This window comes from Antechinus flavipes, chromosome 2 (assembly GCF_016432865.1).
Source record: "Antechinus flavipes isolate AdamAnt ecotype Samford, QLD, Australia chromosome 2, AdamAnt_v2, whole genome shotgun sequence".
In the NCBI taxonomy this organism is placed as follows: domain Eukaryota; kingdom Metazoa; phylum Chordata; class Mammalia; order Dasyuromorphia; family Dasyuridae; genus Antechinus; species Antechinus flavipes.
Genome location: NC_067399.1, coordinates 93,340,974 through 93,462,869, shown reverse-complemented (window position 1 = coordinate 93,462,869; position 121,896 = coordinate 93,340,974). Strand labels below are relative to the sequence as shown.

General features: G+C 34.1%; 2 protein-coding genes across 2 annotated transcripts; both read right to left on the bottom strand.

Annotated features, from left to right (window-relative positions):
• Positions 1–417: 417 nt before the first annotated feature.
• MSH2 (mutS homolog 2) lies at positions 418–61,398 on the bottom strand. The gene is given in 17 exon segments (XM_051975224.1): positions 418–2,953; positions 5,459–5,634; positions 8,398–8,645; positions 9,573–9,777; positions 10,996–11,241; positions 14,142–14,239; positions 16,523–16,673; positions 19,628–19,751; positions 28,063–28,172; positions 36,338–36,537; positions 47,043–47,176; positions 47,911–48,060; positions 52,121–52,267; positions 53,011–53,289; positions 56,544–56,698; positions 61,174–61,344; positions 61,347–61,398. Coding segments are annotated over 17 exon segments (2,802 nt in total). The 5' UTR covers positions 61,384–61,398; the 3' UTR covers positions 418–2,782.
• A 13,220-nt stretch (positions 61,399–74,618) lies between these two features.
• On the bottom strand, positions 74,619–89,441 carry EPCAM (epithelial cell adhesion molecule). Its single transcript, XM_051975229.1, has 9 exons — positions 89,083–89,441; positions 86,928–87,032; positions 85,989–86,229; positions 85,661–85,726; positions 85,222–85,285; positions 82,707–82,808; positions 81,829–82,029; positions 80,701–80,745; positions 74,619–76,691 (listed from the first exon to the last, which is right to left on the bottom strand). The coding sequence occupies exons 1-9, from the start codon at positions 89,156–89,158 to the stop codon at positions 76,650–76,652; spliced, it is 942 nt and encodes a 313-aa protein (XP_051831189.1). The 5' UTR covers positions 89,159–89,441; the 3' UTR covers positions 74,619–76,649.
• Between the last annotated feature and the right edge of the window lie 32,455 nt (positions 89,442–121,896).

The window sequence follows — 121,896 nt, the reverse complement described above, 5'->3', positions numbered from 1 at the left end:
CCCCTAATTAGCTTACCAGAATATAAGAGGTTTGGGATTTTCATTCCCCTTGTGAATAAATCCTAAAACGTGATCTTATGTGGAAACAAAGGACAAAGAGGAAAAGGAAAGTGGGTGCTGAAAAGGCACTAACAAACTGGAGCATCTGCCAAAATAAGGGAGAATTGGCAAGTAGGGTTTAAGTAAAGGCAAATTTTGGGCCCAAGGTATGCAGAAGCCTTGAAGGGAGAAAAGAGAAGGAAGCTCTCCAGAAAGCAGCACCCCCCCGCAGTTTATCCAAGGACCCAAGGGCAGAAGGTCCCTCACACTTAACACACCATGTCACCCAAAGAATACAACTAACAAGTAACAATATCAAGAAATTCCCGTAGTAGCAGAGAAACACAATTTATAGACAAAAGCCATTTCACAAAAAGATTAAATACAGAAAGATCAAGATGCTTTTAATACTCAAGAAGCCTCACAAGGTGCCTTTAATATACATGGAACTCTGAGATAAACAAAAAAAAATTGTGCCCCCAAATAAGTATACAGTGCCTCAAAACACATTGTGCTTTGTAACAAAGGTCTCTTTTACCCAAAAGACATTTTCTCTCTAAATAGCATCTTTAAGGAGAGAAAGGGAGAAAAGAGCAGAGAACACCATTTACAAAAAGATATTGCATCTCTAATGGAATCTCAGAGCCAAGTTTCTGAAAACACGTAGTGTGAATGAGGAAAAAGTCTTTTCACAAAGATTCTGGTAAATGGTCCCCAGCTTTCTTGGTAATAACAGCACAGTTTAGTCCTGAATTTTGAATAACATCTGTATTTTGGGTACCATTCTGTTGTTGTTGCAGATGGTGATAGGGGGAGCTTGAAGTACATTACAATTAAAATAAAACACAAGCTGTCCATGACAAGGTCACAAATTGGTAAATCTTCTGTTTTACACATGTGATTCCAATATAAAGTACCCATTATAATTGAAGGTCTCAGTTAACTCATTAGCATATTCACAAAATAAATAAAGCTTGGGTCTCTGAAAGGTTTTAAGCAGGTCTATTATGTGCCTTTTCGTTTTCAAAGTGTCTCAAAACTAGACAGTAAATCTTCTTTATAGAACTGAAAGCAGGTTGATTTACCAGAGCTTACTGCCTTGCAAATTTTGTCCTTGGAATCAAAGCACCACAATTTTTTTGAGCACCAGCAATTAAAGCTACAAGATGATTTTAATTTTAACCATGTTTTCACTCACAGAGAGCTAAACAAGACTCCTTTTGTCAGTACCAAAAGACAGACTATTTAAATAGAATTTTAAGCTCAAAATTCTCATCGCTTTTTAAATGTATACTGATAGTCAACTCTGCCTTTCAGAAGTACAATTTTTCAAAAACATTTTTTAAAAAATACATTATTTACAAGTCTGCTCTATTCCCCAGTTACATAGCTTGTACTATCCAGATAGTAAAATCAGTGTTAGCATCATCCATAGTTAATAATGGGAAAGGACAACATGGAAAATTAAATCCATAGAAAATCTATCAAACAATTAACAAGTTCTATTATGGCCATAAATTTCAGTCTAACTAAATAGTCAGTTAATATTGCTCATAAGTAGCAAAATACACTCTCAAAGAAGTCAAACAAGAATGGCAAAAGGCAGATATGTATATGTCTACTTGCCAACTTCATTGAAGTTTGTAAAGCCTGGAAAATTGACAGTGGAACTAGAAGCACTGGGTTATTTGTTACCTTTGCCTAACTGACATGATTAGTCAACATTTAGATCTGAGCAGAAAACAAGTCACTTCAAGAAGTAATGGATAATAAATAGGAAGAACACTGGAATGATCGCTGGAAGACCTGGTTCTAAGTGCTGCTTCTGCCACAGATTCAGGGTATGACATTAGGCATGTCTCACACCTCTCTGGGTTTTATCACCTTATATGTAAAATGGAGGAGTTATAAATGTATCTCTAGATATCATGTTTAGCTTACTATACTCTAAGTTGATAAAGGACTTGTTTTTATAAGTTTCTTCAATTCTGAGGAACTGCCATCTGTGCCAGGGGCTTGTTAAATATTTACCACCTGGTGTGTATTGAAGGGATCAACTAGTTTTCATCTCTTTGCATAACTGCAAGTTCATAGTCTGTGCTTCTGTGATTATTATGCATAATGTGTTTTTTTAGAAAAGCTTATACTATACTAAAGTATACAAAACTTCACATGATCTTCCCAGGACCACATGTCCTGTACTTTACTGCCCAAACAAAAAGAATTTCAAAAAGTCTTTAATACCATTATAATTGAACTCAACAGTCAAATCATTTTTTTGATTGTCTGAAAGGCATTTAGGATGTTTTATGTTGAGGGCTAACTATCCCACTCTGGCTCAGCGCAACGGTGCTTGGCGCTGTGTATCTTGTTCACACTGCAGCAGGGGTAGTGCTTGCTGTTTTTGGATAATTCAACATCTTGGGCTCTCTCTAACTCTTCGTCTTCATCATCTTCTTCTTCTTCTTTGTAATGCAGAGGTTGGACTATGAATCCCCTTCCAATTCTATATCAATTCCTCTATATAAAACTTTCATTTTTCAAAATAGGTGTCTACACAAATGATTTAAAGAAACATAATACTAAAGTTTTATTCAGTAATCTGTGAATCCATTTCTAAAACACCAAGGGAAAAATATAAAACCTTACAAAAGCATTAATATAATCAGTGGGGACTTTCTACAATTAAAAAAAAAAAATCTACAAAACTTGTTCATTCCACTATGAAAAACTATGAAGTTTTTCATGGAGTAACTTTTAACCGTGAAATTATTTCATTCACAAAACTGTTATTTTGTGCTATCACTTCAGCCTTCAGTCGTTTCAGTTTGGTTCTGATACCTTCCTCTGACATTTCTGCAAAGGGCAATTCCTTTACCTTGTTCAGAAATGCCTGAATTATTTTTTCACCTTGCTGGAAAAAAAAAAAGGAACACACAATTAGATCTTAAAATATCTTCTCCAAATCTACGAATTATGTTTCATTAACATGTAATACTAAACGCTGAACTCATTTCTTAGAAAGAACGCATGTTGCTGACTAGTACAGTTATCAACAAAGTCCAGGGCCTCTCAACAAGCTCAGTATCTTCAGGTTAAAAGCACCTTTCAAAAGCACTCAACCCAAGTTGTGGTCCAAAGATTGTATTTATTTTTTTAAGCAGTTTCCAAGCAAAGAAGCATAGTGACAGGAGAACTGGGTTTTTTTTTTGGGGGGGGGGAAGAGTTTGTCAGAGAACCCAGGAATTCCAAAATTCTTATTTGCTATTTATGTGATTTATAAATCACTTCACCTTCTGTTCTAATAGGAATAAGGTAGGTAAGATCCCTTTGACTGTTAGATATATGTTTACTAATGCAAACAGAAGGAGACTATTTCAATTTTTTCATCCATAGGAAGTATAGAATCCTAGCAATTACTGAAGAAAATGAAAAATATCTTCCTTCACAAAGGAACAAAATATCACTGAATTTAAGGAGCAAGGTACCAGGTGAGAAAGAAGAAACATCAATTATATCTATTTTTCTACACCATTCCTAGCATTTTGAAAAGCATTTCAATTAACCAGAACATCCAGATTTAGCTATCTAACATCATGGCAGTGCAAATAACATCCAATGCCTTTGTGGCTCTTAAATATCTTATTCTAATATGAAGGAATTCTGATATCTATTATGTTCCTACTTAGAAAAATATTATCATAAGTCTGAATACAATAGCTGAAATTATGATTCCATAATAATACTCTAACATCACCTATCAAAAATAATAACATCTGAACATAAAAGAATAAAATTTAGGAGGCAAAAACTAAAATCTTCCCATTTGTTTTCATTATTTAGTTTATTGCTAAAAAACTATATAGTAGTTCTGAAAGTATAATCTGGAGACACTAAGAATCCCCAAGAATCTTCCAGGGGATCTAGTAGATAAAAAATATTTTCATAATATCAAGACATTTTAATTTCTAATATAGTAAATATCAATAGATAACGGCCCACAAAAACAGAAAGATCTTTGAGATTTTTGGACAATTTTTAATAGTGGAAAGGACATTTGAGAAACACTATATGACTCCACTATAATGTTTTTGAAGGATGGATTGTGTTTTTTTGTTTTGTTTTGTTTTGTGTGTGTGTGTGAGAGAGAAAGAGAGAGAGAGAGAGAGAGAGAGAGAGAGAGAGAGAGAGAGAGAGAGAAGATTTTTTTGATTCATGCAGCCTGGAATATTATCATGTCCTCCTTTTTTGTCTTTCCAAATTCTTTCTATCTTTTAAAGATCTCCTCTCCAGGAAAACAATGCTGTCACCACTATCTTTTCTAAGTTACTATCTGTACTCAATTAATATATCTGTTGGATCCTCCACTGAAGACATATTAAACAGTCTCAGCTAACCTCTGGATTTTCCAAGGTCATATTAATAAGGTACAGTTGGGCAAGCTCCATCACAACGGTTCAGTTTCAAGTACTGGCTTGGTAAAAGATCATATGCCAAATGATCACTGTACCTCAGTGCAAAAAGGCTTCACCAAAGACGGGAGAATAGCTTGTCAGCCCCTCTACTAAAGACATCCTATGTTGGTAAAGGAGGTAAACCCCTGGATAAAACCACAATGTTTACAGTTCTGCCTATTCCTTAGGGCAATTTTGTTCCCTCACAGAAAGATGGTTGGCGCCTTGCAGTGCCATCAGTGTCCTGGGCAGCATCTGCACAGCTAACATGGGTGGTCCAATCTGCTTCCTACATCACCTCCCCATGACCTCATATCCATTTTGTAACTATTTCACAGCAACTTTTCTATGTATGTGATGATTCCCTCAATGGGATGTTTCTTTCTTACCACAGAAGGTACTTAATATTGCTTAACTGTTTTGTATTATTCTTTTCATAATGTTTATCTAACTCATACTTAGATTGATATAAAGATGGACCATGTTTCTCCATTTTTGAAGTTTTTCTCTTCATTTTCTCTTCTGAATATATATAGATATATCAGAACCAGAAAGTTAGTACTGCTCTTTCCTGAGAGACTCCAGTCCTATTCACTTTACTCTCTGGACTTGAACACTTTCTCATGAGCAGTGCTGCCCAACAGTATACACTCTCCTCTCCTTGGGCTACTTTTCCATCTCCCCCAGTAGCACGTGAGTTTCTTGAAAGTAGAGACTGTCTTTTATGCCTGTTTTTGTGTCCTCAATTCTTAGCACACGGCTAGCTCATAGTTATATGCTTCATAAATACTTCATCTGTTGTTATATATTAGCAGATTCTATAGATGCCAATTATCAACAGTCAGATAACTCATGATGGAAATAGTCATGCTTTCTAGGGTGGCAATATGGTGGCTGTGTTAAATTTCATTATGTTGTTAGTCTTGTCAGTCAGCTTAAATAGCTATATTTACAAAGTGACAAACCTCTTTTTCTTGATAGCATCTCTTGGCTGCTGGTTCTGTGTCATCAGATTCTTGAGGTTTTCCAAAATGCTGGAATTCTTCTAGTTCAAGGGCCTTTTGTTTGGCATTCTCTATTACATGTTTAGGAAAATTAGCAAGCTCTGCAACATGAATCCCAAAACTCTGATCACAGACACCTGCAAAAAATCAAAGAGATAGAATAGCAGCTTACAGAATTGAAATTAATCCTCTTTCATGTATCATTAGAAAATCTAACTATACATTAAAAAAAAAATGCTTGGCAAATGATTCTGACCAAAGTAAAAATGAGCTTTTAATTAAACCTCCACTACAAGGCACAGGTGATTATGACTTGGCATTCAGATCACTCTCGAAAACTATTAATTAGAGGATAAGAAACAACACCAAAACACCAAATCTTTTCATACTGAGCTAAATAATTTACTGGTCCATGAGAAAGCAAGCACAGCAGGGTGGGGAAGGCACTGGACTTCAGTTGGGAAGACCTGAGTTAAAGTTCAACCAAATAAAATCATCATGTCTATGAGCAAATTGCCCATGCATGTATCTTGTAAATAAAAAGCTATACAAAAAAAAAAAGAAAGAAAGAAAGAAAGAAAAAAGAATTATCATTTTCAATGGAAAGGTATAGATAATATAAGATCCATGCTTGCTTTCTGAAAATACAAAAAGTTTTTGAATCAACAGAGGAAAAAAGCCTTAAAAAGTTCTGTTCTAACAAGGAATTTAATATCTAGACTAAGACATTTTAATAAATGTAAAGACACTGATAACTTTTTTCAATGACCTTTTAAATATAGTTACAAGGTATAAAATAGAGACAGCTCGCCAAAAGTTCTGCACTGTCATAGAGACTGACTTGAATAAGGATAAAATGGGAAGGATTCTTTATTGATGATGGTGGTCTCTAGATGCTCGTATTTATGGATGACACTGTGCAGATAGCAACATGATGCTCCAGGCAGAACATTATAGGGTTTTCTTAATAAGATCCCATGATTAATCAAAAGAAATAGGTTCAACAAACTATAAAGGAAAAACCAAATGGAGGAAAAATGCCTGTGACATAATATTTGGGCAAAGACAGAGACACATACACATAAAACCACTTTTGAGCATCACTGCTCTCTCTGAGTAATGCTGCATAGCTGAGAATCATGAAACATCCCAATCTCCAAGTAATCCAAAAGTAGTGAATGATCCAAACAGCAATGGAGATATGCATAGTGGATGGAAGTAAGCTACAATATATTTTAAGTATAACTTATGCACAAGGATAATATAAAAGATATCATCCAAAAAATACAGGATTACAAAAGCAGATGGGAGCCATATAGTGAAGAGGGATATCAATGAGATGAGCCTAGAGGAAAGCTTCCAGAACTGCACAGATCCTCTTTGGATGACTTATGGGGAGAATGGTGACAAAGATCATATAGCATTACAAGGCATGAATGGGTTTTAATCTGGAATGACGGAAGAAATACTTGCATCAATGAAATCTCTGCTTCTCCAAGGTACCACAGAATAACAGTAACAAGGAAAATCATAAATTGCTATTTTCACCAAGTCTTCTTTTGGAAAAGCTGCTTTTTAGTATCTGCAACTTATATTTTTGCACTGCTCAAAAACAATGTAATTGGATTTAAATTCCTAATAGACCATACTAATAATTCCAATTAAAAATACATGTAATTATGTCAACAATATCAATTCAAACACAGTCATTCAGAAGGATCACCTTTGAACCACGAGTCACAACAATAATGGGAAAATGGTGATGATCTGTCTCTCTTATTGGTTTGTAAATGACCAATAAAGAAATACAAACATGGCTACCTGATGGAACATCTTGCAAAAGTAGTTACTCTGGGGGAAGTGAGGTGGCACAGTGAATAGAGCACCAGCCCTGAAGTCAGGAGGATCTGAGTTCAAATCTGATCTCAGACACTTAACACTTCATACTTCTTAGCTGTGTGATCCTAGGCAAATCACTTAACCCTAAATGCCTCAGCAAAAAAAAAAAAAAAAAAAAAAAAAAAGTAGTTACTCTGAAGACTGGTGAAAATGTAAACTATAAGGTTTTAAAGTATATCCTAGCAATTAACTTCATTGATGATTTTGGAGATCTTATTAGGTAACAATGACAACTTTTACTGAAGGAATAACATAAAAAGGGTAAGTTATTCACTAAAAGATAGGTGCAAAATAATTTCAGATACTTCTTTGCCTCTCTGCAGTTTTAAGTGATCAAAAAATTCATGGGAAAAAAATCATGGATAAGTTTAAATTTAATTTCACTGCAGAAGAGGAATGTCCAAACTGTAAATTTGATGGAATAATACTGTGGTTATTCAATAGGTAATTCAAATGGAAACTTAAAATTCACTTAAATTCAATAAACAACTAAGTGCTAACTATATACCAACATTAGCTGGTGATACAGTAAGTACTAGTAAAACTAAGCCAAAAACAAAATAGTCTGTCTTCAAGGATCTTTATAGTCTACTAACACTGATAAGGGAAGTTGTGGATTCTCTGATGGCTAAAAAGTGGCCTTATCTGATTTATATTTGGGGAGTACTCTTCTTGCCTGGATATAAAGGCAGATAGATGAACCAGAGTTCTGCTAGGTCCTCTTTCCATTATTTCCCATTAATCTTGAAAACACTTTGACTGTATATGTTTGCTTACTGTTTGTCTTCCCCAGTAGAATGTTAACTCCTGAGTGTAGAGATTGCCATTTGCTCTTTTTTATTTATTTATTTATTTTTGAGGGGGAGAGGGGAAGGAGAAGAAGAGATACTCAGTGCTTAGCACAATGTCTAGTGTATTGATGATAAGCTCCTGAGCAGTCTTTTTCCCTAGGTCACACAGGACATACAACAGCTTTGCCATTAATATTAGCACAATCTTACCTTTCTTTACTTGATATAACATAGTTAATGTCTCATCAGTAGTTAATGCTGAAACATGTAGATTATTCACTGTTGGCAATTGGTCAGCCAACGCTGTCAGTTCATGAAAATGAGTAGCAAACATACAGAAGGCACCTATCTTAGTGGCAATATACTCCGAAATAGCCCATGCTAATCCAAATCCATCATAGGTAGAAGTCCCTCTTCCTAACTCATCGATGATTATCAGGGAGTCTTTGGTTGCAGATCTAAGAAATAAAATCACATTAAGTTTTTCCCTAACATAGTTTTGAGCAAAGCCAATACTATTAAGTGAAAGACAAAGAAGCATTACAGTTTCTCCCCACGAAAAACTTACCATCTAGTTGGGGAGATAAGATACACACATAAAAAGTAAAATTTAAGACAACAGAAGTGTCAAGACAGCATGTAGGTCAATGCCAAATGAAAGGCACAGAAAATAACCGTGAATGCAGCTAAGAGAAAATAGATGCAACTTTACATTAGGATTATTATAAACAAAAACAAAAACCCCAAAATAAGTTATTTTTGGGTCTTAAGAAACAGGTGAATTTGAACAGCTAGGGAGAATAGAGAAAGGCATTTCAGGTAGCCAAAACATCGAGATTAAAACACAATAGTGAGAAAAAGCAGAATGCAACAATAACTGGCATGTCACTAAGAATCAATACAAGAAAGTCTGAAATTCACCACAAGCCACTAAATGCATTTTCATAACCATAATACTTTCACATAGATGCATGTGAGAATATTTAAGAGGAAATAACCTTTTATTCTTAATTGGGAGAGGAGCCAGGGCAGGCAATAGGACAAAGAAGTGTCTCAGGGTCTGCCATATATGTAAAGTCAGGGATTGAACATTAATCCATTTCAAGCTGTGTTTGTTTTACTTTTCCATGAGTCATTAACTAATAGCAATCTAATAATTCAGTTTCCTTTAGAAAACCCTCAAAATCCTCTGAGCTGAATGAAGGGCCAAGAGATCTGTGTAGAGTTCTGGGCCAGGAGAATAGGGACCAAATGTAATATTTGAGGTGAAAGCTCAGGAGAGGAGATCTTGGGAGAGAGCTAAACTTTGTTTCCTTTATACTTATGACACTCACAATATTTCCATTTCAAAAAGGATTTAAAAATCAGAATTAGGACCTCTTTACCTGAGAATAGAAGCTGTCTCTAGCATTTCTGCCATGAACGTAGATACACCTTTCAGCTGACAATCACCTGCTCCAACTCGGGCTAAGATACAATCCACAATGGACATTTCTGCTGACTCACATGGCACAAAACAGCCAATCTGAGCCATCAGAACTATTACTCCAGTTTGGCGAATGTATGTTGATTTACCTCCCATATTTGGGCCTGAAAACAAACAAACAAAAAAGACAATTAAAATTTGTGAAGTGGGTAGATAAAACACAGAAGTTAGCTGACTAGGAATTCTAGCCATGCAACTAAAAACTAACTAATTCCAAGTTCTCTACTATTAGGGCAATATTGTACAATGTGCAGGTAGTATCATCTGAAAGAAGTAAAATGTCTGACTTAAAGAATGGTGTCCCAGAGTAGTAGTGTATAGAGCACAGGTCCTGGAATCAGGAGGACCAGCCTCAAATACTTAATACTTCCTAACTATGTGATCCTGGGCAAGTCTCTTAACTCCAATTGCTTCATCCCCCCCAAAAAAGGGGGGGGAGGGGATTCTCATTAGAAAGTGTGCTCCCTAATTTAGCAAGACTAGAAAGTCATGCAAAATTCATCTAACATTTTACAAATTTAAAGGCTGAAAAAGGAAGCATGGCAGATATCAATGATTACCAACCAAGGTAATTAAAGAATGTTCCTTATGTAAATGGATACATAAAGCTCTACTACTTCAAAATATAAAGGAAAAATATAGACTGAATATAACAGAGATTGAGTCCAAAACCAGTTGTTGAAAACCATGCATTTTTCTTTGAAAAATAATAAAGGAGAAAAAAAATAAAATATTAAAGAACAAGAGAAATGTCCTAAGATTGGTGGTGAAGAAACAGCATCTCAATTTCTGATGAGATTGCCTCTATAAACCAAAATCATTAAGAGGCCTGCTTGTTGTATTTCTTAATTAAAACAACAGAGCTGAATTGCAATACTTTTTTTATTTTACATTTTATTAAGACTCTCCCATTCATGTTATGGAGAGATATGGTCTGTATGGATAGGGTACTGTTTAATGACTGAAATCACAAAGACAGTGTGAATGCCCTAAAACTTATGTCCTAGATTTTGCTCAATCCTTTACTCAGTTATTTGACAGCATGTCCCTATAATAAAAAGTTCAAATAGAAAGCTAACATCTTGGGTAATCAAAGTACTAGATCATAAAAATGTTTTGAGGTCAAAGGCATGGAATTTTTAAATGCTTGAACAAGAATTTTACATGAATTCCCTTACAAACTACTTTAAAACAGTATCTCAAAACAACAACGAACAATATGCTTTTGTTTAAATATCAAGAGCTATAATTTTTTAAAAATAATTTCCAAAGAAATTAAATTTAATATATTTTTTTTAACTGAAAAGCAATGAAATTTTTACCTGTAATAATGTGGAACATCTGCTTATTTTTCTCAAAGTATATGTCATTGGGAATAAATGCAACTTCATCCTGAACTTCAACACAGGCATGTCTGGAACCCTTCAAAATGATTTTCCCTTGTCCCTTTTCCAAAATGACTGGACGTACATATGGAACAGGTGCGCCATTTGATACATGAGCAAAACTAACAATTGCATCTAGTTGAGCTAATACATCATTCAATGTCTGCATTGGTTCTACATAGCCTGTAAAATAAAAAAACAATTCCCCCCCCCCAAAAAAATGTTTAATCATAAATATAAAACATGACAGCAAAGCAAAACAAACAAAAAAAAAAACATAATTGTCCCAATCTGAGTTCAATTTGCACTTCTAAATTTATATACATTATCTAAATAAAGTAATCAACCCCCCTATTTACTATAACAACTTTATTTTCTTAAAAAAGACTAAAAATCAATTTGAAATAGAAAAATTAATCTCTCTCTCTCACACACACACAGTAATGTACAAATTTCAAAATATTAAAAAATTTTCAGTAATTACTGTTAAATGCCTGAGTTCAGTATCTTCTCAATTTGAGTACTTCCACTGATTCAATCCACAAACATTTATTATAATAAATATGTTGAAGATAAAAAAATAAAAAATAAAGTCATCACCTTCAAAGGGGGATTATCTATTATTGGTGTCAGATACATGCATAAAGATGAGTATAACAATATAAGGTAAAGTGTATAGGGTCTAAGAGTCCAATCTCTCTAGGAAAATTTGAAAAGAGAAAAATTACTTTGAAGTAGATGAATAATAAGGGAAGATTTCATAAATGTCATGACTCCCAAGCTCTGTCTGGAAGGAAGAGAAATGGAAATAAAAAGAGTGTTTTCTAAACACTAGGGAGTAGGAGGAAAGAAGGGAGAGGGAAAGAAAAAAGAAAGGGAGAAAGAAAGAGAGAAAAGGAAGAAAGAGAGAAGGAGAGACATCAAAGTTCAGGCCCTTCAGTTCTCTTCATTTTACAAATGAAAAAACTGAAGTTTGAGGAAATAAGAGGGTACATGACTTGTTCCAAGACAGCTAACCAGAAGCCGAGTCTTTCTGACACCAAGCCTTGCTTCCTCTAACTAGGAGGGTATTGAACCCATTATCACAAAGGGGTTTACATATATTTTAATGCTTTAAAAATGAGTAAACAAACCTTGATTGAATAACAGCTACTAAACTATACTAAATTTAGTAGAATATTATTATACCATAAAATAAAATATAAAGAATTCTGAGTTCAGGAAAACAACACACAATGACTATAGCAATATACAAAGAATAAAAAAAGATAGAAATTCAATATTACATAAGTATAAGTAACAAGCCTGACCTCAAAAAAGAGATGAGAAAAGATGTACTTCCCTCTTTTTTGCAGAGGTGCAAAATGCTGCATAAACAAACAGACTTGGTTGCTATATTGATGAGTTTTACTGAACTGCTTTTTCTAATCTTTGTTAAAAAGGATAACATTCCACATAGGGATGGGAGAGGGAGATGTTTCAAAGTAAAGATGTAAAAACCATACACGTCAATTAAAAACTGAAGAAAAAAGAAATTATATCCATTTAGACCACGAATACACTTTCTTAAACATAATAAAACTACAAAAAAACCAAGAGTACTCAAAGCCCACACTCACAGAAATCTGTTAATTTAAGTTCTCTAAAAAGACCATGATAGGGGTAACCAGATAACACAAAGGATAGAACAATGGTCTTGGAGTCAGAAGGACCTGAATTCAAACCTGATCTTAGACACTTAACACTTCATACCTGTGTGTTTCTGGGTAAGTCCCCAATTGCCTCACCAAAAATTTAAAAATAAAAATAATCCTGCTAGAAACTTATGTAATAAATGTCTATTTAATAATACATAAAATATGATTGATTTGAAAAAAAAAAGTCATTCATAAATAAAGCATTTTAAATGGAATAATAATTAGTATGTTGTCCCTTTTCCTTTCTTTCATAACTGATTTATTGAAAAAAGTCCCTATTTACCTTTTTAGAATATTCAATAAAAAGTTAAATGGGATAGGCACAGTGTATATAATTCTCCTAGTTAGGACAATATTCAAATATTAATGACAGATCCCAGTTGATGCCACTTTCCTTAATTACAAAGTAACCATAATGTGGAATTTAATCTTCAGTGAATTTTCAAATTTTCAGCTCAAAAGCCCTATAGAATAGTATATATGGCTGCAAATAAAATTTTCCCTTTATGTAAATGACACATAAATTTCAATTTTGCATTTCCTTCATAATCAAAAAGGATTGGAGTCATATATATTAAAGGTATACACTCTCTGCTACAGAGTTGCTTTCAAAACCTTTCATGCCTATAGAGCTTTCTAAATACCTTCTTCCTAACAAAAACCTCTTGAGGCAGACTGTGCAAGTGCTGCTGGAACCAAGTCCAAGAATTACAATTTTAAAGGGTCCCCAGAATTTGTCTGTGATGCGGTGTGGTTTCAAGATTCCTATTCCACTAAAGATATATCATCAATGTGGACAATCATCCAATATGCAGATCACCAATCTATCCATGTGATTCACTATGTGGGACATTTATCCAAGTCCTTTCTTATACTGAAAAAGGGATTTAACCCAAGGTGCTGAAGAATGGTCTTGTTTTTCTCCTAATTTCTAGAAGGCAGCATGTGAACACAGATTTTCTACTAAATATGCTTTGCCCTCATAACAGTTCTTGATATATGTACACATTATCATTGAAAAGTTTTTTGTATAGATTATAATGCAAACAGCTAAAATTCTCTGTGTCATCTTTTCCCCACCTGTTTCACAAAAGCTTGCAATCTTTCTATATATCTTCAAGTTTTCTCCTACAAATAGCCTCACTTTCAACTACATAATCTACTGAAAAGGAAGCTGCCTAAAAGTCATTTTATTTGAAATTTCTCTCCAATCGAATTTTATATTTTTCTAAAAATTTTGTTTTCCTCTTATTAATACATAACACAAACTAGTCACTGTGTAATTCAGTTATAAAAACTACTTTTTGTGCACTAAACAGAAATTTCTCTTGCTAAAGAAAGTTGTTGTATTCAAACAATTACTGGTATTGTTTTGGTTATATTTACCAGAAGAGATGTTGACAATTTCTTTAACAATGGCATCCTGGGCTTCCTCATATTCTTCTCTAATTTTGAGGTACTCATCGTTGAAGGCAGCCAATTTGCTGGAAATAAAAATCAGAGAAATGTGACAAATCTTAAATTATTTTTGAATAACTGTCATTATTCATTTTGCTATAATATCAACAAAAAGATTTTTTGCCCTCTGGGTCAACAAATGAACATTAGGATATAAATTCAGAGAACAAAAAGAGCTGCTCATAAGGAAAATGCTAGGTCGGCCATAGTTTATTAATCAGCACAGTGCCTAACCAATATATTAAGTATTTAGTAAATGTGTACTGAATTTAATTCTGGCTTACATTATGTTTCACCAGACCCAATTTTTGTTTCTATACTATAATTCTCCAATGAAAAATGTTGGTTTGTGAATTTTTTTTTTTGCTTGAAGTCAGAAAAACAAGCCCCCTTACAGACTAAAAACAAATAAATAAAGAGATAGAGCATCTGTCCTGTGCAAGAAAGAGCAAGGAAACCAGTCATTGGATTGCTTTGTACTAGGAAAGTTGGAAGGGACCAGGGCATAAAGAACTTTAAAAGCAAGAGAAGATTTTATATTTGATTCTGGAGGCAAAGAGAGAATACTGTAGTGCCATCATATTTTTAATGAATATAAATGGGAAAGAATATAAAACAGAAACAGATGGAATAAAGTTTAGGGAGAAGCAGATTTGGAAAGAATTCTAAAATGTTTATACAAGTAATAATAGTGTGCTTTTTGTCATTTTTGAATGAACATTAAAAGATAAAAGGCTTTCTACCCGATCATGAAGTTAAAAGGGAGCCAGCAAAATTAACTGAGTAAGAAGGTCAGACCTTGACTTTAGAAATATCACCTTATAATTTCAATACATTTGTGATAGAAATAGCCATCCTTACGCAGAGAGACAACTATGGAGACTAAATGTAGATCAAAGCATAGTATTTTCATCTTTGTTGTTATTTGTTTGCTTGGGGTTGGGGTTTTTCTTTTTCTTTTTCTTTTCTTTCTTTTTTTTTTTTTTTTTTTTTTTTTGGTCTTTTGGTCTGATTTTTTTAATGCAGAATGATGACTGTAGAATTATGTTCAGAAGAACTACATGTTTAACCTATACTGGTTTGCTTGCTGTCTATGGAAGGAAGGAAGAAAAATATGAAACACAAGGTTTTGCAAAGGTGAATGCTGAAAACTATCTTTGCATGTATTTGGAAAAACAAAGAGCTATTATTTAAAAAAAAAAAAAGAAACATTGTGATATTTGGAAAACTAGAGCACAGAGAAACTTTAGATAGGGAGAACAAACAGAAATCATTTCATGAGACAAAAATAAATATTAAAATAAAGTCAAAAAACTGAAAACAGAAGAAAATATACATCACAGAAAAAATTGACCAGCAAAATAGCTCAAGAAGAGATCATTTAAAATCAATGGATAAGGTGAAAGATCATAACCAAAAGACCTTATATATAATATTTCAAGAAAAAAAAAATCACCCAAACAGCAAATTATAGACACAGTTAATAATTTCACTCAAGATAATGACAACGAGACAGCATACCAAAATTTGTGGGATGCAGCTAAAGCGGTAATAATGGGAAATTTTATATCCTTAGAAGCTTACTTGAATAAAATAGAGGAAGAGAAAATCAATGAAATGGGCTTGCAATTTAAAAAGCTAGAAAAAGACCAAATTAAAAACCCCCAATCAATTACTAAACTTGAAATTCTAAAATTAAAAGAAGAAATTAATAATATTGAAAGAAAAAAAAACTATTGAACTAATAAAGAAAATCACCCAGACCTCAAAGTAGAAATACGAAAAAAAAAAAAAAAAAATCATTGGTCATCTTCTGAAAGCAACCCCGAAATGAAAATTCCCAGCAACATTACAGCCAAACAAAAAAAGGGATAGAGAGTGGCTAACACCTGAGCCTCCCTCTCAGTCTGAACAAGTCAAAAGAGGGAAATCAAAACACACACACACACACACACACACACACACACACAATATATATATTTCATTAAACAGGAACAAAGGAGAGAAAGAAGAGGTAAGAATAAGATGGAGGACTGATTCAAGAAGAGACAAGGGGACTGTAAGAAAAAAAATTATTACTGTGTCTCCTCTTAGAATTATTTACATTCCTAAAGAATAGTTAGTTACTTTAAGGTACACTGACAAAGGAAATACTCATGTCTATTGAACTTTACAAAGTTCATAATAAAGAAATTCTTTTAAAAAAATCAATGTACACCAACTTCTAGCACTATAAAATGAGGAAACAAATCGGTTACTTAATCTTGAAACCTTGACAATCAGCAATTTAAACATACATATTTACATACCTGTTGGTAAACTTGACACCATTCTTCTGGACATCTAATGTGTTAAAGTTTTTATTGTTACGAAGGACTTTCTCTTCCTTGCAGGTTACTCGGAAGTAATATCCTAGTTGTGCATTGGAGTCCAGTTTAATGTGTTTACCAGGTTCTAAGCCTTAGGATTAAGTGAGAAAAAGAAAGTAGACTTGAAATATGCTCTTTGAAAAGTGGTTTTTTAAAAAATGTAAATGTGTCAAATAAATGAAAGTGAACCAAAACAAACACAAGACAAATCACTTAATTGTAAAATTACCCAAATTCTTCTTCCCTTCTAGAACATCTTTTACTCAATTCAAAGAGCTAAAAAACACAATTTGGAGTCTGATATATAGATCACTTCCAATCAATAAGTTCTCATGGGAATAATCTACAGTAGTGACAATTTCTATAATTGGATGAGTCAACTGGTTGTTCAAGCTATACTTACAACTGTGATTTAAGGAACCTTTAGAAATTTAAATTATAAGAAAGTATCACATGTCATAGTGAAGGGATTAGGTGTTTTTTTTTTTTCCATCGATCATTCATGAATACATGTTGTCAAATATTCAAACCCTTTTATTTTAAAGATAAGGAAACAAACATCTAGAGGGCTTAATGATTTGGCCAAATTAGAGAATGTCAATAAAGTTTACTGCTCAAATATTCTAAGTCTTAGCCCTAAGTCTTTTACTCTAAACTGAAATCTTCTCCAAAGCAGGACCTATTGGGGTTTATAGGTTAAATTTTGTCTCAACACACATAAAGAGTTCTATACCTAGCTGGCACTCAGTTAACCTGATCTTATTCTCTTGTAGCATTGAATTATCATGTCTAGATACCATTGGTACTTCCTCAATGTCTGTTTGCTGAAGACTTGAAATGGGAAGTAAAGTATATAACATAAATGAACACATTAAAAGCAACTAAACTCAAATTTATCACAATAATCAGTCTTCGTTCCAGAAAACAGAACATGACACATTTCCCTTTGGTAGATAGATACTACATTTGAATCACAAGTATAGAACAAAGTAAACTCTGTCAAATATGGTCACTTCATCAGTTTGGTTTTGCTTAACTATTTTTATATTATAAGAAGTTTCTGTACATTTCTTTCCCCTCTTGGCATTTCTCTTGGATATTCTCTACACATTTTACTTAGGATTGTAGTATCAACTATTATCTGGCCTTGGAAAAGAGTTTTGGAATTAAAACTATACAAAATAAGGTTTCCTTATTAATATCACTGGTGATAATAATGATATTTAGTATTTATATAGCACTTTAAGGTTTATAAAGTGCTATACAGGTCATCTATAATTAAATGGAATAGTAGAAAGGAACAGGGAGAGAGGGCTGAGAAGCAGGCAGAATTCTTCCATTCCTAAATAATTGAACATCTCCGCTTCTTGCCTATATACAAGAAAATAAATCAAGTTTTGGTTCAACATATCCCTAAAGTTTGGGTTTAATTTCAAACCTATTTGGGACAGGTCATTCTACCCTAGGCTTTTCTATAAACCTTACATTTAAAGATTCAACTTCAAATGAAAAGAAGGATCATTTGAAATATTTGGAATATAAATGAAAATTCTATTTCACCTACATTAGATTATAAGTTCCCTCCTATGTTGTATACTATAGATTATTATTTATTAGAGGTAAATCATGATAGTTATGCACTGAAAGGTTAAAGTCAAACCCACAGTGCTAACACTTGGGCTTTTTAAAACTTAATTTTATTAATATAAAAATCTCTTATTTAGATTTTAACAGAACATATAATCTTTATTGGTAATTATTCAGTATGAGGAACTACTAATAACTATGGATGGCTACATTATTCTGAACACTATGAAATGTAGCTCATCATCAATGATTTATGAATGTTGGAAGAGGGAAAATAGATAGTGGATGGAATGGGAAACTGTCTAGTCAAAAACTAAAGTTTTACTGAAAACTCTCCAAGTAGAATAAAGATATGTATATGTGGAGGCAAAAAACTGAACTGTAGTGGTATATCTTTCTTATTATTTGTATCTTTCTTTATCTATCCTATCTCTCTTACTATTTCTTAAACAACTTTGAGTTGTTTCATTATAACACTGTGGAAATAGCCATGAAATTAATATATCTGTTTTCTATGAGTTATCTTAACAGGTAGGTGCAGTGGACACAGAGTAAGTCTGTTTGCTAAAAAGAAGCCTTCATTGAGTCAAAGTCTTGCTCACTCCCAGACATCTTTGCTAGTGTTTGCTAGCTGACTTTGGTGAGCTGCGCACCCCTTACCCTCCACCACCTCAACTAGCTTTGTGATCAACTGTTCCTGCAAAATATCCTGCTTCTATGTCCACTTGTTCCTTGGAAAGACTGTCCATTCTTTTCCCCAACTCCTTCCTGAACCTTCCCTTTGTGGTTTACAAGCATAAATTTCTTCCACTTTTCTGAGCTGTGGGTTCTTTTGTACTTTGTGCTAAGGGCTTCCATATTGGTGTTCAACTTTCCTCCCAATAAAATTTCCCTGCTTTCAATCTAGCTTGGATTTCTCTGCATTTTAAGGGATAGATTTTACCCAGTTGACAATGCATACAAATTTTTACATACTGTCAAAAAGTCTACAGAGAGCTCCCAAAAAACCTAACACTTTCCTTTTCAATCAGGCTTTTAGGAGTTGTTAAACTAATACAATAATAAAAAAAGAAAATAAATGGAAAAATAAAACTTGGGTTTGATAATGACCAAGAGTAAAATTAAAATTAAATTTAGGAAGCTTTATATCCTTTAAAAAATTTTAAGCTTTCTCTTCTAGAAGTACACTCTTCTCAAATAATGATAACTACTATAAGTTATAAAATCTATGTCCCCTAAGTCGTGATCATCACATGATTATTAAATTTCAGTGGAAATCATTAACTTAGATGACTACTCCAGCTAGATTAAGAAAGGACAGATGAGATGATGTATGGGTTTCAATAATTCTATAAAATCATGCAAATGAGTGCTAGCAAACAAGATGAAAGAGTCACAGATTCACTCTCTTTCCCAATTTTTTAAAATGTTATCAGTGAGCTCATCTCCCTTTATTACCTAGCTCTCTTGCTGCATTTGTTAAAGATGCCTGCATCTTCTTTTCTAGATTAGTAATTGACTCTCTTAACTCTGTCAGGTGAGGATCAAAGGATGCCTTCACAAGAAATTCATGGTTTTCCACCTGTGAAAACAAAAGAATGATGAAAACTGTAGCTAAAGGAAGGAAGTTATTAAGAATAAAATATTTTCTCATTACTACTTGGAAAGGCAATTCTGAAGCCATCCAGCCCAATCTGCATCAGAGTAAGAATCCTACCACACCAACAAAATGTCTAACCAGCAATTGCTTTAAGATCTTCAGTAAGGAGGGCAGCTAGATGGTACAATGGATAGAGCACCAGCCCTAGAATCAAGAGGGCCTGAGTTCAAATCTAACTTGAGACACTTAACACGTTCTGGCTGCGTGACCTTGAGCAAGTCAGTTAACCCCAATTGCCTCACTAAAACAAACCCCCAACAAAAGATCACCAGGAAAGGGGCACCTCTTGAAGTAACACATTCTATTTTTCAGGTAAGTTTATTACCTCTGTATTTGCTACCAATTGTTCCTAAGTCTGCCCTCTGGGCTCAAGTAGAAAAACTCTAACTCCCCTTCCACAAGTATCTCAAGAGTTGCCTTTTTCAGCCTAAATGTTAGCAGTTCCCCAGTCAATCCTTTCAGGGAATATTCTTGAAGATGCTCATCATCCTGCCCACCCTTCTCTGGGTTCACTGGTCTCAATATAATTCCTAAGCCCAGAAGTGAACACAAAACTCTAGAATTGGTTTGATAGGTATAGCAAGAAAACCACCTTCTTATTCCAGAAAATGGTGCTAAAGGAGCCAGTCACATTAGTTTTCCTGGCTGCGATGACTTTGACCTACATCTGAGCACACAGTGCAGTCTATAAAAATCCTCAGATCTCTTTTAGATAAACCATATTTCTGCCCAACTTGCAGTTATAAAATTTGATCCTTTTCTGTTAAAAATCCAAGTATAAGGTTTTCCATTTCTCATGATTAAATTTTATCTTACTAGATTTATCCCAACATTCTAGCTTACTGAGAACTTTTTAAACCCCCAACTTTGCCCTCTATTCTATGGAATATCAATGCCAAAAGGGTACCACATCTATTCTCATGGCTCTAACACCAATGGATTACTATGATGTTGTATGATGATGCACTTATTCCCATTTCGAAGCCCCCCTAAACTTTTGTGATTACTTGCTCAGGCCAACCTACTTCTGCCTATTCTGCTTTTCCTCAGAAATCTGAATGAAGCTTAGATTAGGAATTACATGACCAATGCTCCAATTAGCATCTATTTGAAAATTTCTAAACGTGGTGTAAGGAGATATTTAACACCCTGTTTACTTAAAACAGAGAAGAAAGCAGCCATTTTTCTTTAAAAAAAAAAAAAGAAAAGAAAAGAAAAGAAAGAAAGAAAGAAAGAAAGCAGATTATATGTGATCCAGTCCAGGACTGTCCTTTCTCTGGTGTTTTATACTCAGCTAAAAACTCTCCTTCTATCCCAAAGTCCCCATTAATACATACCAAACAAGTCTCTCACACACAAATTTATCACACCATCAATGTCACTTTACATATTACTAAGAAGACACCTTTAAATTCATCTCCAGTACACAGGACCCAGATTCAGGAACATCTAAGTTCAAATCCAGTTTTGGATATGTAGTAGTTGTTGTTTCCCTGGGGAACTCAGTGAACCTGCCTGCTCAGTTTTTTCTTCTGTAAAATGGGGATCATAACTGCACCTACTTCATAAAGTTATGAGAATCAAATGAAATAACTGGAAAGCACTTAGCATAGTATCTAAAACAATAAGTGCTATAGAAATATATAGGAAAAATAGATGTGCATTATATAACATTTTTATATATTAATTACTTTATTTTTACATAAAAATTGCTACTGGAAAATCTCAAAGATTCAAGGTAAGGAGTTGATAATTAACACACAATCCTAGCTGAAACATTCTTGTGTAAAACACAAATTTTAATACTGATGAAAACACTGGTTAGTTACTGTGACTATTAATCAATCAATAAGCATTTATTAAGCTCTAACTATGTGCCAGGTGTAATGCTAAGTAACAGGTATACAAAGAAAGGCAGAAATAGTCCTTATATTCAAGAGGGCTCAATTTTAACAGGGGAAAATACATAAATAAGTACAAAATATATACAAAACAGATGGAAGATAATCTCAGAGGGATAGCACTAGTATCTTGAAGACCTGGAAAAGTCCTCCTACATTAAGTGTCATTTGAATGGAATCCAGAAGGAAATCCAGGATTTAAGATGTGAAAGTAAGGTGGAAGAACATTCTAAACATAGAAAAAAGTCAGCATAAAGGCATGGAAATGGAAGATGAAATGCTCTTTCAGAAGAATCCAAGTAGACCAGTACAGTTGACAAAAAATATATGGCGTGGACAGAGATATATAAAGAAGACTGGCAATATAGGAAGGGACCAGATTGTAAACTTTTTTTTAAATGAAAAAAAAAAGTGAAACAGTCAATTAAAAACAACTCAAAAGGGATAGGGAATCCAACTCTTACCACTGGTGGGTATATACATGCTTGTCTAAAGAAAAATGGCTTTCTTCAGGACAATCATGGGATCTAAATGACCAGGAAAAGGTACTGTTGTTTAAAGGAAAGATGTAAATGAATGTTAAATAAAAATTATACTGAAGTATTCTAGCAGGCACAAATTATAGATTCTTTCAAAGATATGCTGAATTATATATAACAACATTTAATGGAGGCAATGATAACCAATCAATGATGAGAGCAATTCCTGATTTAAAAAATGGGGGTGAGAAGATATATGTCAATAAAAAATACCATCTTACAACATGCTGAGAGTTGGAAAATCTGGACTCAACATCTGTCTCCACACAACTTACAATTTCTCTAAAGCTCTTTAATGTAAATAACATGACTTATAAGAATGTGATATTGGGTCTTACTTGTGAAAAAAGGAAGTAAGCTGCTCATATTATGAAGCACTGTTACCTACAGCTCTTCATGAAACTATGGACAAAGCCAAAATAATAGCAAAAAGTCACCCTTTCCCCCAAATGCCTCCAGAGATCTTCAAACAATGCCCTAAAATAAATTTGGAGTGGCAAAGCCACAAAAATCCCCAGGTGAAACAATCTTCCATCCAAGACAATTGAAAAGTTAGGCAGGAAAGGTTTGTCGTACTAGGGTGACAGTGGACTGCAGTCTAATGAAGACCACACTTGTGAAGACCAGATTCCAGCAAATCAGGAACAGGCCATGAAAAGCAGCTACAGCTGCAGCTTCCAGAGTTCTCATCTCACAAACAACAAGAGGGAGTCTAACAACTAGCTAGAAGAAGATTACAAGGACCTCTTTGCTGGCAGTGGGGTCAGGGCAGGATGCTCAGATCCCAGTTGCAATTCTGGGTGGCAGTCCCAAAGAAAGGAGGAACATTAATATATCAGATCTTGTGGCCACAGTGGAGCAGGGACTTTCTTATCAGTTCCAGGGATAGAAAAGAGTTTTTTTGGTTTCTCACAGACCAGAGCAGAAGCCAGGAGAGTAGTCAACACATCTCTCCTTAGATCATACCACTTTGAAAGAACTGAAAACTTATAGGTCTCTAGAAATTTCTCTGAAAACAGCTGTACAAAACCCCTGAAGTTTGGGACAGTGTGTCCTCCACCCTGGAATCAGAGCCCCACTTTAACAAAGAGTTAAACGTCAAGAAAAATAAGAAAATAACAGAAAAAAATTCTGAACATAGAAAGTTACTACTATGGTGACAAGAAAGATCAAAACATATATCAGATGATTTAAAAACGTCAAAATTTCTGCATCCAAAGACTCAAAGAAAAATATGAATTGGTATCAGATTATGGGAGAGGGAAGAGCTCAAAAGTGATTATAAAAATCAAATAAGAGAGAAAAAAAATGGCAAGAGAAAGGAGAGTGATGGAAAAAAAAGCATGAAAAACAAGTCAAAAACTTAGTAAAGAAGGTACAAAAAAATACTGAAGAAAGTAATAAAACAGACTTGATCAAATGGCAAAAGAGATACAAAAATCCAAAGAGAAGAATTCTTTGAAAAATAGAGTTGGCCAAATGGAAATATATAAAAATTCAACAAAGAGAAAAAAACCCTCAAAAAGCAGAATTGGTCAAATGGAAAAAGAGGGACAAAAATCTGCTTAAGAAAAGAACTCATTAAAAAAATATAATTGGCCAAACTGAAAAAAAGGTACAAAAAAATTAATTCTTTAAATATTAGAATTAATCAAGTGGAATCTAATGATATTTGTGAAACATCAAGAAACAACAAAACCAAAAGAACAAAAAAAAAAAGACCATATGAAATATTTCATTAGAAAAACAACTGACCTACAAAATAGGTCCAGGAGACATAATGTAAAAATTATTGGACTACATGAAAGGCATGATTTAAAAAAAATTTAGACATCATCTTTTGAGAACTAGAATTGAAAAAAATCTACCAATAACCTCTTAAAAGCAATCTCAAAATGAAAATTCCCCAGAAATATTATAGCAAAATTCCAGAGTTCCCAGGTTGAGAAGAAAATGTTGCAGAAAGAAACAATTCAAGTATCATGGAGTCACAGTCAGGATAACACAAGATTTAATAGCTTCTACCTCATAGGGGAGGAGAGATTGAAACATGATATTCTAGACAGAAGGCAAAGGAACCAAGATTACAACCAAGAATCATTTACTCAGCAAAACCTGAATTTAATCAAAAGGAAAAAAAATGGATATTCAATGAAATAGAGGACTTTCAAACATTCCAAATGAAAAGACTAGAGCTGAATTGAAAATCTGATTTCCAAATACAAGACTCAAGAAAAACATAAAAAAACAAATGGGAAAGGAAACTCATAAGAGACATAAGATTAAATTATTCACATTTCTATGTATGAAGATGATATTTGTAGACAGGAGTACATACAGACAAAGGGCACAGGGTGAGTTGAATAGATAAATTAATAACAAATAAAATTAAGGGGTGAGAAAGGAACATGTACTGGGAGAAAGGAAGAGGTAAAATGGGATAAATTATCTCACATAAATGAGGCAAGAAAAAGCTATTACAGTAGAAAGAAAAATGGGGGAGATGATAGGAAACATTTGAATCTTACTCTTATAAGAACTGGCTCAAAGAGGGAATAACACACACACTCAATTAGGCATAAAAATCTAGCTTAACCTACTGGAAAGTAAAAGAGAAAGAGTACTGGGGGTTTGGAATAGAAGGGGTTCCTCAAAGAAGAGAGGGTAAAAGAAGACAATAATGAGAAGCAAAACACTTTTTTTTATTTTTAAAGAAGTGACAGGGTAAAAGGAGAGAACAGAATAAACTGAAGGGAAACAGTAATCCTAACTGAAAACATTTTTGAAGCAAATTTCTGATAAAGACCTCATCTCCCAAATAGAGGAATGAGTCAAATTTATGAAAATAGAAACTATTTCCCATCTGACAAATGATAAAAACAAAACAAACAAACAAACAAAAAAAAAACCCACAACACATGAATAATCAGTTTTTGGGTGATGTGATCACAACTATAGATAGCCATGTAGGGAAAAATGTTTTAATTCACTATTGATTGGAGACATGCACATTAAAAAGTAGTTGTGATACTACCTCACAACTATTAGAATGGCTAATAGGACAGAAAGGGGGAATGATAAAAGTTGGAAGGGATATGGGAAAATTGAGACATTAATGCACGATTGGTGGAGTTATAAACTGATTCAACCATTATATAGAATAACTTGGAATTATACCCAAATATTTATAGCAGTTCTTTTCTGGTGGCAAAGAAGTAGAAATTGAAGGGATGCCCATCAATTGAGGAATGGCTGAACAATATGTGATATATAATTGTGATGCAATATTATTGAGTCAAATTCTCTCAGAAATTCCTGGACTTATATAAACTAATGCAATATGAAATAAATAGAACCAGAAAAACATTGTATACAGTAACAGGAATACTGTAAGATGATTAACTGTGAATGACTTAGTTATTCTAAGTAATACAATGATCCAAGACAACTCTGCAAATCTGAAGGGCTTATTTTGAAAAATGCTATCTATCCCCAGAGAAAGAACTGATGAAATCTGAATACAGATCAAAGGTTTTTGTTTTTGTTTAATTTCATTTTTCTTGGGTTTTTATTTTGGACTATGTTTTCCTTTTATGACATAACTAATATGGAAATGTTTTACATGATTACACTTGTATAACCTATGTCAAATTGCTTACTTTCCCAATGATGGGCAGAGAGGGAGGGAAAAAATATGGAACTCAATTTTTAAAATGAATGTTGAAGATTGTTTTTTACAAGTAACTGGAGGAAAATAAAGTATTAATTTTTTTTAAAAAAGACAAACTATGAACTTAAGAAATTTTGTTAAACTACATCAGAAAAAGAGAAATTAATTTACTTTGGCATTTAACTAACTATTCAACTTCAGGAAAGCTGAGAAAAAAACAAATCCATATATTAATTAGAAACCTCAGAGAAAACAGATAAAAATTTAATACTATGAGAAGAGCAACATCTTTTAGGTACTTCAGACTATATTGAAAAATTCTGCTTAAAAAAAAAAAATCTTAAAAATATCTTTACAGAAAAAATCCCCAATTAATTCAATTCCTCCTATTTAATTAAAAAAACTGGAATGGATACATCAAGTAGCAGATCAAAATGTTGTCATATCTAAAAACAAGAACATGAATGTCCCACAGGCTCATTTCAAAGAAATAATTATATAAAATCACAGTTTTTTAAAATGTCAAATGCCATAGTAATTTTAACATTTTATATTTAACTTCCTTTAAATATATCCTGAAGTATTACAGATGAATATAATTTAAAAGCTATAGAACAAAATTAATTAATATTCAATAAAATCTGCTTGTATTTTAAGGTAATACATATGGAGAATATATATAACTTAGAGGAATATTCTTTTAAAATATTAAGTATTTTTAACGACTCCATTTTAAATAAAAATTGCTGCTAGGAGTGTTTCTACTGAGCTTATATCCCAAAGAGATCTTAAAGGAGGGAAAGGGATCCACGTGTAAAAATGTTTATGGCAGCCCTTTCTGTAGTGGCAACAAACTGGAAACTGAATGGATGCCCATCAATTAGAGAATGACTGAATAAATTATGGTATATGGATGTTATGAAATATTATTGTTCTGTAAGAAACAACCAGCATGAAGATTTCAGAGAAGCCTGGAGAGACTTACGTGAACTGATGGCTAAGTGAAATGAGTAGAACCTGGAGATCATTATACACGGCAACAATATTATACAATGACCAATTCTGATGGATATGGCTCTCTTCAACAATGAGATGATTCAAACCAGTTCCAATTGTTCAGTAATGAAGAGAACCATCTAACCCAGAGAGAGGACTGTGGGAACTGAATGTGGCTTACAACATACAGCATTTTCACTCTTTTTGTTGTTGCTTGCTTGCATTTTATTTTGCTGCTGCAGCTGCTTCTTTTTTTTATTGGTTTAATTTGATTTTTCTTGTATAGCACAATAACTGTATAAATATGTATGCATAATTAGATTTAATATGTACTTATTAGATGTATATATATTATATTTAACATGCATTGGACTATTTGCCATTTAAAGGAGGGCATGGGGGAAGTAAGGAAAAATTTGAACACAAGTTTTGCAAGGGCTAATATTGAATGAATGTAATGAATGTAATTGTCCATGCATATGTTTTGAAAAATAAAAAGCTTTAATAAAAAAAAGAAAAAGAAAAGAAAAAAAGAACTGCTGTTGGAAAATCTCATAGATTCAGGTTAAGAAGATATGACTAAAATGGAATCCTAGTTGAAACATTCTTGTAATGCAATGCAAATTTTAATACTGGCTGAAACATTTACAAAAATCAGTTTGATTTTCCCACTTCTGTTTTCAACAATTATGCTCACAACTACCTAATGATCAGTATTCCACTGAAAAGAAATAAATGATTTCATACTTTCTCAAGTATTCTTTCTGGTTTATCTCCACCATTCCTTTGTTTTCAATTTTTTTATACACCAGCTTTCTAATATTATTTTTTTTTTCTGTATCTATATATTTTTTCTAATTAGGAAAAAAAAATCCTCTCTCACATTCTGAGATTTCTACACATCTGTGATACCTAACTCCAATTTACTTTTCTGGCTTCTGTATAGGTGATATCTAGTAAAACTACTTTGTCATTAAAGGTGACTTTTCCTAACTTGTTTAATCATCTTAAATGCTCTGGTTGACAACAGTCCTACAACTAATATTCAGAAATGACAAAATTAGCTAATGGAAAAATATAAGTATTCAAAATATTCTGGTTTTAATTTGCAAAACTATAATGCATACCTGGTTCATATCTAAGGTTGTTTCTATCATTTCCTGAAACTTGGAGAAATCAGAATGAAGATCAGTCAAAGGTGTTACGAAGATTGCCAACAACAATGAATGGTGTTTTCCTGCAAATGAGAAAGGAAAAATTGTTTCTTTAAGAGGAAAAAAACACCACCACATAAATAACAGTACAGACCATAAAAAAAGTTAATAAGAATCACATGGTAATGGCACATCTATGTAGTTTTTGATAATTTGCCAAACAATTCTTTAAATATTACTATGGAGATTGCTTTCTTATTTTGGAGATATTTGAATATAGGGAACTGAGGCTCCAAATTGAGACTCAAAGAGGCTAATGGTCTTAGGACTATTAAGATCTGCCTCATTCATATGGTATTCAAGTCTATTGTGAATATTGCCATATTCAGATTTCAGTTAAGTTATAACAATAATCTCACAGATATTTAACAAGAAAAACAACTTTGGAATGATGGTGAAAATGTCAATTTTCATTTCTCTTCTAATATATTCTATGACTCTCGCCTTTCCTTTACTTTCTATATTCATCAGTTATTAAATCCTATTAATTCAATCTCAATAGCATCTCATACATCTAGCTCTTTTCTCTCGATCTTCACTGTTATATATCTTAGTATAGGTTCTTATAAACTCTTATAATAGCTTCCTACATACTTTTCCTAGTCACTTTAATTCTCAAAAATCTCACATAAATGGTTCCCACTCATCGTATAAACAAAAGTTAAATTCCTAATCATGGCATCAAATGCCCTCCACAATCTAAAACCACACTACCTCACAATGATTATCATATAGTAAATACTTAAAATTGCTTATAACTTCATCTCTTTCCATTTCTCTTCATATAGTTTTCTCAGTTAAAATGAACTAGTGTATACCTTATTTCCTTGTTTAAATATTTGAAGAATACAAGTTCTTACTTTCATTGTGTGGAGATGAGATGAGGTTAGATAGGGTGAGGGGAATCACCTTATAAAAAGAATTTAAAGAAATAGCAAATCCCCATTACACATTCACAATTATTTTGCTTGCATAGTAAACACTGTATATATGTTAGGCATCAACTAACATTAGCTAATTAGGAAAGGACAGAAAAAATTACAAGCCAGACATCAAATTTGCTAAGGAAACATAAACTCCCTGAGCTCAAATCTATCCTCAGACATTCACTAGCCTTATGTCACCCTAAACGAGCAAACAACCAATTGCTTCAGTTCTCTCATCAGTAAAATGGGGATGATAATAGCATCTACTTCCCAGGGTTATTGTGAGGCTAAAATGAGATAACTGTAAAGCACAAGGCCTGCCATATAGTAAGCACTATATACAACTGTTAATAAACTAGCTAGCTTGGAGACGCTTAAGAGATTTTAGATGCAAAGATTTCCCCCTCTCCCAATTAACAATTCCCCTTTTTATTCTAGCTTCATTGATTTTATTCACATGAAACCTTTTCAATATCATGTTGTCAATATTATCTATTCTAACACTTCTGATCTCTAATCTTTTTTTAGATTAAAAAAGTTTTCTGTTAGTGAATCTGATTCACTGATAGTTATTTCTGTGAGTGTGTGTGTCTGTGTGTGAATGAGAAAGAAAGGGGGAAGGGGAGCGAAGAAAGGGAGGAGATAAGGGGAAAATAGGGAATGACATATTTAAATTGAGCTTATGGTGTTAGATAGTTTAAGATTGTGGCTTCTTTATTATTTCTTATATTCTTATAATATAAGAACTTTCTTTCTTTCTACTTTCTATGTTTCCCATAAATTCGTGTGGAATATATATGTCTTCCACAAGACTTTCTTCTCTGCTTTACATGCAACTTTTTAGAAACAAAAATATTCCATAAAGCCTCCTCTATCTTGAATGCCCCAAATAATGGCTTAAGCTCAAATAGACAATTGCAATGTTGACTGAAAAAAATCAAGTTTTTTTTGGCTAATATAACTAGCTAATAAATGGCCTTAACTAAAGATATGGGTTTCAGATGAACTTATGTAGAATACAGATTTCTGTTATAGTCATTCAGTCACGTCTTATATTTTTCATATAACCCCATTTGGTTTTTTGGGGGTTTTTTTGGCAAAGACAATGGAATAGTTTGCCAATTACTTATCTGGCTCATTCTGTCAGATGAGAAACTGGGGTAAACAGTTAAGTGACTTACCCAAGATCATACAACTACTAAGTGTCTAAAGCCAAATCTGAATTCAGGAAGATAAGTCTTCCTGATTTCAGGCTCCATAGCACTCTATTCACTATGCCACCTACGTACCCATAAATAGAGACTAGTGTATCTCATAACATGCTTATCTGTAAATTGCCAGACATGTTACTATACAAATAGCTAAGTAAGGCAGGCATACATCAGCCTGTAGAATTTAAAACATTTCATTTGATAAGATCATATAAAATAAGGCAAGAAGCTGCACTTAAACTAATCATCAAGTTACAACTAGATGTCAATGTAGGAAAAAAAAGTCTACTAATTTGCTAATTATTAATAAAAAATAATAAAAAATTGTACAAGTACCCTTGTCATACACAGAATACCAACCCTCCATGCTGTGACCAAAATAATTATTATATCCAATTTTCTGATAATAAGCCTCACTTATTTATTTCCACTTAGCCATTATAAAATGATACAGAACCTCTGGATCCTATTTTAAGTCTGGCAGACACACTGGAAGATCTTGCATTTCAAGAGTATTATCTTCAAAACCCAGTCATTTCTACAATATGATAAAGCATAAGAAGGGAAGATCAAACATTTAGGGTTAGAAGTGCTTTAGAAATCCTTTATCCACTCCTTCCTATTAATAATTGTCATGAGCTGCCAAGAACAAAGTGAACAATTCCCAAACTCACAAAATTACTGCAATCAACAGCTTATAAATTGACACAGTACAAAAATGTTGAGTTCCCTTTATGCTCAGGGGAAAGGCATGAATTATGGTAGTAAAACAAAGCCAACAGTTTCCCCCAAAAGACCAAGATGACAAAAATTGTATTGTGTCTTGAATGGGTTGAATACAACTGCAGATCTAAGATAATGCTGGTCAATAAGTAATAATCAAAGGCTTGTGGCCACGTAATCCAATTTTTAGTTTTATCCTTTTTGTTTGTATAACAAAAAAGGCAGCTAGCTAGGTGGCCCAGATGTGGTAGACAGGATATCTGAGTTCAAATATAGTCTCAGACACTTAATGAGTATGTGATTCTGGGCAAGACACTTCACTTATCTACTTCAGTTTCTTCATCTGTAAAATGGGATAATACCACCTACCTCCCAGGTTGTTGTGAAGAGAAAATGAGATATTTCTAAAATGACTTTGCAAATGATAAAATATTATATAAATGCTGGCTACTGTTACTGTCATAATAAAAATCACTTAAATCATATAATAAATAGGAATCATGTTTCTTATTCTAGGAGGGAAAAGGCTTGAATAAACTCTGTGAATCGTTTCTCATGAAAAACTAACTCACACTTGAAAACACAGCAGAGTATATAACCTTGATCAGACAATGAATTATTTTTAAATGTGATTCATTCACACAGATGTGTGTTAATGAATCTAAGCTCAAAATTTTATCATTCATTAAGCCCAAAAAGGGGCGTAGCTGCTAGTACTATTGTTAAAATAAATTATTAACTGCCTATATGTTCAGGCGAATTGGGAGGGAATAAAAGGGATGCAGAATATACAAAGTAATTTCTGCATAGAAATACATACAAGGTATAAGGATGGCCTTTTAACACTGTGTTAATTATATTGTAAAGGGTAGAAAGGAATTAATACAAATATATTTTACAGAGTAGTTATTTTTGCTTTCCTACTCACACTAGGCTGTAAGCTCCATGAGAGAAGGATGTCTGCTTTAAATTTTGAATATAACTTTTCTCAGCACCTACAACAATGTTTTTCATGCAAACCTTAATATTAATTAATGTTAATGGAAAAAAGGCATTTGATCTGCTACTTTTTAAAGATAATTAAAATCTGGAGAGGTTAATTAAATTAAATTGTAAGAGTTAAATCAGAGAGAGAAATCTAGCATGTGCACAAACATAAACCTGCAAATTTAAAGGTAACAAACATCATGTAACAAAAAAGTTAAAAGATATTTTCTTCAATAACACTGTCTAGAAAAATCAATTAAGTAAAGAACCTCAAAAAGAAACTCCCAATTTATTGTCAGTAGCTGAGGCCTCCTTTATAGCTCCTCAAGGCTTCATCCTAAAGACTGCAGCTGTGAGCCTAAACAAAACAGCTGTAAACATTTTACGTCAATAAATACAAGTATTACTGGGCTTATACCCCAAAGAGATACTAAAGAAGGGAAAGGGACCTGTATGTGCCAAAATGTTTGTGGCAGCCCTGTTTGTAGTGGCTAGAAACTGGAAATTGAATGGATGCCTATCAATTGGAGAATGGCTGGGTAAATTGTGGTAGATGAATGTTATGGAATATTACTGTTCTGTAAGAAATGACCATCAGGATGAATACAGAGAGGCTTGGAGAGACTTACATGAACTGATGCTAAGTGAAATGAGCAAAACCAGGCGATCATTATATACTTCGACAACAATATTGTATGAGGATGTATTCTGATGGAAGTGGATTTCTTTGACAAAGAGACCTAACTCAGTTTCAATTGATCAATGATGGACAGAAGCAGCTACACCCAAAGAAAGAACACTGGGAAATGAATGTGAACTATTTGCATTTTTGTTTTTCTTCCCGGGTTATTTTTACCTTCTGAATCCAATTCTCCCTGTGCAACAAGAGAACTGTTCGGTTCTGTAAACATATATTGTATCTAGGATATACTGCAACATATCTAACACATATAGGACTGCTTGCCATCTAGGGGAGGGGGTGGAAGGAGGGAGGGAAAAAATTGGAAAAGAAGCGAGTGCAAGGGATAATGTTGTAAAAAAAAATTACAATGAACAATTACTGTTATTTAAATGCCAAAAACCTTCTCTCTCCAAAAAGAATTCCAATATTCTATATTTTAAAAGATTAGTGAACTCTTTGTTTCAAAATTATAAAGAATAAGCAAGTGATTCTATGGGTTTCAGGTTTCTTGAATGTTTGAGGAATAATGATTGGCCATGGTTAATATAGCCTAAGCCCCTGAAACTCATAGATAGTCTTTTTGAAATCATGATTGGGCTGCCCTGTCTTTCAATTCAATGTTCCCTGGAACCTTAGAGATAGGTAATTTATCTGAATGTAAATTTGTATGGAGAAATTTTTCATAATTATCCTAAAGACGACACAGATTCAATAACTTTAGAACCCATACACATTTTGGTTGGGTGAGTAGAGAACAGGGAAAGAAGCAGCAATGGGAAAATCTGTTACAATTGAGTACTTTTTCTTATCGCTTCAAAGAAAACCATTACAGCTTAACAAGAAAGCAGAAAAGCAGAAAGGTATACAATACACAAGGCTTAATACAATGTTTCTTCTACTTAGAAAGAGAATAAACCAAAATGGAGGTTGTACTTAAGGCTGTATCATCCAATAAATAACGAATGTATTCTCACATGGTGGCTGGACTTCTTAATTAGCCTAATTAACACAGATGGAAAAATAGTTAGATGATGCAGTGGATAGAGCACTAAGCCTGAAGTCAGACACTGATTGGCCAAATCTGGCCAAAGTTACTTATTAGCTGTGTGACCCTGGTCAAGTCACTTAATCCTGTTTGCCTCATCTCATCAGTAAACTGAATTGGAGAAAGAAATGGCAAAACATTCTAGCTGGGCACAACTAAAACAACTGAACATACAGATAGAAATTAATATATAAGAATCACCCAAAATCAGTATAGTGACAGAAGCCATATAAGAACAGATCATCAAAAAGCCATTCATCATCATCATAATTATAATCCTCACTACCACAACTCTACTAACATAGATTATCTCTAGCACTTGAATCACTCTTCATTTTTGCTTCTATCTGAAACCGTCAACCCCACTCAGTGTCTTACAACTAAATTCCTGGGTCATTTGCTATTTCTGTAATTCTCCTCACATATGCCCATCTGCAAATAAAACTACAGCTTATAGCCCTTCTCACAGAGATCTGAGAAATTGTTACTATATTTTAAAAAAAAAAAACAATAGAATCTTAGGGATATTTATGGAGGAATCTGTGATAATAATAGAGAAAAGACTGATACTCTTTCCTAACAAGCCTTAGAAAGTTAATTGTGATGGAGGAAAAAGCCTAAGGAACATGTGTTCATTTTAATCTGTGAGAGGATCTGGAGAAGCATTTTGAGGGCTGAATTTAACTTTCATTCTGTGTAGAAAACATCCTGAGAATTTCTGAGAAATTTTAAAATGCCATTCTTTAAGACATAAGTTACTGGAAATCAATGTAGTAAGTATATTTTGAAAATACCATAAATTTCCACAAATGTACAATTTATAGTTTTAAGTGCCTGTATCATAGCTTAGAGAAACATCAGTGACATTAACTATAAAATTTATTCATAGTAATGAATCAGAATTTTTACCAAGACACTCATTATTACACTCTATGACTTGTGAGAACTGTTACAACCAAATGAAATTGTCACCCTTCAAACTATCTTACTGAAGAACCTCTAAAAATTTAACCAGACAGGTTCTCAGACAAGAAACAAACAATTTCTTGGCTAATACGCAAAGCCTTGTCATTTAATAGGATCTCTCAGATTAATAATCTCCTGCCATAAATTTTAAATGCAGGGTCACATCTACATCATGATGAAGTAAGTCATTAATTAGAGATGTAACAATTTGTTACCACAAAACTCTAAATACCTTGTGCCATTAATGTTATTGGGCAAAATTCTGCCCTAAGGGTATAATAGAAATAACTTTGTTTGCAGGTATTGGTTCAATTTCCCAATTTTAAGAGATTAAATAAAGAGAAACACTTCAGTGTCTTTTTTTCATTACAACAGGCTAGTTCTTATATGCTGCTGCCCCCTGCTGTTCCTAACTTAACTTTCTTTTCATGGTATGTTTGTTTTTGCCCAAGAGATTGATTATAATCCAAAAAAATTCACAAGACAAGAAAATAGCAATTTTAGAGCAAGATATTTAAAGCTCTAAAGTCATAATTCTCCTTTGAAATACTAATTCATTTAGTTAATTTTTCAATTCATCATTCTTATTGTTCTCAGGCCCTTTTGATAAAAACCAAAATAAAACCAAAAACATCCCCCCCAAAATTCCAATACTGTATTGTTCTTCTGAAGACTCCAGTTCTATTTAACTTAATATAAATACAAATTATATAATCAGAAGTTGCCCCTAGTGTCACCTCTTTTGCCTTTGATGCCCAAGGTAATCATGTATCATGGGTTTTTTCCCCCCCTTTTGAGGCAACTGAGTTAAGTGATTTATCCAGGGTCACCTAGCTAAGAAATATTAAGTGCTGGCAGGTACATTTAAACTCATGTCTTCCTGATTGCAAGTCAGGTGCTCTATTCACCACATTATCAAACTGCCCCCCAGATATATTTCAAATTCATTTATTAAAGTACAAATTAGTATTAAAGTACAAAATGAGTGAGAAGAGAGTATCCTTCAACTTTATTCCACAATTTTCTGCTATCTCCTACCCTGCCAAAGCCCTCTGCTGCATCCCAATGGCACATCAACTCCAATTGACTATCTGCTAAATGCTATTTGTCATAAAGCTCAAAAAAAAAAAAAATCAAGGATGCTAAGACCTCAGAGGACATCTGGTTCCACCACCCATTTTACAGATAAGGAAATTGAGATTCAAAATGGTTAAATTATGCCCCCAAGGTCACACTGAGAAGTGGCAGAGCCAGGGTTCTATCTAACCCAGGTACCATGATTCCAAATTCAGCTTCCTTTCCTCACTGCCTCCCAGGCAGTGAACTGGCCTGAATCACCAAGATGGAAGAATTTCTAAGATCAGTTTATTCACCACATCATTTTGACATGAGCAAACAAAGGCACAGAACTTTAGGGATTGGATCATTTGCATGACCAGCTGACAGTAGTAGAGCCCAGATGAGAACCCACACCTTCTTACTCCAGCCATAGTTCCACTATAAGCCAATACAACAAAAAAAGATTTAAATATAATTAATGGTGGGTTTGCAGCATCCTCTTTCTAAAAGATGGCGATACATTTTAATGGCAATTAAAAAACTAAGATTTCAAACAGAAGGATATAAATTCTAACAAAAACCATGTTACCTTCATGTTTTTCCAATGCTTGTATAACATTAGGAAGCTGGTTTATGGCTTGATAGATTCGGTAACAATCTTGTAGGCTGGCTGCATGTCTCTGAAACTTTTTGGCAAATCGATTAAGATCTGGGAAACGTCGAAGTAAGTCTTCTTGTAAACTCTGTCTCAGCTCCGCATCTACTACAAAGGCTTCCACTAGATTTAACCTGAAACAAAGCATTTAATAAATATTAATCATAAAGCAAAATTAAAACCTCTCAACTAAGAAAATAAAATTTCAGTTGGATCACAAAGTGTGTGTGTGTGTTCAGAGCAGCTAGCAAAAAAAATTTTAAAAATATAATCCAATGGAAAAGTCTTTAAATAAATACAGCTCGGTCAAGCTTACATCTACATGTTACTTGTTAAATTGAAAACATATAAAAGAATACTGCCACCTGCTATTTCAATATAAAAAAGGCTGAAATATAAACAAAGACAGAGTCAACTAAAATATATTCCTGCAAGATGCTTATGATGTAAAGAATGATAACAGGTCAAATCAAATACTTATCCTGGGAGAAGAATGAAATAGAAGAGTTTAAGGTTCATTTTTAAAATAACATTTTAAATTTAAAAAAATAATAACACAAAAAAGCATCACTCTTATGTTAAATCATCAAATTAAACAGCTAACACAGAAATATCATACAAGTATTATTTTACTTTTTTCTAATAGAAAGGAATATAGAATTAAACCTGTGATTCCACCAATGTAAGAATCTACTGGGTAAGGAAATTCCCAATACCAAAGTAGTCCAGCACCATATCAACTTAATAGTGTTAAAAAGATGCCTCAATCACTATGAAAATAAAGTGATATATTCAGTGTCACAAAACCACTATAATATATATTCTATGTATTATAGAAAACAAAGAATTTATTTTTGTAATAAAGTGACTTCAATAAACTACAGTGAAGTAAACACAAAAGTAATTTAATATGTCTAGGAAGGACTTATTTAAAACAAAGCACATATTCATATTGCTATAGGAAGATTTTGTAAAAATGTCAAGGAGACAGGAAACAAAGTGGGTATTTTAACATCTCAGATGTGGAGGGAACCCCAGGGATCATTTATTCCAAACTACATATAAAGAGAAACTCCATCAATAAATAACCACCTTGGGTAATACTATCAGCATAAATTACATTTATGCTAATGAAACTGCAGTTTAAAATATAAGAAGAAAACAGGAAACACACAATGTAAAGTTTTTTGAAATGAGATCAGAAGACTAAACTACTTAAAGCTCTTCCTCATATAACTACTTGTACCCCACAGGGTAGGTAGAAGACAAAGTGTTTCACAGCCCAAGGCAATGGAAAAAATGAACCTCTATATTCCAATCCAAAAAGATTAGGGCCACCCAGCTCCAGAATTCTAGGTAAGAAAAAAATGTGCACAGCAACCCAAGAATGGAAAAGACCAAAACAAAATCAGTATAGAGATGTGATAGAAATAATTGGTAACAAAAGAATAGGGTCAAAAAGCGGAAAGAACAATGGAAACACTATACATGAATCTAATTCCAAACAGTTAAAACAGTTAAACCCAACTTACTCAAAGGAAAAAAAAAAGATTAAACATTCTAGACTAGCTTAAAAGGAAAAAGCAATTTGGAACTCAAAGAGCAACCAAACTGTGCATATTCTATGACCCAGCAATACCATTACTAGGTTCTGTATCCCAAAGAGACCAAAGAAAGGGGAAAAGGACCCACATGTACAAAAATATTTATTTTTTTTGTGGTGGTAAAATATTAGAAATTGAAGGCATAACCATCAATTGGGAAATGGCTGAACTAGCTGTGGTATAGGAATGTAATGGAATATGATGTGTAATAAATGGAATGGAATGTGCAATAAGAAATGACAAACAGGCAAATTTCAGAAAAATCTGGAAAGACTTGTACAAAATGATCAGAAACAGGTGAACATTGCACACAGTATCAGCAACACTGTGAACAACTATGATTCACTCAGTTTTTCTCAGCAACACAATGAACTAATAAGTACAAAGAACTCGTAAAGAAAAATGCTATTCATAAACAAATATTTTTTCATTATATTCCTTCTCATGGTTTTTTTTTTTCCTTTTGATCTGCTGCTTCTTTCACAACTGAAACTAACAATGGAAATATATCTAACATGACAGCACATGTATAAACTCTATCAAACTGCCTACATCTTGGGAAGAGAGGAAGAAAAATTTGAAATAAAAAATTTTATAAAAATGTATGCTAAAAATTGAGATATAGCTGGGAAAGGGAGGGAAAGAAACATTATCCTCATGATAAAGAGGTGAAGGACCAATAGTGTAAAATGAGATATATAGAGAGAGGATTAGAGAAAAGACATAGGCAAAATAGAAATTTATTTTAGTTGATAATGTGCCTGCAACAAGAATTTTGTTTTTCTTACATTCTTGGGGAAGGAGTAGAAGGTCAATTTTTTGCTAATTCCAAAAAAAGTATGTTTGTGTATATATATGAATTTTTTAAAATAAATAAAATAAGAGGGATTAATTATTCATTGTTTTCCTACTGTTCAATCATCCTTGTATCCTAATGTACTAATCCAACTTGATCATAATAACTTTTAGCTATATTGCTGCAATCTCTTTACTAGAGTTTTTATTTAAAATTTCAGTATCAATAGTTATGTAATGCTGATCTATAATTCTTTTTTCTTTTTATTTCCAATGAAGATATCAGCACTCTTTTAATTTTTTTAATAACAGCTTTTCATTTTTCAAAATACATGCAAAAAAAGACCTTTGCAAAACTTATGTGTTCCAAATTTTTCTTCCTCCCTCTGTTCAAGAAAAATGAGATCAAAAGAGGAAAAAAATGACAAAGTGAAAATAACATGATATGATCCATATTCACTCTCCATAGTTCTCTTTCTGGATGTGGGATGTGGGATGGCTCTCTCCATCCCAAGCTAGAATAGCTTTGAATCACCTCATTGTTGAAAAGAGCCAAGTCCATCACCGTTGATCATCATACAATCTTCTTGTTGCTGTGTATAATGTTCTCTTGGTTCTGCTCAGTTACTTAGTATCAGTTCATGTAAATCTTTCCGGCTTTTCTGAAATCATACTGCTCATCATTTTTTATAGAATAATTTTCCATTACATTCATATCCCATAACTTATTCAGCCATTTCCCCAAATGATGGGCAACCATTCAGTTCCCAGTTCCTTGCCACTACAAAGAGGAGTGCTACAAACATTTTTGTACATGTGGGTCCTTTCCCCCTTTTTATAATCTCTTTGGGATACAGACCCAGTAGAGACTTTGCTGAATCAAAGGGTATGCAGTTTGATAGCCCTTTGGGCATAGCTCCATATTGCTCTCCAAAATGGTAGGATCAGGTCACAACTCCAATTAATATATTAGTGCCCCAGTTTTCCCACATCACCTCCAACATTTATCATTATCTTTTCCTGTCATTTTAGCCAATCTGAGAGGTGTGAAGGGGTACCTCAAGGTTGTCTTAATTTGCATTTCCTTAATCAATAGTGATTTAGAGCATTTTTTCATATGACTAGAAATGGCTTTAATTTCTTCATCTGAGAATTGTCTGTTTACATCCTTTGACCATTTATCAATTGGGGAATGACTTGTATGCAATTCTTTTTTTTTTTTTTAACTTTATCTTTCCCTACTTAGGTATCAGAAATATATCTGTCTCTTAAAATTGTTTTTGGCAGATTGTTTCTTGCCAAAACAAGAAAAACTTCCTTTTTATTTTTAAATCATTCAAATGTGTAGAAATATTTTCATTAGTATTTCTCTTACTAGAGACTTGGAACATTCTTTCATAAGATGTTTAATATTTTATAATTCTTTGAAGACTATTTGTTCATATTCTTTAACTACTTATGCACAGAACAAAGTACTCATGGCCTTATATTTGGTTTATTTCCCTATATATGTTGGATATTGTACTCTTATAAAGACATTTGATACAAAGTTCTTTACTACTCAATCAACAGCTTCTCTTGTTTTTCTAAAAGAACTCATTTTCTTTAAGAAAATTCTATAAATTTAACTGAAAGTGTATATTATTTTATCTTATTTATAATCACCTCTATCCTTCATATGATTAAGTATTCTCCCCTTAGTTATAACTGTGAAATGTAACTGATTTGGTTATCTTCTAGCTTTTCTATGTCATGATTATTAACATTCAGGTCAAGAATTCACTTAGGCTTTATTGTGATATATGATGAAAAAATCTTCTTTTTCTAAATTTTTTCTAATCTTTTCTAAAATGTATAGTATATATTACAGTTTACATACATTTACATATGAATATATTACATTTATATTACATACATTTAAGGATAGCAACTTTCTGGGTGTCAAATCCAGAAAGATTTGGGTTTATCTTCTACCACTCATGCATTCAAACTTCCTGACTAAGGGCATGTCATTTACTTAACCTTTTAGTGCTAACTCAACTCTTTTAAGATAAAAGTTACAGACAAGAAAATAATCTGCACCAGTAAAGGGAGAGTACACCAAAATGATGAACTCACAGATCAGAGCACGTGTGCACACACACACGCGCACACACACACACAGTTTCTGATCTCAGTAGTAGAAACCCTGAGACCTGATATATTGTAATACGTCTATTTGTTATGATACAAGTGAAATTGATTTAGTAGCAGTATTGACTACTACCTATAAAAAGAAAAAAGACTGCTACCACTGTTTCCATAGAAATGTCACTGACAATTTTTTTAAGGGATCAAATTTAATATTATCATAATATACTATCAGTACCACTCAATAAGGATGCTAAGCTTCATATAAACAACTGAATGAAAAATAGACTCAAATTGCCTATAAAGTGTTTATATAGCAATTTTTTGTGATAGCCAATTCATAAAACAGAATTACCTTTTTAATCAAAATTTGGCACTATTTGTTATAATATTATGCTTTATTTAAAAACTGGACTTTTACACTCTGAATTCACAATTAAATACAAACAAGTTTTGCTGTGCATATAATTCATAAAATAAGAAAAAGATATGGTGGTACCAATTAATTTAAGAATTCCTATTAAAACGTTTCCAGTTCGGAAAATGAATGGATGCCCATCAATTGGAGAATGGTTGGGTAAATTGTGGTATAGGAATGTTATGGAATATTATTGTTCTATAAGAAATGACCAGCAGGATGAGTACAGAGAAGCTTGGAGAGATTTACATGAACTGATGCTAAGTGAAATGAGCAGAACCAGGAGATCATTATATACTTCAACAACGATACTGTATGACGATATATTCTGATGGAAGTGGATTTCTTCCACAAAGAGAAGATCTAACTCAGTTTCAATTGATCAATGATGGACAGAAGCAGCTACACTCAAAGAAAGAACACTGGGAAATGAATGTGAACTGTTTGCATTTTTCTTCTTTTTCCGGGGTTGTTTTTACCTTCTGAATCCAATTCTTCCTGTGCAACAAGAGAACTGTTCAGTTCTGCACACAAATATTATATCTAGGCTATACTGTGACATATTTAACATGTATAGGACTACTTGCCATCCGGGGGAGGGGGTGGAGGGAGGGAGGGGAAAAGTCGGAACAGAAGTGAGTGCAAGGGATAATGTTGTAAAAAATTATCCAGGCATGGGTTCTGTCAATTAAAAAGTTATAATTATTTAAAACAAAAAACAAAGAAAACAAAAAAACCACATTTCCAGTTCGTAGATAAAGTGCTGGCCCTGAAGTCAAGAGGACCTGAGTTCAAATTCAACCTCAGACACTTAACACTTCCTAGCTGTGTGATCCTGGGCAAGTCACTTAACCCCAATTGCCTCAGCCAAAAAAAAAAAGTTTCCAGTTCTCTGGCTAATATCACATATTCTGTCAGATACATACATACATACATATATATGTATGTGTATATATATATATATATATATATATATATATACACACACATATCTCCTATCCCTATGAACAAAGCTAGGTTGCTCCTCAGCCTGACACACAATCAGTTTGCCAAATGCAAGCTCAAAGCATCAACAATTTGGAAAGGATCCCAAAGGCAGTCTCCCTTGCTATCATTGTCATGAAACAAAGATTACTTCCATGCCAAGATCAGACATCCCAATAAGCCTATGTAGTAGAGAAATCTAAATCTTATGTCAAATAAGAGTGGTATCTTTGATTTAGTACCTAGGACAACACAATGACCTGTACTTTACATAGTTAGAAATGCATTGAGAAATATATGCCACCAAAAGCTAAGTCAGCCAAAGGACAGGAACAATTTTTCACAAAATTACTAATTACAAACAACCATTTAGAAATATGTTCCAAATCACTAGTAACTTCAAACAACTCTTGAAGTTTCATCTAATGATGCAATCTTGCAAAAATTACAATACACTAATAGCCAATGTTGGAGGAACTGTGTAAAATAGGCACACTATAAGGAAGAAGAGGAAAAGAAAAAGGAATAAGCATTTATATAGAGCTTATTATATGCCACTGTGCTAAGTGCATTACAAATATCTCATTTGATTCTAGTGACAACTCTGCAAGGTAGGGGCTCTTATTATCCCAATTTTAAATTTGGAGAAACTGAGGCACAGAGGTTACATGCCCAGAACTACACAGCTAGGTAAGTACATAGACCCCAGGCCTAGCACTCTATCCATGGAACCACCTCAGTGCAAGGGGGAGAAGCTGATCTAATATACCTGTGAACTGGTCTAACAACCATGAATATTAATTCGGAATTACTCAAGAAAAATGAGTGAACTACTTATATACTGATCTAGCAATCCCACTACAGAGCTTATACTTCAAGAACAAAGACAAATATAAAGGTACATTATTTACCAAATTAACAATCAAGATGGCTTATAACAAACAAACCTTATTTTGCATGAATGTAATAAGAATATTATTGTGAACAAAATAAATGCACATTTTTTAAAGGAGATTTCTTCACTAAAAAGTTAAGTAGGCTTTATGAAGACTCCATGGCCAAATATTCTAAAGGAAATCAATCCAAGAAGGAAAACTCCATATTAGTTTTCACTTAAAAGTTGTTTCTACATACAATGTAGGAAACATTTTCCTAGAAATACATCTAAGTATTCTTAACTCCTTTGAAACACCAAAGATTTCTTAAGACACCCCCCATATAGTTGCCATACTAATATACATTCAGGAAACACAAATAATGTAAAGTTATGAATTTAGTAAGAAACTTCTTTTGGTTTTTTTTTTTTGGTTTTGTTTTTTTGTGGGGCAACTGGAGTTAAGTGACTTTGCCCAGGGTCACACAGCTGGGAAGTATTAAATGTCTAGGGCCAGATTTGAAATCAGGTTCTCCTGACTTCAGAACTCGTATTTTATCCACTGCACCATCTAGCTGCCTCTAGCAAGAAACTTTTAAGTGAATTTGTACTTATGAACACAATAGCATTTATATAAATTCAAAAATAATATGCATATACAGGAGGCAAATCTATTCAGTCTACAGAAACTAGGTTTTCTCAGCCTGTGCCATCCTCAATTCTTCATCACCTAAATATCCCAATCAAGGGCCAAATCTGATCATTTCTACCTTTCCAAATTCTCACAAATCTACTCTCTTCTCTCTACTCGCCCAACCATGTAGCCATCCTTTAAATGGAGCCCTTTAATACCTCTCTCTCAAGGACTACGGGAACAAATTCTTAATTGAATCTCCTTGCCTTAAATCTCTTCCCTCTCCAATTCATCCTTCCTACAGCTAACAGAGTTCTTCTCAAAATCAATTTGACCATGTTGCTCCCCTATTTAATAAATCTCATTGGCTTCCTATCACCACTAAGATCAAATATAACTCCTCTATCTGATAAATAAAGCCTTTCAAATCCTGGCCTCAACCTACTTTTCCAACCTTGCTGCATGGTGCTTCCCTCTAAACACACTGTAGTCAAACCAATCTGGCCTCCTAACTATTCCTTATATACTGCATTTCATCTCACTTCCATATTGATGCTCTGGCTTTGTCCCAATGCCAGAAAGTCTTCCCACCTCAACTCCATCTCTCTGAACCCATAGTTTCCTTCAAAGAACAACGTAAGGGCCTCTTTTCTTCACTGTGCCTGGCCTGATTCCTCTCCTCCAAAATCACCTTGTATCCATTTTTAGTTATCTATTTTTGTCCATGTTGTCTTCTATGGCTAGACTCTAAGGTCTTTGACATAAGACACTTTTCATTTTTATATTTGTACCCCTATTATAGAACATAATCTGGCATATGATAGGACTTATTAAATTTGCTTAATAAATTACAGAAAGAAAAATTATGTACCTCAGTGAGATCACAGATTCATTTTACTATTAAGCAATAGAAACAGTAAACTAAATCTAATAAGTCACTAATTATTTTTATACTTTCCTCAAGTTGACTATTATCTTAAGGCTTTGATTTAAAAAAGGCTTTAACATTTAAGATTAACTGTCAGCTTATCAATAATAATTTTAGCTTTTTAGAAAATGATTTTATATAACATCGGAAAGGCTGGGTTTTTCTCCAAACATTTCTCACCAACTAAACAATCTTCACTATGAAATAAGAATATACCTCTTTTAAGTCTTGTTAACAATCCACATGTGGCATTTGTTCAATAAAACAGATATTCAGAAGCACAAGATGAATACAGATGACATACCCAAGTTAAAATTTAAAAACAATACAAAAGCAACATTTTCCCTCTTGTCAGTGTCAAGGAGTAAGTAAAGAAACATTCCCATTCTTCCAAGGATCATATTAGCACAAAATTCTGTGAAAAAAAGATGCCTTGAGGTTTATAGGAAAACTAGTATTCTGTAATTCACAGTAAGGCTAAAATGAACAAGAAAAGAGTTTTAAAACACTTGCAAAAGGATCAAAATTTTTAAGAACACAGCATTAAGAATGAAAACCCCACAGTCTCACTCAAAGCTTTGCCATCAAATAGAGGTGTAAAACAACAAACAACTAGATTTAAGTTTTCTATGAAAAGAATCCAGTCATGTGAAGCAATCCAAAATAAAAACAAGATATAATAATTCACCAGGCAAAAGTAAAAATGAGAAAATTCCTTTTTTTTAAACCAATAAATGCAACTACTTAAGGACTTCGATTCACTTAAGAGATCCTTGATGCAGCAACTCATAAGTATAGCTAATGATAATAGCTAACATTTATTCAGAGCTTACTATATATCAGGCACCGTGCTTTATAATTACTATCTCATTTGGTCCTCACAACAATCCTGGGAGGTAGGTGCCATTTTATCGCCATTTTACAAATGAGGAAACTGAAGTAGACAAATGTGCCCAGAGTCACACAGCTTGGACTTACTGTGAATTATAAAATACTAGTTTTCATATAAATCTCAAGGCATTTTTCCTGGAAGCAATAGAGAACTCCTGAAGCTTATTGAGGGTGACATAATTAGACCTATGCTTTAAGAAAATCACTTTAGTGGCTGAATGGAAGATGGATTATATTGGGAAGACACTGAAGCAGGAAGATCTACCAGCAGGTTATTGCAAAAATCCAGGAATTAAGTGATGAATGCCTACATTTCGTTGGCAGCAGTGTTAGTCTGAACCAAATAATAATACGCTAACAAAAACCCACTGCATAGCTTCTTTTTAATGCCTTAAAAAGCACTGTCAATCATTAATTAACCCTATTTATTGACAACTAACTGACTTCTAAAATTGGCTACTGAAAGTTTTAAAACAGCATAAAGGAAAAGAGTCAAAACTTCTATAGCAAATAGTTAAGAATATTGTACATTCCATAAAACTTCTAAAGAAAAATTAATAACAAAAATTAGCACAAATAACACATTTTATGATAAACTTCTAGATAATAGCTACTTTTAAATCTAAAGTTTAATAAACTCCTTGGGCCTAAAAGAAGTTAGGTGTCTCAGAAAGAATAAGAATATATTCAATTAGGTCTTATTAATTTACAGATGAGTTTGGGGAGTTTTATATAATACTGACATTTTACAAATGATTCACCTAATAAATAAGAACATGGAAGAAAAGTGCCAAGTATTATAATTAATAATAGATATCAAATGTTACTTTATTTCACCAAGCATGACTATGAATAGAAGAAATTTTAAACCTTATTTACTGTCAATTAATTCCTAAGCTTTGCTACCTACAGCTTGAAGAAAATTATTCGGAACTTCTATAGAAAATATGTTCATGGCTAACATTTTTTTAGTAGTGTATGCTCATATCTGAAACATTCAAACACCATAAGCCCTATAAAAACAGGAAGCTATTTTTTAAAAAATCATTTTTTCAACAAAGAAAACATTAGAAGGAAAACACAAAAACAAATATTTCTACTTGCAGAGGTTAAACTTATAAGTAAACATTAATTCTATTGCTACTTGCTCAAAATATCAGAAGGCAACATAGCTTTCAAACACTACTCAAATACTACAACAGATTTCCAATTTTATCCACTTTCTTATAAATATTTTTTTAGCCACAAGTTTATAATGATCTATTATTACTCAACTACATAATTACCTTCTAATCAAGTTATTTAATTTTAACAAAGCAAGAGTATCATTTATGGTAGAGTCAGTCTCCTTAGATCACTACAAATATATACATTTATGTACCTTTCCTCTATCCGGTTCTTATCCAGTAGTGGCTGCTTAATCCACTGATTAAGCAGTCTTTGGCCTTGAGGTGTTTTGCATTTATTCAACAAGGCAGCAAGAGACTGAGTACCACTTTTGTCTTCAGCAGAGCCCTAATAAAGAAGGAAAAACAGGAAATTACAGGCTCATCAGCATGTCTTACAAAGCCAAAATTAGTAATTAAAATTTTTTATTTAAATGATGAATATTTATAATAAAAATCTCAACATTTAATTGAGCTTCTCAATGGTACTACTATATATGACATAAAACTATTACTGTTACCTTCAGAATCAAATTTAAGGCATATTGTGTAAATTTATTTTTAAGATGATTTTAAGGGTAGAAAAATAAAGCAAAATCGAATTTTTTTGCATGTATCTCGTTTAATAATATTAACGGTACAATTATACATTAAAACATGCTATAATTCTAAATATTTAAGAATATCATATCCTTTTAATATAACATGATGCTATCACTGAAATCCTACCACAATTTCTTATTGTGTTGTAAAAATTACCCTTATATTTTTTACTATGCTTTGATCATTTCTGAAAAAGAATTCCCCTCCCACCCACTGACTGTGTCCTTGAAGGCTATTCTTCCAGACTGAAATCTACTGACAAGTCCTCAAATTCTGTTAAAGGCTTCAGGATACCAAATGAGAGACTACCTAAGATTTGAAAGAGTCATCACAAATGGGCCCCTTATATGTGGCTTTTTCACCAGAACAGCTCTTAAAAATCATAAATCACAAAAAAAGATTTTCACAATATCTGTCCAAATTGATTAAAATTACCTATTCTCAAAGTAGCACTTTTGATCCCAAGCATTTTTTTTTTACCTGAAAAAGGTTAAGAGCTCTGACGGCTGCATTATCCAACTTCATATACTGACTGAGATCAAAAGTAGTCAGTTCAAATTGTCCAAAGTTTGTATCATCTGATAAAAGTTCTAAATACTTAATAACAGCTGACAATGATGAAACTGCAACCTAAGATTAAAAGAATTATAAATTAAGATTTCTGTAACACAAGGAAAAATTAAAAGTAAAAGCCATAAGAAATAGAGTAATGCATCAGGGGAATAGATTAGGTTCATAAGACTTAATAGTAAATGACTATAATAATCTAGTGTTTAATAAATCCAAAAACTCTTGCATCTAGGACAAAAACTCACTATTAGACAAAAACTGCTGAGAAAATTGGAAAATAGTTTGGCAGAAATTAGGTACTGACCAACACCTACCACCCCATACCAAGATAAGGTTGAAATGAGTTCATGATTTAGAAATAAAGGGTGATACTATAAACAAATTAGAAAAATAAGGCATAGTCTATCTCCTAGATTTGTGTAAAAGGAAGGAATTTATGATCAAAGAACTAGAGAATACTATGAAATACAAAAGAGATCATTTTTTGTTAAATTAAGAAGTTTTATACAAACAAAACCAATGCAGCCAAGATTAGAAGGGAAGCAAAAAATTAGGAAAAAATTTTTATATCCAAAGTTTCTGATAAAGGCCTCATTTCTAAAATATAGAATATAGAGAACTAACTCAAATTTTTAAGAATACACGCCATTACCTAACTGATAAGTGGTCAAAGGATATAAACAGACAATTTTCCGATGAAGAAATCAAAGTCATTTCTAGTCATATAAAAAAATGCTCTAAATCACTATTGATTAGAGAAAAGCAAATTAAGACAACACTGAGGTACCCCTTCACACTTCTCAAATTGGCTATAAATGACAGAAAAAGATAATGATAAATATTGGAGAAGATCTAAGAAAACTGGCACTATACACACACACACACACATACATACTCACTCTTTGAGTATCTCTATTAGGTCTGTATTCCAGAGATCCCAAAAAAGGGTAAAGGACCCACATGTGCAAAAATGTTTATAGCAGCCCTCTTTTATATTGGCAAGAAACTGGAAGCTGAGTGGATGCCCATCAGTTGGGGAATGGCTGCATAAGTTATGGTATATGAATGTAATGGAATATTATTGTTCTTCTATAAGAAACAATCAGCAGGATGATTTCAGAGAAGCCTAAAGAGATTGACAAGAACTGATGCCAAGTGAAGTGAACAGAATCAAAAGAACATTGTATACAGCAACAGCAAGATTTTTGATGAACAATTCTGATGGATGGTGTTCTTTTCAACAATGAGGTGATTCAGGCCAATTCCAATAGACTTGTGACAAAAAGAGCCATCTACATCCAGAGAAAGGACTGTGGGCACTGAGTGAGGATCACAACATAGTATTTTCACTTTTGTTACTATTGTTGTTTGCTTGCTTTGTTTTTTTTTCCTAACTTTTTTTCCCTTTTGATCCGATTTTTCTTGTGACATTATAAATGTGGAAATATGTTAGAAAAATTGCATCAATTTACCCTATATTGGATTACTTGCTGTCTAAAGGAAAGGAAAGAAAAGGACACCCCAAATACTGATAGCATTACTTTTTGTAGTAGCAAAGAAATAGAAACAAAACATATCTTTGAATTAAGGAATGACTAAACAAATTATGCTATCTGCTTTTTCTGTGGTAGGAAAGAATTAGAAATAGAGGGAATACCCATCAATTGGGGAACGACTGAACAAGTTGTGGTATATGAATGTAATGGAATACTATTAAGCTATAAGAAATGATGAGCAGGTAGATTTCAGAAAAAACCTGGCCTTAAACAAACTGATGCTGAGTAAAGTGAACACAATCAGAAGAACATTATACAGAGTTAACAACTCTGCAATAATCAACTGATAGACTTAATTCTTTACAGCAATACAATGATCCAAGACAATTCCAAAAGACTCTTGATGGAAAATGCTATCTACATTTAGAGAAAGAACTATGAAGTCTGAATGCAGACCTAAGCATACTATTTTTTGTATGTTTTTTTTTTTTTTTTTTGCCTCTTTGTAGTATTCCCCTCTCATTCTGTTTCTTCTTTCTTCCACAATGACTAATGTGGAAATGTTTAACATCATTATACAAGTATAACCTATATCACAGTGCTTGCTATGTTGGGGGAGGGAGAAAAATTTAGTACTCAAATTTATGTATCATAAATTATAATACATGAATGGTATGTAATATTCCTGCAGCAAAAGAAATGATGAAAAGAATACAAAGAAATACAGCAGGGCATACCTGAACTGATATAAATAAAAGTAACTAGAATCAAGAAAACAATATATACAATAAATGTGATACAGTAAATAATGAGAAAAAAAATTAAAAACTAAACAAATGACAAGTCTGATTCCACCCAAAAAGCATGAGAAGGTTCCTCCCTCTTTTATTTGTATAGACTGGAAATTAAAGATCTGGTGAATGTTGAATTTTTTTCTCTAATTTTTTTTTTTTTTTGGCAAGGCAATTATAACTTGCCTAGGATCATGCTGAGAGTGAGTGTTAAGTATCTTGAGGCCATATTTGAACTGAGGTCCTCCTGACTCCAGGGCTAGCTACTCTTTTTTATTCACTATCATAAAGTACGCTTCTCTGGGTACATTAGTGGGATATATTAGAAATAAGACCCAAAAATGTAAATGAAAAATAATTTTCCCTGGTGCCCCTCTAATCCAAAACAACTGTCAGGTAAAAGAAATAGAACTGGTCAAGACCGCTAATAGCAAAATTTTAATTGCATCCCAAACACCTATACTGTTGCTATTCTAGTATAATATAAAACAAATGTTTAAAAAAAATGAAAATACAGACAACAATCTAACACTTGACTTTGAAGCAAACAGTTAAATCGTAATTCCACATTTAGGAATGAAGGAGATATAAAAAAAGGATAAGAAAAAGTATGATAAATAAAAAAATCAAGAAAAATAAGCAGTGACATCAGGTGTATGTTTTCAAAACAGAAGATAATAGTGCTACAACAATAGCTTAAATCTCTTCAAAATATTTTAATCAAAGCAAGATATTTGTTGGTACAACTTGAGCAGCTGCTCATCTTACTAACATTTGTTGTGATTTCTGAGTCATTTCAGTCCTGTCCAATGATTCGTGACCCTATTTGGGGTTTCCTTGGCAGATACTAGAGTAGTCTTATCATTTCCTTCTCCAAGCCCATTTTACAGATGAGCAAACAGATTTAAGTGATTTGTCTAAAGTCACACGGCTAATAAGTGTCTGAGGCTAATCTGAAATCATAAAGATGAATCTTCCTGATTCCAAGCCCAATGCTCTATCCATTTTACCTAGCTACCCAATATTGCCATTAAATGTTGTTTTCTGCTTCCCTCTTAAAACCATAATAAAAGTTAAATCAATAAAATTAATTCCTAACAGGAGATCTCACTTGAAAAAAGGATCATACATAGAATGTTATACGTACTATAAGATTTGGCCACTATGTTATTGAACTGGTTATCTTTGCTTAACCAATTCTTTATTCCAAGTAAAGACTCACTGGAAGTGAGAAGAAGCAGGAGCAGGGATGCAGTCTCTCTACAAATGAGCATGCTATGATAAAAGAAATGAACAAAATATTTTTAAAATGGACCAGACTCTAAGCATGTTGTAAAGAGAAGAAATATTGTGACTTGAAAATTTTTAATGGCTGTAAAACTATTTAAGTTTCATTTAAAGAAAGCACAGGGGCAGCTAGATGGGATAGTGTATAGTCAGTACTCAGGTACTCCTGACTTCAGGACTGATGTTAGTATATAGAACATCAGCCCTGAAATCAGGAGTACCTGAATTCAAATCCAGTTTCAGATATTTAATACTAGCTGTGTGACCCTGGGCAAACACTTAATTGCCAATTGCCTTACCAAAAAAAAAAAAAAAAAAAAAAAGTAGAACTGCTATTTCCACATTAATTTTGTGGTGATTCATAAATATCTACTTTTCTCTTTTTTCAAACAAGACTTATCCCTAAGACTCCCCAATTCAATGATGACAGCAAATATTATTTGCAATTGATATAAAGTTAATGCACTCTATTTCTTTCTAGTGAATCTTTCACTAGAAAAATGACACTTTGACTTAAAAATAAATCCATACATTTAATTTACATACCTGATTCTCCATCTCAGGCAATACAGCACTATTCACTTGATCTCCCTTTTTGCTTTTCAACAAACGGTTGAGGTCTTGAATGATATCTTTTGCTGAAAAGTCAGTTTTCTTCCTCTCTGTGATCAGAATTCCTCCTCTCTCAATAACCTATTTTTAAAAATACAAATGTGTTCTCTCCTAATGATTTTACTGAAAAACAAAATTTGTCAACCTTTTAAAAACAAACTGATTATTTAATTTAAGCTTATAAAGTATCAATTAAATTATCCCAGTTATAATTGCTTTAATATAGTTATGGTGCTTCTCTTCCTTGCCTTAATTCTGTAATGAGTGGCATAATTATATAAAAATTACAACCCAAAATGATTTCTCTCTCTTTTTTAGAGAAATCAGACCTAAAATGATCAGTTTTTTAAAAAATAATATTTCAAAAAATGTTTTTACAAAACATAATTAGAGCAAACAAATGGCCTTTTCTGTTCTGGGTTTTCTCTAAATGGTGCTCTTTTCTAAGAGTTTTAGATTTTTGTTGTTGTTCTTATACTTCATTAGTATTGTCATTTAGGAATTCTGCTCAACACAATGACCAATCACAATTCTAAAGGATTCATAATGAAACATGTTACCCACCTTCTATAGAAAGGTGACAAATTCAGAGTGCAGAACAAAGCACATTTTCTTTTCTTTACTTTCCTTCTATTTAGATGGACAATGCTAATGTGAAAATGTATTTTGAATAGCTATACATATTTGTATATCTTTGGGTTTTGTTGGGGGAAGGAGGGTCTTCTCAATTCTTGGGGGAGGGACGAGAAAAGAAAATTTGGAGCTTAAAATAAAATAAAACTGAATTTTAAAAAATTAGCATGAACTCTTTCCCCCTTTCTTACCTGTCTCAGTTTTCCCATGTCCCCAGCAGTTTCACCTCCGGGTAGCACACATTCCTTTGGGCCAATCTGAATCAGCAGAGATTCCAGATTGGAGAATTGATCATTGTCTGGAAACTCACACAGCCCTAGTTTCCTCTGTATGGAGTCAACATACCCAACCCCAACTAATCTTTGGCCATCAACAATAGACAGCTTAACACCTACACCACCAATGGAACATGACATATCACTGCTGCCAAAGAGAACTTCTTCAAACTGGGAAAGATTGCCTGGTGAAGCCTGAAAAACAAACAAAAAGAAAAGAAAGTTACTAAAAAATACTTTTAAACTTCTTTTTAGAACCAATTAGCATAAACAAGATAAAATAACCAATTTTAATTACATACATATACCTGAAAATCTTTTTTAAAAGCAAAGAAATCACCCAAAAAAAGAAGCAAACTGAGATGGGAAAAAAAAAAATCTTTGCCTCACATTACTGATAATGGTACATATCTAAATTATGTAAAATAGTTTTAAAAAGCTATTTCCAAAGGGATACAGTATCCAAGGATATGAACAAACCATTCTCACAAGGACTGTAAAGTATAAAAAATTATATGAAAGACTGCTCCAAATCTCACACACACACACACACACACACACACACACACACACACACACACCTCAACCGTCTACAATTCCACTTCAAGTCTAGAAAACTAGCAAAGATGACAAAGTTATGAATTTGTCTAACCCATGCCGGAAAAAAAATGTAGAATTATGTAGAGAAAATGATGGCTAGGACCATGTCCTTTCACACAGGTTGAAGAATGGATTACCCTACTTCCCCACATACAAGCAAGGATTATCAAAGATGAAAAGGAAAGAGAATTCTGGGAAGATGATATAGTGGATGAGATCTCCAGATGTCCCCCACAAACAACGCAATATGAGACCTCAAGCCCAATGTAGACCCATGAAAAACAAATAAGATTTGGGATAAAACAGAACATAAACAATTCTAGGAAATACCTCCAGACTAGCTCCCCTTAAACAGCAAGCCAGTTTTCACCATCCAATGACAACTAATAATCACAAATGTATGCTATAAAATTATCTTGGCCTGGATTAATCCCAAAGAAAAATACAAGAATGCAGAATCAGGGAACTATTAATGTAGAACATTAAATATGATATTAGATTTTGTTGACATCATTGGTTAATTTTTTACAAAACTTTTCCTTGTTATAAATTTGCTAAAAATTTGCTAAAAAGAATGGTTCTCTGAGAGAGGAAGAAAAGGCATATTAGGAAATTCAAGTGATATAAATAAAGAAGATATAAATAAATTTTCAAATCACATGAACAAAAGCATAAATGTTAACTAAGACCAACTCTGACAACTTTACCAATGAAAATGTCTAATGTACTCAAAGTATCAATCATATTATTTTAAGACATGCTTTCATAATTTTGGATAAAAGTTTTTCAGGAAAATATTCTACCCTCTTCATAATGGGGTTCCTTTCCTACTGAAATGATTCAGTCCTAGGGACAAATCCTATAAGAGAAAATATTTTAAAATATTAGTAGAATAAATTAGTAGAATAAATGCCAAGCAACTCTACAACTGCCTTTGAACAAGTTTAAATAAAGATTGAGGAAAACAGAATATTGAAAATTCTTACTTGAAGCACATCATCAAAATTTATTATTAAAATATCAGAACATAATCAAAATTTTAGAACTAGAACTTTATATAAACCAAATCTAATACTCTTAGAGAAGGAAACTACATCAGAGGCATGTTAAATGACTTGCCCAGTGTCACAGGTCACAGGTGGTTCCTGAGAAGACTACTAGAAGAACCACTATGAGAGGTCTAGAACCCGAAAACTCCCCTTTTCTGATTGCTTCATGTGGGTAAGTATGCTCTTTCAGACAAAATCCTTGAAAATACAGAAATGATTCCAACTTCTCCCAAAAAAACTTTTATCTTGGCAGTGATTTACAACTTAATAATTTAATGGAAGACAGTAAACAAATGAGGGTGTATCTCTGTATGTGTACATACACATATAGTTTCTTTCCTGCCTTGGTAGAGGGAGTTTCCTCACTGGAGCATTTCCACAATAATGAAATCACAGCTCAGGGATGTTCTCCCCTGAAAAATAATTGCATAACAAGAGAACTGTTCGGTTCTGCACACATATATTGTATCTAGGATATACTGTGACATATTTAACATGTATCCGACTGCTTGCCATCTGGGGGAGGAGGTGGAGGGATGGAAGGGAAAAATCAGAACAGAAGTGAGTGCAAGGGATAATGTAAAAAATGACCCAGGCATGGGTTCTGTCAATAAAAAGTTATAATCATAAAATAAATAAATAAATAAATTCAGATTAACTAGTTAGTTAAAAAAAAAAAGAAAGAAAAAGAAAAAGAATTGCATAATAGTTGCAAATCCACCCTCCCTAACTCTCATTTTAAAAAATTATCATCAATGGGATGATATGCAAAAGTCATTTAAAATCTCCAAGGCTCAGTTCATTTCACAAATTGTTGTAGACAAAATATTTTATAAATAGAACTATATATGGGAATTTTTACTATTAGTATTGCAGCTATGTTCTATAAAGCTTTCATTATATAAAGTTAAGTTTCAGGGAATGTTATATAATCCTTAAAATATCCAAATTCATGTTACAATGAAATTCTACTACAACTATAGGTATTCCGCATTAAAATATGCTTAAAGAGTAACTTTGTAGCCGAGTTTAATTTTAGTCTATTTACTATGCAACTAGAAAAACCCATAGGATGTCACAAACACATCTTTTTTAATTGCTAGACTACTTACTATGTGGTAGTCAGTGAGAATCAAGGCCATTACCACTTCCTCACTCAAAGCTGAACTCTATAACTCACTTCCTCTTTTTAACAAGTGACCACAGTAACGATGTTAAGCTTTTAAAAAATGACCCTATGAGGACAAATAATTCCAATATTCCAAGAGAAATAGTGAGTATTCTGAGACCTAAGTGAAAAATAAACAAATAGGTCATTTAATAAAATTGTTGTTCAAATAATAGTCAAGTCCAACTCTTCTTGACTCTGTGGACCATACTATTCTTGAGCTTTCTCGACAAAGATATGGGAGTCATTTGCTATGTCCTTTCCCATCCCAATCAAATAAGTTACATAAAACCTAACAGTTCCACTCTAAGTACACAGATTGTCATACATGGCAGTTTAGACATAAGCCAACTTTATGAATTCCTGACTTAGAAATGACTCTTATTTAGGAACTGAGATTCATCTTCCCACTGGCATAAATGCAGGTACTATTTCATTTCCCAAGTGTCTATCTTTTCCCAGACAATACTTTGCTGAAAATTCTTTCCCTTTTCCCTCTCCTTTCCACCACTACCTCTATTGCTATAGTCTGGTACAATCTATAACCACTGTTGGTTGCCACAGAAAATATAGGTACAGGTATAATTGTGAGATTTTTTTCTTTCTACTTTTCTGTGCAAGAAAAAAATTACCTTGAATGCCACATGCCAATCATTCTCCTTGGTGGCCTTACTCCCAGCTTTATTCTTATAAACTTCAACTCTATATTGACGAACCAAGAGGAGGTCTTTTGCAAAAGATTCAAAATTCATTTTACTAAGAACAACACTTTCCAGTTTTTTTGAACCTAAAGAAAAAAAGAGAAATAGCATACTTTTAAGTTAATTTGGAATTGTATAGAGACAAAATGCTGAAAGGAAAAAAGCTCAAGTCCTCACAAATCAAAATAATAAAGATTTAAAATTTCAAGTTACATTACTTCAAAAACAATATAATCAGACAAAAAGTATTTAGCATGACATATAAAAATTCTTAGCCTACATTCTGTAAAGTGTTAACCCTATTCTTCTGCCACATGAAAACTCATCCTACTTAACAGACTAGAAAGCCATCATCTCAACTGTGAATGCCTTCCTCTAGCACATACAGCACTGCAGTGGTCATTAAAAAATCCAGTATCACATCACAAATTTTCTGGAGATGAACTATTTGCTGATAATCAACAGTGGTCTGTCTGAAGGGCCCATAATGGAACTAGGAATTATATGACATAGGAGTATTTGCTAGGGCTTGTAATCAATGGAATAGCTTGGGAGAATATGCCACAATAAGCATTTATTAAATATTTATGATATGCCAGACACTGTGGTAAATGTCTAGCTATACAAAGAAAGGCAGTTTCCATTCTTAAAGAACTCATAATCTAATGGGGGAGACAGCATGCAAACACCTATGGAAAACAAGCTATGTACAGGATAAACTGGAGATGACAGAGGAACTGAGAAAGGCTTTCAGTCAAAAGTTGAATTCTAGATGGGACACAGTAGCGGTTAGAGAATAGAAATGTTAAGGGAGAATATTTTGGGCACAAGAACAGAAATTTCTGGAATTAAAAGTAAGTCTTAAAATCAATCCTCATAAGTAGGCCCCATAAATGAAATTAATCCAATAGTTGCTTTTTTTATAAAGCCTTGATAAACTCTATTACTCCCTAAAACACTTGAAATAAAAACTTACTATAAGAGAAATAGTTCATAAGAAAATCTACGATATACTAATGTATATGAGGGAAGAGATAGGGGCAAAAAACTTGTGAAATTGCCACCCATCTTTTAATCTGATACATTATAGTGAATGTCTCATCAACTAGGGCTGGACAGATCTTTGATACACATATATAATGAAACTTAAAGCAGGAAAGCTAAATAATGGAGACTTTCAGAAGAAATCAGAGATACAAAGGTCATTAGAAATCTAATTCAATTCCTTTATTTTATAAATGGGGGTCAAAAAAGGTTTCATGAATGCCTAATATCACATGGCTAACTAGAGACCTTATAAATTAACTGAGGCTGAACTAAACAAAATGTGGCTCATTGGTATAATTGTAACATTTTGTACCATAATCCAAAGGAAGAATTCAGAAAATCAGGAGAAAACATATTACTGATACAAAATGGTAAGTACCAGAAAAATATGTAAAACAAAAATAAGAAAATGAAACCCAAAATTCTATAAAATATAATGACTAATAATGACTCTAGAGAAGATTTGAAAAAATACAGTTCCATCCCCATTTTGCAGAGACAGAGAACTTAAGAGACATAGTTAATGAGGTGGTTGTTTTTCTTGAATTGCTTCTTCTACCACTTTTTGTTAAAGGTATAGTCTGATGGAAAGAGGAAAAAATATGCTCAGAAATTAATTTGTTGTAACAATATAAAGCATTAATAAAGCTTCAAAAAATAAATAAATTCATTTTGGAAACAAAATATTCATAAAATTAATGGTATAGTGAAAGAACTGCACACATATCTTTTTCGGGTGGGAGGGGAATGGCTTGAGGACTAGTCTGTAAAATGAGCTAGAGAAGGAAATGGCAGTTTGACCCTTTAGTAGGTGTGTCTTCACCAAAACCTCAACTCTTGGGACCACTGCTAAGGACTCCTATAAGGTCTTTATTCAAATGTATTCTTCACACGGTGAAGGAGACCAGTGTCTCCACTCTAAGTTTTTAGATAAAACAAATGATCTAGTTGGCGATTAAAGTCTTTTACAACCTGGCCCCAATCAAGTTTTCCAGCATTCTTACACACTATCCGTTTCTGGGGTTTTTCTAGATTTTCATAATTTAATGATTTTTTCCCCTGAGGCAATTGAGGTTAAGTGACTTGCCCAGTGTCATACAGCTAGGAAGTGTTAACTCTCAACACCACATTTGAACTCAGATCCTCTTGACTTCAGGGCTGATGCTTTATCCACTATGCCACCTAGCTGCCCCAGTTAATAAATTTTTAATTTAAAAAAAAAAAGGGGGGGGAGGTCAGTACCCCTTCATATTCAGCCATTATCATCCAATTTCTAGTCTTCAGTTAACCATGTTTATAATGTCTTTATTATACCTATATAATACCTACTAAATACTTCATAGGCAAGATGTAACTTTTCAACAAAGAATGAACTAATTTAAGCATTTCCCCATTAACATGTTGAAAAAGCTGTTATTTGACACAATTGGAGTTTCATAATCATCTTTAAATTACAAATTCTCAATTGTTTAATTTACCAAAACAGCCCAGTCACTCCACCTTATATTTCTGGTTACTAAATAACTGTGTAACACTGATAATAGTATGGAGTAGTGCTTAAAAGGGCAAGCTTCAAAATCAAGCATTAATCCAGAAAAGCATTTAACCTCGGTGCTCCAAGCAACTTTATAAACATGAAGTTTCAAGCTATGGCCTATTAGAATCAAAAAAGTAAATTTCCCTGCTTGGAATTTCTACAATGAAATATGAGCCCAGGCCAAAATAACAATAATAAAGTAAGTATAGCATTCAACAAACATTTATTCAGAGCACCTAATACCTGCTGGATTCAGATGATAACAAAGATTAAAGAACAAGACATTGCTCATAGTAGCTGAGGTCTGACTGAAAGAATTAAAGGGAAAATATAGACAGTCTTCTAAGAAAACTCTAGGAGTAAATAAATAGCCATGAGGATTCAGAGACTATGATTCAGAGATAAACTGAGGGGTTTAAACTAAAGGGAATAAGAGACTGATGAAAAATCAGCTATGCTGTAAATTTTGATAAGCTTATTAAACTTATCCTAGTCTACAATGAAACTGACTTGACTGCAAAACTAGAACTATTTGGATAGCTACAAGAAGCTGTAATATGTAAAAATATTTATTCTTCAATCCTAAACTAATGCCAAACAATACATGCCAATACTATCTACAAAATATCAATACTATTTATATAATACTATACTACCAAATTTCCTCCAAGACTAGTATTTGGATGTAGAACTTAGAGAATAGAGTACCAGATGAAACCAGAAAGACCTAAATTCAAATCTGGTCTCAGGCATTTAACTAGCTTTGTGAATCTGGGAGAGTCACTTAACCTCTACCTGTCTCAGTTTCCTCCCTGGTAAAAATGAAGATAATAATAGCACTGACTTCTGCAGGGTGTTGTGGTTGGGATGAGATATTTGTAAAGCACTACTTATATGTTTGGTGTAATAAAGTTTATACTTGGAAACTAGATGAATTACTAAAAAAAATTTTTAATAATAATAAATTTTTAAAATAAAAAAACTGTTTAAACTTTCAGCTAACCACTTTTAAAAAGGGGGAGCAAAATTGTAATGGTACAAATCATTAGTGTAATCAAAAAGAGATGAATTTGAGATGAAGATTTTAGAGATAACAGGTACTTGGGGGAAAAAAAAAAAACAAACATTTGGACAATTCTGAGTTTTACAACTGGAAAAGACCTTAAGGATTTCATCTAAGCCACTCATTTTACTGATAAGAAACCTGAGATTCAATAAAGTTAAGTAGTTTATGCAATCAATATAAGAAGCAAAGCAGTAAGAACTTCATTTGAGTTAGAACTAATTCCTTCCACTCAACAGGACTGACCATTTTCCAAATCCTAAATCAGTCTGATAAAAGATGTTTCTTTGCCAAGTTTTCTTTTCTGTAAAATGTAGGGACTGGATGAAATGATCGTCAAGGTCTGAGTTCTAAAATTCTATAATTAAAAAAACAAAACAAAACAATACGGGACGATGATTTAACTTATTCCACTCGCTACCTTTTCTGAAATATTTCAGATTTAGCGTTTTAAGGTGGAAGGAGCGGAGAGAGGAGAGCCAACTCTGAAGGGATAGGAAAGACCCTGAGGGCAGGGAATCTCGCCGATTTTTGCATATCCCCTCCCCCTCAGCTTAGCTCTGGGCTGTACACAAAGCAGTAGAATCAAAAAAACTGAGGGAATTTGGTAGAGGATCTGGGTTCAAAACCCAACAAGTTCAGCTGTGCGGGGGCTTTTCCGGGAAAACACGATGGGAAGAGGAGAGGGGATGGAATAATTCCACGCATCTCGGGGGGTCGTGAAGGGAGGGATGCAAAGATTTTAATGGTGAATCTTAGAAGGGGCGTGTTCCCAGGGCCAGGAGACTGGGGATGCGCTCGGAGAAGGAAGGTAGGCCCGGCGAGCATTTTCTCTACAGTTCCTGGAGCCCCGTTCCCATCCCCCAGGCCAGGCAAGGGAAGGTACTCTCGAGCTCCTGCCAAGTGGCCCTTACCAGTCACCCCGATATACTTGATGACCGCCTGGGTCTTGAACACTTCCCGGGCGGCCAACAGCGCGTCATCGCCGTGCGCGGTGTAGTAATCGCCCCTGTCGAAGATGCGCACGGTGGTGAGCGGCTTCGCCGGCATAGACTGGAAGAAACGGACGAAGCTACACTCAGCTGGCTGTCCATGACCAGCGCTTCCTTCGGCTGCACCGCCATGTTGGAATCTCCCGCCAGCAGCAGTCGGCGACCCCGCTTGACCCCGCGCCGGCCCGCCTCCTTCCCGCCTTCCTCGATGCTTTAACCTGGCGGTCCAATCAGAAGCTAACTCTGCCCAACGAGGGGCGGGGAGAACGCGGCTACAAGCAACCAATCACAAGCCGCTCAGAAGCTGCGGCTCGGTGATGCGTGCCCCTACACTGAAGTTTCCCCCTCCTAGATCAAAGCTAGAGGCTGGGGATGGAGCTTCTGCAGGGAGAGCTTCTGCTGCAGGGAGAGCTTCTGCTCCCCTTCCCCTTCCTCTCCCATGACCTTTCCCCGGGACCGGAAGTGGGATGGATTACAGAGATTCCAGGCTTCCTGCGGAAAATTGGACCGATGCACCACAATGGCGTGCTAGTCTCTTCTTTTGGCAGCCAAGAAAATGGAACCATGTTATCGACACATTCTGGTGTCTAGTTAACTTATCTAGATAGATCGAAGTCAGTAAGTTCTGAGTTCAAATTCTGCCCAAGATACTCAGTTTTCCCCTTCTGTACAATAGGGGGACTTTCTGTAGATAAAACCTCTCATTTATCCCGTACCCATCGTGATTTTTGCCTTGGTTAGGATCCCCACTGTGGCCGCTCAGTGCGGCTGAATCACTTCTGTTTAGTCCAATGGAAAAGGAAATGGCAAACTACTGCAGAATCTTTGCCAAGGAAACTCCATAGACAGTACTGGTGTTCTGAGCTCCCCAGAATCATAAAGAGCCAGACATGACTGAACAACAACAAATAGATCGGACACTAATAACTTGGGTTTATTACATTTCACTCAGAAGGTAATTATCAACTATTAGAGGGAAAAACAGTAATATGAAAGGAGGAGTTGGCCTCTGGCTCGCGAAAAAGTTAACAGAGGAAATAGGCCTTTAAGCATATGGCCTTCCATCTGGTTATTCCTTTCTTTGGAAAAAGATTCTTGCATTCATCATAATCAACAAGTCTAGATTAGAGGGAGTTCATGCTATCTAATCTACCCTTATAACTTAAAGGATGAGTGGTCATCTAACTTTTTGCTTAAAGATCTTTGCCACTACATCCTAATAGCAAGCCATTCTGCTTTGTGACTATCTTTGTGTATTAAAGTTTTCATTATATTGAGACTAAAATTTCCTTTTTGGGGGGCAGCCTATGTAGTGCAATAGATGGAGCACTGGCCCTGAAATCAGGAGCACCTGAGTTTAAATCTGGCCTCAGACATTTACTACTTCTAGCTGTGTGGTGCTGGACAAATCATTTAACCCTAACTGCCCTACATAAAAAAAATTAAAGTAAAAAATTTCCCTTTTTTCCAAAGCAAGTGAACAAGTATTTGAAAAATATATCTTATACCTCTGTACTCCAGGAGCAAAGCTCAGCTTTAAAAGTAATGAAATAGGTATAAAAAAAAGAAAAGAAAAAAAAGCCTTGACCATAGAAAGCTAATAGAGTAACAGGAAAGATCAAAACACCAACTTAGAAGAGGACAGAATGCCTACATATGAAACCTCAAAGGGGATATGAATTATTCTCAAGCCCAAAAAACCTTGGAAAAGCTCAAAAAGTACTTTTAAAGTCAAATAAGTGAGGTAGAAGAAAAATTAGGAAAAGAAATGAGAGATGTACAAGTCAACAGCTTGGGAAAGAAAGGACAAAAATGAAGAAAAGAACTCCTTCAAAAATAGAATTACCCAAATGGAAAAGAAGGTACAAAAGCTAACTGAAGAAAATGACGACTTAAAAACTAGAATTGGGTAAATAGGAGATAATAGTTCCATGAGACATTAAGAATCAGTCAAACAAAATGTTAAAAATGCAAAAAAATAGAAGAAAATGTGAAATGCCAATTTGGAAAAACAACTCACCTGGAAAAATACATCCAGGAGAGAGCATGAAAAGCAATGATCAAAAAAGACCTTGGACAGCATCTTTCAAGAAATCACCATGCAAAACTGTCCTGATATCCCTGAATCACAGAATAAAATAGTCATTGAAAGACTCCATCACATGGCTCTTTTCAGCAATGAGATGATTCAGGCCAATTCTAATAGATTTATGCTGGAGAAAGACATTTTCATTCCGGAAGAGGATTCTGGGGACTGAGTATGGATCAGAATATAGTATTTTCACCTTTTTTTGTTGTTTGCTTGCTTGTTTTTTTCTTTCTCATTTTTTTCCTTCTTGATTTTATTTTTGTTGTGCAGTATGATAAATGTAGAAATGTATAGAAGAATTGCAAATTTAACTTATATTGCTTTATTTGCTATTTGGGGGAAGAGGTGGAAGTAGGAGAAAAATGTTTGGAACACAAGATTTTGTAAGTGTGAATGTTGAAAACTATCCTTGCATGTATTTTGAAAACAGAAAGTTATTATTAAAAAAGAAAGAAGACATCAGTCATCAGTCACTTCCTGAAATAGATCATCAAATAAAAACTCCAAGGAATATTGTAGTTAAATTACAGAATTACTAAGTCAAAGATAAAATAATGCGAGTAGCCAGAAAGAAACAATTCAAATATCAATGAGTCACAGTCAAAATTAATCAGGATGTAGCAGCAAAGATGTAGATGTAGATCCTTCTACATTAAAGGATGAGAGGGCCTGGAATATGATATTCTGGAAGGCAAAGGAGCTTGAATAACAACCAAGAATTAACTACTCAGCAAAATTGAGTATAATCTTTCAGGGGAAAAGATGGACAATCAATGAAATAGGGGACTTTGATAATTTCTCGTGAAAATTCATGAGAATTCATAGAAAATTCAATCTTCGAATCTTCAAATATAAAACTCAAAAGAAGCATAAAAAGATAAATAAGAAATAACATGTTATTTAAAGATTAAACTATTTATATCCCTACATAGGAAGATGATACTTGTAACTTGCCAACTGTATCTTTATTAGGACAGTTAGAAGAGGTATACATAGACAGATGTTGTGGATGCAAATTGGCTTTAATATGATGATATTAAAAAAAAATTAAGGGGTAGAAAAAGGATTATACTGAGAGGAGAGGGAGAGGAAGCAAAAATAGGGTAAACTACATCATAAGAAGAGGCATAAAAGACCTGTTTCAGTAGAGGTAAAGAAAGGACGGGGATAAGTGTTGTTGGAACATTAATCTCTTTGCTCAAAAAAGGAATAACATATAATCTCAGGCAGATTTCAGAAAAATCTAGAAGGACATGAAGTAATGCTGAGTGAAGTGAGTAGAACTGGGAGAATATTTACACAGTAACAGCAACATTGTATGTATGGTCAACTTGATAGATTTTGCTCTTCTCAGCCATATGATGATCTTAGACAATTTCAAAAGACTCATGAGGGAAAATGTTTTTCTCACTCAGAGAAAAAACTATGGAATTTGCATGCAGATTGATGCACAGTATTTTTACTTTTGTTTTTTTGGGTTTTTTTTTGAGGGGGGGGTTCCCTTTTCTGATTCTTCTTTCACAGTATGATTAATGTAGAAATATGTTTAATATCATTGTACATGTATAACCTATATCAGTTTGCTTGTCATCTTGGTGACAGGAGTTGGAAAGAAGGGAGAAAAAAATGGAAGTCAAACTCATAAGAAAATAAAATTTGAAAACCAATAAATAAGTTTTTTTAAAAAAGATAATGTGAGCCACTCCAATATCTTTAACAAGAGAACCCCAAAATGGAATCACAAAGAATCAGACAAGACTGGAACAACTGAATAATAAAAATATACAAAGAAAAAAATCCCTGCTGTCAATGAGATCACAGTGTAGTGGGAGAGACAATAAACTATTCCAACAACTATGTGCAAAGACCATATTTATAATGTAAATGATTCATGAAGAAAGGCATCAGCACTAAGGAGAATGTCCACTCATCATCCCTAGTTCAATTCAATTCCATTAACATTTATTAACATAACTGAACAACAGTATTTTTAGAAATCACATGAAAAATTTTGTACTTATATCTACCAAATTTCATCTTTGTTTTTGTTCAGTCACATCCCACTCTTCATGATCCCATTGGGGTTTTCTGGCAAAGATATTGGAGTAGTTTATCATATCCTTCTCTAGCATATTTTATAGATGAGGAAACTGAGGCTTAAGTGACTTATCCAGGATAACAGCCAGTAAGTATCTGAGATAAGATTTGAACACAGGAAGATGAATCTTCCTGACTCCAGGCCCACCACTATATTCACTGTGCTATCATCCTATCTGTCTTCTAACATGTTAGTTGCTCCTCAGCTTCTAATTTAATATTTTTGTTATATAAAAATAACTAATACTTTCAAATGAGCATTTTCTTGGTTATTTTCTTCACCCCACTAGGCAATTCTCTATAGTTGGTTTACTTAAAAGTACTATTTAGCTTTCTTAAACTAGTAAATAGTTAAATTAAACTAATTTTCTATGAAGTAATACCAAGGAAGGCAGACTTAACACTTCCTATTCTGTGGGTTATTTCAGTAACTATTTCACTTTCCGGGTTTAGCCCAGTTTAAGTGAGATCTCCTACCCCTTTTTAAAGTAAAACAAAAATTACATTAGAAAATCTTTACTAAAGTTCTCAGTTGTGGATTCCAACTTGAAATTGTTTAAAAAGATTTATTTAGTACTCTGAAGATAATTTCAGACCACTTGTAAAAGGATTAAATGATTTAAGTACATAAAACTTATTCTATTTTAGCTTAAGACTTCTAATTCCCCTTCAGAAAAATCTGTTGAATCATGAAAGGGATGTAGAGAGGATGAAAGAGGCCAATAAACTCATTTATTTAACAGGTATTTATTAATCAGCTATATCATGTCCTCAGGCACTTTGTTGAAGACACATAAGCATAAAATATGGGCTTTGCTTTCCAGGGGTTCTAAATTTAGGGTCCATGTACCCCCACAGGATATGTGGATAGATTTCAAGGATTCCCATGAACTAGGATGGGAAAATGTTATGTCTTTTTTCATTATAGTTGGTTTGCCTTCTAATCCCATTTTTTTTTTTTTTTTACACAGTTAATATTATTCTGAGATGGAGTTCATCAGCTGACTGCTGATGGAATTCATGACACAAGAAGAATACTTGGCTTAAGGCAGATTTCAGAAAAACTTGGAAAGACTTAACATAAACTGATACTGAATAAAATGAGCAGAATTAGAATATTATACACAGTAATAGCAACATTGTTCATCTATCAATTATGATCCAAGACAATTCCAAAAGAATTCCATTCCAAAAGACTCATGATAGAAAATGTTACCTACATCAGAGAAAAAACTGGTGGAGTCCTGATGAAGGTCACAGCATACTATTTTCACTTTCTTTGTGTGTGTGTGTGTGTGTGTGTGTGTGTGTGTGTTTTCTTTTTGTTCTGATTCTTCTTTCACAACATGACTGATGTGAAAATACATTTAACATGATTGTACCTGTATAACTTAAATTGCTTGCTGTTTTGAAGAGGGAGAAGGGAGAAAAAATTGGAACTCAAAATCTTAAAATAAATGGATTTTGAAAATTTTGCATAATTTGAAAAAATAAAATACTTTTTTACATAAAAAACACTTGGCTTAGAATTTATCATCTATAGTCATCATTATCATCATAATTATCACAGCACTTAAGTGTTTACTATGTATCAAGCATTATGCCAAGTACTGTAACTACAAAGAGGCAAAAAACAATCTGCCCTCAAAGAATTCACATTCTATTGAGAGAGAGCATAAAAATGACTTTATATATACAAGATATGTAAATTTTAATAATAAGTAATCTGAGAAGGAAGGTACTATCAATGGAAAGGAAGGCCAAAGGACTGATAAAAGCCTCAAAGAAGGTAGGATTTGGGCTTTCTTGAGAAGGAAGGCAGGGAAGGCAGGAGATAGTGACGAAGAGGATGAGCATTCTAGGTGTGGGAGACTACTAGTGAAAAGGCAGAATTGAGTGTGAGAAACAGCAAAAGATCAATGTTGTTGGATTATATAATACAGAAAGAGTAGTAGTAAACTGAAGGACAATTGGGAAGAAGTGGGCAGGTTGTGAAGCTTTTTAAAAGCTTAACAAAAGATTGTATATTTTATCCTAAAAGCAACAGGGAACCACCGAATTAATATGACTTCATTAGCTAACAGGATCAGATTGATTCTGTGTTTTTTAAAAATTGATCCTATGATTTTGTCCAGTAATTGCCTAGTTCATAATACTTTGTGCCTAAACTTAATTCAGAAACTTAGCTGACCTGTAATGAGTTTAAATTAAGTTTAAAAAAGTTAAATTCTTTTAAATTAAGTTTAAAAATTCAATTCTCTTGTTAATCACTGTTTTATTCTTGTGTCAAGAATACTCTTGAAGGATACAGATGGACATCAAGGAATTTGATCTAATAATTTTATACCACTGAGTATCCTTCAGGGATGTCTGGTTTCTTATTTAAAGAAGTCCAGTTTTCTATTTCTGTTCTTGCAGATACATTTGTACTGAAACAATGAGCATTTCTTAGTCACACAAGGGAAGCAGGGGGTTATTGCTAATTTTCATTCCCAGTGTCTTTGAAATTATATTTTCTTTCATCTATTATGTTAGTCTTTCTATTTTCTGTACTTTTCCAAACTATAGAAAGACCCTAGAGTAGGGTCTTAACTTTGCTGAGGAAGTTGACATCCTATTTATTAATAAATTCATGATTCATTAATAAATTGATCATAGAGCTTCTGAGACCCAGATGCTACTAAGTATGGATCATTTCTCTGCTTCTTGTGCTAATTTTAGCTTAACAATTAACAATAGCTTAACAATTAATTTTAGCTTAACAAAAAGAAAACAGAGGTTCTCTACCAGCCAATACCATACTATCCATACATGGAGCTATCAGGTATAGCAAATGGAGAATTTGAATGAAGTTTATTTACTTTGGCAGTATACTTTCTAGATAAGTACACAATGATGATAAGATTAACACACACATACATTGTCAGATCGGTGGTTGGGAGGCTCTGAAGGAAAGTGTAGAAGAAAAGAGGTATTAGGCTGCTTACCAAACTGAAGGTCTACAGATCCGTTGTGTTGACTTCATTTTTGTATACTTGTGAAACCTAAACAGTATACCAGAGCTATGCCAGGAAACTGAATTGCTTCATTTGATTTATCTTAGGAAGATTCTGAAGATCACCTGGTAAGATAAGATACTAGGTACAGAGGTTCTTTCTCAAGCTGAACTGCCCAAGCATTCATACTCTGCTACAGAGAGTTCAATTCCAATTGGCTGCACACATTGTTCAAATGCCAACATGTGATTGCTTAAAAGAATATTTATGGAGAACTCACACAAGGCAAGTGCTCACATGAAGGTCAGAAGAAGCAATAGAAGGTTACTCTCAAAATCTCTCTTTAGAACCCTGGTAGAGATTGTGAGACATATGAGACATGGCATGTGAGACACGTAAGAGAGCAATTTCACTCTTTATTCTCTTTGAGAATGAACGACAACAACCACTGAACCAACACATTAATTATGCTTGAAACTTTGTGCCCCAGGCTACCTTAATTTTTAAAAATGTTACAGAGAATAAACTGGAATGGGGAGAGACGTGAGGCAAGAACAACAACCATCAGACTATTTTAATCCAGGTATGAGGTGATGAAGGCATATAGCCCAATTGGTGGCTGTATAAGTGGAGATGTATAAGAAAGATGTGGTAAAGATAAAAATGACAAGACTTGGTATCAGATTGGACGTATGAGGTTGAATATGTTCAAGGTTTTATGGATGACACCTAGATTGTGAGCCTGGGAACATAGGACAATAATGATTACCTTAATAGTAATAGAGAAGTGGTGAAGTAGGAAAGTTTGGGGAAAAGAGATAAGTCTGTTTTAGACTTGTTGAGTTTGAAATATCCATGATTCATGTATGTGAAGATGTCTAATAGACAGTTGGTGATATTTGACTAGCCAAAAGTAGTTAAGGCTGGATAAAAAAAAAATCTGATAATAATCTGCAGAGTTGATAATTCATTCTATGGGAGCTGATGAGGATATCAAGTAAGAATATTATTTTATTATATAGTGTGACATGGATTTAATTGCTGTAAAGTTTCAGGGAGATCAATGAGAACAAAAATAGAAAAACTTTCATGGAAGAATTGGTTCTTGAAGTGAATCTTGAAGGATGAGTAAGATTTTAAATAAACAGAAGGAATGAAAGAGAAAAAGTCAAAAACATTTATTAAAGTGCTATGTAACAAAATATTGGGCTAGGTACAAAAAGATATGTAAAGTATAGTCTTACAAAAGACTTTGAACTTGGTGGAATAGCAAAAAGCTTTGGACTCCTACACTTAATGTTTTCAAACAGGGGTATCATGATAAAAAGCAGTGTTTAAAGATGATTATTCTGCATAGTTTAAATGGGAGGAAACAGAAGATTGTAGTAATAAAGATGTAAAATACTAAAAAAAAGTAAAATCTGGAATTATAGCTATGGTAAAGAAGAAATAAATACAAAAAAAAAAAATTCACACATCCTATACCAAGATAAAGTCAAAATGGATTCATGACTTAGACATAAAAGTTAATACCATAAGCAAATTAAGAGCGCAAGGTAAACTTTGGAGGGATTTATGGCCAAACAAGAAAGAGAACATTATGAAATGCAAAATCATAATTTTGATTACATTATATTAAAATTTTACTTTTTTTCACAAACAAAATAAATGCAGCCAAAATTAGAAGAAAAGCAGAAAGATAGGAAACAATTTTTGCAGTCAATGTTTCTGATAAAGGCCCTATTTCTAAAATATATAAAGAACTGAGTCAAATTTATAAGAATACAGGTTATGCCCCAAATGATAAGTGATCAAAAGCTATGAACAAGCAATTTTAAGATGAAGAAATTAAAGCTCTCTGTAGCCATATGAGAAAAATACTCTAAATCACCATTGATTAAAGAAATGCAAATTAAAACAACTCTAAGGTATCACCTCACACCTGACAGAAAAGGAAAATGATAAAGTTGAGGAGATATGAGAAAATTAGCACTTGGTGGCATTTCAAACTGATTCAACCATTTTGGAAAGCAATTTGGAACTATGTCCCAAAAGATATAAAGCTATGTATACCCTTCAATCCAGCAATGCCACTATTAGATCTATATCCCAAACAGAACACTAAAAAGGACCCACATATACACAAGTATTTATAGCAGCTCTTTATGTGGTAGCAAAGAAGTGGAAATTAAGAGGATGCACATCAATTAGGGAATGGCTGAACAAGTTGTGATATATGGGTATAATGGAATACTATTGTGCTATAAGGAATAATTGGCATGTGAATTTTTGAAAACCTTAAAAGTTTTACATGAATTGATGCTGAGTAAAGAGAGCTGAACCAGGAGAATATTGTACACAGTAACAGCAACATTGTGCAGTGATATTATAGACTTAATTCCTCTCAGTAATGCAGTAATCCAAGATAGTTCCAATAGACTTGTGATAGAAAATGCCATCTACATCCAGAGAAAGAATTCTGGAGACTGAATGTGAATTAAAGCATAGTATTTTCACTTTATTGTTTTTTCTTTCTTGTGGTTTTCTCTTTTGTTCTTATTCTTTATTCTTAATATGACTAATATGGAAATATATTTAATGTGATTGTACATGTATAACCTATATCAGATTTCTTGCTATATCTTGGAGAGAGACAAGATAAATGGGAGGGAAAAAAATTTGGAATCCAAAATCTTACAGAAGTGAATGTTGAAAACTTTCTTGACATTGAAAAAAATCATTAAGTGGTAGAAAAAAATATTGTAAAGGATAAATCTATAGTGTTTGATTGACTTGTGATTGATTGAATAATTCCCAGTATTTGAGAATGAGTAGGAATCACACCAGAAGCATTCTGCCTTTGACAGAATCAGGGAAGTTAAAAGAGGCAACTGGATTTAGAGAGAAATATAAGTTTGACTTTGATCATATTGAAGTTGATATGGCAAGATTTCTAAGAGGAAACAGTGGATAACTGATGATACTGATTTGGTTGCTTGTTGGTTAGTCATTTTTAGTTATGTCTGACTCATCATGACCATATTTAGGTTTTTTTTGACAAAGGTACTGGAGTAGTTTGCCATTTCCTTCTCCAACTCATTTTACATCTGAGGAAACTGAGGCAAGCAAGGTTAAGTAACTTGCCCAGGGTCACATAACTAGTGTTTGGAGCCAGACTGAATTCAGGAAAATGAGTCTTCCTGACTCCAGCACATTATGCACTATGGTGCCACCTGGCTGCCCTAGGAATGGATGGAGGTTCATCATCATAGAAGAGATAATTGAAGTAATAAAGATGAATCAACTCCCTGTGGAAGCAAAAAGAAAGGCAAAGCCAAGAATAAACTCTAAAATGGATCTTAGGTGGCTGGGAGACTTAGAAATTCTGTCCACTTAAAACAAGTCTGTGATATCCTTCATGTGTCACAAGTCTGTGGAGCTCAAAACATCACTGGTAAGCAGCACGTGCTCTCTAAATGAAGTTAGTTAGATTTAATAACCATAATCTTTCATCAAGCCCAATTTATGATCTGGATAAACAGTGTGGCCAGATCTAAGCTAACCAGATCATGTAGGTACTGAACTTGCATAAATTTAACCTCAGTAACATCATCTAACCAATTCATCTATTCAAACATATCTTTGGCTAATACTGAATCTCTAATTAGTCATGGTTCTTAAAATAATTTGCCTTTGGTTTTGTTGGGCTATCTGTGAACTGCAAGCTTAAGCTATTAATTTCACTTCCTGATTACTTGACTTCTAAAAGAAAAAAAAAAGCCATGAATTACTCTAGCTGCCATTTAAGTCTCAGCAAGAGAAAGAGGGCACATCTCATTATCTTTTCATTTGTCCTTTTCTATTAGGGAAAATCCATTTTGACTCCTCAAATCCAACTTCTTGTTACTTTGAGGAAATTCCCTAGAAGAGAAGGCTTAAATGTCCAATTTGGAAGGCCCAGGAGTAACCCAGCTAGTGGTCCTAAAGACAGCTTACCACAATTATCTTGGATGTAGAATTCTTGAGGGTTCAGAGCATATTCACAGAGGACTCGCCTTACCAAATAGACATAGATAATTTACTCTCTAATCTCTCAAAGGTGTGGAAAATCTCATTTCTAGAGGCATCACCAGAAGTGGTTTGCCAGTCAATCTCAGATAGCAGCTGGAATACCTACCTACCCTGTGATCCTGTGCAGGTCACTTACTTTCTGCCTCAATTTCCTTAACAAGGGATAATAAATTCCCAAATGGGGATAATAGAAATTATCTCCCAGAGTTGTTAGGAAGATAAAGTAATATAATATTTGTAAGGCACTTTGCAAACTTTATTGTATAAATGTTAGCTTTCTAATCTTTGCTGTAGCCCTCATGTTTCTGGTACTTCTGCTCCTGGTCACCCTTTTATATTGAAATCCATGGTGAATTATAAAGATTTGACTTCACTCAAGCAATGGACATGATTATTTAGATCTGAAATTCAGTCCTTTCAAAGCAAGGAAATATTCAGCCACTCATTTAAAGGGTTGTTATATTGGTTATTGTTTCTGCTTTACTTCCTCCCACCTCCGTTTAATGTTGCCAGTATTAGGTTTCTTGCATCCGTTAAGTAAGGGTTGACTAACTCTAAAATCATTTAAATGGTATAAGTTCTCTATAACATTTCTTAGGTCCCCTAAGCATAGTTTAAGAAGCAAAGCTTCTTATGTATAAAGTATATTTATAGACCTGCGAACACCTAAATATTTCTCAGGTGAAAAGAACAGGAAAAGCAGTTGAGTGGGAAAACTTTAAGAAGCCCTGGTCTAAATCTGGACCTATGCTCACAGCATTATCAAACTGTGCACACCCTTTGATCCAGCAGTGTTTCTGCTGGGCTTATATCCAAAGAGATCTTAGAGGAGGCAAAGGCACCCGCATGTGTCAAAATGTTTGTGGCAGCCCTGTTTTATAGTGGCAAGAAACTGGAAATTGAGTGGATGCCCATCCATTGGGGAATGGCTTAATAAGTTATGATATATGAACATAAAGAACTATTATTGTTCCGTAAGAAATGACCAGCAGGATTTCAGAGAGGCCTAGAGAGACTTACATGAACTGATGCAAAGTGAAATGAGCAGAATTAGATCATTACACAAGGCAACAGCAAGATTATATGATGAGCAATTCTAATGGATGTGGTTCTTCTCAATGAGATGATTCAAACCAATTCCAATGATCTTGTGATGCTGACAGCCATCTGCATCCAGAAAGAGGACCGTGGGAACTGAGTATGAATCACCACATAGCATTTTTACTTTTGTTGTTTCCTTAAATTTTATTTCCTTTCTGGTCTCATTTTTCTTGTACACCAAGATAATTGTATAAATATGTGTGCCTATATTGGGTTTACATGTATTTTTACCATGTTTAATATATATTGGATTACTTGTCATCTAGGGGAAGGAGTGGGGGGAAAGGGAGGAAAATTGGAACACAAAGTTTTTCAAGGGTCAATGTTGAAAAATTGTCCTTGAATATATTTTGAAAATAAAAAACTTCAGTAAAAATATTAATTTTTTGAAAAAGAGGCCCTATTCTAGAAGACCTGTAGGACCTTCCTACTAAAGGGTGGGGTGCTGTGCGGTGGGAGCAATAGCTTAGTTTTCACTTCCATGAAAATTAAGCTAGTTTTTCCTTAAAAGGCAATGAAATCATCTTCCAAGACACAATTGGCTCTGAAAACTAAAGGCTCAAGCTACTTTTACTTCCTGGCACCTGAGTAATAACAGCTAACATTTATATAGCACTTTAAATTTATTGTACATATATCTAGTATTATATCTATCTATATAGTATATGTACATACATGTAATATCATCATGTCCAACTCTTCATGACCCCACATGGAGTTTTCTTGGCAATGATATTGGAGTTGTCGTGTCACTTCCTTCTCCAGCTCATTTTACAGATAAGGAAACTGAGGCAAACAGGAGGCCAGTGACTTGCCTAAAGTGACATTCCTAGTGTCTGAGGCCAGATTTGAATTCAGAAAGGCAAGTCTCTCTGACTCCGGGCCCAGCACTCAATGCACCACCTAGTTTATACATGTTTACATGTGTATGTATATATATACATACACGAATGCTGCTTTTATTATTTAGTTACCTTTTAAGATATACTTCCCATTACATCAAAAACATTAACTTTTTGTTAACATTTTATTTGATGAGATACCCTTCATATAGCAATACAAAAATTGACTAAACTGTTTTTGGAGTGCATAACAAGGTAGATAAGTTGAAGTACTTTGTTTATGGCTGGGTACATAAGGAATGACTAGTGGTGAATTATCTTCTCAAACTGGTAGGTTTTTTTTTTTTTTAAGGCAATATAATAGAAATACCCTACTTGGAATCAGAAATGGGTTCTTAGTCCTATTAATATGGTTAATCCATTTCCTCATCTTTAAAATTGAAATGATGCTCATACCATCTACTTCAAATAACTGGAAAGAGGTTACTCTGTAACTTTTAAAATTTGTATAAATGTTATTACTAACAACTTTTTGGAAATTTCATGTTAACTGATAAAGGAATGAATAAATTGAAATTTAGTTATGTCATTATAAGGTTGGTGGCTTTCGTCCTTAATTTGGTGGTGTGCTAATTGATTGTTATATTCTGTTACACACAGGGCATACAATAAAAATAAAAGTAATTCCAGTTGTTTCAGAGTTACAGCTATCTCTGATTTTCTACTTGATAGATTAAAAGCTCTTTGAACTCCCCAACCCTGGTGACTAACCAGATAGTATTTGGGTTAAATCCACTACCATTTAACGAATGTTAATAGATATATTCTGTGTTCAACTTGTTTGACCCATGTGGCATGTAACTGAATGTGGGGGTGTCACAAAAATTATGATTTATTATTAGTAAATGTCTGATTTGCCTACTTATTTTGTATACCTAATACCCAAGGTTGTAAAAAGCTGTTACAAGTAGAAAAATTGGCTTAAAGTACCAAATTATCAGCTAAAATGGACATTAGAGGTCATTTGGTTCAAAAGCCTCACTTTACAAAGGAATCAATTAATAAACATTTAAGGGCTACTGTGTGTCAGTTACTATAAACAAAGAAAAAGTTCTGAAATGAAGTGACTTGCTCAATGTCACAGTTGTCAAAAAGCAGAATTTGAATCCAAGATCTGGCACTTCAGAGTCCATACAAATGACTCTTTATAACACAGCTCATTTTAAATTAAATGTAACCTACTTTGCTATCCTCATGGAAGATACTGAAGTATCTCGTTTTAAAAAAAAATCTGAGAGCAAAAACAAAATACATAAGGATATCTATAATTTAGACAATCTACTCTGGGTATTTGGGGAGTCAGCTATGTTCTTTTCATCAGAAATGTTTAGTAACAAAAATCTGAAGAAATTTTAATGTAATAAATCACTCATTTGAAATCACTTATCAAGTTTTTCTGTCTCAAAAATTCTTCCCCTTAAGTTCTTCCCCAAGGTTCATTTCCCATTCTTTCTCACTCCTTTTTTTTTTTTTTAACATAATTTTAACTTTTGTTTTAAATAAAAGCAATATCGCATAGAGGAGAAACTTCAGTTAGTCCATGAAATATATCATTCATTTCTGACATTCAGATGTCTGAATATTACAAATTATCCAGTAGCTTAAGACTAGTTGGTACTTTGTAGAAATTGATACCTTGATTTCAGATAAATAAAAAATGGGATATTCAATTTTGAACAACTTTGTTTATCTCATGGTTCATAAAAAAACTAAGGAAATTCAAAACAAAAAATATGTACAAGACAAACAAAAAACATTACTAAAAGTTAAGCTTTCATTTACAAATAAAAGTGTGAAATTAAAATCCTATCATGGAAATATATTTAAAGTATTAATTTTCATGTCATAAGCATCTGCTTAAACTCCTGTTGTCTAGTTTTTGAGTAAGAAAATGTATATTTGAATAATTTGTAGTGGCTCAACTTTTTAAGATATGGATAGCCAAAATTTTTGAATTACTCATAATCTTGAGTAATTAATAAATCCCACTTCTTAACAATCTACGCTCATTCTGCATTTCTGAACCCTTGGCTATAGTGGTTCCTAGAAACATATTAATCTGGCAAGACTTCCTTTTTTCCATGGCCACATATCCAGTATCAAGATCTATTTTTTCTTCTTGATGTCTTTCCATTTTGGTAGTTATGCGGAAGGTTCTCTGTGAAATTCACCCATCTCCTTTATCTGTGAGAGATAGTAAAAAGGTCGACAAAGTTTGTAAGTCATCAAAAATGAAATTCCTCTCATTTACAATAATTTTAACTCAATATTTATTGACATACCTAATATACGCAAAAGATTGCAAGAATATGAAATTCAATATTTCTTGTCCATTAAGAGTTTATAAAGCTGCAGTTGATTGAATACTGAACAGTTAATCAGGAAAATAGTTTAAATTGAAGTTCCACTGATCAAAACATTTTGGAGAGCAATTTAGAACTATGCCCAAAGAGCTATGAAACTGTCCATACCCTTTGATCCAGCAGTGTTTCTACTGGGTCTGTATCACAAAAAAGGAAAAGAATATATATGTGCAAAAATGTTTGTGACTGCCCTTTTTGTAGTGGCAAGGAATTGGAAACTGAGTGGATGCCCATAAGTGGAAGCCCATAGAATGGCTAAATAAGTTATGATATGTGAATATAATGGAATATTATTGTTCTATAAGAGATAATCAGCAGGATGATTTCAGAAAAGCCTGGTGAGACTTACATGAAATGATGTTAAGTGAAGTGAGTAGAACCAAGAGAACATCATATACTGCAATAACGAGATTATGTGATTAACTGTGATAGACTTGGCTCTTTTCAATAATAAGGTATTTCAGACCAATTCCAAAAGTCTTGTAATAGACAGTTATTTGCATCCAGAGAGGACTATAGGTACTAAATGTGGATCACAACAAAATATTTTCACCTTTTTTATTGTTGTTTGCTTGCTTATTTTTTTCTTTCTCATTTTTCCCTTTTGATCTGATTTTTCTTGTGCAGCATGATAAATATGCAAGTGTTTAGAAGAACTGCACATGTTTAACCTATATTCGATTATTTGCTATCTAAAGAAGAAGGGAAAGTGGAGAGAAAAATTTGGAACATGAGGATTTGCAAAGGTGAATGTTGAAAACTACCTTTGCATGTGTTTTGAAAAATAAAAAGCTATTATTATAAAAATTCTTAAAGATATAAAAAAAATTTTAAGTTCTGCCACTTACTAGCCATAAAAAGTTTAGACAATTCATGTAAGCTCCTAAAGCCTTAATTTCTTCATCTGCAAAAAGGGTACAATAACGCAGTTCTGAGACAATACTTCATAAACTACAAAGATTCATATATCAGTGACCTGTCTTTATAAACAACTCAAACAGAAACAAAGTTATTATGACTGTCCCCAAAATAAAGTAATATAAAAATTCAGAAAATGGAGCAATAACTTCTATTTTTCATGATAATGAAAGACTTAAACATTAGTAATAGTATTACAGCTGATGCTTGGAAGGCTGCTAATAAATTATCACAGATTTGTAGAACGTTTAGAATTTGAATGACCTTGTCTAGATGAATTTTCTCAACTTACAAATGAGGAAACTAAGGCCTCCTTTTCAAAATTACCCAGATAGTACCTGGGAAACAACATGGTATGACAGGACAGATTTTGTTTTGTTTCAATTGTATCTAATTTTTCATGACCCCATTTGGGATTTTCTTGGCAAATATATTTTTCTTCTTTTTATTAAAGCTTTTTAATTTTCAAAAGACATGCATGGGTAAATTTTCAACATTAACCCTTGCAAAACCTTACATTCCAATTTTTCCCCTTTCCATACCTATCAAATAATCCAATATATGTTAAACATGGTAAAAATATGTGTTAAATCCAATATAGGCATACATATTTACACAATTATCTTGCTGCACAAGAAATATCAAAACAGGAAAAAAATGACAAAATAAAATGCAAGCAAACAACAACAAAAAGAGTGAAAATGCTATGTTATATTCCACACTCGGTTCCCACAGTCCTCTCTCTGGATGTAGATGGCTCTCTTAATCACAAGAAGATCTTTGGAACTACTCTGAATCACCTCATATTTAGAAAGAGCCACGTCCATCAGAATTGATCATCATATAATCTTGTTGCTGTGTACAATGATCTCCTAGTTCAGCTCACTTCAATCAGCATGAGTTCATTTAAGTCTTTACAGGTTTTTCTGAAATTTGCCTGCTCATCATTTCTTATAGAACAGTAATATTCCATAATATTCATATACCATAACTTATTCAGCCCTTCTCCAACTGATGGGCATCCACTTAGTTTCCAGTTTCTTGCCACTATAAAAAAGGTTGCCACAAACATTTTTGCACATGTGAGTCCCTTTCCCTCCTTTAAGATCTCTTTGGGATATAATTGGCAAAGATATCGCATGGTTTGCCACTTCCTTTTCCAGATGAGGAAAACCGGGTCAAGTGACTTGCCCAGTCAGTGTTTGAGTCCACATTAAAACTCAACTCTTCCTGACTCTAGCTAGGCCCAGGAGTCTGCCAAGTGGCCACTCTGCCAACTAACTGCTCCGATAGAAAAAATTTCAAGCTCTATCATTTATCCCTATGAATATAGGTAAGTCACATCACTTCTCTACACCTTAGTTTTCTTATCTGTGAAATAGGAGTCATTGAAGGAATATTGGGTTACTGTGAGTAACACACTTTGGAAACCGTCTAAAACATGATTCTCTGTAACTAAATCAGTGATCTCATGATCTTAGAATGATGCTTTCAGCCTAATATATTTAGTGAAAAAAGGTAATGCTTTACACAATTATCTAAAACACTAATCAGAAGGACTTAAAAAGTCCCACCGCTATGAGATTCTGAGGCAAGACTTCGGTTTCCTTATCTGTGAAATGTCCATAAATCATCAGAAATCAAGTTCAATCCCAAGTCTGTAAACAGTTTTGGACATTTATAATTAACAGTACATCATAACAATATCAAAAATAATCATGACTTAAATTAAATCCATCTATTCCAAGTACTTCTCCATTAATTTAAAGCTAATCATATTTCACCTTAGCTACATTTGACTTCATTAATTAGATCTCATCAAAGGATCACTGTTTAAGAAAAAGTATCTCCATTCAAAATGGATAGATGTTGATTGATTAGGGAATGAATGGCTGAAATGTGGCAAATGAAAGGTAATGGAATATTGTGCCATAGAAAGAATTCAAAAAAAGCTGAGAAGGGTTGTTAAAATAAAAGCTTGAAGAACAAAATGAACAACATGTACTGTCCCCCACCTTCCCCACCACCTCCCCCAAACCATATAAATACAAAGGAAAACAATACAGAAAGATCAGAACTCCTATCAAGTTACTGACAGTTATATGGAAAGAGGTATATGCTATTAAATATGATCAATGTGCTGACTTGTTTTGTTTAATTGTATATTTCTTTGCTACTAAGAAGGGATCCACTGGGGAGTGACATTAAGAATAGCAATATATCTCTTTTTAAACAAGCACAATATTATGGACCTCCTAATCTAATGATATCCCAGTATAATTGCTAGAACATTAGAACAGAACCCCATAAAAGATATTTCTTTTGGTTTTTACGTAAGGGGGATTTAGACAAGTGCATTCATTATTAGGCACAAACTCCTAGAATAATATTCTAGTGGGGTCATCAGACAATTGGAATCTATTTGTATGTTTGGAGCATTCTCTAATTTAGCCAATAGAAAGTTGTTTAACAAATTATTCTACAAATTCATGAGATCATAGATTTAGAGCTAAAAGGGATTTTACAGACCAACTAGTCCAATGTCCTCATCTTAGAGATGAATAAACTGATTCAGGTCCTTTGACTCCAGTATCAAAGCTTCTTTCTACTATCATATTACTTGGTAATTAGGTAGTGAAATGAGACAGGGCACTAGATCTTGAGTGAGGAAGATCTCAGTTTAATCTTCACCTCAAACATTTACTGGCTGTGTAATTATGATCAAGTCATATAACCTACATTTTCCCTAGTGTCCCTATCTGCAAATTGGGGAAATGATAGCGCCTATCTGTGAGAGTTGTTCTGAGGGCAAAATAACATGTATAGTCCTTTGCAAGTTTTAATGGTCTATATAATTGCTATTATTATTATTACTAATACCTTAAAATGAATTTAATTAATGATCAACTTACTTCAGCTTTTTCATATTTTGTCTTCCTTTTCTTCCTGGACATAACCTAAATGAAGATATTTAATAATTTTAGAAAACTTTAATATTTAGTCAAAAAAATAGTTACACATTAAATTCTATTAAAGGGTTCATAATTGAACAATTTTATATTTAATCTAATTAAACTATTGTAAATAGCATAAATAACAATCTAAGCCGACTTTTCAGAAAAATAAGAACTGTTAAGTAAAAATTGCTTCTAATAAAGGCATAACATTTTCAAATAAAACTGAAAACTGAGGACAATCATGCTTAAAGATCAAAGTCCATTATTACAAATTCCACAGAATATATAAATGGTTTTATTGTATAAAAATGGCAAAAGGGGTATAATACTAAAAATATCATTTTCAATATATGAGAGCCAATGTCCAAATTCTTTATAGTGTATCTACATATGTATATAAATACATATGTAGATATATGACTTAAAGAGAGAATTTACTTCACTTAGTTTTCATAATATAACACTTAACCCCTTTTCTCCTCTCCTTGAGGAAGTGGCTTAGGTGCTGGATCTGGTAAAAGATATGAGCTCAAATTTGACCTCAAGACATATAGTTAGTTATATGACCTCAAATCAATCAGTCTCTCCCACTCTCAGTTTCCTCAACTCTAAAATGGGGGAAACAGCACCAAATTCATAGACTTATTGTGAGGACCAAATTTTATGTAAGTGTAACTGCTACCTGTGAGCTATTAATATTATCATATAATAGCTTGAACAGCAAGGGTAGGTGATTTGGGAGTTTAGGATTGTCTAGTTCTTTTTTTTTTGCTCATGAGTTAAGATGTTTTAAGTGGAGAAGAGTATTTGTATTTGCTGCTTTTTGGCAAAAGAAAATAAATAAAAAGACCATGTTTATAGTCTATTTCTTCTCCTACAACACACATAAAACAAAGTTTCTTTTCTTACAGAGAGTGATTATCTCATAGGAAGATTAAGAAAATAGTAATCATATAGGATTAATTATTAAAACTTTAAAACGAGATTGAATATTGTTACTTCAGTTTCTCCATTTGAAAATGAAAATAACTTGTCAAAGCTCCTGAAATAATACTTGGGACACTGGTATTTACTCTTACTTACCAACACAACAATGCCAGCTACAAGTGCTAGAACGACAACTACTATGACAGCAATAATACCAGCTTGTAGTCCTTGCATTGAAAATTCAGGTGCCTTTTCATCCAGATAATAGATTAAAGTTTGAGCAGGATCCAGGTCAAGCATTTCACCATTTATGTCAAGATTAAGTTTACTGGAATAAAAGAGAGATTCGCCTTTTACCTATATTGGAAAGAAAACAATTTTTAAAAGTTTAGAAAGAACCATTGCCAAACATCATTAGTATTTTATCACCAAATTGAACAATAAATGAAATTTTTTACATGCCTCCCACTTATTTTACTCCCTGCACCAGGGGCTCTACAGGTATGAGGAAGCATAAAAGAAGTACCCTTAAAAATGTACCCTTAAAAAATTCATAGATCTAGTTGGAAACAAAATATACACATGTACATATGACAGATGATTAAGTAAGAGGCAGTATAATAAATTGCGTATCTATTTACATGCTGAATGATGTTGTACAAGATTTTTCAGAGAATGGTTAAGAGTTAATGGAGTGTAACATAGTTATTTGAAGGATATAATGGGGAGGAGATGATATTAGAGGTAGTAAAATGGCACTAGCAAATTCTCTTAGCAAATTCATATACGAACATTTCCTAACTTTTAAGTACCCATGACTTTCTTTGGTATAGGAAAAAACAATAAAAAGACTAAACTGACTACCATCAAGGGGATGATTCTGAAGAATGAGAAGAAATAGAGACTGGAAATAGTAGCTAGAAGGTTTTTAATATTAATGTGATTGAAAGCATATTAATTCCTCCCCCTTCCTTCTTTTCTTGAGTGATATTGCCAAAATAGTCCTTCAGAATGATGCAACCAATCATACTCACATCTTTCTCAAAATAATAAGCCACGTCAACTATGTCCACATCATTGGATCTCTTTTCGGTACCATTTTGCATCAGTTCAATAGTGATAATATCATTCTCATACTAGGAAAAAAAAAAAAAGACTAAAGATCAAGTAAATATAATTAGCAACCAAAACCATAGTGTTTCTCATGACATTTCTGTCATTAAATTCTATGACTTTTGAATCATTTGCAGTTGCTCTTCTCCACTGAAATAATAAGTAACTATTGGAATTCAGAAATGTTGTGATACAACATAATATTTTCACCTTTTTTGTTATTTGCTTGCTTTTTGTTTTCCTTCTTATTTTTTCCCCCTTTTGATTTATCTTGTGCAGCATGATAGTTATGGAAATATGTATAGAAGAATTGCACATGTTTAATATACACTGGATTACTTATTATCTGGGAGAGGGGATGAGGGAAAGAGAGGGAAAGAAAATTTGGAACACAAGGTTTTGCAAAGGTGAATGTTGAAAACTATCTTTGCATAGATTTTTAACATAAAAAAGCTGGTTTTTTTTATTATTAAAGCTTTTTATTTTCAAGACATGGATAATTTTTCAACAATGCAACTTGCAAAATCTTATGGTCTAAATTTCCGTGCTAACCCACCCCATCTCTAGATAGTAAATAATCCAATATATGTTAAGCATGATAAAAAGATATGTTACATCCAATATATGTATATATATTTATACAGCTGTTGTGCTACACAAAAAAAATCAGATCAAAAAAGAAAAAAAATGAGATAGAAAACAAAATGCAAGCAAAAAACAACAGAAAGAATGGAAATGCTATGCTGTGGTCCACACTCAGTTCCCACAGTCCTCTCTCTGGGTGTAGATGGCTCTTTTCATCACAAGATCACTGGAACTGGCCTTAGTCATCTCACTGTTGAAAGAACCATGTCCATTAGAATTGATCTTCAAATAATTTTCTTATTGCTATGAAGAAAGATCTCCTGGTTCTGTTCACTTCACTTAGCATCAATTGTGTAAATCTCTTCAGGCCTCTCTGAAATCATCCTGCTGATCATTTCTATAGAATAATAATATTTTGTAACATTCATATGCCATAATTTAATCAGCCATTCCTAACTGATGGGCATCCATTCAGTTTCCACTTTCTAGCCACTACAAAAAAGGCTGCCACAACATTTTTGCACATGTAGGTTCCTTTCCTCCTAAAATCGATCCCTCCCCCCCCCCCCGAGGCAACTGGAGTTAAGTGACTTGCCCAGGGTCACACAGCTAGTGTTAAGTGAATGAGGTCACATTTGAACTCAGGCCCTCCTGACTTCAGGGCTGGTGCTCTATCTACTACATCAACTAACTGCCCCAAAGCTTTTTTTTTTTTTTTTTAAAGAAATGTGACATCTTTATATACGCTACATGTGGTTTAGAACAAATGGCTCTAAAAGTTTATTTAAAAGTTAATTATAATTAACAATAAAAACTTCTGTCACGAAAGAAATGCAGTGTTTGCTACCACAATAAAAATTATTATAGACTATACGGCTTATTTGAACCAGTACTATCCTTTTCATTTCAAATTATCCTGTGTGGCATAGGTAAAGTGCTAAATCCAAATTCAGTCTCCTACTTGATGACAAAGAAAGGAGTAACGATATCTCTCCCAAATATCCTATGGTGTAGAATGAATAGAGGACTGAATTTGGAATTGTAAAATGTGGGTTCAAATCCTGCCTCAGATATTTACTACATTCAAGTATTTTTTCAGTAACAACTTGGAATGAATCATTTTGACTGTCTAAGTCCACGGATGGGAAGCAAGAATACTCTTGGGAAGCGCAGAGATTAATCTTTGATACAGCATTTTTAAAAACTCTAAATTAGAATACATCTTAATAAGAATATAGTGGTTACTTAATACCCACAAAGAAAATATATAATCTGGGGGGGAGGGAGGGAAGGAAATATAACAAGTTTCAAAGAACTATATTTTCTAGAGAGAGAGAAGGATGTTTTAAAGACTGGGGAGGGAAATGATACTTGAAGAGTATTTCTATGGGAAAGGTGAACAAGAAAAGCAGTATCTCAAATTTTTTGTCTCAGTGGTTATCTATATCATCAGTTTATGAAAATATGCCTGTCTAATCAGGATGAAATGTCTGAACTTTTCCCCCTGAATACATTATATTCTTTGAAATGCAAGAATCACTACACTTTTAGATGTAAAAAAATATGGAAATCAAAGATAAAGACTACAGAATTAAAATGAATGAAGTACTTAACACAGATGACAAGCCAGTTATAACTTAGTGAATGAACTTTTTCCAGAGTTACTAAAAGGCATCGAGTGATTTGCCCATGGGCATATAGCTTTTAAGTGTCAGAGGAAAGATTTGAATCCATGTCTTCCTGTCTCCAAATCTAGTAGTTTATCCACTGTACCCAGCTATATTATCACATATTTGCTAAAACTAGTCTGTTCTTTCAAAGATAGTTTGCAACAGGAAGAAAATATATTACCGTAATTTCTTTGATATATTTCTGGTTCAGCTGATAACGACGCTCAAATTCCTTTATGAGGGCACTGTAAAAATTAAAAATCTGTTATAAAATAGCTATTTTACAATACAAAATTATAAGCAGCAACATTTTATTGACACAATATAGTTATAGTTCTCCAATTAACCTATTAAAGTAATGTTCTATTTTTAATTTTTATAAGCATCATGAATAACTTGTTACAAGAAATATTTACCTCTTATAGAACAACATGAAGGCAGAAGTTTTTAAACACCAACATCATTTGGTAAATATAGAATGTCAGTGCTAGAATGGATCTTAAAGATGATTCAGTTCAAAGGCTTAATTTTACAAATAATTAAGCATTTTAATGAATGAATGAAAAGCCATATACTAAGTTCTTAAATATGTACAAGACATAGACTTTAATAAGACTTACTTTTTTAAGATGGTACTATCAAAAGGTTTCTCTCTTGTTTTGTGTTTCAGTTCAATGCCGATCCAACTGTAATAAAAAAAATTAACTTAATTCTTCCTTATATTTTTAAACTTTCAATTATTGGATAATTTTCCAAGACTCAAATATGGCAGTAATAGCATTAATAGGAAATAAATTGCTTTTTTAATCAAACCAACAAATGAATCAGAATGCTTTTAGATTAACTATCATATTTATCATCAAAGTTTCCAGTACAAAATACTGTTATGATTCATAGACAAGGAATTTATCTGAAAAATATGAATATTAGTAATAAAGGCAAACTTACTATGTTCTTACTAGTTCACTGCATGATATTTCAGTATCCTTATCTGTTCTTCTTACTCCAGCTGTATTCACACACCAGCAAAGGGCAGTGCCATTACACTGGCGAGGTTTGAAGTGACCATGTGTATCGCAATCAGGATCATATATTCCATCATTATCTTTAAAAGATCCTTCTGGTCTTTTTCTCCGCCCACTCTTTGAATTAGTCATTTCTGCCTTCATCAACAAACATTTTGAAGCCACTTTGGGGAAAAAAAATGTTATAGTCAAACTCAAAAATAAAACTGGGCTTATGCCTCAGTATCTTTTATTACAAATAATATTCAAGAGCCTACACAGCTCAGAAGTTAAGACATGAACACAATCACTAAATTCAAGAAAGGATAAATTCCCAAGACAGTATGATAAAAATGGGTAAACTAGAAATATGAAGACATAACTCTACTATTTATATGCATGACATGCAAATCACTGGCTTTGTTTCCTCACATTTAATGAAAAGGAAGTCTTTCTCAAGATCTAAAATCCTACAAGTCAGAATTTTTAAAAAATGTTCTTATATGGGTCATATTGTTTACTCTGAAGAGTGTATTTTAATTTTTATTCTCCTTTGAATCACTGGAGAATGATACATGCAAAGCCTTAAGTGTTGACTTCTTATGTTCTAGAAAGACAAATTACTTATAAAAAATTCACCTCTCACATTCTAGAAAAAAGCCATAATACCTATAAATGTGGATAGTTAGATAACTTTTTAAAAAATGCACATACAACTGAGCTGAAACCAGAATGTCCCATTATAAACAAGACAAATAATATACTTCTTTGTAAATATTTTTACACACTGATTTGTTATTTACAAATGGTCTCTACTACATTCTACTAACCAAATTAATATACTAAACATAAAATTAATAGCAGAAAATTAGACTAAACTCACGTTTTGAACAGGTGACTATATTTGGTGAACCAATGGCCTGACACTGGCACTCATCAGGTGATATTTCAGTGCAGTTTGTTAGCTTATTTGTTTCACAGATACAAGCTAGGAAAAGGAAAAAAAGATATTTAATAATAATAATAATAATAAAAGATATTTTAAAATCTGGTATTTTTCAGTTAATGCAACAACAGCATTAATAATAATACTCCCCTCAAAGACAATTCTGGTGTTCCAGTTAAATGAGTTTCTGGGAATCCTACAGAAGTATCCAGTAAAGTCACAGCTTTAAATGGCGAGAAAAATTGGTTCTAAAATTTTTTTTGACTTGTTTGTACACTGGGTCATTTCACTGATTCCTATGTAAATTTTTAGGTTCAATCTTTCCATTCCCTTAAACATAACCAACCTTTACAAAACATAGAAACCCAAGTCATTTCTTCTTCCAGAAAAGGAAAAAAGATATTTAATAATAATAATAAAAGATATTTTAAAATCTGGTATCTTTCCATTAATGCAACAGCAGCATTAATAATAATACTCCCCTCAAAGACAATTCTGGTGCTCCAGTTAAATGAGTTTCTGGGAATCATACCGAAGTATCCAGTAAAATCACAGCTTTAAATGGCAAGAAAAATTGGTTCTAAAATTTTTTTGACTTGTTTATACATTGGATCATTTCACTGATTCCTATATCAATTTTTAGGCTCAATCCATTCCCTCAAACATAACCAACCTTTATAAAACATAGAAGTCATTTCTTCCTAACTTCCCTTCAGAACCCACCCCCCTCCAGTTCAAAATCGATTTGATTCATTAAAGACAAAGTAAAATGTCTCTCTGATAATACCGCAGTCAGTCAACATGTATGAAGCACCTACTTCATTATATGTATGCATCACGAAATGTGCTAAGCGCTGGGGACATAAAGGCAAAAAATAAACACCCATAATACAATGAAATTAAAACCCAACCTGTTCTCAAAGAGAAGGGAAGTAGGAGATGGAAGACAAAATATGTACAGGCCAAATGGGAGATAAAAGTCAACAAAGGGAAGACTAGAACGAATATTATTGCAGCCAATATACTAAAAATAGATAGCAGGCAAGAGTCCTCAAGGAGTATGGAATGCAGCATCCAACTGCACTTAAAGGAAATCATTAGTTTCTTATCTTTCCAATAGGAAACGGACTTCAGGTGTTTCAGTCAACAAGAAGTTGGATCATAATTGGAAAGTTTTCCTTCCCTAAAGTGCGTAACTTCTTTCCACTCCTCGAGGGAGCAGAAGTAAAGTGGGGAGAAGGGAGAGGATGCCTGGAAAGAACAGGTGTACAGACGGGCGCGGAGCGCTTCAAGACAATCACCTGTGGCGCCGCTCCCGGTTCTCATCCGGGCATTAACTCAGGTAGCAAGTCTCCCCGTGGGGCGGGGTCCAACTCAGCCCAGCTCAGCCCAATCCAGCCCAGCCCAGCCCAGCCCAGCCCCGGCCATTGACCAGTTCCCGCTTTCCCCAGCTTCCCCAAGGGATCTCTCCATCAGCCGAAGTAACCGAAGCCCAGAAAAGGGAGTGTGGCGCCATTGTGTGGAGGGAAAGAGGGAGTGAAAAGGGACAAGGAAAAGGGAAGAAAAAAGGGCAGGGTCGGCGGGGCCGGAAGGCAGAAGGAATGACCCGACCCCCGCCTTTTACCCCTCTCCTACCCCAACGGTGCTGCCAAAGAACAATACTCAAGGCCCCTCCCCGCGTACCAATTTCCCCAGACTTTCCACAACCTGGGTCTTCATTCCCCAGCCGCTTTCCCCTTTTCCCCCCGCCCTAAGTCAGCCTCCCGAGACCGGTCCCTTCTCTAGGCCCTCACCCCTAATTCGCCCTTAATTGTTTCTGAGGCGAAGCTCAGCAGGAGCAGTCGAGCGAAGCTGGCTCCTTCCCCGAGAAACAAAGACAGTCAGGGCTACGCGACTCTGGCTAGCCGTTCCCCGCCTCTGCCTACACTCTCCGGGTCCTCGGGTCACTAAATGCAATCTGCCCAATGCCCTCATCCATCCCTCTCTCCCTCCTCAGCCCCGACGAAGCCTTCAGCAACCGTGGTCACCCCCACCGCACACATACACACCACCCCACGCCCCAGCATCCCTGATCGTCGTTCCTCCGGCTCACCTTTCCCAGCCCAGCTCATCGATACAGCCGTGGCCGCGAGCAGCAACCAGAGCGCAAGAACCCGGGGGAGAGCCATGGTGAGTGCGCCGCGCGGTGCGGAGAGGGCACAGGAGCACGGAACTCCCAAGCCTAGTCCCAGAGGCAAAGTGGTCTGCCGTGCGCTAGCACCCTCGTAGGGTCCGGAGGAGCAGCGAGGTAGAAAGGTCTCGTGCCCCTCAAGATTGGGAGGGGCTAGCAGAGGTCACCTGGCCTCGAGCTAGACGAGGACCAGAGTGGAGCCCGACTCCCGGAGAGGCACAGAGAGTCTGGGGAGAGCCTAGTGCCACACCAGGACCAGCCCAACCAACCTGGTCTCCGCCTCTCTCCGAGCCTCTCCCTTAGGGCTATGGGCCCCCAGCCTCCCACCCCCACCAGTCCGACCGGTTCCCAAGGTAGAATCCTCCTCCTCCTCCTCTTCCGGGGGGAAAGGGGTGGGGGTAAAGTCCCCTCCTCTCCCGTGTTGCCCGCGGTGTTGGCTAGAGTTTAGGCACCGCCCTCTTCCCCTTCCCCCTCCCCTAGGTGCTTCTCAGGTATGGTTTCTGGTCTCTTCCCTTTAAGCCACTGGACGGCCTACCCTCGCAACCTATTCCCACCCCGGCCCCGCCATCTCCCTGCTTCCGTTCCTATGTGTGTCCCCAGTTTGGGAGAGCAGCAAGTCTAGAAAGAACGTGGCGAGGGGGCGCCAAGTGACACTCTCTAGTCACCTGGGCTAATTGGCCCGCCCCAGTTAAGAGAGGATGCGAGGGAGCGGGGAAAAAAGGCCCTAGAGAACGAGTTAGGGAGAAGGGAGTGAGTTGAGTCAAAGAGGGGAAGGGGAAGGCGAATGGAGACAAAGGGGGAAAAAGTGGAGGGAAGGCAGCCAAAAAGGGCCACCCGAAACTACTTGGTTCTAGCTAACAAACTCTGATCTCTCCAAGGCCATTTAACTTAATTCCCTTGAACTATGAACTTGAGGGCCCTGGGAGAAAAAAAAAATTGACTTTAAAAGTGGGTAAATGAGGAAGCAGATGTTAACAATCATTTCTTTATAGCTATAGATGATAATTGTTGACCTTTCATATGTCAGGTAATTTACTTGGAACATTTTTAGCCCTTTGCAGGTAAGCAATGATGTTTCAACAGAACTAAATTCTAGGAACCGAGTTGTTTTTTTTTTTTTTTTTTTAGTTTTTCTTTTTATCTGCCAAATGACAGACTAACATATTAAACAATAACTTTTTTTATTCTACAAAGTAAGAATAAATGGATTAATGTAGATTCGGTAGTTATGACAAATCTTTCAAAACCCTTGAGTTGGAATTTTGATATCTTCAAGTAAATGTAAAGGACAGTCTCAAAGCGATCAGTTTATTTTGACAGTTTTGTTGTCTACAGCTTCTTTTCTTTACCTGAGAACCTACTTAAGCGATATTCTTAATCTTTAAGAAATTATTACAAATATACAAAAATAAAATGAAAAATCATTTTAAGATTTAAAAAAATCTCTTAGGATTAGTTTTATATCTATAATAAATGAAATATTTTCTACTACTGCATTTGAAAGAATTTATAAATACTGATTTATATAGTTATGGGTACAGTAACTATATAATTTGACTTTTTAGAAGGCGATATAAACAGGTGTCAAATTTAAATAAAACAAAATCCTAAATATGGAAGGACCCTTTGAAGACAATAGTAATCTATTCCAAGCTTCTCATTTTACTGATAATGAAACTGAGGACCAGACAAGTTGTAACTTAATCAGCCTCAAAAAAACAAAAACAAAAACAACTTTGATATGTTTCAAGGAAGACTACCACTTAAAAAAAAAAAAAAAAAAACTTTAATTCTCAATAATTGAGAAAGGATAACTTTTGTTTTTTCCAATAGAGCTACTTCAAGAGCTGATTGTGTCATTTGTTATACTGAAAAATTTGATATTTAAATCTATGAAAATTCTATAAAATTGAACTTGTGAGTACAGCATATTGGAATATGTTTTTGTAATTAAGCATATATTGTGGTCTTTTTGTTAATGGTATTATTGTTGAGGAAGTTGATTATAGTAAATAAATTCAAACATATTTTTGACAAAAATTATTCTTGTCATTTCAATATGTGTTCATTATTATATTTTTACTCTGAGATATTCAATAATTAATCCTAAATTTACAAATCAAGGAAAGACTTCATTTTATAACAACTTTTTACTGCACTTTCTGTTATCTATTATGAGGTGAATCAAGTCAACATGATTATTAAATGTTGTCATAGTTTATCACAGTAATCTCTGACTCACAGTTTGTTTTCTTGGCATTGTTTATTTTGCATCACTTTTATAACTGTCATATTTGCTCTGCATTACTTACTTTCTTTTCTCTCATTTTAAAGTACCTCAAACTCCTATGTCTGTTGGGGTTTTTTGGACAGTTTGAGAACATTTTTCAATTTTTTACAGATAGTTTCTCATTTTTAACTCTTAGAATAGCTAGTATTCATATTAGTTAATGTTCATTAGTATGGTGAAGTTAAAAAGTATGTTGAAACACAGACACCTTCCTTTTGGCCATTAGAAAACAAAACAGCCCCTTTCAGTAGATCTGAATCTGTGATTCTCTTCTTGTTATCAGTGCTCCAGCCTAAACTACAGATTATCCACACCTTATTCTGCTTTATTCTTGTCCTAAACCTTCTACAAATCTTCCAATATGCTATGCTAAAACCAGCCTACACAATGTGTATGCACATATACACACACATGCGTTTCTTCTCCACTGAAATTTTCCTTTCTAAGGTTACCAATGATCTCTTACTAAATCTAGTAGCTTTTTCTTTGTCTTCATTCTTTTTGTTTTTACTTTTTGCAGCATTTCACATCTTTGACCCACTTTCTTCATAATTTCTCCTCTTCCTCCTAAGGCATGTTATTTCTTGGTTCTCCTTCCTGTCTTATCCTCTTTGTTAGTTCATTTTCCTACTTCTACCCTTTAATTGTCAGTCAGGGTTCTCTCTCCTTTTGCTCTCTTTAGACAATTTCACCAACTCAAATAATGTAATTATTACTTCTAAACTGATGACTCCCAAATTTATGAGCAGCATTAATCATGCCTGTAAGCTCCATTCCCACATTTCCAAAACTGTGCTAAATGTCTGCACCTGAATTTCTTGTTTGCCCCTCAGATTTAAAATGTCCCCCCAAAAAACTCATTGTCTTTTCTATTGAGATCTGCCCTTCCTCCCAAATTTTCTATTTCTATTATGAAACTATTCACTATCTTACCTGTTAACAAGGCAATTAACTCAAGACAGCTTTGATTCTACTACTTTATGTCTAGTCAGTTGCTAAATTCATATTTTCATTATCCATCCCTTTTCTTTACAATTATCTCTGTAATACTAATGTAATAGTCTTCTAACTGAACTCTTTGTCTCTAGTCTCTTCCCTTTCCATTCCTCACATGGCTACCAATTTCATTTTACTAATGTATATATCTGACCATGTTATTTTCCTGCTAAAACAAATACCTTTCACTTATCTTTTATTTATAAATTCAAAACTCCTATTTACAATTTAGAGATCAATACAATAAAAAATTCTATTAACAGCTCCAACTTGCCTTTCAAACTTTAACTTATACTGTTCCTTTTTTTCCTATTTCAAAAGTATGATGAATGAATTAAAAAATATTATAAAGCACTTGTTATATGTTAGATTCTATACTAAAGCCAAAGACAATATCTCTGTCCTCAAAGAGCTTACATTCTAATACAGAAAGACAGCACATATAAGGGAATGATGACTGGAAAGAGGTATTTTGTTCTGTGAAAGTAGAAAAGGGGAGAATTAGGTATACCTTGGTAGCAGGAAGATGGTGAGATGGATTCAGAATAATTGAATAAGATTGGATAGAACAATTGGATCACAATTGCATGTTCTGGTATCCAGGGCTAGCCAGCATATATAATGGAGGAATAGATAGCTTTTCCATAAGTTGATCTGGAATTTTCTCATCTCTGTATATTCAGGTAAAATATTCTCCATATCTTCAATATATGCTGTACACCAAAAGAAAAATATGACTTACAAAGGATATGAACAGACAATTCTCAGACGAAGAAATTGAAATTATTTATAGACATATGAAAATATGCTCCAAATCATTATTAATCAGAGAAATGCAAATTAAGACAACTCTGAGATACCACTACACACCTGTCAGATTGGCTAGAATGACAGGGAAAGATAATGGGGAATGTTGGAGGGGATGTGGGAAAACAGGGACACTGATGCATTGTTGGTGGAATTGTGAACACATCCAGCCATTCTGGAGAGCAATCTGGAACTATGCTCAAAAAGTTATCAAGCTGTGCATACCCTTTGATCCAGCAGTGTTTCTACTAGGCTTATACCCCAAAGAGATACTAAAAGGAAAGGGACCTGTATGTGCCAAAATGTTTGTGGCAGCCCTGTTTGTAGTGGCTAGAAGCTGGAAAATGAAAGGATGTCCATCAATTGGAGAATGGTTGAGTAAATTGTGGTATATGAATGTTATGGAATATTATTGTTCTGTAAGGAATGACCGGCAGGATGAATACAGAGAGGACTGGCGAGACTTACATGAACTGATGCTGAGTGAAATGAGCAGAACCAGGAGATCATTATATACCTCAACAATGATACTGTTTGAGGATGTATTCTGATGGAAGTGGACCTCTTTGATAAAGAGAGCCTTAATTGATCAAAGATGGACAGAAGCAGCTACACCCAGAGAAAGAACACTGGAAATGAATATAAACTGCTTGCATTTATGTTTTTCCTCCCGGGTTATTTATACCTTCTGAATCCAATTCTCCCTGTGCAACAAGAAAACTGTTCGGTTCTGCACACATATATTGTATCTAGGATATACTGCAACCCATTCAACATGTAAAGGATTCTTGCCATCTGGGGGAAGGGATGGAGGGAGGGAGGGGAAAAATCGGAACAGAAATGAATGCAAGGGATAATGCTGTAAAAAATTACCCTGGCATGCGTTCTATTAATAAAAAATTATTTAAAAAAAAAAGAAAGAAAAAGAAAAAAAAAAAAGGAAAAAAGAAAAATATGACTTAAAACCCCCATATAAACAGGTGCCAAATTTTCTACTTAAAAGTTACTCAAGATTGCATAACTGATATGAGACAAAGGCTTTATTTGAATTCTTGTCTTCCTGTTCTGCTACCAGGTCTCTATTATCATAACATGCTGCCCCTCCAATGTCAAAAAGGATGTCCCAAAAATCTTAGTGTAGTTTTAAACCTTAATAGCCTAAAACACACTAAGATTTTTGAAACACTATTTTCTGGCTTAAATCACCTAAAATCCATTCGCCTCCATTTTGATTTTTCATTAGGATAGTAAATATTCTTCATTTCACATTTGTGTGGTAATTTTTCTCCCTAAATGTAATGGTCTGCATTACTCCTTATTAGAATTGTATAGAATTCAGGCAATAGATACTTGTAGAAATGCGAAGTTAATTAAGATAACAACTCTGAATAGAATTGATGATATATGTAAAGTACTTTATAATTTTAAAAAATTATATAAATATTAGTTATTATTGGGAAGGGCTTTTATGGGGAAAGTTAATAGGTAGTGTGACATAAAAAAAGAAAAATCATAAATAAAATATTTAAAATACATAAAAGGGAGAAAAGAAAGAGGGAGAAATAAAATAAAAAGTACACAACAGAGAACAAAAACAAACCTACAAGGAAGCAAAGAAAAGATGGACATTTCTGAACATAATGTGTAGTGTTTATTATAGGCTTTCTTGAAATGGAAAATTTTTTTCTTTTCCTATTTTGTATTTAAGTTTAAAATTAAAAAAAGTACTTAGAAAAAAGTTCAAAGACGGATACAAGGGACAATTTTCTTATAATTTTGCTAAATTCACTAAATTTTTTAAAACAATTGGTACATAGCATTCACAATTTCATAATGCAGTATCTTTTTTGTTCGTTATGTTGAAATGTTTGTTTCTTGATGATTGATAAGTTAATAAGAAAAGGAAAAAGTATCAGTGATTATCAATTTACTTATTTAAATGATGCATTACTTTCTCCCAAGGAGAAGCTTAGGCTCATTTTAATCATCATGTGATATATGTGGTGGGAGGGAGAACGTATTTAGAAGTAAGTACTTATGTAGGGATCCAAGTGGGAAGGTGCCTCCTGGAATACCCAGCAAATGGGAAACAGGGGAAAGACTTTGCAACTGGGAATAGGGATAATAGTGCTTGATCCTCCTCTTTTCTGGTGTGTGCCTATTTTATAATAGGACACATCTACTTCTGCAGATGTGTAATAAAACAGACTTTTAATTTCATCTATTTCTGTGTCCAAGAGGTTTATTTCTCACATGTTTTCCTTCATCAGATTGTGTTCACATTCCTAATGCTGACATAGTACCTAACACACAGTAAACTTGTAATAAACACTTCTTGCCTTGCCTTGCCACAACACAAAAATGTTTAGAAATACCCCCTTTCCAATGGAATCCTCCATGTAACAAAAAAAAAAACAAGCAAGATATATTTGTATAGTCTTTTTAAAAAATAGTTTAGCATAATACTGGTGTAAGGTGTTGATGAAGCTTTTCAAATACATATCAAATCTCTATTACACAAAAATCCTACTTTAGTAGAGTAACATGGTGGTCTTTGAAGGTTAACTAGTAGCATACAAACTACATTACTTTAGTGGCTTACTCATCACCAATGACAGTGGATCTACCTCATTCAGATTAATCAATGTCCAATGTGCTGTGTGAGAAAGTATAAACATTCAGGAAGATGAAGTCAGAAAGAATGACTGGATCATGCTAAATCTATGCAAGAAGGGCTGTACCACAGGCTAATTTTAAAACTATTGAGGATAAATTTTCAAGACATCTCAAGATTAGGACATTAAATGATTAGGAAAAAATTACAGATGATAGCATATTTAAAAAGAAATTGAAAAAAACTCTAATAAATGCCAACCTTTATGTGTACTTTTAAAAATTTCTAAAATCTTTATGAGAATGATCTACATGTACATCAAGGACATCCTTGATGAAGGTGTGATTAGAGAGGAAGCTAATTTTGTAAACTGTATTCTAGGATGGATTTTTTTTTAACAGTGATAAAATTCTTCTGTATTTGTGGATTATAAAATCAGACAAATATTTGATAAAGTAAAATGCAGTTAATAGACCATCTTCAAGTGACTCATTAATATATAAAGATTACATAAGATTCCTTGGTATATGCAACCACAAAGATAACTCCAACAATTCTTTGACTCAGTATTGAGTCATAAGAGACATAGACTCAGCAAAGATGTTTGATTTTTTTTTTTGAGGATGCCCTATAGATTTCAAATGGAATAAAGATTCCTAATAGATGACAAAGTTCTTTGCATACTTCATAAAGTTTGCAGATGACGTGTTAATTGCTGAACACAATAAAAATGGAATTTCTTTATTTTTTTAAACTATGTTAAATCATCACTGAGTGCTTCTTAAACAATACTTTATGGTATGGAGATGTGCCTGAGTTTTCAAAGACTATGCTTATGGAGTACAAATTTGGGGAGGTTTTACCAAATGGGAAAGGCTTCAAATACGGGTTTGGTGATGTGCTGTACATCTGAACCAGCTTGACTAAGTTTGGAAAGGCTCATTAATAAGTTGTGAGGTGATTAATTTCTCAATCATTGGAAGTATCAAAGATCATCTACTAAATTGTAGACTGTAATCTTCTTTACAGGATACACACACACACACACACACACACATATACATACACATACACTCACACATTTGGTACATTACAGATCCTTAAAGTATTGAAGTATTTGTGGGGAGAGGAAGAAGGGCAAATCAAGTATGTGAAGAAGTGTCTGATGATAATGATGATGATGATTATAACTAGGATTTGTAAAGTGTTTTAAGTTTGTAACAGTATTTATTTATGTTATCTCATTTGATGGTCACAACAACCCTTGGAGACAAGTATGATTTATTGTCCCCATTTTACAGAGGAAGAAACTGAGAGACATGGAGATTCTCAATGACTTTTCAGGGGTCAAACAGCTAGCCAGTAAATATATGAGGCAGAATTCAAACTCAGGTCTTCCTGATTTCAAGTTCCATATCCTATCTGTCCTGTGGAAGGATGATTAAACTTGTTTTGCTTGACTCAAAAGGTCAAAACTAGCAACAATAGATAGACTGAAAGGCAACTCAACAAAAGGAAAAAAATTTCTAAAACTTAACATTCTTCAAAACTGAAAATAGATCACCATGAAAGTAATTCCTCATCTCTGGATATCTCCCAAATGAAGGTTGAATAACCATTTATCATAGATTATAGAATTTCTGTTCAGAACTGATCCAACCCTTCTGAAGAGCAACTTGCCCAAAGAGCAATCAAACTGTGCATTTGATCCAACAAAACCACTACTAATGCTCTCCCAAAGAAATCATAAAAAAGAGGGAAGGACTTACATATGCAAAAATATAGTAGCTCTATTTGTGCTGGCAAAGAAATGGAAATTGAGGGAATGCCTATTAGTTGGGGAACTGCTGAACAAGTGATGTTATATGAATATAAGGGAATGCTATTGTGCTATAAGAAATGATGAACATGCAGATTTCAGAAAAAGTTGGAAAGACAAGAACTGATGCTGAACGAAATCAATAGAACCAGAAAAACATTGTACACAGTAACAGCAACATTGTGTGATGGTCAAGTATGATAGACTTGACTTTCTCAGCACTAAAATGACAAGACAACTTCAAAAGACTCATGAGAGAAAATGCCATCCATATCCAGAGAAAGAATTATGGAGTCTGAATACTGAAGCATACTATTTTCAATTTTGGGTTTTTTTTTTTTTTGTAGTTTTCCCCTTTTGTTCTGTTTTCTCTTTCATAACAGTGTGGAAATATATTCAACATGCTTATATATATATTTAACTTATTTCAGATTACTTGCACAATCATCTTAGGAGGGGAGAAAGGAGGAATTTTTTGAAATTTAAAATCTTATTTTAAAAAGAATATTGAAAACTATCTTTACATCTAATTGGAAAAAATAAAATTCTATTTTTTTTAAAAGAATTTCTGTTCATCATTGAGATTAAATGAGATATTACATATGAAGAGCTTTACAAACTTTATACCACTATATAAATGTTAATTTATTTTTCTTAACTATTATTATTATTAGATTCAAAGATTCTGTATATCATTGAAGAAAACTTTTATCTAATTCTTGAAAATAATATAAATCCTAGAATTTTAAAGCAGTCTGAAATGGTTTAGGTTCAGGCTCTATTAATTTAACATATGGCAATAAGAAAAAAATCTAACAATGTATTGGGGGAAAGCATTATACCAGGGGGAAAAAAAGATCTGTATGTTCTTTCTTACTGCTATTTCTGGATCTTTGCCCTGCCACTTTCACTCCTTTGAAGTTTATGTCATATAACTTTACCACTTTTTCTGCTGTCATCTTCCAAATTCCTATCCCTTTTTCCTTGTACCTTTGTCCATTCCATGACTTTTGCACTAGATTCAAAATATTATTTTCTACCCAATCCCTGTCAACATCCTTGGAAACTTTAGAATCCATGATTGCTCCTATGGTTTTCATACTCCTCAGTTCATATGTCTACTACTTCCCTTTCCTGGGATGGTTAAACATTAAACCTCATCATAATTCAAAATAGTCTCACTTTAAAATTCTAAGCTGAAATCTCTCTCTCTCTGACCATGATCCTCCTAGCATTTGAACTCTCTCTATACTTTACTTCTTAAAGTGATCATCATTACCTTCTAATCCAGGATTTCTTTCTTTTCATCCAATCTGTCAATACTGTTGTGGTTCATATTCATCTCTACCCAATGTTTTCTGTATTCTAAGATACTCAATAAGTCCTCCTTCACCTTTAAATTCTTTGCTCCCATGTGCTTCAGATATTCCCACATAAATAACTCTCAAGTCTAGATAAATCATTTTCACTACATCTTTTTCTATACAAAAGCTGCCAAATACTTGGCATTCTAATTTCATTCTAACTAGGTTCAATATACATGTTTTTTCCCTAAATGTTAATTTTTTTTTTTTTTTACTATATTTTGCTTATACCTCCTCTTCATTTCTGAAAAATTCCCTTCCCTCTCCTCTATCTAGTAAGCTATCACTTATGAAAATACCAGGGTCATGTGCTCTGAACTTCCTAAATACCACTTTTCGACACCTCCCCTTCCCTCCAGACAAATGTATTTTCTCATGTTTCTCCAGTCACCAAATTAACTTGCTTTCCTCTTTACCAAAATTAAACCTTCTGTATTCTGAATCCTTAGTTTCATTTTCTAACTCCTCTCTGACTTTTTTTCAACGTTTTACAATGTTGAAAATCCCATCTTCCTAGACATTCTCTTTCCTGTTTGTTTAATTATTTTGGGATGTGTTCTCTTAGCTCTTGTCCAACTGTTTTTTCTCAGTCTTCTTTGCTGTGTCATCTGGATAACCCTTTGTGGGAATGCATCCCAAAATTTTGGCCTGTTCAACCCTTCCTGTTCCATTCTCTTCTTCATGTTAATCTGTCTTCTCGATGAAGCCTTAGTAGTTCTGAGTTGCATTAGGGCTACTATGCTGTTTAAGTAAGAGTGACCTGGCCCACATTGGGAAAACATAGCAGGTTAAAGCTTTTGTGTTGATCAATATTGGGATCAAGTCTGTAAGTGACCATTTTTAACGTGGTTAAGATAGGAAGCAAGAAAGAGAGGAAGGAAGAGAAAAGGTAGCAGAAAGGGAGGAATGGAAGAACGAAGAAAGGGAAGAATAAAGAAATTTTTTGTCTTGATTTAATTACATATATGCATATATGTGTGTGCATGTGTCTGTGTATACATATACATTAAAAATAATTTGATAGAATTTTTATAAAAGATGTGTTTCACTCATCCTACCGATAGAATCAAAGTCCCTTTAGCAGGAACTGTTTTATTTTTTATCATTGTATCTCTAGTACCTATCACAATACCTAGCACACAACAGGTTCTTAATAGTAGTTTCTTGTTTCTGTTTTTGTGACTCTGTGTTATCAGACATTCCTTCCCCTTTAGATATTTTCAAGGGCTCTTCCTTCTGCTGGCCTCTTCCCTTTAATCTACAAAAAATGCTCCAGTTTCTTCTATCATAAAAATCTTTCTTTTGACTCTATCACTCCTGTCTTTCCTTTCCATTACTAACAGAATTCCAGGAAGTGTAATCTTTTATGCATGCTGTCATTTCCTTACTACTTTCATGCCTCAACCCCATGCAATCTGCCTTCTATTCTTACCATTATATTAAAAAATAAAAACACAACTCTCTTCAAGGTCATTAAAGATGTTAAGGATTAGAATTTAAGAATACTGCTAAGGACCAAATTGCATCAATTGATGCAGTGCATTTTTTTTATCTGTAAAAATTTAGTGATAGGATAAAAAATGTTAATTCAGAGTCAAAATTTTTATGTCAGTTGATATATATGGCCCTTCCTGTGACCTCTTTTTTGTTTTCATCCTTTTTGACCTCTGTAACATGTGAAACTACCCTTCCTTGCAGATACCTTCTGTCACAGGATTGTGATGAAGCTGAGAGGCTTTTTGTAAATTGTAAAATGCTGTGCTATTTAAATATCGTTATTATTACAATTCTTTCCTTCCTTAGTTTTCATGACACTGGTTGAGATCCTTCCCAGTCCCCCATCTCCTTCCCTGACTTCTCATCCTCCCACCTCCATATGTTTGGGTGTCTCCCAAGTTTCTCTAAGAAGGATCTCTTTTACTCTAACTCACATAGTGAATAACTATGACTTTAAAAGACACATGATAATGCATAGCTGTCACTTCTTGGCAGAGAAATAATGGACTAGAGGTACAAAATGAGACATACATTTTCAACCATGTATTGATTTGTTTTTCTTGATTTATATGTTACAATATTGGGTTTCTATTGGAGAAAGAAGTGAGTTAGTGGGAAATAATAAAGAAGGGGGGGAAGGAAAGATCATCAATAAAACAGAAAAAAACACCAAAAAATCAGAAGGGAACACAAACAGCAGTTTTATTTCTACTTTTTAAAATTAAATATCTACATTTTGAAAAAAAAACAAACCATAATAGATATCTGCAAATTCACATAAAATACTGTTTTTATTTTAACCTACATCACATTGCTTGCTTTCACAAGATTTTACATATCTTTGTTATATGATGATCAGTTCTGATGGATATGGCCCTTGTCAAAATGAATGATTCAGTCCATTTCCAATGGGCTTGTGATGAAGAAAGCCATCTCCACTCAGAAAGAGGACAATGGGAATTGAATGTAGACTACAATATAGTATTTTCATTCTTTTTGTTGTTGTTTGCTTGTATTTTGTTTTCTTTCTCATTTGTTTCCTTTTTGATCTTATCTTTCTTGTGTAGCATGATATTTGTAGAAATATGTTTACAAAAATTGCATATGTTTAACATATTTTGGATCACTTGCCATCTAGGTGAAAGGATGAAGCAAAGGAGGGGAAAAATTAGAACAAGGTTTTGTAAGGGTAAATGTTGAAAATTATCCGTATATATATTTTGAAAATAAAAAGCTTTAAAAAAAAGAAAAAGAAAACTATATATATATTTGGAAAAATAAAATATTATTTAAAATAAAATCCTATGTTTATCTTTTTTTGTATATTGAAAGGTTTATTGATTAATTACTATTAAGTTCATAATAAAATTATTTTAAAAGAGAACCCTCTTTTTTCCCATTAGTTATTCTCTCCTCTTATTTCTGGCTCAATTATTATTTCTATGTAGTTAACTCCTCAAATTATAGTTCTTAATCCAACCGCTGCCTAGAACTCGGGCTCATTTTTCTAGCTATCTGCTGGATATTTATTTTCCCTTGGATGATCATCTGTTCATATTCAATTTTATATTCAACATATCTACACTACAATATGATTCTCTACCTAATTTTGTAGATGATACCACTATTCTCCACAGATGCCTGTTTTTAAACTTAGCCACCTTTGAGTTTTCATTTCCATACTTCCACACAATCAGTCAATTATTAAGTCCTATTGATTCTACCTCTACAATATCTAGTAGATCCATTGCCTCTTTTCAAGTCTCACTGAAACCACCTTTGTTTAGATACTAATTTCCTACCATTCTAACAGCTTCTTAACCCATCTTCCTGCTCAATGTATCATTGCTCTGATCATATTACCACTTTATTCAAAAAGCTATACTCAAGGACAAGAGGAGGTCCTACCCCTATACTAGGGAACCACAATGGAAATAGATACCTCTAACAACTTTGTTGCCTACTACCCAGTTTCAGATAATACATCCAGGTTGGACTAAGGAAGACATGTTTGCCTAGGAATAGTTTTCTGATGGTAAAGAGGAGCCACAAGTCCTAGATAGTATACAGAGAGAGAAGCAGGTTCTGAAGCAAGTATGAGGGAATTAGACTCAAATACTCAATTCCTACTTGTGGGACGCTGAACTGTTCCCAATATTAACTCCTGGCAAAGCCCCATTTCTAATGTCTGCAAACCTGTGACTTTTTAAGCAAATTAGGTTTGAGGAAATGATGTATTGACTTTTTCTTATATTTGTGATGTGTTTTCGAGACAATTAGGGGTAGATTTTTTTTTTTTTTTGGTGGGGGGAGGATTCGTTGTACTATTTCCTGCTACTTAAACTATCTTGGTTCCTCATGCATCTTAAGTATTAATATTAATCCTATGGTCCCTTTCAACATAATATAGTTTCCCTGCTTATTTATTTTAACAAAGCCTATTGTTGCTATTTTCTTATCTGAGATCACGATTGCTATTAGTATCTTTTTTTTTAACTTCAGTAGAAGCACAATTTTAAATCTTTATGAATCATCATAGCATATTTCTAGATTCTGCTTTCTAATCCATTCTATTATCCTGTTCCATTTTATGGATTAATTCTTCCTATTCCCCAATCACAATTATTATCGTTAACTGTATATTGACTATGTTTAGTCCTCTTTTTCCTCACTATTCCCTCTTTAACAAAGAAGAAAAGGTGGTTGAGAAGGAGCTATGGGTGATGTAATAGTCAAGTATGGCCAAGTGTCCAATTTCTTACAATAATTTTTTTTAAATTTTATTGTTTATACATTTTTTTCAAATGACAAAACTCTTGGTACTGTATTTACAAGGCAATAGTAAAGATTGTGATAAAATGTATAGCATATGTTAAGTTCTACAAACATTACTAAATGTTTATAGAAGAAGCCACATGAATTAGTAAGTTTTTTTTGTTGTTGTTATTGACTTGATCTACAGAAACCACAATACACTCTCCTCTCCCTGCTATCCCTCAGCTTTCCTCAACTGACTCTTGTTCTTACAGGCAGGTGTGTAACCCCATATACACAAACAAACACAGAACCTGCCTACTCTGAGGATGATTCAGTGTTTCCCTTCTAGGAGCATATTGATTCTTAAAACATTGCCATCTGGTTTCTCCATTCAGCCCTGGCCTGAACACAAGTCTCTTTGAGGTTACCAATTAACTCTCCTGTACTAAATATACGACCTTTTCTCAGTCTTTATCTGCAGTTTATCTTTCTTGATACTGTTGACCACTCTTTCCTTGATTAAGTTCCATAACAATATACTCCTCTTTTTCCTCTTGGCCTGATGGGTCCAGTTCATACTTTTATTAGCTCATTATCAATCTTCTGTCCTTCTGATGTGGGTATTTTTCTGGTCTCTGTTCTGGGCCATCTTTTCTTTCTGCAAGAGTTCTTTCTTGAATGAATGAACAAACATCTACTAATAGCTTACTAGTTCAAAACAGTGCTAATACAAATAGATGAACAAGATGGTCCCTGTTCTTAAGAAGCTTATATTCTTATAAGAGGAATAACTCCTGAAGTTTTCACTTGCGGAAAGACATCCCTTTAAGGTTCAGTAGCAGATAGTAATATATTTTCTTAAATGTGAGTTCTACTGATAAAACTGTATCCATTTTTGATTTTGGATGGTGTCAAGGACTTAAAGGTTCTATCACATATCATGGATTTAGATATCACCTTTATAAAGATGACACCCAAATTTATATTTTTTATATTTATAAATCCTAATCTCTATAGTTTCATTTTACCAGCTGCGTGCTAGTTCTGCTATAATATAAACTCAGTGTGCACAAAAGGGAGTTCATTATCTGTCCCTAAACATAAATCTCCTTCAAACCTTCTATGTCTGTTTAGGGCATTACCATCTTCCCAATCACCCAAGTTTGTAATTTTGAGGCAGCATAGTATGGTAGCTAAGGTACTAGATGTAGAGTCATGAAAACTTGAGAAGAGTTTTTACTTCAGGCATTGATTAATTATGTAACACAGGTAAAGTCATTTAACTATTTTGTGCCTCAGTTTCCTCATTTGTTAAATGAAAGAGTTGGACTCAGTGGCCTCTAGTTCTAAATTTCTATGCCCTATGAAACTAGTTATGCTTTGCTCATGACTCTCCCTCATTTTCCTCCTCCCATATCTACTATATCTAATCACTTATTGATTCTACCTCTACATCTCTTCAGTCTTTCTTTCTCTCCACTCACACAACCACTACCCTGGCTTTTAATAGTAGCTTACTTGACCTCTCTGTTTGCAATCTCTTCTTTACTCCCATCCATCCTGCCAAAATAATTTGATTTGACCATTGTCAGTTCCTATTTAAATATTTCTGTGGCTCTTCCTTGTCCTTAGAATAAAATATAAATTTCCTAAAGTTGAAGAGAAAAAATGCTATGTTCTATATTGCTGGTACAAGACTGTCAGAAATCATTTTTATTAGTTTATTTTTATTATAAATTCAATAATTGTTGAGAGAGAATCTTCAAAACTGACCAAGATCCCTCATACTCTCTGACATGTTTCTAACACAAAGCATTTTGAAATAACTTTACAGGATTCTTGAATAAGGAACTTTTCATAGAGGAAAAAGTCCCAGAGTTCAAGTAACAGAGTGAGTTAAGTTTTTACTTCATTAAAGTTAACAATAGTTACATAACTTTCAGCATGCCTTTAGGCCTTCCCTAAAGCCATCCTATGGTAACTCTTCTTGAGGGTTCTCTTTTCCAGGAGATTTCTTCCTTCTTCAGGGTTGTTATCTGAATTTCTTCAGAGTTTTGGAAAAAAAGGTTACAGCTCTTAAATTACTCTATCTAGGGTTCTTGCCTTTGTGTAGTCACCACTCTAATTACTTCAAGGAGATACTCCTTCCTCAGACCAGCTTATCTTTTTTTTTTTTTTTTTCTTTCTTTTTTTAAATTTAGCTCTGGTCTTTTCATCAGCAATGAATTAAAGTCCTTATTTCATGAAATAGCCATATTTTCCCTTGAAGGTTTATGCTCAGTTTCACTGGGCACATGATTCTTATAATCCTAGTTTCTTTGCTTTTTAATCCTTTAATGTAGAAACTGCTAAATTCTGTGTTGAAATACCTGTGGTCCCACAATATTTGAACTGTTTCTTTTTGGTTTTTTGTAATATTTTCTCTTTGACCTGGGAGCTCTGAAATTTGGCTATAACGGTCCTGAAAGTTTTCATTTGGGGTTCTCTTGCAGGAGGTGATTGGTATAGTCTTTCAATTTCTATTTGGCCTCTGATTCTAGAATATCAAGACAGTTTTCATTGATACTTTCTTGAAACATGATGTCTAGATTCTTTTTTTGATTTTGGCTTCCAAGTAATTCAATCATTCTTAAATCATCTCTTTTTGACCTATTTTCTAAGTTCATTGTTTTTCCAATGAGATATTTTACATTGTCTTCTGATTTTTTTTCTTTCTTTTGATTTTGTTTTATTATTTCTTGATGTTTCATGGAGTCATTAACTTCCACTTGTCCAAATCTAATTTTTAAGAAATTATTTTCTTCAGTGAACTTTTGAACCTTCTTTTCCATTTGGCCAATTTTAGTTTTTTAAGGAGTATTTTTCTTTAGTAAATTTTTGTACATCTTTTTTCCTTGTGGCTAGTTCTGCTTTTTAAGTAGTTCTTCTCTTCAGTGGATTTTTGTATATTCCATGTGACTAATTCTACTTTTTAAGTAGTTTTCCTCTTTAGTGGATTTTTGTGCCTCTTTTGCCACTTGATCTATTCTGTTTTTAATTTTATTTTTTCAGTATTTTTTATGTCTCCTTTGCCAACCTATTGATTCTTTTTTCATGCTTTTCTTGCATTCCACTCATTGCTTTTTTTAAAATTTATTTCAAATTTAAAGAAAACAACACAGCAGAACAGGAGGGGACTCAAAATAGAAAGCAATAAATTTCCATTTTAAGAATGTCTATTATATAATAAATCCTACAAATTGTGTTGAGAATTGAGAGATGGAGTTCTTGGTTTAGGTTCCAGGAAAAGGAAGAATAAAGAGGACCTGAGGCAGAGACACTATCACCCATACTTCAGCACTAGAGATGATTACAATAACAAGTTGCTATAAATCAGGGCAAAGGGGAAAGAACCCAACCATGGAAAGTTACCATGGGAATAGAGAAGACTGGGGTTCATATTTAAAGAAGGATATTGAAGCAAAAAAAGTCTCTTCTATCCCAAATAATGTCAAATGGTCACCTGTCCAAAAAGAATTCATATAATTCATAAAAGATTTTAAAAATCAACTAAGATAGCTTGAAGGAATTTTTTTTTTAATAAGAAGATTATGAAAAGAAAGTCAATCAATAGGAAAAGGAGATCATAAGGATCATAGGGAAGAAAATGACTCCTTGAAAATTAAAATTGGGCAAGGAGAACTCAACAAAGTTATGGGACCAAAAAATAATAAAACAAAATATAAAGAATGGAAAAATAGAAGAGAATATGAAATATCTTATTTTTTAAATGATCTGGAGAACAGATGAAAAAGACAAAACCTAAGAATAATTGGATTACCTGATCTATGGCATGGACTACCTGGACTATATCAAAAAAAGAACCTTGATAAAATAATACAAGAAATAATTGAAGAAAATTGTCCTGAAGTATTAGAACAAGAAAGAAAAGTAAAAATAGAAAGAAAAAAAAAATCACTCATCACTACCAGGTTTTTTTTCTCATAGTTTTTCCCCTTTGGACTGATTTTTCACTCTCAACATTACTCATATAGAAATATGTAAAAAATGAATGTACACATATAAAATATTTTTTAAAAGAGTGCTTGTAGCCAGCAGCACCCTACACTCACCAGAGATATTCTGGCTCCTTGCCCAGGGCCAGGTTTCAGCAGTGCAGTGTGGTCTGGTGGCCCCAATTTTTCCTCACTCATATGCCCAACTCCCAGACTATCCAAGATAAAAATTTCTGTGGCTGGGGTTGAGGATACCTTCCAACTCAGCTAGCCCCACAGTTCTCTGCCTGCTGTTTCAGCAGAGTTAGCCTGGAGGTATTTATTTCACACGGTCCAAACTTCCATTCTGGTATCTTTCTTCAGATCTTCTCTGATTGTCCCAGGAGGACCACTATTTTGTCCCAACTCTTGTTTATTTATACTATCCTATGTTTGCTCTGAGGTTATATTTTGTTTTTGTAGGAGAAATCTGGGGAGCCTGGAATTTTTTTTATCCACTCTGCTATCTTCCCAGAAACCCTCTCTCATCATTTTCATTTCTTTCATTTGATTTTTTAAATCCTTTTGAACTTTCTTTTGAGATCTGAAACCAATTCGCTTTTTTTTATTTGAGACTTTGGAAGTAGCAGGTTTAGCTTTGTTGTTGTATTTTAAGTTTGTATTTTGCTTTTCCCTGCCACCACAGTAACTTTCTACAGTTAATTTTCTTTTATGTTGTTTTCTCATTTTCCTAAATATTTTTAAACTTTTAACTTTATGTTAAAGTTGGGCTCTGTTTCAGGGGAGAGGGTCACTGTCCCTAATTTCAAGGTTTTTGTGCTACTATTTTCAGTTAGTTCAGAGAGATGGGGTTCCAATATGGTATTGTTGGGGGGAACCCTGAAACTGTCCTGACTTTGGGGTAAATGCTTGAGAAACTCTCCTTGAAGGGGAGAAACTCCTTGAACTCTTCTGGGAGAGACTTACCGCAGGGAATCAAGATAAAGTGGTTTCATTTTGTTATCTTGGTGGGACAAGTTGAGTCCAGGACCACTCCTACTTATCCCGAACTGGAGATCTAGAGTTCTATCTACTTCTATTGAGTTGAAGATTAGTCTAGAACTACTCATTCAATTGGAAAATTTCTATTCAATTTAGAGATGTCTGATTTCAATTCAAACTGCCCCCAGGCTCTAGCCAAAGTTTCAAATTCCTTATAAAAAGGGGCAACTTGGGGCACTTCTTTGCAGAGGCCCAAAGCTGGAACATGCCATCCCAAGGAATCTCTCTCTCTCTCCTTGGCAGCCTGAGAGGACACTCTGCCCGCCGATAAGATACTCTCTTTTCAGCATTAATCCCTCTTTATCTCTCTCACCTATTTCCCTAACAGGACTCCACCTCTCTTTACCTTTCTGCCAGGATTTCTCTGCTAGAAACCATCTCTCTCTCTGTCAGGATTTCTCTGCTACGAACTTTATCTCTCTCTCTCTCTCTCTCTGTCGGGACCTTGCCACTGAGGAAATCAGTCTTCCTTTTCCTAGCAAAGGCTGACTTCTCGGTGCTAGCAATAAACTTCTTTTTGCCAGTCTAACTTTTCGAATTCATAAATTCTTTTATGAAGGACCTGTACTGACCAAAAGGAGTTCTCACAACTCTCGGTCCTACACTAAATCTCATCAGTATGATCTAATGAGAGTTGTGTTTACTACTCTCCTAGTCTGTACTCTGGTCTATGAGTGATGACATATACTTTTTTCCACCCAAATTGTCACCACAGGCCTAGCTCCCCTATAATCTCAAACTCTGTTGTGTTAGTATTCCTTCTTATCCTAGAATTGAGATTCAGAATTGTGACCTAGATCTGAGTCTGTGCAATGCAACAAAGTCCTTAATCCAATGCCTGCAAAGGGACCCCTGTAATTTCCTTCTGACAGTTGTCTGAATCCTTTACTACCTATGAACTAAAAGTTCTAGATACCATCACTGCCTGCTGATTCAGTGGCCCCCAAAACCATTTCTTGAATTTGCTGGGGCATTGTATGGACTGGATTTTACCTCACTCTTATCCTAGTGGATAAACATTTCCTGTTGACTTTCTAAGTTGTCTTAGGCTGGAAAAGTTTCACCTCATCCTTCCAGAATTCATTTTGAGATATTATTTAAAGTCATTTGGAGAAAAATTTGGGAGAGTTCAGACATGTCCCTACCTCTTGTCTACCATTGTGGCTTTGTCAATAAGATCCACTTTAAAATAAATATCTCCTAATAACCCCTATTCTCTCTATATTTGAGGCAATATCAGAACACAGAAAGCAGTTAGAAAAGAAACAAGCACAGTATATTATAATTTTTATTACTAGCTAAATATGGAGAAGTAAAGTTGGGGAAAGAGCAGACTTAAACTTGACATAGGCTTTGAAGAGATGAACATCACTGGTAGTTTTGACCTGAGATCTCTATCATGAGATGCCTGCTGAGATCTAATGTTCTGTCTTTATCTCCTTCTTTGTTGCAGCTGTGCTCTTCTTTGAGGTTCTTCTGGTTTCTTCTATCTCTTGGTGGCCATGTACAACTGATGCTTTCCATTTGGCTTGTTAAATCCCCAGTAGTGCTTTTTTCCCCCTCCCTTCTCAGTCTGTCTTCTTTTAGTCTGAATATTTCTCTTTTAAAACTGTCATTATTCAAGTGCTTCTTCCAGATCAAACCTATTGATAACCCAAATCACCCTTTTTGGCTTTAAGGAAATGTTTGTCTCTCTCAACTACAAACTCCAGACTACTATTCAATTCCCTATTATATTCCTCCAATATAATATGTACACACTCCTTCCTCTAAAAATATCTTTATCCCTTTCCCTCACTATTCAGGCTCATTACACTTTAGACCCTCTTATGAAAACTATGCTCAAATTGAACCCTTCTCTTCCCTGTGTGGTTTTGCTTATACTTAGAAAAAGTATTGAAATGTACAACTCCCTTCAGACTCTGCTCAAGAGCCTCCTTCTTTTAGGAGGCTTTTCCTGAGTTCTCGAATTCTTTAGATTGTATTTACTTACAGATGAGCATTTTATTCTCCCCCAGTAGACTAAGTTCCTTGAGAGCAGGAATTATCTCCCTGTTATTTTTTAATCTCTAGGGTCTAACCTAGTGCCTACCACAGAGTTGGTACTTAATAAATATTAGTTGATTGTTTAATTGATTAACAGCCTCAGGAATTAAAATAGAAGAACCAAGGGCCGTGGTATAGTAATAGATTGTAGTTTTAGTATTAACTTTTCCAATCTAAATTATAGTTGCACCTAAGTAAGTGAATAGAATAATGGACCTGGAGTCAGGGAGATCCAGGGAGATCAAATCCAGCCTCATTCACTAGCTGTAAGACCCTCAGCTGTAAGACCCCTAACCTTTGTCTGCCTCAGTTCTCTCATCTATAAAATGGGGATAATAATAGCACTTCCCCCCTGGGAGGTAAAAAGATAAAGCAAACACAAACATACAAACATTTTCTCTGACACCTTGGAGATATAACCTACCCTTGTACACCACTTTAGTCTCCTGGGAAGAGAAAGGAGGGAGATTATATTTATGGTTCGACTCAGTTCTTACACATCATTAATTGTACCAAATTCAAATCCAAAGTTCCCCTGGGCTAGTTTCCCAACCCTTGATTCTCAGGACTTGTGATGACTGCAATATCTGCCTTGTGTTCCTGATCTTTGAGATCTCTATGATCACATTTCTGGATTGGAGACTCTTCTCCCTGTAACCATAATTGAAAAGGACAAAAATGAATCAAACCAAAATCCCAGCCTCATTTCTCAGGGATAAAAGACCTTTGGGGTGAGGAGATAAGTCTTCAAATACTTCTCTTTAATGTACAGTGTATGATACCATACTATGGGTGAAGGAGTCCTTCACCTTCAGACTCAAATGCAGGAAAGTGCAGAAAAAACTCAACCAAGTTATTGTTTAAAACATAGAAAATTCTGACTATATATATATACGCAATGCAAAAAAACAAACAAACAAAAACGCTCCCAATAAGCCAATAAAGAATATCCATAAATATGCAGGTTCTTAGCATCTTCCATGATGGGAATTTTATAAACCCCCCATTTACAAAAGAAAAAAATCCAAATAAAACTTTCCATTTATACACACATATTAACCTTGGGATACAATAGACCTTGAACTTGCAAAGAACTTGACTACAAATACCTATGCTTGTTGAAGGGAAACTGCTCATGTGAAAATCTCTTGAGTCATAATGAATGGAAAACCCTGAGAGACAGAGTTTTGGGGTAATTAATAATCAATTAATTAGGCTAGCTAATAATCAATAAATTAGTGATCAGTGGTTTCTCTTGAACCAAGGAACACCAATGGAGACAGTGAATGATATAGATACTTTATAAAAAGGAATTCTCCTGACAAGTGAAAATCAACTCTTATTGGTGAACATTTAAGGAGGAGGTGGACTAGAAGTCTTCAGCTCCTCCTACTGAGAACATGGCTTGATTATAAAACTCATCCACAGCCAACAATCTGTACAGTATAAGATCATCTCTGTCCAGAACACTCTGGTTGATTTTCTCTTTTGTGAGGGTCACTTTAAATTCTAAATGGGAGATACAAGAACAGGGACTATTTTACTCAGGGTAAGAACTCTCCTAGACTGGAATACTATTAACATTCTAAATAGAAATAAGGTCTCCAAGTTGGGTGGGGTCCTGTCCAAGATTGAAGAGCATGTCCTTGAGGGCTGGGACAATTTTACTAATCTCACATGTCTTTCAGACTGGCTTTTTACAATGGCTGTGATGAGGTGCAAATGATGAGATGTGGTAGTTGTGATGAGGTGGGAGAATTGGGGTGGGGAATCCCTTCTGGTCAGTGCAGGTCCAATGCAAAAGAATTAGCAAACCCAAAATCTGTGTGACAAAAAAGGGATTTATTGCACTTAAGAAGCCAGCCTGCTAGGAAGACATTCTTCTTAGTCAAAAGTGAGAAGAGAATATCCTCACAGTGGGCAAAAGTCTTGGCAGGCAACTTTGCCAGGAAGAGAGCTTCCTGGATAAAGCATAATCCTGTTTAGGACTTCTGCAAAGATTTAGGATTCAGAGTTGTCTTTTATTAGCCGAGGCTTGGGCTACCATTCAAAATTTAATGAGATTTCACTCAGTGTTGTCCATGCCCCAGGGTTAGATCTCGAATAGAAAAGAGATCACTTATCTTAGAAATTTGAGCTACTGGGAGTGGTTCCAAACTGATATTGAACTCAATAGAGGGTGGGACCATATCTCTGGCCAGATCTCCAACTGAATGAGACCACTTAACTGGGTATTGTCTGGGAAAGGTATGCTTTTTCCAGGGGAGAGTCTGAGGCCCAGAATCACCCTTCTTTTACAGATTAAAGGAGACACAGTTTCAGGGTTCACTTATATGAGCTTATATAGACCTTATATGAGGAAATAAAGGAGAAAAGCCTGGATTCTAATTTAATAACTTATTAATATATTAGTAAAATAATAATTTCTTTTACTTACTCATGATGTTGCCAACTTAAACAGTCAGTGTGTTATGGCTCCTCACAGCAAAGAATATAGTGTTATGAGCAAAAAAAAAATTATTATTATTATTATTTGCTCTAGCCCCAAGTTCCTTGTAGTAGACCTTTTAAAACCCACAATATTAAAAGAATTTGAGGATGTGATTAGGAAATTATTTTCTGTAATCCTTAAGGAACCATGGAGAACATGAAAGGTATACAATATTAGAAATAAACAAATGTGCTGTTTTTTCCAAAAAGTAGTATTCTGGAAATTACAAACTGATCAGTGTGAAATTGATCCCAAGATGGATACAAAAATATATCCCCACAAGGAAAGAAACAGCTTCAAGGAATGCAACTCTTTAAAGCAGAGAGAAGTATTGGTTACTGATTCTACAAGAACCCTGATCCTCAAAGCCCAGCAGAAAGAGGAACATTTTACATTTAAGAGGAACTTCATGAGCACTCTGTGAAGGGGAAAAAAAAAAAAGGACTAGCACAGTCATTGAGATTTAGGAGTTTCCTTTTGGCCTCATGTGTTCTTTATAGATTATATATACCTACTACCTTTGTACTTATGTCCATGAATTTATTATGTCCATTCTATCTTTATGTGTTATGTTTATGTAAATTCTTCCTATGGACATTATATATATTTGTTAGAGAATATGCACTTGAATTTGGGAAGAATGTTTTTTGCCAACTGTTCTTATTATACTTCCTTAGTAAATAAATTTGCTAAAAGGTATTTGAAGCTACTACTAACTGATTATCAGAGGAAAGTACACCTGTGGGGGGCTTCTCATTGATTAAAAGCTGGTTTCTCAGAGTTAATGCTAGAATTCTGATATGGGTAATAGCAGCTACTATGTAAGAACCAGGTCCTCTAATACAAATGGAAATTGGGGAAGTAGACAGAACTAAATATAGTTCCCAATCTCAAGAAACATAGATTCTACTTAGAGATACATTAAATGGGGCAACTAGGTGGTGCAGTGGATAGAGCACCAGTCCTGAAGTCAGGATGATCTGAGTTCAAATCTGACCTCAGACACTTAACACTTCCTAGCTGTGTGACCCTGGACAAGTCACTTATTCCCAATTGCTTCAGCAAAAAAAGAAAGAGAGAAAGAGAGAGAGATACATTAAACCAGGGGTCCTCAAACTACGGCAGCTGAGGACATTTATCCTCCTCACCCAGGGCTATGAAGTTTCTTTATTTAAAGGCCCACAAAACAAAGTTTTTGTTTTTACTATAGTCCGGCCCTCCAACAGTCTGAGGGACAGTGAACTGGCTCCTTATTTAAAAAGTCTGAGGACCCCTGCATTAAACAAATATGAGATACTTAAAGAAAGTTTCTTCTTAGAGAAAGAAGAGAATATCAACTAGAGAGATCAGAAAAACTGAACCTTAAATAAAGCTAAGGATTAAGAGGCAGTAATGAAGAAGGATGTGCATTCCAAATATGCCTGACAGCTTGTATGAAGGCACAGAGATAGAAGATAGAATTCTGATGTCCAAGAACAATAAATAGGCCATTTTGACTGAAATCTAGAATGTGAAAAGTAGAATAATAGGAAATAAATTCAGAAGAATTGAGTGGAGTCAGGTGGTGAAGATTTAAAATAAAAACAAAACAGCTTATTTTGTTCTGTAGCAACTGAGAACAAGAACTATTTGGAAGATTCTTTGGAAACAGTATAGAGGATAGATTGGAAAAAAGATACTATGTGCAGAAACTTTAGGAAACTATTGCAATAATTTAAGGAAGACATGACATAGATAATTTGAACTAGGGATAGTAGTGTAAGGGAAGCACAGAAATTTCTGACATTTATATAAAATCTAGTCTTCTTATTTCATAGTAACCCCCTCTATCCTCTTTAATTGTTTATTATTATTTCATGGATATTAGTCTTGTCTCTTCAACTAGATTATAAACTCCTTGAAGGCAGAGATAAGATTTTCTTCATATCACCTATAGTGCTGAGCACATAGTAGCAATAGAGACTCAAATCATAATAATATTATCAATCAATAAACATTTAATAGGAGCCTACTATGCATTGCATACTATCAATGTGTGTGTGTGTTTTCCAGTTTAGAAAGTCAGGTCTCTTTGTTTCTCTGAAACTCTCATTTAAGTTCTACTTCTATCTACTAAGCTAAATTGTGAGTGACTTCATTATTATCAATCACAATTAACTGAGCAAATACTGTTATCATGAATGAATCATTCAACACTGCAGAGAGTATACAAAGTTCTTTTGGTTAGCACAGAGACAGATGAGATAGAATTCCAAGAGTTAAATCTAGTCTAGGAAGACATAGACTTTAACCTTTGTTTTAACAGAACTAAGGAAGGGTGGGACATTTATGATAGGTGATTAACATTACAAGCAACAATCCTAGGTAAAATATTTTTAAAACATGGAAACTTTCATTGATATGAACCATATTCTATTGGTGGTATGTGCAGGGCTGGGCCAGAGAAAGAAGAGGAGAAAGGGGGAGAGGAGAAGCCCATTTTATACTGCTTTGCTATATATAGAATATATAATTCACATATAAGCCCCAAACATCTGTGAGATACTCCCTTGGTAACTAAGACTCTGAAAGTGGTATAGTAACATGAGAGGCATATTTAGAATCAGAAGTTCTAGACATAAATTCTGACTATGACACTTGATAGTGTGACTTTGGATAAATCACTGTGTTTCCTCATCTATAAAATGAAGGAGATGGGATAGTCTTAAAGACCCTTCAAACTCTACATATGTGTGGTCTATTTTTTTCTTTTGAAAAGTAAGTTTTGTTGATATATTTTATTTTAAAATCACTTATATCTGCATCCCAGAAAAAAATATTGAGAGAGAGAGAGAGAAAGAGACAGAGAGAGAGAGAGAGAGAGGGAGGGAGGGAAGGAGGGAAGGAAGGAGGGAGGGAGAAGGAAGGAGGGAGGGAGAAGGAAGGAGGAAGGGAGAAGGGAAGAGAGGAAGGAAGGGAGGAAGGGAGGGAGGAAAGAAGGAAGAAAGGGAAAAAGGGAGGAAGGAAGAAGGAAGGAAGGAAGGAAGGAAGGAAGGAAGGAAGGAAGGAAGGAAGGAAGGAAGAGAGGGAAGAAGGAAAAAGAGTGAGAAAGAGGAAGAAGGAAGCCCATAAATCTAAGTAATAAAAAAAAAAGTCTGCTGACATATACAGTATCCCACACAGATCCCTCACTCCACTCCATCCCTACACACTTCATTTCTGCCAAGGAGAAAGAAATGCATCTTCTCATCTCTCTTCTTTGGAGCCAAGCTGTGTTATTTTAATTTCACAGGATTCAGTTTCAATTTTTTTAATGCTTTTCATTTACATTGTTACAGTCATTGTCTACATTACTTTCCCAATTCTGCTGACTTCATTTTGCATCAACTCATATAAAGCAATACTTTTTCTTTTTTCATTATGTTTATAGTTTCTTATGATAGATAATATTCCATTATATTCGTGTACCACAATGCATTTAGCCATTCTCCAATTCATTCAGTCAACAATTATTGAGCAACCACTATATGACAGACACTATGCTAAATAAGTCCTGGTGATACACAGAAGGGCCAAAAATAATCCCTGCTCTTTAGAGGCTCACAGTCTAATGGAGAGATAACATGCAAACAGCTAGGTACAAACAATTTGTGACCAAGATAAATGTGACATAATCAACAAGAAAAGGGTACTAGGGGGAGGGGGGGAGAAAGGCTTCTTATAGAAGGTAAGATTTTAGGTGACATTCAAAGAAAGCCAGGAGAACCAGAAAGTAGTTATGAGGAGAAAGAGAATTCCAACCATGGAATACTTTTAAACATAATTTAAATAAGTGACTTTTAAAAATAATTTCATAAATTAATTAAGATAGGAACGAGACTGGAAAGTGTTGAGGACATGCTGACTGATGAAGAACTGGAGGTACGGCTTTTCCCCGAGAAGTTTAGCACTGAAAGTAAGAGATATGATAGTGCTAGAAGGGATAGAGAGTCAAAGATAGCCTTTCTTTGTTTTGGCCCTTTTTTGGTTTGTTTTAGGGGAGAACTGAGTCTGTAGCCACTTATGAGTGAACTAGTGAAGAAAGAGAATGAAAAAAATATGAGAACCTCGCTGTGAGCTAACCATTTTGGAAAACAATTTGGAATTATGTTAGAGACAAAGTAAACCTTTCATAAGCTTTAGGAGAGTAATTAGTGGAGTAATGACATTGCTTAACACATATACATGAAAATATTCATTATTTATTACAACACTCTTTGGTTTGCCAAAAACCTGTAAATAAATTAGTGTTTTATTGTCAGATGACTAAACAAATTGAGGGATATGAAAGCAGTAGGACATTTGTTTCTAGTTCTTTGCTATCACAGAGTGCCGCTTCAAATATCTTGGTGTATGTGAGTTCTTTCATAGGTCATAGACCTTCTTGGAATATATGCTTAACAGAATCTCTGGGTCAAAGTATATAGACAGTTTAATCACTTTCTTTGCGTGATTCCAGATTGTACAGACTGTTTTAAAGAGTATATAATATGGTACTTGGATAGCTCACATTTTTAGTTCAGAAAGTAGATGCAGGAAGAAATAAATGATAAGTAATTCACTTAATGATAAGATTTCAATTCCATTTAACTCTTTCAATATTTATTAAGCCCCTATCATACAGAGGTTCAGTGAAAAGTCTTGGGTATACATAAACAACAGTAAAATTGTCTCTTTTCTTAAGAAGCTTACATTCTGAAAGAGAGATGAAAAAAAAATATACACAGATAAGTAAATTAAAAAAAAAAGACATCAAAGCAACTGTTTTGCTGTCATCTACTAAGTATGATAAAAGCAGGAATGTAGTTACAGGTGAGTAGAGAAAAATGACTTTGTATCCTTAAATTGTACTTTGTTCTGGCTCAGATTCTTTTGCATCTAGGAAGATTTTGTGCCAATACAACCATAAATGAACTACTTATTTTAAATTGAGGGCTTTGTTTACCTCCAGAGGCTGAAAATACATAAATAAATGAAAAAAGCATTTATGAACTATTTATCAGTCACTGTGCTTGGCTCCAAGAATGCTAGCCAGGTAGATAGTCCCAGCCTTCACTGAATTTACATTCCAGTGGGGACATATCATACTTAAAGAGTAGTTTGAAATGGGGAAGGGAGGACTCAGTTCTGAACATGATGTCATGGTTTGGAAATGGCCTAGAAGCCTGGTTCTAAAAAAGATATGGTGAATTCCCACTCATCAGAGCTGGGGATCTGGGGTAGAGTACACATGCAGATAGGAAGATATTAAAGATAACTAAGGTACAAGCAGTATGATTTAGAAATGTTTGGAAAAACAATTTTATTCTGGATTTTTTAACTCACTTGGCTGCTATGACAAAAGCGTTGTCTGGTTGCCCTTCTGAGGGAAAGGATCTTAATACTCTACGGGCAGTTTTAACTTTTTTTTTTAATTATCATATATTTGGCTATTTGGTAAAGCCTGTGAACCTTTTATTAGAATTTTTTTTTAAGTAAAACACATAAGATTGCAAATGAAACAAATATCAAACAAATAGTTTACAAAACATTTAAAAAAACAAATTGAGGTTATGAATCCTGGGAAGGAGTCTCTCTCTACCTTCTTCAAGTACTCATGCCTCCCTCTTGTCTAACCATTGGTGAGCAAGCAAAACTGCGTCCCAATGGAGAAGACTATCTAACAGTTAACAAAAAGAGGCTAAGAGGTACTTAGCCATAAAGTGGAAAGGATATAGCATTGGTTCAGGTAGATGTGGCCTCTGTCATCTGAAAATGGATGATGGATTTGGAGAATGACTGAATAAGTTATGGTGTATGAGTGTTATGGAATATTATTGTTCTATAAGAAATAATCCACAGGATGATTTCAGAGAGGCCTGGAGAGACTCACATGAACTGATGCTAAGTGGAGTGAATAGAACTAGGAGATCATTGTATATGGCAACAAGAAGATGATATGATGATCAATTCTGATAGATGTGGCTTTTTTCAACAATGAGATGACTGAGACCAGTTCCAATGGTCTTGTGATGGAGAGAGCCATCTGCACCTAGAGAGAGAACTGTGGGAACTCAGTGTGGATCACAACATAGCATTTTCACTCTTTTTGTTGTTTTTGCTTGCATATTGTTTTCTTTCTCATTTTTTTCCATTTTGATCTGATTTTTCTTGTGCAACAAGATAATTATATATATATATATATATATATATATATATATATATATATATATACATATATTGGATTTAATATATATTTTAACATATTTATCACATATTACATTACTTGCCATCTAGGGGAGAGGGTGGGGAGAAGAGAGGGAAAATTTGGAACACAAGGTTTTGCAAAAATCAATATTGAAAAATTATCCATGCATGTGTTTTGAAAATAAAATCTTTAATTAAAAAAAATAGAAGATGGCTGACCAGTAGGGTATGTTGGATGTGGTAACTGGAAAGGGGCTAGACTCTACCCTCTCTGACTAGAGAGATTATTTGGCGACTCTAAAGAGATGTGCTTATCAATAAATTGAGCAAGAAAACAATAAATATTTATTATTCACCTATGTAGCAGGTGAAAGATAAAATAATTGAGGAAATAAACTGAGGAAATTGATATGTTTCTGAGCATATCAATTTATTAAGTAATGCATGTTAATTGTGTAACAGGACCAGACCTCCTGAAGTTAGTCCTATATCCTCTATACAGGGTAGGGAGTCAGATTTTATACATTAAAATCAAATAGTGTCAATTCAAAGGAAAAATTAACCATTGTATGATATTTAAGTAGTCTGATTTCTATTTGGAGGAAAAACTAGGAACTTTCCAAGTAGAGAGGGAGAGAATGAACATGTACCATTTCCTGAAATGAGAAAAGCTAGAGGGACACTAGTTTTTTTTACTGGGAAGAGTGGGAATGCATAAGGCTTCCCACTTTCCATCCCCACCTCTAGTGTCCAGGGACACATTCCAATGGGGACATATCATACTTAAAGAGTAGCCCTCTTCCCCCAATGTCTGTGAACAATCAAAGGAACATGAAAATCAATAGATCAGAATGGGGCCAGTTTTTAGAGAAGACATATAGGTTGCTTAAGATGTACAACTGTGAGAAAACTTGCATCAGTCTTTGGGTCTGACTGGGTTTCTAGTCAACATAATCTAGGTCACTGGTTAAGGGTTTCTTAACATTAGGTAGAGGTATTTCAACTTCCCAGTTACAACACAATAAAGTCTTTTCTTAATCCCCATAATTGAATAGTTTTCTTACAAATCATAATTTGGACTAGACCCATGACTGAGTAGAAAGGGAACTGTGTGAGCTCCAGAATTGAGTTACAGTGTGGTTCATTTGACTCCCATATTTAACCACTTGCTGTCCTAATTCTCTCAATTCCCTTATTTACTATGTTCCAGGCACTGTGATCAGTGTTAAAAATACAAAAAAAAAAAAAAAAAAAAAAAAAAAGGCGCAAGACAGTACCTGTCCTCAAGGATCTCACAATTTAATGAGAACAACATATAAACAAATATATACAAAACAAACTATATATGCAAGATAATTAAAAAATGATTAAAAGAAGGAAAGTGCTGGAATTGAGAGGGGTTAAAGACTTCCTGTAGAAAAGTAGAAAACGGGATTATAGTTTGAATTTGAAGTGAGAGGGGTCAGTAAATAAAGTACAAAAGGCAGAGAGTTCCAGGACAGTCAGATAAAATACCCAGAGCTGAGAGATGGAGTGTTTTGTTTGTGAAAAAACCAGGGGGTCAGTGATATTGGATCAAAGAGGATGTGTTAGGGAATAAGGTATAAGTAGAAGGAAAGATAATAGGGGATTAAGTTATTAAGGGCTTTGAATGGCAAGCAGAATATTTTGTATTTGCTCTTTTTTCTATTTGTCTATTAGAGATTACCAAATAACTACCAAAGCCATACTTAACTGAGACTATGTGCCCAAGAATCACCATGAGACCATTGGGGACCAAAAGGGAATAGCAATGAATGAAGAGAAATGGTTTAGGGAGATCAGATTAATAACCATCTCTGTGATGGGACTCTAAGGCATATGAGTTCTATTTATGTACCCTGGACACTGGAGGTGGGGATGGAGAGTGGAAAGCCTTATGCATTCCCACTCCTCCCAGTAAAGGTATACATATTTGTGGGAGAGTGTAATAGATTTATGGGGAAAGGAGTGTGTGTGCAAACTACTGTTGGCTTTTCTTACATTGCCATTTTATTAAAGATCTTTGCTTTGAACAAAATTGTGTCCTCTGACTGACTAAAAGAAAAAAAAAAATAAACCCATTAGTGAGGACTTGTGAACTATTGTTTTGAATGGATTCAGACACATGGGGTACGTTGAACCTGGGGTATCTGTTCTAGGGCTCTCTGTGTGTGTGGAGATGCCCCAGGTGTTACATATAAAAACAAAATAATTTGGAGGTTCTATTACATAGATTTGAGTTGACAGAAGTCATATCCACCTGAACCTGTAAAGGTCTGGAACTCTGAAAAGGTGTACTTGAATCCAGAACAGCAGAGTACTTAAGGCTAATTACCTACTCATTGTGAGATAATGGTTCTATAAACATATACTTAGATGATATGGTGATGTGATGGCTCTCCTCAAGACTGGTGCTTCCTGAATGTGTTGTGATGAGGTAATAGTAGGGAAGGATTGGAGGACTGAGGTAGAGAGTTAGAATCTCTCTGCCACAGCAGAGCTCAGTGGCGAAGATTTCAGGATCCAGACTCCAGAGTCTAGGATCCACCTATGATGAGCCACATGGCAGCTTGCCTGCCTCCTTCACTTTTCCTAAAGACCAAGGACTTTGACTGATCCTGACTCTGACTGATCCTGAAGCCCTCCGGAGAGCTATCCTGGACATTCTATGAACCATTGCTATATTCTTTTTATGTTATGACTAAGAAAACCTTCTTTTGTTAACTGTTAGATGGTCTTTTATTGTTGTCCAGTTATTTTTCAGTTATATCTGACTCTTTGTGACCCCATTTGG

Excerpts from the sequence above, each read along its gene's own strand:
- EPCAM (XM_051975229.1), bottom strand. The coding sequence starts at position 89,158 with ATGGCTCTCCCCCGGGTTCTTGCGCTCTGGTTGCTGCTCGCGGCCACG. Across the intron at positions 82,809-85,221 it reads AATATATCAAAGAAATTACG|TATGAGAATGATATTATCAC; the intron begins GTAATATATTTT and ends TTTTTTTCCTAG. Across the intron at positions 76,692-80,700 it reads CAAAATATGAAAAAGCTGAA|ATAAAGGAGATGGGTGAATT; the intron begins GTAAGTTGATCA and ends TATCTCTCACAG.